Raw genomic sequence first — 128,456 nt, forward strand, 5'->3', positions numbered from 1 at the left:
GGCAAAAATCTCAAGTATTAATTAAAAAAATCAAAAGTGACAACTGTAATAGTAAAAAGCTTCAAAGTGTCAAGTAATTTCTACTAGTATATATATATATATATATATATATATATATATATATATATATATATATATATATATATATATATATATATATATAGTAAAATTAATTCATAAAATTATGTTGATCAATTCATTCGAATTGTCCAGTTTTGTTTTGTTTTTTGTTGGGGTTTTTGTTTTCACTTTTAAAGACATCATATGAGTAATCAGGTTGCTCTTAATCTAAAATGGGTTCTTTTACTTGTATTTATTTGATTTTTGAATTGTCATTATTTGTTTAAACAGACAATGAAACAGACGATCCGAGTGCTTAAGTGATCAATTTAAATAATTCGTTTTTTTAAGATGCGAAAACTTTAATCACAAATAATTGTTCGCATATCATTCATAATAAACATAACATTTTATTAAGACAAAAACGGTAAAAATGCTTTCTTTCTCTTTTCTCCTTTTTTTTGTGACGTTTAAACCTCTCCGGCCTTTTGCTGACAAGGTGGGCTAGAAAAGTGGGGAACGTGACGTCATTCAGAAATCAAAAGACAGACAGAATAATGTCATTCATGTGGATGATCGGAATGATACTTGCGTGGAATTACCTGACCACTGGCTCTTCCAGGTGTGTGAGTGGGATTTAGTGGTTTTCATCCAGGGGAATGGGGGGTGCTCCCCCACACCTCCGAACGCTGCTCCGTGTGGGACCTGCTGCTCCTGCTGGAGGTGATGGAGCGGAGAAACCGCCGGATCTTCTCGCATATAGGCAGGAGAAATGTCTGCGAAGCCGGCCTGCTCCAAGGCTCCGTGCACGGCCGGAGGAGTGCACACGGAGTGCCTGCTCATGTAGAGGCAGGGAGGCGGGCTGTAGTCCTCCGCCTGCGGCCTCTGGTAGGCGCAGGAGTCTCTGAACAGCTGTGAGGAGTAATACTGATCTTCTCGGTTCATGGCTGCCGGGGACCAGCGGCTCGTGGGCCGTTCTGCGCGCACATCCACCTGTTTGTGGCGCTGCTGTGGATCTCTCAGGTGTGTCCTCTGCACCATGTGACCGTGCGGGGCCAGGCCATTGGTGAGCTGAACACGGTTTCAATCAGAGCTGCTCTGCAAACAACACACCTGTCCGGCTACTGCAGCACCGACACAGAACTGACCAAAGCCCGACCCGACATACATGCGTGAAAAACGGTTAAACTGAATCATCACGAGCTCATGAAAGAAAAAAACCTTTATTTTCCTCAAACAAATACTGCAATGCATGGAGAAAATGTGTTTTATTACTTGGCAGTCCTTTACCTGATAAATCAACATGTACTGACTTTTACGCAGGTTAAAGGGGTCATCTTGTACACCTTTTCAATAAATGAATATAGATTAACACAAGCGTATAAAAATAGACACAAGCCATAGCTAAAAAAAAAAAAAAAAAAAAAAATAGTCCAAACGCAGCGGTTATACATAAAAACCCCAAAAGTACTGATTTCAGTCTGTAAAAAACAACCTGTATCTATTGCTTTAAAGGCCAAGTTCACTTATTTTCCAACCACAAGTCCATCACTGTTAGAAATCAAGTCTCTGAGTGCTCATATTGAAGTCATGACAGAAATCATTTTTCTATCACTTGCTGAAAAGTAAGTATATGGGTGTCAATAGCAATAAGACACATTCAGTGGAAACGTAAATTCACTCAAACAGCATATTTCCAAAACTTAATAATGCATAATGTAGTTATTGATTACTGACAAAATATATTGCAGTGATATTACTAAATTTATATAGGGGCCATTTACAGCTTCTACCTTTGTTGCTCACTTGTCTGAATGAATGAATTTTATTTCTTCGGTACACAGATCAATAACAAAAACTCATAAAAAGAACAACTTAGTGTACCCATGTGGCCAAAAGGGTGTAGGCAGAAGCAAGGCTTATAAATACCCCCACCCCTTATTCTATAAAAAATAAAGAATGTATACATATCTGAATATATTATTGTATTATATTATTACTTAGGCTTTGTTATGGTTCTTGAGTTGTTTTTAAAATAATTTTAACTAATTGTTGGCTTGTATTATTCTGTCTGTGTTTAACTGCCTGTACAGCATTTTGATTGAAAGTACTTTATATATATATATATATATAGATAGATAGATATATATATATACACACACACACACACACACACACACACACAGTGAGGAAAATAAGTATTCGAACATCCTACAATTTTGCAAGGTCTCCCACTTAGAAATCATGGAGGGGTCTGAAATTTTCATCTTAGGTGCATGTCCACTGTGAGAAACATAATCTAAAAAAAAAAAAAGTATAAAAATAGTATAGTATGTAAATAAGTATTTGAACACCTGTGAAAATCAATGCTAATATTTGGTACAGTAGCCTTTGTTTGCAATTACAGACGTCAAACGTTTCCTGTAGTTTTTCACCAGGTTTGCACACACTGCAGCAGGGATTTTGGTCCACTCCTCCATAAAGATCTTCTCCAAAGCTTTCAGGTTTGGAGTTTCAGCTCCCTCCAAAGATTTTCTATTGAGTTCAGGTTTGGAGACTGGCCAGGCCACTCCAGGACCTTGAAATGTGTTATGTGTCGACGCGGGTTGAGGAGCAGACCTGCGTCTGACGGAACCCAGCGCTAAAACAACCAGAAAGCGGTTCCAATAACAAAACAATTTATTTTCCCCCTTTGGTGCATAACAAAGTGTACAAACAAAAACTGCGTCGGTCTGGCGGAGTGAAGGACGGCACGCTCTCCAGCGCCCAAAAGGATCGAAGCCCGGTGCTTCTGGACCCACGTTCACCGCCAAACACCCCCCAGGTGGACACGACAAACCGACTCTGCGAAGGATAGAAAAGGTGAGGTAAGTCAGCAGCTAAAACTAATATCCTTCAAAAGGCACACACTATCAGCAACACATTCAGGTCCGAATTCAAGCTTTATGTAAATGAGCAGCTTCTCACAACAGGTGGAGGATCATCAGTCCGCATGCCACGGCAGTGAGAAGCGAGCTGCACAACTCTCATCGAAGTTCAAATATACTGGGTAACAAAATACCAAGTTACTGTTAACAATTATTCAGATAATCAATCACCTCTGATGTGTGCTGACAGCATGTGTCCCTCACCCTTCCTCCTTCACAGGCACAATGTGTCAAACCCAGGCGCGGTCCTCAGCGTCTCACAAACGAACATCACAAGGTCGAGTTCCCGGCAATTCTGCTTGAATCACACATGACTTAAATGCAGAACGCCATCTCATTATCTGCTTCAGCTGAAAGTCTTTAAGGTTGCACGTGAGCACCATACACAGGTGCTGCACATCATGTTGATGAGGGTGAAGGACTCTTCTGCCAGCACCTTCTCCACAGACAATAAATCAGTTTGCATACCACCTGGAGAGCAAAGAAAAGAAAAGAACACCAAAATGTCCAGCCACACCCCCCCAACACACAACAAAATGCTTCTTACAGAGCTCCTCCTTAGTTGCCCTGGCTGTGTGTTTGAGGTCATTATCATGCTGGAAGACCCAGCCATGACCCATCTTCAATGCTCTTACTGGGGGAAGGAGGTTGTTTGCCAAAATCTCATAATACATGACCCCATCCATCCTCCCTTCAATACGGTGCAGTCGTCCTGTCCCCTTTGCAGAAGAGCACCCCCAGAGTATGATGTTTCCACCCCCATGCTTCATGGTTGGGATGGTTTTCTTGGGGTTGCTCTCATCCTCTAAACATGGTAAGTGGAGCTGATTCCAAAAAGCTCTATTCTGGTCTCATCTGACCACATGACCTTCTCCCATGCCTCCTCTGGATCATCCAGATGGTCACTGGTGAACTTCAAACGGGCCTGGACATGTGCTGTCTTGAGCAGGGGGACCTTGCTGCCCTGCAGGATTTTAAACCATGACAGCATCATGTGTTACTAATGTAATCTTTGTGACTGTGGTCCCAGCTCTCTTCAGGTCATTGACCAGGTCCTCCTGTGTAGTTCTGAGCTTTCTCAGAATCATCCTTACCCCACAAAGTGAGATCTTGCATGGAATCCCAGACCGAGGGAGATTGACAGTCATCTTGTGTTTCTTCCACTTTCTAATAAATAATCATAACAGTTGTTGTCTTCTACCAAGCTGCTTGCCTGTTGTCCTGTAGTCCATCCCAGCCTTGTGCAGGTCTACATTTTTGTCCCTGGTGTCCTTAGACAGGTCTTTGGTCTTGGCTATGGTGGAGAGGTTGGAGTGTGATTGATTGAGTGTGTGAACAGGTGTCTTTTATACAGGTAACAAGTTCAAACAGGTGCAATTAATACAGGTAAAGAGTGCAGAATAAGAGGGCTTCTTAAAGAAAAATTAACAGGTCTGTGTGAGCCAGAATTCTTGCTGGTTGGTAGGTGTTCAAATACTTATTTGCAGCAGTAACATACAAATAAATTATTAAAAAATTAAACATTGTGATTTCCGGAAGATGAAAATTTCAGACCCCTCCATGATTTCTAAGTGGGAGAACTTGCAAAACCGCAGGGTGTTCAAATACTTATTTTCCTCACTATATATATATATATATATATATATATATTATATATATATATATATATATATATATATATATATATATATATATATATATATATATATATATATTATATATATATATATATATATATATATATATATATATATATATATATACACTCATAACAACAAAAATCAAAAATGGTCAATAAAGTTGGGGATAAAAGAAATAGATGCTGCAGCTGCATGTCAGCTGATATGAATTAGTATTTTACGTTGTATCTGTGTTTGTGTAATTGTTGTTTGCTCAATATTAACTTCAAATTGAGTTGTGCATTTTGTCATCACTGATTGGAGTTGACTAAAACAAGCTGCTTCATGGCTAAATTTTGATTACAGTGAAGTAGATTGTACACACACATAGAAATATGAGACTCTGAGGATGTTTAGCGTGAAACTGAGGTCAGGTCAGACGCACGTCACCCCATCCACAACATCTCGTAATCACCCCAGGTCCTGGACAGAGAGTTGGAGACCACACAATTTTTGTTTTGTATTGTTTAACTTGTCTCCACAAAAGACAATATGAGACAGGGAGAGTAACTAGTGACATGTAATGGAGTTATGTAATTCAATTACAGTTACTAGTTAAAATGTTGGTGATTATAATGGAATTTAACTGGGATACAAAAAAAAAATTGAATGTGTAAAATATTCATTAGACCTACGTTGCTTAGTGTCTTTGCTGCGCAGGAGTGGCATATATTGGTCATCAAAACACTCTGAAACAAACTTGATTGTGGTTTTAATTGGTCCTTACAAAATAAATAAACAAATAAATAAATAATAATAATAATGAAAATAACTTGGACCACCACATCCTGTCTCCTAGCGACTTTTCTTTCTATCAACTAGCGACAAATGTGGCAACTTCCATTCCACACAAACTGGCCAGTTTTATAACAAAGGCATTGTTTGGAATGTTGTTGCTCAGGGGATACTGGGAGACACACAGGAGGAACAGACATCCTCTGCAGGTGACCGTGCAATTTTAATTTGTTATATTAAAAAAAACCTTTACACTTTGACACTGACCACTGTTATGAGGTCTACACTGACAGGTGCAAATTTTGACACTGACCACTGTCATGAGGTCTACATTGACAGGTGCAAATTTTATACACACAGACACACATACACAAACACATATGTAAAAGTGTTCACAGCGCTTCACTTTTTCCACATTTTTTGTTACAGCCTTATTCCAAAATGCAGTAAATTCATTTTCCCTCAAAATTCTACTCACAACACCCCATAATGACATAAAAAAAGGGTTTGGGGGGGGTGCAAATTTGTTAGAAATAAACAACTAAGAAATCACGTGTACATAAGTATTCACACCTTTGCTCAGTACTTTGTTGTTGCACTTTTGGCAGCAATTACAGCCTTAAGTCTTCTTGAATATGATCCCACAAGCTTGGTGCACTTATCTTTGGGCAGTTTTACCCATTCCTCTTTGCAGCACCTCCCAAGCTCCATCAGGTTGGATGGGGAGCGTCAGTGCACATCCATTTTCAGATCTCTCCATAGATGTTCAATCAGATTCAGGTCTGGGCTCTGGCTGGACCACTCAAGAACATTCACAGAGTTGTCCTGAAGCCACTCCTTTGATATCTTGTCTGCTTCGGGTCATTGTCCTGCTGAAACATGAACTGTCACCCCAGTCTGAGGTCAAGAGCGTCTGGAGCAGGTTTTCATCCAGGATGTCTCTGTACATTGCTGCATTCATCTTTCCCTCAATCCTGACTAGTCTCCCAAGTCCTGCTGCTGAAAAACATCTCCACAGCATGATGCTGCCACCACCATGCTTCACTGTAGTGCCTGGTTTCCTCCAAACATGATGTCTGGCATTTAAGCCAAAGACTTCAATCTTTGTCTCATCAGACCAGAAAAGTTTGTTTTTCATGGTCTGAGAGTCCTTCAGGTGCCTTTTGGCAAACTCTAGGCATGCTGCCATGTGCCTTTTACAAATGCTGCGTTTACACATAACGACAAGTCACAAATGCCACAAAGTATACATTCTTGGCCGCTGATCACGAGTGTGATGATTTGAGGCAGAGGAGACAGGTGTCCTCAGGAACTGCTGCTACCTTACGATTAATGGCAAGTGTTGCTGGCGAATTATCAGGAACCATTACGCATGGTCAAGAATAATGTTTTGCGCTGTTGCACGCTGTTCTGCGCTATTGCACACAACAGAGCATCGTTACATTACATTCTGTCATGTTGTGAATGAGGCGGATTGTCTCCACAGACACACCCATATTCATCCATCAGCTGCTGAAGAATTCAGATCGCTCCAGTTTGCTCCTTAAAATCCACAGCAGAAGAACTTTGTGATTGCATGCTTAGTTGGGCTCTGTGCCATGGAGTGGCACAGAAAGGAGGAGAAGATGGCGAGAGCCAGATGTGTGGCTCCACGCAGCTCTCGTCTCACACGTTTTCCCAAACATCAGGCACAGCAACAACAGCAGGTGGAACACCTGCAGGAGCGCGCTGATGAACATTGGAATGAAACTTTTAGCCAACTTGGCATCACTGTCCTTCTTCAGCATACTGCAGCAATGAAACTGAATGCAGTGCAGCAGGGTTTAATTGTGCGCACATCAGAGAACGCTGTTGTTCTATTAAGGATCACCACTAATCAAGAAGGATCAACACGCTCAGTTGCGACCTCCACGACATGAGGCGAAATGAGGGTGGTGTGTGTGACATTCATGGAAGATTTTTTGACAGCCAAATTGTTGTGTGGGCCGCTGAAGAGGAGGTACTGCTGGCCCATCACCACCAGAGGGCGCCCTGTCTGGAGTACGGGCTCCAGGCACCAGAGGGCGCTGCCGCCTCACAGGAGCAGCCGGGGTGACAGCTGTCACTTATCGCCTATGACAGCTGTCACCAATCATCTGATCAGCAGTGGTATATCAGCAGGACGACATCTCCACCTCTTTGCCGAGATATCGCTCTACCTTGAAGGTACTGTTCTCAGCCGACTGTTGTCTTTGTCAACATTAACACTTTGTTACTTTTGTGCGTGAAGTAGCAGACATTCTTCCGACGAGAGGAGGAGGTGGTTTTCCCGCCATACGGGTTGCTGGGTGCACACGCACCCACCTTTAACTGTTTTTGTTCCTCGCCAGCAGTACCAGATCCGACACGCGGAGGCAGTGGCCACCTGGGAGTTCGGGACTTGGCGGCTCCAGTATTCCCGGGGTTCGGTGGCGGAGGAAATCGTGTGGTTCCGGTTCTGCTTTGGACAGACGCCTCTTATCTTCGAGCCTGCCCACGTGACACATTGTGTGAATTGACTTCTTGTCTATTGTTGTAATCTGTTGTGTTTGTTGTGCTTTTTGTCACAACAGTAAAGCGTTGTTATTTGGCTACCTCCATTGTCCGTTCATTTGCGCCCCCTGTTGTGGGTCCGTGTTCCTACACTTTCACAACACAAATCCTGTCTTGGAGGTCTACAGACAATTCCTTTGACTTCATGCTTGGTTTGTGCTCTGACATGCACTGTCAACTATGGGACCTTATATGCAGACAGGTGTGTGTGCCTTTCCAAATCATGTCCAGTCAACTGAATTTACCCCATGTGGACTCAAATTAAGCTGCAGAAACATCTCAAGCAGAAACATCTCAAGGATGATCAGTGGATACAAGATGCACCCGAGCTCAGGTTTGTGCTATGTGGCAAAGGCTGTGAATTCTTATACACATGTGATTTATTTATGCGTTTTTTAAAGTCATTTGCATAAATCTAAAAGTAACTTTTTCACTTTGTCATTGTGGGGTATTGTGTGTAGAATTTTGAGGAAAAAATGAATTTCATCCTTTTTGGAATAAGGTTGTAACACAATGTGTGGAAAAAGTGAAGTGCTGTGAATAATTTACAAATGCACTGTGTGTGTGTGTGTGTGTGTGTGTGTGTGTGTGTGTGTGTGTGTGTGTGTGTGTGTGTGTGTGTGTGTGTGTGTGTGTGTGTGTGTGTGTGTGTGAGTGAGTGAGTGAGAGAGAGAGAGTTTACATTTATCTATTACATTTCAAAAATAACATTCCCAACCCTAAAGACAGACACGATATTGAGAGATAATCTGAGAAACACACTGAAATACACAAAACCACCCAAAGTTGTGGCAGCTGACTACAGAAAAGAGCACTATACTGTGTGGTGTCATAAAGCACAATGTATATCAGCCCAAAGCTTGCTAGCTTTTAAAACACAAGTATATTTTCCACATGATCATTTTCAGAGGCCAGAAACATCAATTCTAAAATCATCATTTGACTTGCAAGTTGCTTTTCACAAGAAAACAAACACACTGTTTTGGAAAACAAGGGGGAAAACACAAAACCTGTGTCATTTGCCCAGACCCATCCTTTTTGGGTGACTTTTAAAATGTACCCATTACACTTAACACCACTTAACGTGTCTGGGACCAGGATCCGTGCATGATGGAGCCGCTTGGTAATAAGAAGCGCAGCACTCTGCTCGTGTTTGCTGGCCATTAGCCTTTAGGCGGGCGTCCTTTTGCCCCATTACACCACAGCTCTGGTAAAACAATTAGGTTGGAGTGAGGAACAGAACTTAATTAGGCGGCGTGTGCGTGAAGCGTGTCTCCACAATAAAATATGACAACAATCACAGCCGCGTGAATTTTCAGGTGACTCTGTGTGCACAGGTGGACTTTTTAAATGATGGGGAAGATGAGCTCTTATTTGCACGGCCTTCTTCAAAAGCGACTACAGCACTTTTCACCGTATCTTAATGGGGCACTCAGCAAAGCAATAAAGTTCAAGTAAACTGAATCAGGTGGTGTTCCACGCTGCTTTAATAGCGTTTGTATTTGACTGTTGTTTCAAAGAGGAAGGAAACAGTTAAATGTCGCTATTGCCCGCTACAGTGGAGATGGATAATGTGATTTATGAAGCGTGAATGCCTTAAAGCGCAATTTTACACAGTGACTTGTGCATAATGGCTTTATCGTGAAGAAATACAGCTCCACTTTGGTATTAAAGGCCAATCATGTGAAGTTATAGACTAAAGAAAGGTGGAACAATAAAAGATGTGCAACCTGAAACACACGGAGACAGCAGGTTAGACATAAACGTCAAACCCAGTAATAACTCCAGCTAAACACGTTCATGGGTGGACTACAACGATGTACTGTTTATTATGTTGATGTTGTCATTGCACCTATATTAAGACATTCATGGTGGAGACATAAGGACTCAGGTACTCCAGGGAGTGTCAGGATTTTTTATTTTTTTCTCTCTCCTTGAGCAAACAAAACTGTTTCTGATAGCCGGTGTATACATATCGAAAACTGGGCACACCATGTGCTTACCCAGTGGCAACAGCAGTATGGCTTATGTCAATATCATGAAGAAAGAATAATGACAGAAGAATGGTAATAACATTACAATTACCAGTCAACTCTAACTTCCTGTATGTGAAATAAACCATTAGTCATGAGAAGAGACAACAATATTACAGTAAAACATGACTCAGTTTTGTCAAAATTAGGTAATCATACTCGTGGGCATGAAGATAGGTAGAGCTATGGCAACCTGACCTTTGACCTTCACCCAAATGGTTGACCTCTGGCTGACATTTCCAGGGCATTTCTGGAATCCACCTAACTGTGTGACACATGTGGTCGAAATCAGATTGAAAATCAAATTTTTGACCTTCACCTCAATTTTAGGGTCAACTGTCAATGGGTAGAAAACTGCAAAAGGACCTGGGAGGAGGAGACTGACATTATCTTGGTCCAAATGATTGACCTTTAGGAACTTTGACCTTGCTGGACAATTCCAGAACCCACCTCCAAATCTACGCCAAATTTTGGGCAAAATGGGAGTGAAAAACTTATTTAAGTTTTATTTATCTAAGTTAGCTTTTGACCACAATGAACTTTGGTAAATTTGATCTCGCCTGGGCAAGTCCAGGAACCACCTACATGTGTGTGCCATATTTGGACATCAGATTGGGGAGGATCTAAGTTTTGACCTTTGCCAAAACAAACCCTTTTAGGGAAATTGGCCTAAAAGGTCACCTATCTAAAAGGTTTGGTCTAAATTGGCCACGTGACCTGGGAGGAGTAGGAGGCGAAATAGCAAAATGTTCCTCAAATTGTCTTAAATTAGATTTAACTTACTGTTCCTCAATTCAGAGTAAATTAAACAAGAAAACAACCTAATTTGTGCTGTAAAATTAACAAAATCTGTTATGCATGTATTGTTGTCCTGCATAAATTGAAGTCAGCAGCAATACTCGTATATACCTAATGTGATGGCACTTATTGTTGCCAAAAGCCATATATCAGGGGCAGATACAGAGGGGATGTGGGTGTGGTTCACACCCCCTCCTCCCCTTTCATTGACCAAAAACATAAAATTCCCTGCTGTTAGACAGTTTTTTTTTTCTCTGTGGTATATATTGTGGTAAAATATGTGCCAAAATGCAGGGAATGGCACCCAAAAATTTCTAAGGGGGCTTCACCCCCAGACTTCCCTCCTCCCCTTTAGTCACATTGTACTTGTTTGCAAATCCCCCCCCGGCTTGACAAAATGGTAGATCTGCCTCTGTACATTGTCAGTGGGGAAAATTTATGCTGAATATGTTGTTACACCCATGAACCAACGTTAATATGAGTTTAATTGTTGTTGCTGTAAGCATTGGCCCATGTTGCCGTCCAACATACGCAAACGAAATGGTCAAAATTGTATTTAAAAAAATCACTGCCATATGAAGTAACTGAGTACATTTAAAGAAATATATATTTTATTTAATATCAGGTTGACCTACCAGTCAGGGGAAGTTTACAGATAGGTAGTTACCGTATGAGCTATTATATAGCGCACAGCACATATGTTTCACCAAATGTGGCATAGATCGTTGCTGTCACCAATTTATGCAGGGCAACCATATATACGTACTGTCACAAAACCCCTAAAATATAACATAGGAGACCTTTTTTTTTTGTTGTTGTTTTTTTTGGACAAAAGTGTGTTTTCAGCAGGAAGCAGTTTTTTTCTCTGCCCATCATTCCCAAACTTTATCCATTAAACTCACACATGGAAGCCCCCCAAAAAGTGAGGGATAGCAAAAATAAAAACAAACCAATTTTATTACAGAAGCATTAAGAAGCAGTGCTGCGTGATCAGTGCCTTCTTTCTGCACTGTAATTTACTCTGACAGTTTAAGACAAAAACTAAAAAGAAGAAAAATTTCTAAGAGAGTCGTATTTGCATTCTTACTGGGATGTTTAATTGCTGTTTCCTTCCCTCCTCTCAATTTTTTTTCTGTGTTCACAAGATAAAAACTGCTCAGTTATTGAGCCGTATTGAATAAATTAATTCCACTTATACCGGCCAATTTTTGTAGTTCCACACCATCCCTGTAAGTCGGGCAGCTAACAGAACAGTGCAAATGTTCCGGCAGCTGTTGGCTGGTCACAGAACAGTTTCAGGAGTAGCCGCTGCCGCCGCCGCTCCGCTGCCTGGACGGGGCGTGGCTCCTGGAAGAGAAGGAGGATGAGGAGGAGGAGTGGTTCTTTTCTGGTGAGAGGCCTTTGTGAAGTCTGTGTCTGTCTTTGTCTCTGTTCTGGCCACGGTCTTTGTGTCTGCGCTGTCTGTCGTCTTTACCTCCGTCACATCTCTTATCTTTGATATTGTCTCTGTGATGTCGTTTGGAGTCAGCGTGACCTCGTTTGTTGTGTCTGGGAGGAGTCCTGCTGCGCTGGCGGCTTCTGTCCGGGGAGCCTCTTGCCTTATATCCTCTTGTGGTGCCGTGCCCAGCTGTGGGTTCAGCGCTGCGCTGCTGCGTGCTGGTGGAGCGCAGGGTGTTGAGGAGGAAGCGTTTGTTGGTGGCCTGCAGAGGACACTTCAGCCTGACATAAGAGTGAGCACGTGTTAAACTGTGACCTCCTCAATTAAATCTGAACACTTTATATCCAATACAATCCATCTAATGTGGTTTGGTACATACTGACAATACACCACAGTCAGGTCCATAAGTAATTGGACAGCAACCATTTTTGTAATGTTGCCAATGTGCACAACCACACTGGAGTTGAACTGAAGCAATCAAAACATGACAGGAGTGCAGACATTCAGCTTTAAATCGAAGAAGTACCATACAGGCCTTGGGGCTCATCTGTACCCGTTTACAGACAAACTGGGACAATGCAGATGAAGAGTCTTGCACAAAGACAATGAGCAGCAGTGTGACCAGAAACTGAATCCACATAGACATTAGAGCTGCAACAATTAATTGATTATTAAATTAATTGCATCTATTTTGGGAAATGATTAATTGTTTTGAATCTAATTTTTAATATCAAAATTCTGTTATTTCAGCTTCTTAAAATGTGATGTTTTTATTGTCATTATTATTATTATTATTTATTTCTGACATAAAACTTAATATCTTTGGGTTGTGGATAAAACAAGACACTTGGGGACATTATGTTGAAGTTTGTGAAACACTGATTGATATTTTTCACCATTTTCTGACATTTTATTGGCCAAACAACAAATAGATGTAAATCCAGAAAATAACCAACAGATTAACTGATAATGAAAATAATCGTTTGGTAACATTCCAGACATATACACTAAACTAGCGCATTGAATGTGGGGATCCATGGACTCTATATTGGGTAGTGTTTATAAAATACGTAGCTGACATTTTTCAAAGGTGGTAATATACTATGCCGTTTCTACAATGAGTTGGAATGGCATGTGAGTCCAGAATGTTTTTAGAACTTTAGACCTCAACAGTTTTTAGAAGAAGAACTCAACCCTTTTATTTCCTGTTAATTATGCAATTTTTAAATGTTAAATTACTGCCTTAATCTATTTAGAAACTGTTTTGACTCTTGCTACAATATACACACCATTATTATTATTATTATTATTATTATTATTATTATTATATTATTACTTCTATTTTGTCATTTAATTTCTAAATGGACCACAACAGAAATAAGTCTTTTCACTTTTTTGTGTCATCCATATATTTTTAATGTATTTACAATTATGTTATGCACTTACATTGAACTTACTGAATAAAATCACGCATGGATGCTTTTAATATATAGATGATTTACTGCCCCCTGCTGGACTGGCGCGTGAGTCCAGAATGTAATTATCAACAACCATTGTTCATTGTTGTTAGCTCGTATCTGTAATTTCTCAAAAGATATGAGTCTTATCAATGTTCCGTTTTGGCGGTGTTCATCCTTGACCCAAAACATATAAGCATACCAAATGACAAATGTCAGCTCTCCCCAGTTTGTCCATGATCAAAGTTACACATGTACGCATTTATCTTTACACACCCAGAAACAGAGACACTATCCTTCTCACTCATGGTAACAGCAACATGACACTTAACTAAATTGACTAAACCAATTGAACTACAAAAGACAATAAATCAATAACACTAACAACACTGTTAAACCAACATGAACCACAATAGCAGCATTTAAAACCCCAAAACCCCAATCTCCTATGGTGCATTGCAGCCCAATATCAATTGTTCACTGTTGTTACCTAATATCTCTAATTTCTCCAAAAATATTACTCCTATCAACTTTTTGTTTTTCCAGCAATCATCCTTCACCCAAAATACATAAGCATACCAAACGGTAAATGTCAGCTCTTCCCAGTTTCTCCATGATTGAAGCCATACGCACGCAAGCATACACGCACACAGAGGCCATTTTGCTATTATAATGTAGATGTTTAAATGAAAAGGAACCATGCTTCACTGTCTATGGAAATGTTCAAAGATTCAGAAATTCTGGAAAGATGTCATCAAATGTCTGTCAGACATGTTCAGTATCAACATCCCTCTAAATGTTAAACTGTGTGAGCTTGGAATCTACCCAATGGGCTTCACACAATCAAAAAAACAGACTAAACTACTGGACTTTGGAGTTTAACATAAGACCTATTGCTCTATGCAGGAAGAATATGGATGCCCCCACTAGGAAATAATGGATAAAGGAACTTTCAGAATGTAATTGTCTGGAAAGACAAACATACATTGCACAAAGGAAAATGGAAGGAGTTTGTATATCTCTGGAACCATATATCAGCATTATAGAACCTCAAAAGTAGATACTGTATCATCTATAAAATATGGGATCATTTTTACAATCACTTTTATGTCTTTTATTTTACAATAATGCATTTCATTGTAACTTGAGCAAGTTTAATGTTTGTATGTGTATGTGATTTTTGGCTGATTTGTGTGACCTATGTTATGTTGTGGTCTAATTGTTCATTTAAATTGTTTTTGTAATGTAATAACAAACAAAAGCCAATAAAATAATGGAGAACAAAGTAATTGTTAGTTGCAGCCTGACAAAATATGTGAGGATTTTATTTTCTGTATTTTTGTGTTTCGGGAAGAGAAAAAGCTGTGTGCAAGATTTTCTTCCAGATACATACACACACACACACACACACATACAAGGTCTATTAGATAAGAAACCGACACTTTTTTTTTTTTTTTAACTATATGGATTTGAATGACGTGCGATTACACCAATCATGCTTGAACCCTCATGCGCATGCGTGAGTTTTTTCACGCGTGTCGGTGACGTCATTTCCCTGTGGGCAGGCCTTGAGTGAGATGTGGTTCAGCCCTCTCGGCTGAATTCCTTTGTTTCACACGCTGCTCGAGACGGCGTGCGTTGCTTTATCAAAATGTTTTCTGGACCTGTGAGCAATATCCGAGTGGACACTATTCGAGAAATTAAGCTGGTTTTCGGTGAACAGTTTAACGGCTGATGAGAGATTATGGGGTGTTTATGTCGCCGTAAGGACTTCCCACAGAGCGGGACATCGCGCAGCGCTTCCAGGCACCGTCGTCGGCCTGTTTCGACCTGAAAACATCCAAATTTAAGGCTTAATTCACCCAGGACGTCGTGAGAGAACAGAGAAGATTCAGAAGAGGCCGGCATGAGGACTTTATGCGAACATTCCACTGTTTAAGGACATTTTTTAATGAAAGATGTGCGCGCAAATTCGCCGAGTCGTTTCCATGACGACTTGGTGAATCTGTGTGCGCCGTGACAGGAAAAACCATTTGTAAAATTCAGGCAGCTTTTGATGGCTTTCAACAAGTGAGTAACTGAGAAATTGTTTAACAGCTTGGGCATGTTCCAACTTGCACGTTAAGGTTTCCAACGGAGGTGTTTTTCCTGTCGCGACCCCCCGCGGTCGGGTCCGGCCCGACATGCGACTCTGCCCGCATGTTCTTTCATTACAAAATGTCCGTTAACAATGGAATGTCCGAATAAACTCCTCATGCCGACTTCTTCTGAAAGTTCTCTGTTCTCTGATGACTTACTGGGTCAACAGAGCCTGAAATGTGGAAGTTTTCAACTTGAAACGGCGAGACGCTGCCGCCTCGAAGCGCAGATCGCCGTCAGGCACCGTGGGCCGTCCTTAAGGCGACACTATCAGACCAAAATCTCTCATCAGCCGTTAAAATTTTTACCGAAAACCAGCTCAATTTATCGAATGGTGTCCACTCAGTTGTGCCTTACAGTTTTGAAAAAATTTTGATCAAACAAAGCAGCAGTCTCTGAGCCATTCCTAAACAATGAAAAAATCGACGAGAGGGTGGGCCACTCCTCACTCAAAGACTGCCCACAGGCGAATGACGTAACCGACAGGCGTGAAAAAACTCTTGCATGCCCACGAGGGTTCAAGCATGTCTGATGTAATCACACGTGATTCAAATCCATATGGTTTTTGAAAAAAATAATAAGGTCGGATACTTTTCTAATAGACCTTGTATATATATATATATATATATATATATATATATATATATATATCAACAAAAATATAAACGCAACACTTTTGGTTTTGCTCCCATTTTGTATGAGATGAACTCAAAGATCTAAAACTTTTTCCACATACACAATATCACCATTTCCCTTAAATATTGTGCACAAACCAGTCTAAATCTGTGATAGTGAGCACTTCTCCTTTGCTGAGATAATCCATCCCCCCTCACAGGTGTGCCATACCAAGATGCTGATTAGACACCATGATTAGTGCACAGGTGTGCCTTAGACTGCCCACAATAAAAGGCCACTCTGAAAGCTGCAGTTTTATCACACAGCACAATGCCACAGATGTCGCAAGATTTGAGGGAGAGTGCAATTGGCATGCTGACAGCAGGAATGTCAACCAGAGCTGTTGCTCGTGTATTGAATGTTCATTTCTCTACCATAAGCCGTCTCCAAAGGCGTTTCAGAGAATTTGGCAGTACATCCAACCAGCCTCACAAACGCAGACCACGTGTAACCACACCAGCCCAGGACCTTCACATCCAGCATGTTCACCTCCAAGATCATCTGAGACCAGCCACTCGGACAGCTGCTGAAACAATCGGTTTGGATAACCAAAGAATTTCTGCACAAACTGTCAGAAACCGTCTCAGGGAAGCTCATCTGCATGCTCGTCATCCTCATCGGGGTCTCGACCTGACTCCAGTTCATCGTCGTAACCGACTTGAGTGGGCAAATGCTCACATTCGCTGGTGTTTGGCACGTTGGAGAGGTGTTCTCTTCACGGATGATGCAAAGGAGATGTGTTGCACTGCATGAGGCAAATGGTGGTCACACCAGATACTGACTGGTATCCCACCCTCATGAAACAAAACTGCACCTTTCAGAGTGGCCTTTTATTGTGGGCAGTCTAAGGCACACCTGTGCACTAATCATGGTGTCTAATCAGCATCTTGATATGGCACACCTGTGAGGTGGGATGGATTATCTCAGCAAAGGAGAAGTGCTCACTATCACAGATTTAGACTGGTTTGTGAACAATATTTGAGGGAAATGGTGATATTGTGTATGTGGAAAAAGTTTTAGATCTTTGAGCTCATCTCATGCAAAATGGGAGCAAAACCAAAAGTGTTGCGTTTATATTTTTGTTGAGTATATATACATATACACACACACAGTATATAAAGAAGCATAGATGGATGATTCAAATCATGCATGATCAGTAAAACATTAGTGATTAATTGGTATGAATGACTTCACAATGAAGTCACACAGAGTCAAAAACACAGTTACAGGCAGATGTATATTTATTTGTACATTTATATTGTGTTTGTTTTGTATTGTGACCCCTCCATGATTTCTAAGTGGGAGAAAAATCGCAGAGTGTTCAAATACTTATTTTCTTCACTGTATATATGGATGCCTTTTTTGGCACTTTGATTGTTGGGATTGTATAAAATTTGTAAAAATAAATAAATAAAATAAATAATAAATAAATTAAATTAAAATTTTAAAAGTAATTTCTATGACAAAACATTTGAATTCAAGGTTGAAAGTTATTTGTCAAATTTATGGTTATTATTTACTGGTAAATTAACCAAAAAATAATGAAGTAATCCAAACAAAAACAAATAGACTCATAAACCCATAATCATGAAATTAATTGATTTATCAAAAAATAATCAACAAATTAATCAATTAAAAAAATTATCATTTGTTACAGTTCTAATTTAGATATTAGTTGCCCAACTCCTCATCCCACTGGGCTACCAGCTCCACATTTAATTCAATAAGTAAACAAAAACATCACATTAACTATTTAGGAACTACAGCCATTTGTATACAATTGTCTGTCCACTTTCACAGCCGCTAAGTAATTGGACAACCTAAATGTAAGAATTTTTGTTCATGCAAATCACCCGTTTTACAGCCAGTTTTTCTTTAGGCAAGTCAGGATGGCAAAGGCAATGACTATGTCTTATGCCGCGTTCACACCGGACGCGACAAGACGCCACAGATTCGCATCCGGCGCCACCATTACCCGGTGTGTTGCTCTGCTTTCGCTGCGAAAATTCGCCCCAATGCGTCATCAAATAGGAGGAGCTTCCATTCCGCTCGCCGGCTCCGGTTGTCAGTCAAGTTAATATGACGGACCTTGATAACACGGAGCGAGTTGCTGTGCTCTTAATTGTTGTGGAAAGCTGACAAACGTCGCCAGCAGCGCCATCCCTGGGTTCACAATATCCTCACGGGGGGAGTTTCATTATTTGCTGCAGGAGCTGCGTCAGGATGACGGCCGGTTTCAGCGGTCCTTCCGCCTCTGCAGGACCCAGTTTGAGGACCTCCTGTCCCGTTCACAGGTGCACATGTAAACAATTTTAAAAAAAAAAACTCCGCTGCGCCTGCTGCGGGGCTGCTGCTCGCTCTTCCCCCAAACTCTGTCATAATTGTGTTATAAACCTGTCACCATTTGTTTTATTATACATCTGTGTAGTTAATAAATAAAATAATCTTCATGGATGATTCGCTCATGCGCGCACGTGAAAGAAAGAAATCTCCGCTGCCCCTGCTGTGGTGCTGCTGCTCGCTCTTCCCCCCAAAACTCTGTCATAATTGTGAAATAAAGGACAAAAGGGACATAAGTGTTGTGTGGGCCGCCAGAAGAGGAGGTACTGCTGGCCCACCACCAGAGGGCGCCCTGCCTGAAGTGCGGGCTTCAGGCACGAGAGGGCGCTGCCCACGGACACAGCCGGGGGTGACAGCTGTCACTCATTATCTCATGACAGCTGTCACCCATCTTCACTTCATCATTCCACTCCATAAAAACCGGACGTCATCTCCACCTCGTTGCCGAGATATCATCTACCAGTGAAGGTAACTTTCTCAGCCGTTGTTTTTGTCTTTTCAGACAGTGTTTGCTTCTGTATTGTTTGCAGTCAGTTCTGTGAGTGCTCGCAGCTGGAGGCTGAGTTTGTGATACGTGGAGAGCTGATGTCTTCGCTCCCCACGCCAAACTGTTGATAAGTACTCATTACTACTGCACATGCCAGTTTTCTGGATTAGAGGTGGAGGTGGTATTCCCACCATTGCTGTTACTGGGTGTGCACGCACCCACGTCTTACTGTTTTTGCTCCTCGCCAGCAGTACCAGATCTGACATTTGGAGACGGTGGCCACCTGGGGACTCCAGTATTCTCCAGGTTCGGTGGCGGAGGAAATCATGTGGTTCTGGTTCTTCTCAGGACAGACGTCTTCTATCCTCGAGCCTGCCCACACGTCACCTTTGTGGATTGACTGTTTGCATAAATTCTGTAATCCTCTGTGTTTTGGTTGTGCTCTTTCACAACAGTAAAGTGTTCATATTCAACTCTTTCATTGTCCGTTCATTTACGCCCCCTGTTGTGGGTCCGTGTCACTACACTTTCCCAACAATAAGTCCTGCTCACAGGCTGGCTACCAGAGACAGGACATGTCCACATCCAACTCAGTCAAACTCCAGACATCTCCACATCACTACATATCCAGTCCCTGATTGGTCATCGCGGCGCGACAAGACGAAAAAGTTCATATTTTTCAACTTGGAGAGGAGGGCAACGCGGCGTGACACAACACGATATCGCCCCACAAACGCGCCAATCGCTCAAAATCCCTTCATTCGCGTCCATCACATCGTGTTGCGTGGCTTGGCGCCACAACGCATCCTTCCATAGGGATTACATGGCAACCTGTCGCTGCTGTCGCTCGCGTTGCATCCAGTGTGAACGCGGCTTTAGACTTCATTTAACTCAATCTTTAAGTAAAACAAACTGTGGAAATGGATTTTGCATTAGGTGCAGTTATACTGATAACAACAGAGTGTAAATGGCAAATGCGCAAAAGGTGGAAAACAATGCTCACCATCCTGCAGGGCCCATGGTCTCTGCTCTCACCCGAGCTCTGTCAGTTTCCCTCAGGAGCTCCTCTATTGCTCGCCTACACACATAAATAAAAACAACTTTATAAAGTGGAATAGCACAAAAACTCAAAAAGAAGCAAAGAAGAAAGTAATGTAATTAAGAGTGTGAGAGAACCAGATGAAAGGAGAGAGAAGGCAACTATGATCTGAGGGACAGCATCAGTGGGCCTCATTTATTAACACTGCAGAGAAAAGCCTCTAAATTTGGTCATATAAAGATGATTTAGAAAGTTCACACAAAAAATGTTGTTGTCGTTCTGGCTGCTCCCGTTTTTGTTCGGGGTCGCCACAGCGGATACAACCAGATCTGCATTGGTATTTGACACAAGTTTTACACCGGATACCCTTCCTGACACAACTCCAGTTTTACCTGGAGAAACACACACAGCCACTAGTGTTCTGAAGCGGTCCACAATCCAAGTGCTAACCAGATCCAACACTGCTTAGCTTCTGAGATCTGATGGGACCAGGCTTACACAGAGCAGACCGGCTGCACAAAGTTCACTCAAAAATAAGTGGCATTTATCAAACATTTGTACACAGCCCTGCAAATTAGGCATTTTCTAAACCTCTGACTCTCATTAGCATAAAAATTGCACTAAATGCACATTTATCGTCACAAATATTCCATTCCAGGCTGCAGTAATGATCACGTCACTAATATTTCTCCAGCAACATGGAGAATCCAAAGAAGACCACAGGCTCTATCTTCACTATCTATTGCACCTAGTCTTATGTGCATAGTGCAAGTGCATTTGAGGAGTGTCCAGGTCAAGTTTTCCACTTACATGGCAGGTAAATAATAAAGCATGGTGACTGAGTGCAAAACACTGTCTGCAGGAATGAGAGATCTCAGTATTACTCAAGGGATTTAACTGAAACATTTACATTAAGTTCTTTCTCCTTGTTGGTCTGGGGGTGCATCATTTAGGGAATCTGGCATAAAGCTTGTCTCAGGCCATAAAAGTAAGAGCATTGTATTCGTTTGAGACAGGATTCAGAAAGATTGGCACAGATGATCTACTGTGGTAGAAATATTTAACTAAACTACATAGTGCAGCTATGTTCAGGATTATGGTTTAGGTTAGGTTTCAAATTAATCTTAAAGATTCTGTACTACTACATATCATGACTTCACATTATGACCAATTGCAGAGTGTGAGAGACATTGTGGCATAGGTGGAAGGGCGTTGGATTTCTAAGCTAACGACACTGGTTTGCATTCCCAGTCATGTTAAAGATTTTCTTTTTCTTTCCATGTCAAGAATCAAATGACTGCGGTAAAGTTAGAAACATAGATAATTACAATTTTTTTAGAACCACAGAAAGTGTTTTAGACTGTCACTTCAAAAGTTCATTTTGGCCTGACATGAATAGAAAACATGTAAAGGCGCATACCAACATAATCATGTGACCTAGATTGACCAATCAGAAGTGCTCCATATGAATATAATTTTGTATTATTAATACAGCTATGTATGGACAGCCACTGCTGACTGAGCACATATGTATTTAATCTACCTGTCTCACAGACCGGAGAAGTTTAGATATGGACTTCTGTGACATTTCACAAAGACATAGATTTAGCTTAATGTAGTAGAATGTCTACACACATTCATTTTCTATACCCACTTACTCCAGTTAAGGGTCATGGGAGGCTGGAGCCTATCCCGGCAGTCATGGGGCGAGAGGCATGGTACATACTGGACAGCATGCCATTGCAGGGCAACACATTCACACACCTATGGTCAATTTAAAGTTCCAGTTCACCTAACCGGCATGTCTTTGGAAGTGGGAGGAAGCTAGAGCACCCAGAGGAAAGCCATACAAACATGAGGAAAACATGCAAACCCCACACAGAAAAGCCCCAGGTGGGAAGCGATCCCATGATCTTCTCACTGTGAGGCAAAAGTACTAACCACTAAGCCACTGTACTGCCATTTCTACACACAGACACCCTATGGAGATGGAGGCACAAACTGGAAATGGCCCATAAATTCAGCCCCGGTGGAGAAAAAGCTACAAACTGGATACCATTGTCATAAAGAGCCGTAAAAAGCCACAAACCAACAGTAGACGAACATAGACATTTTCAAGAGTAGACGCCGCATTGGTTGCTGAGGCACAAGGAATGCGGAGACCATCTTGGAGGGGTCATCGTAGTGATTCTATCATAAGGCACAGTGAAGGTTTGATTTTATAATCTTTCAATTTATTTTCATTTATATAGCGCCAAATCACAACAGAGTTGCCTTAAAGCGCTTCACACAGGTAAGGTCTAACCTTACCAACCCATCTTATTTTCTTTCTTTTTTAATCTTTCTAACATAATATGTGTAAAATACCAAGTGTTCCAATACTTTTGGAGGTCAATGTATCCTAAGCTTATGATGAGTGAAAATGAGTTTGGTATTATTACTATTTTCTTTAAAAATGTTTAATTTTCACTGTTGCTGCACTTTGTTTGACAACATAGTCATATTGTATATCACGTTGATATGACAATATTGAGATATGATAATGGATGGATGGATGATGGATGGATGGATGGATAGCTTTATTATCATTGTCATTACAACAACGAGATTTCCACACTCATATTCCACAGACAAACAACAGTTAATCCACAATTATTACTTGTTTACCGTAATAATGGCACACATCTGAATTAAGACAACACATATACATTTGACATTGTTTATGTGAACTTGAAACAGTCCGTTTTCCAAATTGAGGCGATGTGTGTGTGTGGTAGCAGCCGTGACTCCAGTTAATGTGGCCATATTGTAGGCAAAAAAAAGATAAAAAAAGAAAAATGCTTAAAAGGGCGGGGGTCTGGTGGGCTGAGCTACCCCAGAAGCTGAAAAGCAAAAAACCCAAAAAATTTAAAAGCTGAAAGGTTTTAGCCATGCTCATGCTCCACCGAAGCATTTACTCAAAAAAAAAGTCTGAAGGATCTAAATGACATGGTGAGATGCTGAAGAGCTTCACTCGTCATGGCCGTGATATATACATATTAAAAGTATGGTAGTTTTAAGAAATTTAACATTAAACCCCAACCATATTTAACTATAAAAAAACAAATCTTCCTTAGCCCAAAGCACAACCCAAGCAAATACATATAACTTTAGGTCTGCTTTTATGTCAAAGGTATGTGTCTTTGAATCTTTAACTTTGTTATTTATTCTTATATATTTAAGTCATTGTATTTCTTGGTGTGTGTTTTTTTTCTAGTCACTTTTTGTGAGATCAGTTTTACTGCTACTTTTACAAACCACCTGTGTTAGAAGCATGTTTGGTGTTATCCTCTGGTGTGTGTGTGTGTACATATATATATATATATATATATATATATATATATATATATATATATATATTCCAATAAAAATTATGTAATTTACATAGACCACGACGCTCCATTACTTTATCTGCTTTGTACCCTAGATAACCAACAATGTCCTTGCAAGAGTTTAAATATCTATGCCCAAGATAAACACACTTTGACCTAACCTGTCGACATAACGTTATGTGTATTTGCACGTTGTGGCTGTGCGATCACTTTTTAGCACAACAGCCGGATTAGCTGCAGAAATTTTAAAAAGGTCTGCATCAATCAAGCTAACTAAAATTGTGAGCAAGCGTTATGACAAACAGCAGTGAACTTACTTCTCAAGTTCACTGTCCTCTGCCATCACGTTGTGTGCGATCTGGAGGAGAAATTAAACCAAATGATGAATGAGTTTTGTTTGTTTACTTCTTTAGGAGGGCTAACAACCCAGGACCCAGGATTTTAGCTGCCCATAAAAATGCCTTAACGTACATGAAGGGGACAGCTTCACAGTCGCGACCAAGGAATAAAGTAAAATGATTAAAAATGTTCAACGTTTTACGTTACATTAAATAATATAACTTATCCCATGAAATGTTGTTTTTCCTTAGATTTTTCTTTTCTTTTTTATTTTGCTCCGGCAATATTATAGCCATCCATAATTTTAACATAAAGAAATGGAACGAGGAAAATAATTTAAGAGCTTCTTTCCATGTATGCCATAGTAATAAAATTTACAGATGAATTTTGCCTGAAAGTCATATGTACTTAAATTAAGTGATATTTGAAGCCGTTTGCTAGAGTAAATGGGTTTAAAAGTTCTGCTCCAAATTTTCACAAGGAAGTAGTTTGTATTTTTGCTGTCTTTTTAAAAAACGTAATTAAACACTGTGCAAAAATTAATTTAGTAGTATTGAATAATTAAATATCAGTGGCTTCCTCCAAAGGAAATTTATTGACGGTGACAATAAAGTCCTTAAGTCTATTAGTGGGAAGATAGATAGATAGATAGATAGATAGATAGATAGATAGATAGATAGATAGATAGATAGATAGATAGATAGATAGATAGATAGATAGATAGATAGATAGATAGATAGATAGATTAATATGTTTTACAATTTAAAAGCTTTTTTCGGTTGGATAATTATTTTAAACTCTGGATTTAGGAACGCTAATGTGAGTAAACTAAAGCAAAATGTACTCCCAGAAGGAAATTTTAAAAAAATAATAAGATTTCAAAAAGAAACATTCGCTTGAAAAAAAAAAAAAAAACAAGCCAGTCTTGTTTATTTAATTCACGAATTCTGTCTGAAAGTAAAATAAAACTAATAAAATCTCTATTTTTATTTTCCAGACAGGCTCTGGATTGAAATCCCACGGGCTCCGCCCATCATCCTTGACGGACAGGTGACCTCAGCAGTGGGCGGGCCAGCGGCTGCAAAGGCACGGGGGGGCGTTTTCGTGCGGTTTGCGAAGCGGTGTCTTGCGGTGAATGCGTGACTGAAGTCCCGCGGCACCCAGTCGTCGTCTCCTCCCTACACCTCCCCCCCGCCAGGGGCCGGAGCTCGCGGCGCCGAGGAGAGCCCTGAGCAGGTAACGTTTTCATTGTAACGCTGTCATTGTGCTCCGTCCAGCCTGTGGAGGCTGACATGGAGTCAGACAGATGGGGAGGAATGATTAGAAAACTGCTCACATGTTGCCGACAGACACGTCATGACACCACTGTGGCGGTGCTGTCAGGATATATCAGGACTCTGACAGTTTAAAAAAAAAAGCAGTGTTCTATTATGTAAATGTATTTTGTTGTTGTTGTCTGACTGTTCAGAAAGAAGCCTTTTGCAGCAGACAGTAGGCCTGTTCTCTCAAGCCGACAACAGTTTTTTTTTACTGAATGTTCTTTTAAAAGAAGAAAGACATTGAGATTGATTTGTGAAACTGTAGGTTAAGCTGACAGAAGCTGGGATTTTCTTTATTATTATCTAAAACAACAGCTCTGTTTTATTTGGAAATGCTTCATGTGTTATAAGATTAGATTGTCGTCCAAGGGGGGCGAAATGAACAGGAACAGGTTAAGTGTTATTATGATCCAGGGATGCAGCCAGGAATTCATTGGATGATTGGGGGGGTCCACTAGATGTTGCTCACCATGGCCTGTCCTGGGCTAAAAATGGTTACTTATTTGGAGTTTTTGGGCAGCACGGTGGATTAGTGGTTTCCACTGTTGCATTACAGCAAGAAAGTCATGGGATCGATTCCCACCTGTAGCCTTTCTGTGTGGAGTTTGCATGTTCTCAACCGTGTTTGCGTGGGTTCCCTACCACATCTAAAGACTTACAGGTTAGGTGAATTGGAAACCTTATAAAAGAGATCTTAATCTCAATGGGACTAAACTTGGTTAAATAACGGTTTTGTCCTTTTGCAAACAGTGACTTTTCTTAAGCAATAATTGTTTCATTTTGTGTTTTGAAATGGAATTACTTTGTGAACTATTCGCTTCATTTCATATTTGGAGCTTTTTTAAAAGCAGCAACTGCTTTTCTGAACCAACTGTTTCATATGCCTTTTGTTTTGAGTGTTTTCAAACATTGACTTTTCTGAATCAGTTGTTTCATTTCATGTTTCACATGTTTTGAAACGGAATCTCTTTCTTAAACAATTGTTTTATTTAGTGTCTCAAGCATTTTGAAGCTAGACAGTTTTCTGGAGCAATTACTTCATTTAATACTCTGAGCATTTCAAAACAGTGAGTCATTTCCTGAAACATTTGTGTCATTGTACATTCTGAAAACAGTAACTCATTCTCAGAAGGAGTTGCTGTTTTTATTGTCTCTTTATCTTTACTTTTTCAAAGTTGTACTGAGAGCAAATTCTTTCCAGATGTGCTCTGGTGCAATCATAGTCTATTGGCCCCAGTGGAACTCCACTGCAGCCATTGGAGATTCAGAGCCTTGCTCAAGAGCACATAAAACCCCACTCTTACTTTAATAGATATGAATTCCACAAAGTCATGGTCTATAACAGTGACTAACTGGCGTATGAAGATTACAGTTGTCCACTGATATATTGGCATGCTTTGTTGACGTACCATACTTGTGCCATGTGATGTGTGCAAGAACAACCGTAGCATGCCTGTAGTGTAACTTTAGTACAGCTTTGATGCTTCTGGAAAACCTCCCAATGATGTCACATTGTGTACGACAGTGTTACGGGCTCCACAAAAATACACGAGATTACCAAAGTATGTGAAAGTTCAACAAAGAAAAAAATTTCCCCAATCAGATGTATATCTGTCCAGCCTGAGGGATTTCCTAATCTTCTCAGCATTTTGAAATGGAAAATAATATTCTGAAACAACTGCTTCATTTGCTGTAGAACCCTTATTTATTTACTCTTCGTTCCTCATATCCTAGAAAGTAGTGGATGCAGGGATTAAAAAAAAAAAAAACTGGAGCTATTGTTGCCTGTCTTCAGGTGAAGGATTGTTTTGTTGCAACAACATTAAAAATAGCAGGAGCTTGAAAATGCCAGCACAGTGAAAAGCTGAAGACTTTACTTATTGATGAAGAGTATTCACAAGATCTGGGACCCAAAAAGCTCTTCCATGTGCATGCTGAATACGTTTTTGCTCCTGTCCTTTTATGCTCTCGTGTCTACAAGTCCTTGCGTATATGTGTGTGTGATGTGGTGATGTCACAGCTTTGTTATAGGAACAGAGACGCCTTGTGTCCTCATGATTAATTCATGTCCAGCTGCGGGATGGAGACAGAAGCAACCAGTCACACATAGATAGGAGCATGTACTTAGGAGACTGAAATCAGCAGCAACCATTGGTGGTAGTCAAGGAGACCAAAAAGGCAGGTTGTTGTCACTTTTATGGGAGACAAGACAGAAAAAGAAAGAAACAAAAAAAAAAAATTGGTAACCAAAATGTCTCTCATCACCTCCATGCTCTGACAAGCTTTCAGGCTGCACCAGTTAGGAGAGAGCATCCTGTGGAGAGACGTGCATCTGTTGTCTGGCTCCTCTGTATCCTTCTCCGGCAACACTCTGAATGTCAAGCCCCACTAAACAGAACAGACTCCAGGTTGTCATGGAGACAGGAGCGGACCCTTAGCGGAACAGAGGCAGGTAGTCACTGTGGCTTTGCCGGGAGGGTACTACGCTGAGGCACCCTCCCTCTACTGTCAGATAACAGTCTCAGCCCCAGATACACCGTCTGAAGGTAGCTTTGGAATTAAAAGCTGTGGGAATGATCATCTGATACAGTGCATCACCTCCAAGGACGCACTCTGTTCACTAGAGTACTTTGCTTTGAGCATGTTGTGACTCTCTTTTAGAGGGTAAAGAGCATCCATTTTTGCACCAAAAGAGAACACATAGGGAGCAGTAAAATATTCTGTGCTCTAGTACTGGCTGTCACCACACTCGACTTGCAGTGTTTAATTTTTTTCCATATGTGACCAAATCTCAGATTCTTACTAATAATCCATCAGTCCAAAGCCAGTTTTGACCTAATCGTACCACTTACAACACTTACAGTCAAGCCTCAGTGTACCATGGCTAGACAAACGCGTACGAGGTCTGTTAGAAAAGCATCCGACTTTTTTATTTTTTGCAAAAACCGTATGGATTTGAATCACGTGTGATTGCATCAGCCAAGCTTGAACCTTCATGTGCATGCGTGAGTTTTTCCACGCCTGTCGGTTGCGTCATTTGCCTGTGAGCAGGCTTTGTGGGAGGAGTGGTTCAGCCCCCTCGACGGATTTTTATTGTCAGGAAAATGGCTGAGCGACTGCCGCTTTGCTGCATCAACATTTTTTCAGAAACTGTGTGAGACTGCCAGGTGGAAACCATTCGGAAAATTCAGATGGCTTTTGGTGAAAATCCTATGGGCATCACACAGATTAAGGAGCATTACAACCGGATTAAAGACAGCCCACAGCGGCTGAGGGCGCACCGCGCTTCGAGCGGCCATCGACAGGCTGAATCGACCAAATCATTTCCAAAGTGAAGGCTATGTTGATCCGGGACGTCGTCTGACTACCAGAGAAATGGCAAGGGAGGTGGACATAGCACTTTTTCGGCACATTACACTGTTACAGGAGATTTTGTAATGAAAGACGTGCGGCGGAATTTGCGCGTCAGGATGGAGCCGCGTAATGGCGCAGAACAAAAAACACCTCCGTGTTGGAAGTCTCACGGGACATGCCCAGCTCTTCCACCATTCGGAAGATTCAGACGGCTTTGGGTGGCTTTTCAGTCGAGTGAGTATCCGAGAAACTGTCGAAGATCTGGGCATGTCACATGTCCTGTGAGACCAACATGGAGGTGCTTTCGTTCCGCGCCATTAGCGGCTCCGTGGTGAATTCCTCCGCTCCTGTTTTAATGACAAAATCTCCTTTAACAGTGGAATGTGCCGGAAAAGTGCTGATGTCCACCTTTTCTGCCATTTCTCTGGTAGTCAGACGACGTCCCGGATCAACACAGCATTCAGTTTGGAAATGATCTGGTCGTTTCAGCCTGTCGATCGCCGCTCGGAGCGTGGCGCGCCCTCCACCATTGTGCGCCGTCTTTAAACTGGCTGTAACACTCCTTAATCTGTGTGATGCCCATAAAATCGTCCCTGAAAGCCATCTGAATTTTCCGAATGGTGTCCACCTGGCTGTCTCTCACAGTTTCTGGAAAAATTTGATGCAGCGCTGCTCCAGCCGTTCAGACATTTTCCTCACAATGAAAATCCGACGAGGGGGGAGGACCAGTGCTCACTCAAAGCCTGCTCACAGGCGAATGACGCAACCGACAGGCGTGAAAAAACTCACGCGTGCGCATGAAGGTTCAAGCTTGGCTGATGCAATCACACGTGATTCAAATCCATATGGTTTTTGCAAAAAATAAAAAGGCCGGATACTTTTCTAACAGACCTCGTATAGTAGCCATCCCAGGGCTGTAGCTAGGTAGGGGTCAGTGAAGGATTACGCAGGGGTCAAAATTTAAAAAAATGCTCCAGTCATATTGAAATGTACATCATGTTATTTGTCTGATCATAAAGATTCCAGAAAGTTGTAGTTTGGACTGACTAAATGTTTTGGGATAAAAACAGTAAATGGTGACAAAGGTCAGTTTGTATCGGGGCCAAAAGGAAAAATTGCTCCAGTTTTGGTAAAACACGATCATTGTTACAGGGGCAGTGGGTTATGCAGACTGGTGTTGATGGTGACTGACACTTGGCAGATACTCTTCGGAAAACATGGGGTAGTGTCAGATCTCATCTGGGGATACTCCCATGGTTCATCAGATGGATGCCCCCCCCCAAAAAAGCAGAGGTATCAGGAAATAAAGGTCAGGACATGTTGAGACCACCACACAGGTACCACCTTTGATTGGTGGACTGCTGTACAAGCATGAACTTGAAACTCAAAGTCAAATAAGGAGCTTGACTGGAAATTTGATCAGGCAGTTCAGCTTCACTATGATGTTAAATGTTCACGAGTGATTTTGGTCAGGAACACAAGTACAACCAAAGCATAACTTGAATTAGGAAACTGAACTTGACCAGGAACAGGAATTTAGTCAGGCATGCAAGTAATAAAGCAAGTTATCAGGCTGTTTTTAGATTTACCCCATATTGTGCACATCCTCTGAGCAGATGAGCCCTGTTTGTCAGATGGGAACAGGCTTCTACGAGACCATCTGAATCTGACATTGGTGTCAAAACCGCCAAAGTGGAGACTAGGGATGAGCGAGTACACCACTACCTGTATCTGTATTTGTTCAACCATCTAAATTATCGGTATCGGTATCTGTACTCGGCGTGGGCGTGGCCTAAACCAGAAGTGGGCGTGGTTTAACTGAAAAGTGGCAGGGCTTAAATTTGTACATTATTTTAAGTCTGAAATTGATATGGATTGATCAGAAGTTGCTATATTTATTGTTTATTTGAAAACTATTTACAGAACAGCCTCAGAATTGAGATTCAATGTTTTTGGTCACAACTGTAAAGGAACTGTTTACAGAACAAGTTTTTTTAATAAACTCAGAACATGAATATGTTTTTGATCACAATAGTTAATGAACTATTTACAGAACAAGTTTTTTTTATAAACTCAGAACATGAATATGTTTTTGATAACAATAGTTAATGAACTATTTACAGAACAAGTTTTTTAATAAACTCAGAACATGAATATGTTTTTGATCACAATAGTTAATGAACTATTTACAGAACAAGTTTTTTTATAAACTCAGAACATGAATACTCTTAAGTGTATGAATGAATAACAGAACAGCCTCAGAATTGAGCTTCAATGTAGTAGGAAATTATGAACTCCTAAGTATGCATGAACAAGAGTTGTCATACTCAACACAACTTTCTTTTGATTTTGTTATCAAACTGTGATTTTTTTTTTCAATTATTTATTTATTTTTACTACCTAACGTTCTTAGCATTTTTTTTTCCCCACACAAAGTTAAACAATGTTCATTAAGGTGTGTGTGTGTCTGTGTGTGCATGTGTGTGTGATTGTGTGAGAGGGCGAGAGAGAGAGGTTGTTCTACTGACCAAATAGTCCTATGCTGTTTTTCAGATCTTCATTTACTTTAATGAAGACCAGTTGTTCCACATGGCTAGGGTCTAGGTTTGCTCGTTGTGGACTGACAACATTTCCAGCTGTGCTAAAAACGCGCTCAGACTGAACACTAGTAGGTGGACAGCTGAGATTCTGCAGTGCAAAGCCTGTCAAATTGGGCCAGCACTGGAGCTTGCCTGACCGGTATTTCACTGGGTCATCTGTAAGGCTGATGTCCCCATCTGCCAGGTAGGCCTCCACATCACCTGATGGCAAATGTGCCGTCTTTGGAACAGCCGATTTCTTTTTCTGCAGGAAGGACAGGACTGAAGTGCTGCTGGTGGCAGGTGTCTCTTCTGTGTTCCTTGCAGGTGCAGCCACAAGATCACAGAGCTCCATCCTATGGAATAATGTCCTCTTCAGTGCATCCACATCAACACTGTTTGGGAAACAGCTGGCCTTATATCTGGGGTCAAGGAGAGTGGCGAGCAGAAATGTGGAGTTTGCAAAGATGGGTTCGAAACTCCATTCTAGTTCTTTGCTCAGACTGGCTGCGAGTTTCCTTGCTGCTGCTCCTAACTTTTCCCTGAACTCAACTGCACCATCCTGGTCCTGCCCCTCTGTGGCATCCTGATCATCACCACCAGCCATGACATGATCAGCGTCATCCTCAGATTCCTCACCAGCTGCACAAGCCCCCATATGCAGTGACCTGATGATGGAGCACAAACCATGCAGTAGGGGGATGACCTCAGAGATGGAGGCACTGTGTTTTGAGAGTGCCCGTGTGACCTCCTCAAAAGGACTCAGAACAGTGAGCATGTCTGATGCCAACCTCCACTCATTTGGGTAGATGACTGTCGGAGCTCTACCCATGTTAGACTCCTGTGTCATAATCTGCACAGCCCTGCACTGCTCCACCAACCACTGGAGCATGTAGAACATATAGTTCCACCTTGTTTTTACATCTGTTATGACAGTGTGCTGGGGGGGGTTCAGCTGTGTTTGCAGCTCATGTAGTCTGTTGTTGGGTTTGCTTGAGCGATGAATATAGCCAGAGATGGTCCTGGCTTTGGACAGAAGGGATGTCACAATCCTGTCCTGCTCCAGTGCCTTGATCACCACCAAGTGAAGTGTATGGGACACGCAACGCATGTGTCCAAATTCACTTAAAGCCTTCACCATGTTGGCTGCATTATCGGACACGACAAACTTCACTCTAACAGGCTGTCCAACAGACTCTTTCCATTGTCTCATCTTTTCTTTCAGGCAGCACAGAGTGTTGTTTGCTGTGTGCACAATGTCCAGCACACCAACATTTAGCAGCCCTGCTTTCCTCAGCTTTGATGATTCACCCACACGTTCGCACCAGTTCACAGTTATACAGAGGTATGCATGGGCATTGTGATTGCTGGTCCAGAGATCGGTAGTGAGGTTGATGACATCTCCATCAGCTGCCTTGAGTGACTGGACCAGCTCCCCTCTCATTGCCTCATACAGCTCAGGCACTACAGTTCTACTGAAATCGTGCCTTGACGGGATCTTATACGTGGGCTCTAAAAAGGCAACAAGAGACTTGAAACCTCTCCTCTCCACCACAGAGAAAGGCTCAAGATCAGTGCAGATCATTTTGCCAATCATCTCTGTAATTTTTTTTTTTTTTTTGACCTGGGATGGTTTGCAGAGAATGGCTGCTTTGCTGTAAATGCAGTGATTATTGGTGAAGAGGAAGAAGAAGGTGAGCCCTTAGCAGCACTCAGTTGAACACCAGTGTCCTGAGAAGAAATGCTGCCAGGAGAGGTGGAGGAGGAGGTGGTTGATACAGTGGGCTGTCTCATGTGATGAACATATTTCAGATGGTTATGTAGAGATGTTGTATTAATGTTTTGGATCTCTACCTCTGCTTATTTTGGACTTGCAAAGCTTACACATGGCTTTGGAGGGATCATTTTCACAAACAGTGAAAGAGTCCCATACTGCAGAGGTCATTTTGGTTTTTGGTGGAGGAGGATCTCCATCACCAGATGCAATATTGGTCTCAGTGGGGGCAAGGTGGGTGATACCACTACTACTACTGCTACTGCGAGTGATATTGCCTGCTTCAATGTCAGCTGAAGTACCGTCTGTATCACTCATTGTATAAGAGAGAGAGAGAGAGAGAGGGAGTATGTGAGCACTATGTGACAGTTAAAATATCTACTGTATTCAAAGCCTATACAAATCCGATATACAGTATATAAAGCTTCATTTGTAATATTTGTAATATATTTATTTTTATGAACTGCAGTGAGAAAGTGTCAGATACTGCATGCAGCCATATACAATAAAAATATTAATATAGACCACTTTGTGTGTTCAGCTATATGTGTAAGACTGTTTATTTTTTAATGCTCTGTGTGAACTTTGTGATTCATGCAAACATCCAGTGATGGCAAACAGGGAAATAATACTGCATTCTTCTCAAAAGCACCACGAGCAAAGTTTTCCAACTGAACTGACTTTATATCACCAGCCAAACAAGCATACGGTATTAAGAAAAAAAAAAAAAAAAACATGACCTGGCTGGAGGCAGTGGCGGATGCGACACAAGCCGTTTTCAGCTCTGTCTTGTCAAATGCACGGCGTATGTTCTGAATCAAGTTCACCAAGTAACTTTAAATAAATATTATACCAAAATAGAGACAAGCTGAAAAAAACCTAAGGAGTGCTGAAGAGAGCAGCAACGTGAGCAGGAGTCAAGCCAAGCACAGAGAGAGAGAGAGATCAGTTCCTGTCTGTGTGTGTAGCTCTGCGAGAGTGAGAGACAGGTTGGAGCTAGAGGTGGGCGGATCGATCCTAATATCGATACCAATGCTGGTATTGATATTGAACAATCCTCGTGTCAAAAGATCGATACTCAAGCTTTTTTTCTCTCCCGCACGCACTGACTGCTGCGCACATAGAGTCATCAAAGACTGCTTTCTGTCTGTAAGAGCAGCGCTGCGCTGTGTCACACAACACGGAGCAGCGCACCCTTGTATTGTGGTTTGTCAGCCCTCTACCTCAGGAGATTTTGTTTTAACTTGTGTTGAGTGCTATTTTTTTAAACAAAAATGTTGATTGTGATCAAGTATTTTGTTGTCACGTACAATGTTTGGCGAAATTCTATCCTAGGTCTTTTGGATCCTTTGGATCTCTGAAGCTTAAATATGAAAAAGGTTCTCCCTCTGTTTGTTTGTCTGGTAGCAGAATACCAGAAGTAATGAATGTGATTCAGTTTTGGAGATGATCCAGAATATAGTGTGGAAATGAGATCCAGAACAATGTTTGGCACATACTAGCATTTAACTCAGAAAGTTGTGAGAGGATGTTGATGAAATTTGGTGAGCAGATGATGTCCCAGAAGATGAGGGATTTTTATTTTGAATTTCGGAACAGATTTTGGATCCATGATCCAAAAGAAGTTTCAAGTAGTATGTGGACTTGGCGGAGGTATGCGCTCTGAGTGCCTTCTAATTTACTGAATTGGAATGGGAGACATGGACGGCCTCACGGCAGGGCCGGTTATTGGAGCAGGACAGACACTTTGCTTATAGGACACGATAGGCAGAATCAGCATTGTACTTGTCTTGGTGTGGTTCAGACTGATCTTCAAAGACCTGACCTGGGGCAGGAGTGGCACTGCTTACTGTGATCGAAATATGCACGCCTTTCAAAGTTACACTGGAACGGGAACCTTAAATACGAATTTGCAGGGTTTCCTAGAAGAATGAAAGAAAGAAACGGAGTTTACACAATTTGCAAAATTACACAGAAACTTTAGCATGAACCAGCATAATGAAAGATGAAAATTCATGATGAAGGTAAACTGAGGAAAGACTAAACTTCTCAATGAATCCATGGCCAAGCAATGACATGAGTTTCTCAGCATTGTTGAAGAAGGTTCAATGATCTGTACAGCCTTTCCCTCATGTACGAGGTCTGTCCATAAAGTATCGTACCTTTTTATTTTTTTCAAAAACTATATGGATTTCATTCATGTTTTTACGTCAGACATGCTTAGCCCGTAAAATTTTCACTGAAAACCAGATAAATTTTTTGAATGGTTTCTAGGTGCCAGTCTCTAACAGCTTCTGAAAAAAGTTTGATGGAAAAAAGTCCTTTTCATTCCGCCATTTCCAGACAATGAAAATCCGACGAGGGGGCGGGACCACTCCTTCCACAAGGCGTGCTCACAGGCGAATGACGTCACCGACAAGCGTGGAAAAACTCACGCATGCGCACGAGGGTTCAAGCATGTCTGACGTAAAAACATATGAATGAAATCCATATAGTTTTAGAAAAAAATAAAAAGGTACGATACTTTATGGACAGACCTCGTACCTCTCACTTTTTCATACTATATAATGTTCTACTTTCTCCTTTTGCTTGCTTCCCCAGCCTACTTCCCCTGATCTGTGACCTCTCTCTGCCTCAATTCCATATAATTCCCTCTTGATGGAATTGGAAGATTGCAGCAGGCGAGAGCAAAAGACAGATTATACAGTCAGATTAGTAGAGAAGAGCAGTAGTCCATAATCTCAGCATGCTCACTGACATACAAGCACGATGTTGTGCATGCTCATGCAGACACGTGCACGAAGTATCTGCCACATGAATGCATAAGCATGTAATCAGATCCTTGTGTTTATAAAACAGCTGTTTAGCCCTCTTTCCCCTTCTGACCCACAGGGTAATGTGCCATTTCCCATCCGAGGGGCATCTGTCCATTCGGCAAGCTGCACAACTTGTGAGGCTTATGGAATAGGAGTGTGTGCACCTCCCCCACCTGCCTGCTCTGCATCCCCACTGGAATCATTTGTGCCAAAGCTGAATTGTGTTTAAAGAGGAGAAATGGGCAGCCCAAGTGAAGAAGTGGGTCTCACAGGACCATCAGATCCAGCCCTGGAGCCTCTTTGCTCTGAGTGTGGTCAAATCCACCGCAGCTGGGAGACCCATCTTTACAACTACCGCCTGGAAGTGGATGATGACCTGGTGTGCCATATCTGTCTACAACCTCTAGTACAGCCACTTGACACGCCGTGTGGACACACCTTCTGCGCTCGTTGCCTACGTAGCTTCCTCCAGGAGAGGGACTTCTGCCCGCTGGACAGGGCACGACTCCAGCTGCAGGCATGTCGCAGATCCAGCATCCTCGTTCATAAGCTGTTGGATAAGCTGTCCATTTCCTGCCCTTTAAATGATGTCTGCTCCCTCAGCATGCCTCGCTGTGACCTGGAGGCACACCTCAAATACAGGTAACGCCGCCTACTACTACCTCTGGTGGTTGGCTCTCACTGCGGTATTGTATTACTTCCTGTTCCGGAGCACAGTGGTGTTTTGCTGTATCTGTTAGCTGTTTAATCTGCGCAGTTAGATTGATCTAGATAACTAGATAACGATTTGTTTCACAGTGTAATCTTCACGTGCCTTAACTAAAGCACTCCCTCTGCTGAATCACCTCTAAATTATTTACACATTATTCACTTCGTGTGTTTTTAGGAATCCGCTAGCTTAGCGCAGCTACTAGCTCTTAGCCGGTTTAGCATAGCGGCTTCTCCTGTCTCTCCCGCACTTTTCTACTCTGGGTGTGAAATGTTTAGTTATTCCTCGGCCTCCTTTAGCAGTAATGGTACTTGTAATAGGTGTAGCTTATTCGTAGCTTCAGAGGCCAGGCTGGGCGAATTGGAGACTCGGCTCCGCACCTTGGAAAATCCTACAGCTAGCCAGGCCCCTGTAGTTGGTGCGGACCAAGGTAGCTTAGCCGCCGTTAGTTCCCCTCCGGCAGATCCCGAGCAGCCGGGAAAGCAGGCCGACTGGGTGACTGTGAGGAGGAAGCATAGCCCTAAACAGAAGCCCCGTGTACACCGCCGACCTGTTAACATTTCTAACCGTTTTTCCCCCACTCGGCGACACAATAATTGGCAAAGCTTCTGGGGAAAACCTGGTCTTGTTAGGAGAGACGGCATCCATCCCACTTTGGATGGAGCAGCTCTCATTTCCAGAAATCTGGCCAATTTTCTTAAATCCTCCAAACCGTGACTATCCAGAGTTGGGACCAGGAAGCAGAGTTGTAGTCTTACACACCTCTCTGCAGCTTCTCTCCCCCTGCCATCCCCTCATTACCCCATCCCTGTAGAGATGGTGCCTACTCCCAGACCACCAATAACCAGTAAAAATCTATTTAAGCATAAAAATTAAAAAAGAAAAAATAATATAGCACCTTCAACTGCACCACAGACTAAAACAGTTAAATGTGGTCTATTAAACATTAGATCTCTCTCTTCTAAGTCCCTGTTAGTAAATGATATAATAATTGATCAACATATTGATTTATTCTGCCTTACAGAAAACTGGTTACAGCAGGATGAATATGTTAGTTTAAATGAGTCAACACCCCCGAGTCACACTAACTGCCGGAATGCTCGTAGCACGGGCCGAGGCGGAGGATTAGCAGCAATCTTCCATTCCAGTTTATTAATTAATCAAAAACCCAGACAGAGCTTTAATTCATTTGAAAGCTTGACTCTTAGTCTTGTCCATCCAAACTGGAAGTCCCAAAAACCAGTTTTATTTGTTATTATCTATCGTCCACCTAGTCATTACTGAGAGTTTCTCTGTGAATTTTCAGACCTTTTGTCTGACTTAGTGCTTGGCTCAGATAAGATAATTATAGTGGGCGATTTTAACATCCACACAGATGCTGAGAATGACAGCCTCAACACTGCATTTAATCTATTATTAGACTCAATTGGCTTTGCTCAAAATGTAAATGAGTCCACCCACCACTTTAATCATATCTTAGATCTTGTTCTGACTTATGGTATGGAAATTGAAGGCTTAACAGTATTCCCTGAAAACTCCCTTCTGTCTGATCATTTCTTAATAACATTTACATTTACTCTGATGGACTACCCAGCAGTGGGGAATAAGATTCATTACACTAGAAGTCTTTCAGAAAGCGCTGTAACTAGGTTTACAGATATGATTCCTTCTTTATGTTCTCTAATGCCATATACCAACACAGGGCAGAGTAGCTACCTAAACTCTGTAAGTGAGATAGAGTATCTCGTCAGTAGTTTTACATCCTCATTGAAGACAACTTTGGATGCTGTAGCTCCTCTGAAAAAGAGAGCCTTAAATCAGAAGTGCCTGACTCCGTGGTATAACTCACAAACTCGCAGCTTAAAGCAGATAACCCGTAAGTTGGAGAGGAAATGGCGTCTCACTAATTTAGAAGATCTTCACTTAGCCTGGAAAAAGAGTCTGTTGCTCTATAAAAAAGCCCTCCGTAAAGCTAGGACATCTTACTACTCATCACTAATTGAAGAAAATAAGAACAACCCCAGGTTTCTTTTCAGCACTGTAGCCAGGCTGACAAAGAGTCAGAGCTCTATTGAGCCAAGTATTCCTTTAACTTTAACTAGTAATGACTTCATGACTTTCTTTGCTAATAAAATTTTAACTATTAGAGAAAAAATTACTCATAACCATCCCAAAGACATATCGTTATCTTTGGCTGCTTTCAGTGATGCCGGTAATTGGTTAGACTCTTTCTCTCCGATTGTTCTGAGTTATTTTCATTAGTTACTTCCTCCAAACCATCAACATGTCTATTAGACCCCATTCCTACCAGGCTGCTCAAGGAAGCCCTACCATTAATTAATGCTTTGATCTTAAATATGATCAGTCTATCTTTATTAGTTGGCTATGTACCACAGGCTTTTAAGGTGGCAGTAATTAAACCATTACTTAAAAAGCCATCACTTGACCCAGCTATCTTAGCTAATTACAGGCCAATCTCCAACCTTCCTTTTCTCTCAAAAATTCTTGAAAGGGTAGTTGTAAAACAGCTAACTGATCATCTGCAGAGGAATGGTCTATTTGAAGAGTTTGTCAGGTTTTAGAATTCATCATAGTACAGAAACAGCATTAGTGAAGGTTACAAATGATCGTCTTATGGCCTCAGACAGTGGACTCATTTCTGTGCTTGTTCTGTTAGACCTCAGTGCAGCTTTTGATACTGTTGAGCATAAAATTTTATTACAGAGATTAGAGCATGCCATAGGTATTAAAGGCACTGCGCTGCGGTGGTTTGAATCATATTTATCTAATAGATTACATTTTGTTCAGGTAAATGGGGAATCTTCTTCACAGACTAAGGTTAATTATGGAGTTCCACAAGGTTCTGTGCTAGGACCAATTTTATTCACTTTATACATGTTTCCCTTAGGCAGTATTATTAGACGGCATTGCTTAAATTTTCATTGTTACGCAGATGATACTCAGCTTTATCTGTCCATGAAGCCAGAGGACACACACCAATTAGCTAAACTGCAGGATTGTCTTACAGACATAAAGACATGGATGACCTCTAATTTCCTGCTTTTAAACTCAGATAAAACTGAAGTTATTGTACTTGGCCCCACAAATCTTAGAAACATGGTGTCTAACCAGATCCTTACTCTGGATGGCATTACCCTGACCTCTAATAATACTGTGAGAAATCTTGGAGTCATTTTTGATCAGGATATGTCATTCAGTGCGCATATTATTTTATACATATTTATACATATTTTTTTTACTTTTTTACTTTTTTACCTTTTTACTTTTTTTACTTTTTTATTGTGCTCCAACGCCTAAGGAAGACCTCTAACGGTCGAAACATCGCGACGGAGCACTTTTATCAGCTAACTTTCATCAGCGTTGGCAAGCTAACTAGCTTGCTAACGCTTTCGTTTTTATTTATTTATTTATTTATTTATTTATTTATTTATTTTTTTAGCACTGTTGTCGTGCGTTACCTGTGCTGCTCCACAGCGTGTTTAGTCGATTTTTATTTTATTTTAGCACCGTTGTCGTGCGTTCGCTGTTGTCGTGCGTTGCCTGTGCTGCTTCATGGCCTGTTTGGTGACTTGATTGGGGCACTCCTTCTGCTGAATCACCTCTAAATTATTTACACATTATTCACTTTGTGTGTTTTTAGGAATCCGCTAGGTTGCGTAGCTACTAGCTCTTAGCCGATTTAGCATGGCGGTTTCTCCTGTCTCTCCCGTACTTTTCTGCTCTGGGTGTGAAATGTTTAGTTATTCCTCGGCCTCCTTTAGCAGTAACGGTACTTGTAATAAGTGCAGCTTATTCGTAGCTTTGGAGGCCAGGCTGGGCGAATTGGAGACTCGGCTCCGCACCGTGGAAAATTCTACAGCTAGCCAGGCCCCTGTAGTCGGTGCGGACCAAGGTAGCTTAGCCGCCGTTAGTTCCCCCCTGGCAGATCCCGGGCAGTCGGGAAAGCAGGCTGACTGGGTGACTGTGAGGAGGAAGCGTAGCCCTAAACAGAAGCCCCGTGTACACCGTCAACCCGTTCACATCTCTAACCGTTTTTCCCCACTCGACGATACTCTCGCCGAGGATCAAACTCTGGTTATTGCCGACTCTGTTTTGAGAAATGTGAAGTTAGCGACACCAGCAACCATTGTCAATTGTCTTCCGGGGGCCAGAGCAGGCGACATCGAAGGACATTTGAAATTGCTGGCTAAGGCTAAGCGTAAATTTGGTAAGATTGTAATTCATGTCGGCAGTAATGACACTCGGTTACGCCAATCGGAGGTCACTAAAATTAACATTAAATCGGTGTGTAACTTTGCAAAAACAATGTCGGACTCTGTTGTTTTCTCTGGGCCCCTCCCCAATCAGACCGGGAGTGACATGTTTAGCCGCATGTTCTCCTTGAATTGCTGGCTGTCTGAGTGGTGTCCAAAAAATGAGGTGGGCTTCATTGATAATTGGCAAAGCTTCTGGGGAAAACCTGGTCTTGTTAGGAGAGACGGCATCCATCCCACTTTGGATGGAGCAGCTCTCATTTCTAGAAATCTGGCCAATTTTCTTGGATCCTCCAAACTGTGACTGTCCAGCGTTGGGACCAGGAGGCAGAGCTGTGGTCTTATACACCTCTCTGCAGCTTCTCTCCGCCTGCCGTCCCCTCGTTGCCCCGTCCCCGTGGAGACGGTGCCTGCTCCCAGGCCACCAATAATCAGCAAAAATCTATTTAAGCATAAAAATTCAAAAAGAAAAAATAATATAGCACCTTCAATTGCACCACAGACTAAAACAGTTAAATGTGGTCTATTAAACATTAGGTCTCTCTCTTCTAAGTCCCTGTTGGTAAATGATATAATAATTGATCAACGTATTGATTTATTCTGCCTAACAGAAACCTGGTTACAGCAGGATGAATATGTTAGTTTAAATGAGTCAACACCCCCGAGTCACACTAACTGTCAGAATGCTCATAGCACGGGCCGTGGCGGAGGATTAGCAGCAATCTTCTATTCCAGCTTATTAATTAATCAAAAACCTAGACAGAGCTTTAATTCATTTGAAAGCTTGTCTCTTAGTCTTGTCCATCCAAATTGGAAGTCTCAAAAACCAGTTTTATTTGTTATTATCTATCGTCCACCTGGTCGTTACTGTGAGTTTCTCTGTGAATTTTCAGACCTTTTGTCTGACTTAGTGCTTAGCTCAGATAAGATAATTATAGTGGGCGATTTTAACATCCACACAGATGCTGAGAATGACAGCCTCAACACTGCATTTAATCTATTATTAGACTCTATTGGCTTTGCTCAAAAAGTAAATGAGTCCACCCACCACTTTAATCATATCTTAGATCTTGTTCTGACTTATGGTATGGAAATAGAAGACTTAACAGTATTCCCTGAAAACTCCCTTCTGTCTGATCATTTTTTAATAACATTTACATTTACTCTGATGGACTACCCTGCAGTGGGGAATAAGTTTCATTACACTAGAAGTCTTTCAGAAAGCGCTGTAACTAGGTTTAAGGATATGATTCCTTCTTTATGTTCTCTGATGTCATATACCAACACAGAGCAGAGTAGCTACCTAAACTCTGTAAGGGAGTTAGAGTATCTCGTCAATAGTTTTACATCCTCATTGAAGACAACCTTGGATGCTGTAGCTCCTCTGAAAAAGAGAGCTTTAAATCAGAAATGTCTGACTCCGTGGTATAACTCACAAACTCGTAGCTTAAAGCAGATAACCCGTAAGTTGGAGAGGAAATGGCGTCTCACTAATTTAGAAGATCTTCACTTAGCCTGGAAAAAGAGTTTGTTGCTCTATAAAAAAGCCCTCCGTAAAGCTAGGACATCTTTCTACTCATCACTAATTGAAGAAAATAAGAACAACCCCAGGTTTCTTTTCAGCACTGTAGCCAGGCTGACAAAGAGTCAGAGCTCTATTGAGCTGAGTATTCCATTAACTTTAACTAGTAATGACTTCATGACTTTCTTTGCTAACAAAATTTTGACTATTAGAGAAAAAATTACTCATAACCATCCCAAAGATGTATCGTTATCTTTGGCTGCTTTCAGTGATGCCGGTATTTGGTTAGACTCTTTCTCTCCGATTGTTCTGTCTGAGTTATTTTCATTAGTTACTTCATCCAAACCATCAACATGTTTATTAGACCCCATTCCTGCCAGGCTGCTCAAGGAAGTCCTACCATTATTCAATGCTTCAATCTTAAATATGATCAATCTATCTTTGTTAGTTGGTTATGTACCACAGGCCTTTAAGTTGGCAGTAATTAAACCATTACTTAAAAAGCCATCACTTGACCCAGCTATCTTAGCTAATTATAGGCCAATCTCCAACCTTCCTTTTCTCTCAAAGATTCTTGAGAGGGTAGTTGTAAAACAGCTAACTGATCACCTGCAGAGGAATGGTCTATTTGAAGAGTTTCAGTCAGGTTTTAGAATTCATCATAGTACAGAAACAGCATTAGTGAAGGTTACAAATGATCTTCTTATGGCTTCGGACAGTGGACTTATCTCTGTGCTTGTTTTGTTGGACCTCAGTGCTGCTTTTGATACTGTTGACCATAAAATTTTATTACACAGATTAGAGCATGTCATAGGTATTAAAGGCACTGCGCTGCGGTGGTTTGAATCATATTTGTCTAATAGATTACAGTTTGTTCATGTAAATGGTGAATCTTCTTCACAGACTAAAGTTAATTATGGAGTTCCACAAGGTTCTGTGCTAGGACCAATTTTATTCACTTTATACATGCTTCCCTTAGGCAGTATTATTAGACGGTATTGCTTAAATTTTCATTGTTACGCAGATGATACCCAGCTTTATCTATCCATGAAGCCAGAGGATACACACCAATTAGCTAAACTGCAGGATTGTCTTACAGACATAAAGACATGGATGACCTCTAATTTCCTGCTTTTAAACTCAGATAAAACTGAAGTTATTGTACTTGGCCCCACAATCTTAGAAGCATGGTGTCTAACCAGATCGTTACTCTGGATGGCATTTCCCTGATCTCTAGTAATACTGTGAGAAATCTTGGAGTCATTTTTGATCAGGATATGTCATTCAAAGCGCATATTAAACAAATATGTAGGACTGCCTTTTTGCATTTACGCAATATCTCTAAAATCAGAAAGGTCTTGTCTCAGAGTGATGCTGAAAAATTAATTCATGCATTTATTTCCTCTAGGCTGGGACTATTGTAATTCATTATTATCAGGTTGTCCTAAAGTTCCCTAAAAAGCCTTCAGTTGGTTCAGAATGCTGCAGCTAGAGTACTGACGGGGACTAGCAGGAGAGAGCATATCTCACCCGTGTTGGCCTCTCTTCATTGGCTTCCTGTTAATTCTAGAATAGAATTTAAAATTCTTCTTCTTACTTATAAGGTTTTGAATAATCAGGTCCCATCTTATCTTAGGGACCTCGTAGTACCATATTACCCCATTAGAGCGCTTCGCTCTCAGACTGCAGGCTTACTTGTAGTTCCTAGGGTTTGTAAGAGTAGAATGGGAGGCAGAGCCTTCAGCTTTCAGGCTCCTCTCCTGTGGAACCAGCTCCCAATTCAGATCAGGGAGACAGATACCCTCTCTACTTTTAAGATTAGGCTTAAAACTTTCCTTTTCGCTAAGGCTTATAGTTAGGGCTGGATCAGGTGACCCTGGACCATCCCTTGGTTATGCTGCTTTAGACGTAGACTGTGGGGGGGTTCCCATGATGCACTGTTTCTTTCTCTTTTTGCTCCGTATGCATCACTCTGCATTTAATCATTAGTGATCGATCTCTGCCCCCCTTCACAGCATGTCTTTTTCCTGGTTCTTTCCCTCAGCCCCAACCAGTCTCAGCAGAAGACTGCCCCTCCCTGAGCCTGGTTCTGCTGGAGGTTTCTTCCTGTTAAAAGGGAGTTTTTCCTTCCCACTGTAGCCAAGTGCTTGCTCATAGGGGGTCGTTTTGACCGTTGGGGTTTTTCATGGTTGTTGTATGGCCTTGCCTTACAATATAGAGCGCCTTGGGGCAACTGTTTGTTGTGATTTGGCGCTATATAAGAAAAAAGTTGATTGATTGATTGATTGATTGATATTAAACAAATATGTAGGACTGCTTTTTTGCATTTGCGCAATATCTCTAAAATTAGAAAGGTCTTGTCTCAGAGTGATGCTGAAAAACTAATTCATGCATTTATTTCCTCTAGGTTGGACTATTGTAATTCATTATTATCAGGTTGTCCTAAAAGTTCCCTGAAAAGCCTTCAGTTAATTCAAAATGCTGCAGCTAGAGTACTGACAGGGACTAGAAGGAGAGAGCATATCTCACCCATATTGGCCTCTCTTCATTGGCTTCCTGTTAATTCTAGAATAGAATTTAAAATTCTTCTTCTTACTTATAAGGTTTTGAATAATCAGGTCCCATCTTATCTTAGGGACCTCATAGTACCATTTCACCCCAATAGAGTGCTTCGCTCTGACTGCAGGCTTACTTGTAGTTCCTAGGGTTTGTAAGAGTAGAATGGGAGGCAGAGCCTTCAGCTTTCAGGCTCCTCTCCTGTGGAACCAGCTCCCAATTCAGATCAGGGAGACAGACACCCTCTCTACTTTTAAGATTAGGCTTAAAACTTTCGTTTTTGCTAAAGCTTATAGTTAGGGCTGGATCAGGTGACCCTGAACCATCCCTTAGTTATGCTGCTATAGACGTAGACTGCTGCGGGGTTCCCATGATGCACTGAGTGTTTCTTTCTCTTTTTGCTCTGTATGCACCACTCTGCATTTAATCATTAGTGATTGATCTCTGCTCCCCTCCACAGCATGTCTTTTTCCTGGTTCTCTCCCTCAGCCCCAACCAGTCCCAGCAGAAGACTGCCCCTCCCTGAGCCTGGTTCTGCTGGAGGTTTCTTCCTGTTAAGGGGGAGTTTTTCCTTCCCACTGTTGCCAAGTGCTTGCTCACGGGGTCGTTTTGACCGTTGGGGTTTTTCCGTAATTATTGTATGGCTTTGCCTTACAATATAAAGCGCCTTGGGGCAACTGTTTGTTGTGATTTGGCGCTATATAAATAAAATTGATTTGATTTGATTTGATTTGACTGTGTGCTTCTGTGGACATTATGTAGTATCTCAAGAACACCTGGTATTACAGTCTTAATTTTGGTGTCAAATTATTTCCAAGATGCGAGTTTCTTCAGGTTCCAACACAATATTGTATCAGAAACTGAAGCATTGCCATGGTGATCGCCAAAAGCAATAAAATTCACCCATCTGTCAGATCTAACAGCGCTGGAACTATGGATGAAACGCAGGAAGAAACATATTCCCTGGAGCAACAGATCAATTTTTTTTCCTCAAAGGACATCCACATTAATAACAGTGACATTGCAGATTGTCACTCATTATCTAAGAAGGATAACGAGGCCAAACCAACCATTATCATCAAGTTTGCGAACAGGAAATTTAAGAATGATTTGTTGAGGCAGGCCAGGAAATTGAGAGGAACAAATGTTTATGTTAATGAACAGTTGACGAAGAAAAATGCTGATATAGCAAGAGAAGCTAGAATCCTCCGGAAGCAACAGAAAATTCAGGCGAATTGGACAGGAAATTGTAAAGTGATGATTAAGTCAAATGGTGCACCGGAAAAAACTAAAGTTATAGTGATAAGAGAACTTTCGGATTTGGAAAGATTTAAATGATGGGTATTTGTTTGGTTTAATAATGATTATGTCTGTGTTGTTAAATGAACATGGGTAGGATTAATTGGGGGCAGTGGTTTCCATGGTATGCTTATGTTTACATTATTTGGAGTTTGATGTTAATTGTGTTTTCATTTTATGATGACAGCTGATCCTTTTGAATTTATTTCTGTACAAGAATTACAACCTTTTCAGTATACGGAACATCATATTCAAGATTGGGAATATGAGATAGACCCGGACAATCATTTTTATTTTTCTCTAAATAGTAATTGCCAGTATTATACTGAGGAACAGTACAATAAGTGCACTATATGGGATGGGAAGTTCTCAATAATCCACTTTAACGGTAGGAGTTTGTACAAGAATTTTGGGAGTATTAAAGACTATTTAAAACAATTCTGCCAACCTTTCAGTATAATTGCTATAACGGAAACTTGGCTTGCTGACGTTGACAATTCAAATTATGAATTGGAGGGTTATAAATTTAATCATCTGAATAGATGTAATACAGGTGGTGGAGTAGCATTGTATGTTGATAAAAGGCTTAAATACAAAATCAATGATCAAGTGACAATGGCCGTAGAAAATCTTTTGGAATGTATCACAATTGAAATATGTTTGGGAATAGGTAAAGCTATAATTATTAGTTGTATTTATAGAGCTCCTGGCTCAAAAAATTAATAATTTCAAAATTGGGTTGAGAAATACGAGGTCTGTGAGAAAAGTATCCGACATTATTTTTTTTTTTTAAAAACCATATGGATTTGAATCACGTGTGATTACATCAGCCAAGCTTGAACCCTCATGGGCATGCATGAGTTTTTTCATGCCTGTCAGTGATGTCATTCGCCTGTGAGCACGCCTTGTGGAAGGAGTGGTCCAGCCCCCTCGTCGGAATTCCTTTGTCTGAGAAGTTGCTGAGAGACTGGCGCTGTGCTTGATCAAAATTTTTTCAAAAACTGTGAGGCACATCTGAGTGGACACCATTCAAGAAATTCAGCTGGTTTTCGGTGAAAATTTTAACGGCTGATGAGAGGTTTTGGATTGTTTCTATCGCTGTAAGGACTTCCCACGGAGCGGGATGTCGCGCAGCGCTCCAAGGCGACGTCGCCATCCTGTTTCAAGCTGAAAACCTCCAAGTTTAAGCCTCTGTTGACCCAGGACATCGTGAGAGAACAGAGAACTTTCAGAAGAGGTCGGAATCAGCAGTTTATCCGGACATTCCACTGTTAAAGGAGATTTTTTTAATGAAAGACGTGCGGACGGATTGGCGCGTCGGCTCGCAGCCGGTGCGGCGCGCCCGCCACAGGAAAAACACCTCCGTTGGAAGCCTTAAGGACAAGTTGGAACATGCCCTGCTGTTAAACAATTTCTCAGATACTCACTCAACTGAAAGCCACCAAAAGCCGCCTGGATTTTACAAATGGTTATCAACACGGAGGTGTTTTTCCTGTGGCGGGCGTGCCGCGCCGGCTGCGAGCCAACGCGCCAATCCATCCGCACGTCTTTCATTAAAAAAATCTCCTTTAACAGTGGAATGTCCGGATAAACTGCTGATTCCGACCTCTTCTGAAAGTTCTCTGTTCTCTCACGACGTCCTGGGTCAACAGAGGCTTAAATTTGGAGGTTTTCAGCTTGAAACAGGATGACAACATCGCCTTGGAGCGCTGCGCGACGTCCCACTCCGTGGGAAGTCCTTACAGCGATAGAAACAATCCAAAATCTCTCATCAGCCGTTAAAATTTTCACCGAAAACCAGCTGAATTTCTCGAATGGTGTCCACTCGGATGTGCCTCACAGTTTTTGAAAAAATTTTGATCAAGCACAACGCCAGTCTCTCAGCAACTTCTCAGACAAAGGAATTCCGACGAGGGGGCTGGACCACTCCTTCCACAAGGCGTGCTCAGAGGCGAATGACGTCACCGACAGGCGTGAAAAAACTCACTCATGCGCACGAGGGTTCAAGCTTGGCTGATGTAATCACACGTGATTCAAATCCATATAGATTTTTTTAAAAAATAAAACTGTTGGTTTCTTTTCTCGCAGACCTTGTATTTTTCACAGATGGGTAATAAGCGAGTATTTGTCTGTGGAGATACAAATATTGATCTTTTAAATCTGCATCAACATAAAGTGACAGATGATTTCATTAATACCTTGGGTAGCTTAAATTTATATCCAAAAATTACTAGGCCTTCAAGAATAACTTCTCAGTCAGCTACCCATTGATGATATACTTACAAATGATACCGATACTAAAACAATAAGTGGTTTACTGATCAATGATACCAGTGACCACTTACCATTTTTTATAGTAACAGAGATGAATTTGAATACTAAATGGAAGGAGAAAATACAATATCGAAAACGTTTGCAATCTGAAGAAGCTATTACCGCTCTAAAATTGATTTACGTCTGCAGGATTGGAATTCCATTTATACAGAGAACGATGCTAATTTAGCATATGTCGAATTCGAAAATATATTTCTTGATATATGTAACAAAAATTGTCCAATTTTACATTGCAGTGTAAATAACAAGTATATGGCCCATCCATGGATAACAAAGGGACTGCAAAAGGTGTGTAAGAAGAAAAATATGTTATATAGAGATTTTATTAGAAGTAAATCAAGAGAGGCTGAGATTAAATATAAGTACTATCAAAATATATTAACAACCATTATGCGGAATTGTAAAAAAATTATACTTTGGAAATATTCTAAATGATAATAAAAATAACATAAAGGAAACATAGAAAATACTGAATAGTATTTTAAGAAATAAACCCAAATCAAATAATTACCCAGCTTACTTTACTTATTACAGTAAAGATGAATATGACATGAACCAAGTAGTGAACAATTTTAATACATTTTTTGCTAATGCTGGGCCAGATTTAGCAGCTGACATTCCACACACTACATGAGTAAACCTGCAATTAATTGAGAGAAATCCACATACAATGTTTCTTGGCCTGGTTGATGAGAGGGAAGTTGTGGTAGTCAGCACATGTAAAAGTAAAAAATCAGTTGATCATAATGATGTACATATGACCTTAGTAAAGCAGATAATTCCAGAAATTGCTAAACCATTAGCATATACAAATTGTTCCAAATGGTATGAAAGTGGCAAAGGTGATACCTTTATTTAAATCTGGTGACAAACGTCTTTTTACTAACTATAGGCCTGTGTCTTTATTGTCCCAGTTTTCTAAGATACTGGACAAACTTTACAATAACAGACTGGATAGATTTATGGAACTTCACAACCTGCTTGATGACAGTCAATATGGGTTCAGAGCGAAAAGGTCCACTGCTTTGGCTTTGTGCAATGCAATCAAAGAGATCAATAAACACGTGGACCAAAGGGAATTAGTAACAGGTCTATTTATTGACTTAAAAAAGGCTTTTGACACAATCAGTCATAACATATTATTTCAAAAGTTGGAACTTTGTGGGATTAGAGGAGTGGCTCTGAATTGGATTAAAAGTTATTTGCAAAACCGGACGCAGTTTGTTCAAATCTGGGACTGCTGTTCTGCATATCTGGATATCATTTGCGGGGTTCCCCAGGGCTCTGTGCTGGGACCAAAATTATTTATTTTATAGATTAAAGATTTATGTAAAGTTTCCAATGTGTTTAAAGCAGTTCTCTTTGCTGATTACACAAACCTGTTTTGTTCTGGAGAGAATTTGCAGCAATTATTGTTTGAGAACTGAAATGATGAAGTTGAAGAGTTGGTTTGATATGAACAAATTGTCATTAAATTGGTCTAAAACTAAAATGATGTATTTGAAAATTATAAACAGGATGTACAAATACAGTTCAATATACTTAGGGTAAATATAGATTGTGTCAAGGAGAATAAGTTGTTGGGTGTGATTATTGATAGAATTAAGTGGAAAGCGCATATTCAACATATCCAAAAGAAAGTTTCTAAAAGTATTGCAGTACTAAACAAGGCAAAGTACATTCTAGATGGTAAATCGCTACAAACTTTGTATTGTGCATTGATTGCAACTTTCTCGACTTACTGTGCTGAAGTTTGGGGCAATAACTATAAAACTACATTATAATCATTATTCATCCTTCAAAAAAGAGTATTAAGAGTAATTCATAATTCAGGGTTTCGGGATCATACCAATCCGTTGTTTATTAAATCAAAGATATTAAAACTTTATGATATGATTTCATTTAAGACTGTTAAACTGATGCATGAAGCGAGAAATAAACAATTACCTTTCAAAATTCAATAATATTTTACACAGAGAGAAGGAATTTATAATTTAAGGGGTTTGTTTTATTTTAAAATTGTTGGCGCTAGGAAGAATAGGAGGTGCTTCTGTGTCTCCATTTGTGGTCCAAAAAAATGGAATTATTTACCAGAGAAACTTAAGCGACGATATTAACCGGTTCAAATGTTTATACAGAGAAATGGTATGTATTAGATGAATATGGTTGAGTTGTGTTATATGTAGATGCTGGTATACTGGAACCTTTGTTTTTTTGTTTGTTTTTTCAGGGAGGAGCTGTCTGGAGAAATGTTTGACTTCTTTTATTTGTAGATATGTGTTGCTGTTGTTCAGATTGTGTTGGATATAATTGTCTATCAACAGGCATATATGCCTGGTTTGATTTGATTTTATACAGAGGGGTAGGCGTTAAGCGTTGCTTCTGCCTACGCCTTTAGGCACCATGTATTTTGTTTATTTTCTTATATTTCTTTTGCCTTTGACTTTTCTGTTATGAGTTTGGTTGTTTGTATACGAGTGAATTTCTGTTATGCATGGGTGTCTAATAAATTCAATTCAATTTTAATAATAAATTCAGTTCAGTCTTAGAAAGCTGAGGTGAGAAATCAACTCTTGGTATATATTCCAATTAAACAGTTTCCTGAACTTGACCATAAATGGCATTTTTGACCTTTGTCCTAGTGAACGCATCCCTCACTGTATCTTAGGAACTACTGCTGCTAGAAAGCACATTTTGGTTTTCAGCCACTAAGAAGGAAGTCTTATATTGTCCCATCGGCTAGTGGTATCATCAGATGCCCTAGTGTGAAGCGGATGAGACTCTATGCAATTGCTTCTATTGAGATGGAACAACAAGGATGACATTTTGGCCATGTGGGATGTTTCTCAGGCATACTCCTGTATGTAGGTGCCTCAGTGCTGACCCCAGTGGCTCCAGAAGGCCAAAGGGACGTCCATATTGGCTGAAGCCATGATACTTTTGAGGGGTGTGGATGGACCGCTTGTGTTCCTGGCTCTGTAGTGTGGTGAAAGTCACAATGCGTGTAGCACCAGTATGTGGTCCCAGACGTGACCTGGCCTGAACTCTGACAATGCAAATGAAGCACACACCTACAGAACCCATGACATAATATAGCATAACAAAAATAAAGCAAACAAGTGCACCAATTGGGCACCATACTCTCATTTGAGGGTGGGCAATTGACAGGGTTTTCTATATATTATCAATATTGGTGTTCAATATATTTTATCAAATCTTAATCTCTTCACTTTGATATACTCTCTGTGATCATGTCTTTGATGCTGTTCTCTATTTTTCATATATACATATATGCATGTGTGAGAGTTCATGTACCATTATTCCTTTAAATAATTACTTATTGTCAAAGCAATCATATACACTGAACTGCTCAAGTGATCATTAAAACTGTCAAATGAGAAAGTGAACAGATGATCTTTGGCTTAGTCAATGTGCAGACTGTTTTGCTAGAATGTGCAAACTGTTTTGCTAGAGTTATGTTTTTGCTAAGTGCAAATGTGCATCTTTAATCAACGTTCAGCCTTGAGGGAAGAGCAGTGTGACCGGAACGCTGGTTCAGGGCTGGACATTATTATGAGAAGCCTAGGAGACTGTGGGCTCAAAGCCATAATAGTTTTCATATCAACGTGAGACCAGACTTTGTGTCTTTCCATTGTTTTATGATATTGTCACTCCTATATGCTTGTATGTAACTGTATTCAATAAAAAGGAGAAGCAAATGGGCGGGACCTTCAGAGCAGACGACAGTTCTTGATGAAGGAGCTCCCCGTTTGTTCTCTCCTGATCAGGAAAAGAAATTCAGTGTCTCTTGCATGATCAATTTCTGTGTGTAAACTGAATTGTTCTTTCCAGGTCCAACTCTGAACGACTCTGACATCTTGGTCCTTCGAGCCGGATCTTTTGTCTCCATGTATCTAACATCATTTGACTGTGTGTCATGTTGGCTGTGAGAACAACAACTGTTACCCATTTTAGCTGTTCATGGGGTTATCTCATAGGGAGATCTAAACGAACAGGCTGTTGTTCTTTTTTTCACTGTTTGGTCACCGATCAGTCTGAAAAGTGTCACCACTTCGACCTCTGAGGGGTGGGTGACCTTGCTTATGGCTTCTTTTCAGACTCGTAGGTTCACAAACAGGTGTGGCGCGTATAGAACGCTTACAACCTACTTCACAGACAGGGCTTCGTTTCTGCCAGTGGGTTAAAACTGGTGACAGGCCCCCCGCGATTCAGTTGCGCACGTCCTCGGTCATAAAAACACACACATTCACACAAACACATTTACACCACTGTGCTTCAGCTGTTATCACGTTTTAGCTCCGCTGTTATCACGCTTCTGCTCCAACCGGTTTTTATATCAGAATTTTATGGCTCGTCCACCGAAGGTTTCACCGACCTAACACTGTACAGTTTTTTACGCGCTGTTCCGGACCCAAAGGTGGTCTTTTAGTTGTCTCTTGCTTTATTAATTGCCAATTGTAACCGCTGCCGGCTCAATCTGAAGCCAACAGCCACATCAGGTGTCTGACACAGCGGGAGTGCAGCGCGCGCACATGGCTCCGTAACAGATGGTCTTTAACCACTGCGCCACCTGACTTTTCTCTTTCTCTCTCAGAGAGTAAAATTTAACACTTTACAGCCAGGCTTTTGCCTCACACCCTACAGTGTTTAAGCCAAGAGACAAACCAAGAAAGACATTACGGGTTTTTTTCCTCGCAACTCAGTTTACACACACAGAAAATGATCACGCAAGAGACACTGAATTTCTTTTCCTGATCAGGGGAGAACAAGTCGTTAGGTGTGGTCATCAATGACAGGACCAACTGGAAAGCACATATTCAACATAGTCAAGAGAAAGCACTACATACTCTGTATTGCACATTGATTGCACCTTACTTGACTTATGGTGCTGAAGTATAGGGCAATAACTACAACAATACAGTACAACCATTATTCAACCTTTAAAAAAAAAGAGCATTAAGAATAATTCATAATGCAGGTTATCAGGATCATACCAGTCCACTGTTTATTAAATCAAAGATTTTAAAGCACCATGATTTATTTAAGACTGTTCAATTGATGTATAAAGTCAAAAAATAAGCATGTACCGCTCAGAATTCAAGGATATTTTATGCAAAGAGAAGGAATATATAATTTAAGGGGTTTGTATCGTTTTAAAGTTGCAGGTGCAAGGACGACCAGGAAATGCTTCTATGTCTCTGTTTGTGGCCAAAAAAATTGGAATAAGCTACCTGAGAAACTCCAACGATGTCCAAATATCAATCAGTTTAAATATTTATACAAAGAATTGGTGTTCAACGGGTATGTATCTGATGGGAACCGCTGAATTGTGTTGTATGTTGAATGTGCTTCATCTAAATTCTTACTATTGTATGTACTGGGGTAACTAGAACAATATAGTAGCTATTCATACTCTGACGTTATTGAGGAGCACTGTGAGTATAGACTTTATTACGAACGGTAGCTGGACCTCATGGCTCTTCTTCGGATTGTGGTATCACATCCTGCTAAACTGCTCACCCCATTGTTGTTTTTTTTCTTTGGACTTACTATGTGTTATGATTTGTTGTATGATTCCTCTTGCTTGATCAATGGCTCAACGGATGATTTCCGCCACAGTTGATGGTTTGCTGCTGGACTGTGACTATATTTTCCTGTTTCAATCGCATGATGCTCCAGGTCGCCCCATCTAGACTGGGCGTCCTGTCAATTGTGTTCGTTAATTCCTCTGGGTGTAAGGTTTTGTTGTTTCTGCGAAAATTATCAGGCCGCTGAAAGTCCACAGTTGGAGGTGGTGGCTTTGTGATGTTGAGCATGTAGACATTGAAATTCGATAAACAGGAGGGAAGAATGACAGGGTTTTCTATATATTATCAATATTGGTGTTCAATATATAGTATCAAATCTTAATGTCTTCACTTTGATATACTCTCTGTGATCATGTCTTTGATGCTGTTCTCTATTTTTCATATATACATATATGCATGTGTGAGAGTTCATGTACCATTATTCCTTTAAATAATTACTTATTGTAAAAGCAATCATATACAATGAACTGCTCAAGTGATCATTAAAACTGTCAAACGAGAAAGTGAGCAGATGATCTTTGGCTTAGTCAATGTACAGACTGTTTTGCTAGAATGTGCAGACTGTTTTGCTAGAGTTATGTTTTTGCTAAGCGCAGATGTGCATCTTTAATCAACGTTCAGCCTTGAGGGAAGAGCAGTGTGACCGGAACGCTGGTTCAGGGCTGGACATTATTATGAGAAGCCTAGGAGACTGTTGGCTCAAAGCCATAACAGTTTTCATATCAACGTGAGACCAGACTTTGTGTCTTTCCATTGTTTTGTGATATTGTCACTCCTATATGCTTTTATGTATGACCTTCAGAGCAGATGACAGTTCTTGATGAAGGAGCTCCTCGTTTGTTCTCTCCTGATCAGGAAAATAAATTCAGTGTCTCTTGCGTGATCATTTTCTGTGTGTGTAAACTGAGTGTTCTTTCCAGGTCCAACTCTGAATGACTCTGACAACGATAAAGCGGTTAAATGAATGAGTACATGACACAAAAATTGTACTTTCGGAGACAGCCCCATTATCATTATTCACATTAAATCTCACTAAAACTTATCAGCACAACCTCTCTCATTTGACTCGTCTTCCCTTCTCCACTGGGAAGCCAAAAAAACTGCACTTTTCGTGACTGCTTTGGTGATTTCAGCCAAAAACAAAACAGTACACCATCTTTCCCTGTGAAGTGATGCTGTGTTTGTGTTGTGCAAAGGCAGGCTGTCCCCGGAAGTGGTCAAATCCCGCAATATCATGCAGGGTTTCAAACGAGACTGCGCTGCCCCATTAATTTTAGCTCATATCGCCCACTCCTAGTCCATATATTTCATTTTTTTCTTCATATTATTGTTGAATCTTCTTCCTGTAATGAGTAAGGGGGTTCAAACGAGACTGCACTGCCCCATAGTCTCTACACAATCAAATAGTCCCAAACCTAGTCTTCTTCTGGTCACATCTTTTTAATAAGTGAAATGAAAGGCCTCCAGATATCTTCAAATTCATGCACTTTGTCCTTCAACATATATGTAATCCTTTCCAGTGGGAGAGTCAATGTCATTTGTCGTAACCATTGGTCCAGTGTTGGTCTATGGGATTTCTTCCAATATAGGGATACACGTTGTTTGGTATTAAGTAAGCCTAAATCCAAAAGTGTGCGTTCATTCTTGGTGTAATTGTGCTTCTCAGGGTAGAGGTCAAATAAAAACAAGTTAGGGTCCATTATCACACGTTTGGAAACAATCTTTTCCATTACATCTTTTATCTCTTCCCAAAACAGTTTTTTTTTTTTTTTACAATACCACATATAATGTGTCAATGTTCCTCTGAGTTCTGTGCATTTTGAACATACATCAGGTACATCATCACAGTTGATTATTTTGACTTGTTCTTATAAAATGTATGATTTGGAGATATAAAAAAAAAAATTATTCAGGTGGAATTTATTTTGGAGCTGCTGTAAGATCATTAGAGCCTCCATTCCCAATCAGGTAGATAAAGATTTTGAATTGTTTCTATATCACTATTGTCAAGGTTGGGTAGGATTACTTTGAAATGTAATCCAAAAGTAATCAAATGTATGTACATACATACATGTAATCCACGTGTATTCTTTCAAAATAATCCTACCCAACCTTGACTATTGTACCATAATTCATAAGCAACATCTGCTCTGGTGGGTGTGAACCGCTGGTTGCCCAAAATTGGACTGAATCAAGATAAATTATATGCTTCATGTGCTTTGGCTTTTGATCCATTTGGACCAGGTTCTGGAGGATTATTGAACTGAAGGTCATGTGACAGAGGATTAGTGGTGTGCTACTACAGTCATGGGTTGTCTGACCAGAAGCCGTGTGTTCTCACTCTGTAACCATGCTGAGTAACTTCAACTCCAGAGATCTTTTCAACCATTTCTTCTGTGAAACAGCCAAAGGCAACCCAGGCCTGTGGTGAGTCCAGCACACCAAAACAAAAGAGAGAGAGAGAAAATAACAGAACTTGCTCATATCCTTTCCCCTGTCATTTAATGCTTGTTACTCATTTTATTTCATTTTTTTCTCCTCCGTATTTTGCACACATTGTGTGTTTGTGCATGAAGTGTGAGAGTTGTCGGGGCTCAGGGGAGGCTTGTGTTAACAAATGCAGTATTTAAGAGGACATCTGAATAAATATGAGAGCTCAAAGCATTTATGTTCCACAAAAATTTTACCCTTGAAAGTTCTACAGCTTGAGAGACAAAAGAGAGGTTCCCACCTCACCCTGCATCTTTCTGTTCTGGAGAGAAAACAGAGATGGGAGAAATAAGCTGTCCTCTCATTTTGCTTTCTCACAGGCTTCATGGTTGTCTAAGAGAAATAAATGAAACATTTTTAAGATCTCATTTCGAATTTTATTTTCTGCTGGGGATGATCAGATGGTGGATTCGCAAGCAGCTCTCTGATTGGCTGTTTGATTAGTAATTAAAAGCATTCACTCATTTACCCGTTGGGTTGTTGTGCCATGCAGGTAGTTTTGGTTTTATTTGCCAGAGTTTTGCAACGCTGTACTGTGCAAAGGTGTATAAAAATACAGAAAACCCACTAAGATGTAACACTTAGAAGAAATTTTTCAACATTTTAACTGCACAATTTCTTTTATATGATCTGCAATTTAGAATAAAAGTAGCACCTTGCCTGGGTATCCACGGGCTCTAGATTAGGCAGTGTTTATAAAGTAGGTTGCTGACATTTTTCAAGGGTGCTAATAAATTATGCAAAGTTTCGATAATGATTTGGAAGGGGGTGTGTGTGCAGAGTGTAATTATCAACATTTATATAACGGCTGAGAGGATCCTTGTCATTTGATTGGTGCTTTGTTATGTCACATGACATGGACTAATTCATCCCATTTGTGTTGCATTGCATTTAGAGTGCAAATTTGGTTCCATACATTTGGTACCATTGCACTCTACACGTGCAAACACACATGCATGTACACACAAGCGCACGTCCGCGGGCATGCGCGCACGCAGATGCACATGCGCGCACGCACATTTACAGGTGCCCATACGTGCTTGTGCACGCACATGTGCGTGTGCACGAGCACATGCGCGTGTGCATGCACACACAAAACAAATCCACTGTGCTGTCTGGAGGCTGGAAGTTGGAATGAAAAGCTGGACTAATTTCTGATGTGATATTTTTTTTTTTTTCGCTACACTGAGGATGTACACAGTCTTTTTTGGTAGTACACGCATGCACAAACGCCGACCCGGTTACGTTGCGTGTGTGTGTGTGCATGCGGGGGACAACGACACGATGATTTGATTGAACAAACTGACACTGCTAATTCTTGTAACACACACACAAAATCCACTCCACTGTAAGCCATCTGGATGCATGAAGAACTGTTCAGATGAAACACTGACGTGATTTTTGGCTGGACTGAGGAACTACGCAGTCTTTTTTTTTTTTTTTTTTAATGGAAGTCCGAAGTCAGTGCACAGCATCACTGGACTACACGTCACAATTTGGATTTTAGCAGCAGTGGAACACCAAAATGTAAGTCCCTTTTCTGTTGTTTATGAATTAATAGAATGTCAAATGACAAGGATCTGTTTTTACATTCTTTCAATGGAACAAATGTTTAATTCGGTGAAAGCTGGAACATCCCATTATGTTCCAGCTTTCACCTCATGAAATATTCATACCATAGAACTCATAAACATTCATTATTTGTATACTATCATTTGCTGTTGTTAGATAATATCCGTAATTTCTCCAAAAATATTAGTCCTATCAATGTTACATGTTGGCGGTGTTCATCCTTGACCTAAAGTACATAAGCACACCAAACGGCAAATGTCAGCCCTCCGGAGTTTGTCCATGATAAAAGCCATACACACGCACGCACGCATGCATACACGTACAAAGCAGCCACTTAGCTTTTAATATATAGATTGTTATATTGTATGTAATCAAGTTTTTGCAGGTGTTTTTTATTATTGACTGATTATCAGCAATTTTCTGTCATTTACACATCTACAATGAAATTAAGGCAGTTTTGTTTGTTTGTTTTGGTTTTTTAACTTTTGATTTGTACCTTAACAATCCATTTATTTATTTAATTGAATTTTGAAGAATGCTGGAACGTGCAATCTGGTCTCTATATGACCAGAGTAGGAGCTGTATCCGCATTCTCGGCATTACGTCGGACCAGTTCCCGGTGGGTGTTGGTCGCCGCAGGGCTGCACCTTGTCACCATCCTGTTTGTGATGTTCATGGACAGGATTTCAAGGTGCAGTCAGGGACCGACGTGTATCCAGTTTGGTCATCTCAGAGTTGCATCTCTGCTTTTTGCGGATGATGTAGGAAAGAGTCTGGGAAGAGTTTCAGGATTTGGCCAAGGATGCAGAAGTGTGGGATGAGGTGCTTTGTCTGTTGCAGCTGTGACCCGGGCCCTGATAAATGGCAGAAAATAAATAAATGAATGAATGAAAGAATGCTCAGATTATTTGTTTATTTATTGATTGATTTATTTATTAATGGGAATAAGTATGTTTGGACATTTCAAATTTTCAACGGTCTACATTTGTGTTTTAGTCTATATTTAAAGTTCAGACCACATGGGAAAACTGAATCCCCCTGTTTGTTCAGCTCATGTCCACACAGCTCCAGGCATGATAAGGGAGAGAAGGTGTGTATGCATGTGTGTGTGAGAGTGAGAGAGATTCGATACAGGTGCCACATCACGTGATATATCATTCACGTATATATCCTGATACTATATCCTGGTTTGTACCAGGATATAGTAGAAACCAAAGTTATTAAAGTTTCAGGGGGTTTTCCTTAAGTTTATACTTTTGTTGTATTATTGTTGCTATTGTGCATAATAGAACAATACCTCAGTTTTAGAGTTATACCCCCACATAAGCGTGAGTATACTCCTCATTTTAGAGGATGTGGGCTCTGGGTATAAAATCATGTCCGTGTCAGATGGACACTAGTAATAGCACTTGTATATGTTGTGCACCACTTTGCACCAGGTGGAATATATGGCCCAAATACCTACATTTTATCAAAATCCTTTCTGCAGGGTTGTGTGGACTTCTGACCATGTTACTTGTGTTTTAGACCTTGACCACTTTGACTAAAACATAAAGAACAGTTAACGTATCTGATTTTTGTGTAGAAGCTGTGTGTGTGTGTGTGTGTGTGTGTGTGTGTGTGTGTGTGTGTGTGTGTGTGTGTGTGTGTGTGTGTGTGTGTGTGTGTGTGTGTGTGTGTGTGTGTGTGTGTGTGTGTGTGTGTCAACCACACCTGCTTCTAATCCATCATCCATCCAGTATCCACTAGCCATCCAACAGATGGCAGTATTCAATGGTTGGCAAGCAGGCCTGTGAGATATTACAGAAGAAAAATGTTTTTCGAAGGTTGCCCCCAGTTGTTCATGATCACCACAGCATGGCACAGGTTTTTATATGCCAAATGCCATTCATGATGCAACTCAGGTTCTACACAGTGAAACACAACATACCCGGTCTTCCGAAAGAATCTCCCAGCCTAGTACGAAGCACGACCTACACATCTGAGATTTGATGGGATCGGGTTACACGAAGCAAAACAGCTGGATACACAACTTTGGCTGCTCCCGTTAGGGGTTGCCACTCACCATCGCAGATCATCTATTTACAGAAACAAAGTCATGTTTTTTGATTGATCATGTGCATGAACACTGACCACATTTTGTGTGTTTTTAATTTGGTGAGTTACAAAATGACAGTATTTGTTGTTGCGTGGGGTGTTGTGTTTAACTGGAGGGGATGGACTCATTTATGTATCTATCATTCTCTGCATTTACATGCTCATTTTAGTCTTGATCAGCTTACAGAATTGGAGAAACATCTTTTTTTGCATCCAACTTAATCAACCTCAAAGTTTTCTAAGTGAGACGTTGAACATATTTCATAATAATGAATTCAGAGTAAAATGCCGACACCTCTGTTGTGGAAAGCAAAAGCAAAAATTCCCCGATGTGTTGACCTGAGCATAGCATTTGATTAACGATGGATGAACTTGATTTTCTTTACATGTTAGATGGACTAACTGACGCCTGTTGCTTGGTGAAAGGTGTGCTGGGATGCGCTGTCAGCAGACAAGTGTGGACGCTCCACGAGGCGAGAGTGGGGATGAGCGAGCTACAGTGGGCACTCCTCCCAGGTCACCCCACTCCTTACAGACAGACCTGAGGGACGGTACCTCCTCGCCACCATTGGCACCCCCCAATCCTGGCAGTAGTGCACCAGTGTGGACAGAAGAAGTGGGTGTGGACAACCCCGCCTTTGAGGAAAGCACTGAGGAAGACAGTGAGTAATCCAATGGACATGATTTAACTGAGGACATTCAGATTGTGAATAATCAACAGTTGAGAGTGAAGCCAAATCTATTAATAAGACACTACATTATTTTAATCAAGTGTGTTTCTCACAAATGTTGCTTCCTGTGAAGTTCATCCTCTGACTGTGGACCTCTGAGCTCCCACTGCCCTCTCTCAAACCTCTCTCTTTTAAGGTGTGGTGGGTTTGGAGTGCGTGATCCCCAGGGTGAAGCGGCCCCTCAGTAATCCCTGCATCCACCTCCTCCGCTCTGTGAGCTCCAACTCCTCTGGATGGGACTGCCCAGAGTCTCCACCTCTCTCAGCTGAAGAAGGTGTGAAGTCACTACTCCAGTTTGATAACGGGTGCACTTTGAAGTTTTTTTTTTTATTGCATCATTTCCCTAACATCATGTCTGATGTCATGATGGATGAGTTTTTGCAATGGCTAACTGTTCAAAAATACATGCCAACATTGATGAGAGGAATCGATCATATCTGAGGCACATGGAAATTTTGGAAACACTCTCAAGTGTCATCCCTGTAGATGCCTCCTCAGATATGACCGATTTTGCCTTTATTGTCAAAATAAATTTGTTAAATGCTAAGAAGCTTGTGAAATGCAGGTTTAATGTGATCTCTGCTTTTTCATTAGGTTGTGTGAAGTTGCCCTCTCTGCCTGAAGGAGAGATCACTGCCATAGAGGTCCATCGAGCTAACCCATACATTGAGCTAGGCATCAGCATCGTCGGGGGAAATGAGACGCCACTTATTAACATTGTGATCCAGGAAGTGTATCGAGATGGTGTTATTGCACGAGATGGGAGGTTGCTGGCTGGAGATCAGATCCTACAGGTGAGAGGCTTGAACAGTGAACAACTTTCTGCATTTTCATACGATAAAGGAGTATCCCAATGTTCATTTGGTACTTTTCTATATGTGGTGTGTAGTTAATGAGTCATTTTGCGACCATAATATCAATATATTTGGTAGACATTATAGCTTTGCCTGTGTTTTTCTGCCCTGAATGTTCTCTGACTTCTTTCCCTGCCAAGGTGAACAATGTCGACATCAGTAACGTCCCGCACAGTTTTGCTCGCTCCACTCTGGCACGGCCCTGCAACTCACTGCAGTTGACCGTGCTAAGGGAACGCCGATGTGCCTCTCGGGCACCACTGTCCTCATCCTCCTCCACCCCAGCGGTACCGCATGCCCCCTGCTCCACTCCCGAGGGTGCCCCATCCAGTCCTGCCACGCTGAGAATCACCCTGCAAAAACGCGACTCAGCGGAGCAACTCGGCATCAAGCTTGTGCGCAGGACAGACGAATCAGGCGTGTTTGTGTTGGACCTGCTGGAGGGGGGTCTGGCAGCAAAAGATGGCAGGCTGCGCAGCAATGATCGAGTGTTGGCAGTCAACGATCAGGACCTTTGCCATGGCACCCCGGAACAGGCTGCACAGATCATACAGGTGAGAATGCACTTGAGTTCCATCATCACTCTTGCAAACTTTCTGTTGCGCGCTCCTTGAACAGCTAAATTGTCTAATTGTCTGTATACACTGGAATGGCCTCAACAAATGGTAGCCCCACTGAGTCTGGTCTGCTTAAGGTTTCTTCCTTGAATTAAAAAAACAGTAAAAGTTTTTCCTTACCACTGTTGCCAGTGTGCTTGCTCATGGTGTGGCTACATTTTTTACCGTACTCATGTATTGCACTTTGATGTAACCAGTGGTGGGCGCAGATAACCAAAAAATTAACTTTGATAACAGATAATCAGATAACTGAAAAGTTATCTTTGATAAAGATAAAACGAAAAACCATCCAAAAATGTATCGGAAGTTACAGATAACCGATAAATTCCAGTATTGTCTTTGGTACATTTACAACTACTAATAAACTGAATTTGAGTTTTAAAACCACGATCGCTTCTGCTAGCATCAAAAGCGACAACAGACCCAAACAATGAGCCCACACTTCTTTCTTTGAACATCTTGCCCCCTGCTGGAATCTTTTGTGTACTACATGGCTTCCAGCACAAAAGCAAGCTGAGAGCAGCCACAAAGCCCAGCTCTCTACCCAATCACCAGTGTTGCCACAGTTACTTTGAAAAAGTAATCCAATTACTGATTACTGATTACTCCTTGAAAAAGTAACTTAGTTACTTTACTGATTACTCAATTGTAAAAGTAACTAAGTTAGATTACTAGTTACTTTTTTAGTTACTTTCCCCAGCTGCCGACAACAACTCACTTTATAGTCACCCTTTCTTGACTTCAATGAAATAAATACTTGTTTTATAAAAAGTCAAATAAAGACCTCTTTCTTGACCTCATATTTAACTGTTGACAGCACTGTAACAGTAAAACTTGCAATTTCAAACCTACATTGTTTAGAAATGTAACTATTAAATTCTAACTCTCTAAACATTTTACTTGTCGAAATTATTATTATTTTAAGCAATATTAGTAGTTGTAGTAAAAAACGGCTTCAAAACTGGACCTTTAATCTAGGGGTGTTGTGGGGGAGGGGGGCACATCCCTGCCCCACGCCCCCATTCCATCTGGATTCGCCCCTGCTTTGGCGTTTGAGCACAAAGAATGGATAACATTTATTTATGTAGAAAACAGGACCAGATTTACAGGTAAGAAAATTTTATTGCGTTTTCACATCATGTGGTTCTCAAAAAGAGAGTTTAGGTGCATTTGAGTGGAAAATAGTGTTAGTTGTTGACACGTCGCGGAGGATCATCTGTTTTTAACGAGACGATACGGAGCAGCTCAGCTCAGAATTCTAAATAAAGGAGGAAAAAGTATAAAAATGTCTTTGTAAAGCTCAGTGCAGGTGTGCTGATCACCGCGCTTTAAGAGGTGAGGACGAGTCGAGCAGCTGCAAAAAAACCGTGGATGAAAAGCTCACAGCTCGCTTAAAGTGGGCAGTTCAGTCAAACCCGACCTCCTGCCCACAGACCAAGTTTAATGCTGCTGTCGACCCACAATGCAAAAATAATAGTAACGCACAGTGACATGGAGAAGTAACTTTAATCTGATTACTGATTTGGAAAGATTAACGCGTTAGATTACTCGTTACTAAAACAAGTGGTCAGATAAGAGTAACGCGTTACTAAGTCTTGGAAAATAAAGCAGTGCTGACTTATGGTTTTGATTTATAAATAACATTAATACAGATAGAATAACTCCATTAATGTCAATTCTGTCATTTGTACAAAGTTAAAATATAACATATATCGTTTAATGTTGAATAATGTACTAATTCTGTAACACAGACAGATCGCAAAGGATTCTGGGTAAAATGTGCCTCTGCTAAACACTGATTGGTTCAGTCATTCATTATGTAAACCAACATGTTAATATGACGTGTGTCGTGTGTTGGTGTTTACAGATAAATGTGCTTTTGTAAAATATTCCATTTTTTTATTTGTAAAAACAGGCATTTTTACGGAGCCTTGGAAGTGTCATCGCAAAATGTTTTGCATGTGGAGAGAATGTGCGCTCATTTTATTATATTGTGCGCTCATTTTATTATATTGTAAAACATGCACTCAATATTGTCTTGATAAATGTTGGCTTTACATTGGCTTTACCTTTTTCAGATGATTTTTCATTCGTGCGAGAATTTTCAGGTTAATCACGCATCCTGCATCGTGTAGTGTACATGGAGTAACAAGCTGCGTTTAACATCTCACAACCACCTCCTGATTGCCGATCGTATGGTCCAATGAAAATCAAACTTGTTTGATATTATTCTGGTCGGCCGTCGTGATCGTATCCTGCTGCTGAAGAGCTACAAGCATCCAACTGCATGTGCAAACACCGCAGACCTGTCTTGTAATGGTTTTTTTGTTGTTGTTTTGTTTTGTTTTTAAACTTTGATGTCTCCCATCGAGAGTTTTTATAAATTAGGTTTGGAAAAAAAAAGCTTACGTTTTGCTTCTGGAAACACAAGTCCGACGTGTGGTTTTTGAACATACAGTGTGTGTGAGAACATAAATCGGGCGCTCTGAACTTTTACACCGTGCGGTTCTGTGGTACAGTTTGAACTGAAACCGAGTACGGTGATTAAAAATATAATACAGTGTCTGCCCAGCTTCAGGATGAATACTGCCATGAACTGCCATGAACACTACTGCCAGTAGATGGCAGTAGAGACCGTGAAAACGTGCCAAAACCAAATTCCATATAATCTGTGTCTGCTACATTTAAGATGCATGGAATTTAACAAACGCACATACAATAACAGCGTCTATAAACCCAGAGAATATATTCACGAGCGTTTTAGGCACTAGAGTTTAATGCTGTTGTCTGTGGAGCCTGAACAGAGTGTCTGAAATGCATTTGTCCTGTTGTGAACGTATTGAGATTACCCTATCCTACCCATAATGCACTGCTGGGCACAGCATGTGCTCACTAAAACCTTAAAAATTAGTGCATTACTTTAAAACTAAAACATATATCTGATATTTTCACTTTATAAAACTTCAGACGTGACAGTAATTTTAAATAACTTGTTGAAATTAGTTTGGTTAAAATTTGAACCACAAGTTAAAAATGTATGCCTCTGGATGACTTGGGTGATATTGCCAGCATATCAGTATGGCGTTAAAGGAAATTATGATTTTTTTTGTTTGTTTGTTTTTGTGACCAGTTCTCCTTTGCCTGCAGAGGATAGAGCAGTTTCTCCTACAAGCAGCTCTCTTCTGTTTGCAGAGGGTGGAACTATACATCTGTTAGGAAACTTTTAACAGGTAGGTGCTCAACTGATTTTAAACTTTAAAAATGTTTGTCGCTGTTCAGCTTTGTTTACCATGTTATCGGTCTAAACGTTATCGGGCAAAAATTTATCAGAAGATAATTAGTCCGATAATGGTTTTTAAAGTTATCTAAAAAGATAATCTGACAATGAAAACATTATCTTCGATTATTATCTGTTATCGGATTATCGGAACTGTGCCCACCACTGGATGTACCTTATGTTATGATTTGACACTTTACAAATACAGTGCATCCGGAAAGTATTCACAGTATTCACTTCACTTTTTCAACATGTTATGTTACAACTTTATTCCAAAATGGAGTAAATTAATTTTTCCTCAGAATTGTGCTCAAAACACCCCATAATGACAACATGGACAAAGTTTTTTGTTTTTTTTAATGTTTGCAAATGTATTGAAAATAAAAATAAAAAAACTTAAATCACACGTACATAAGTATTCACACTCTTTGCTCAATACTTTGTTGATGCACCTTTGCAGCAGTTACAGCCTCAAGTCAAGTTATTATCCTGCTGAAAGATGAACCGTTGACCCAGTCTGAGGTCAACAGCACTCTGGAGCAGGTTTTCATCCAGGATGTCTCTGTACATTGCTGCATTCATTTTTCCCTCCATCCTGACTAGTCTCCCAGTTCCTGCCGCTGAAAAACATCCCCACAGCATGATGCTGCCACCACCATGCTTCACTGTAGGGATGGTGCCTGGTTTTCTCCAACCATGATGCCTGGTATTCACACAAACAAGTTCAGTCTTTGTCTTATCAGACCAGAGAATTTTGTTTTCAATTCCTTTGACTTCATGCTTGGTTTGTGCTCTGACATGTACTGTCAACTGTGGACCTTACTTGTAGACAGGTGTGTGCCTTTACACATCATGTCCAATCAACTGAATTTACCCCCAGGTGGACTCCAATTAAGCTGTAGAAGTATCTCAAGGATGGTTAGTGGAAACAGGATGCACTTGAGCTCAGTTTTGAGTCTCATGGCAAAGGTTGTGAAAACGTATCTGCACGTGATTTCTCTTATTTTTTTAATAAATTTACAAAAATCTAAAAAAACAAAACAAAAACTTCTTCACATTTTCATTATGGGGTACTGTGTGTAGAATTCTGTGTTTAAAAAAAATGGATCTATTTTGGAATAAGGCTATAACTTAACAAAATGCAGAAAAAGTATACAGCTGGGATTACTGGGATGCACTGTAAATTAAATCTAATCATCTTTATAGGCCAGTGGAGACAGAGTCCACCTGCTGATTGGCCGACCAAGTAAACCAACTCTACCACCACCAAAATCAAGCTCTACCAGAGACCTCTACTGCCTTGATCACTTCCTGCCTAACCACAGCTCCACCCCGAGTCCGGTGCCAATTCATCTCTCTCGCACCAGCACCCACCGAGTGAGGAGCTGTGTGTGCATTGTTTGTGCCTGGGTGTGTGTGTGTGTGTGTATGTTTGTGCACAAATGTCAGAAGACAAGACCATTTAATTTAGGGAGCACATTTCATCACTAAATCAGTAAAATGTGGTGTACTTTTCATCCAAAAAAGAAGAACATCGCAAACTGCTAAAAAATAAAACAAACAAACAAACAAAAAAGCAATAAATGCAAGCATGCTACCATCCAGACAGGGATGCACAGTGCCCTCCAAATGTATTGGAACACCTTGGTATTTCACACATTTTAATTTTTTATGCCTTTTCAAATAGGGGAAAAAAATTCTAAAATTATCTTCCTTAAACTCTAATTGAAAGCAGATCTCTACAACTTGATTTAAATTAATTAAAAACATAAAAGCCAAGGTGATGGGTTGCATGTTTTGCATTTTATGTCACCAGTTATACAGTTTTCATGATGAAGGGGTATAGAGGAGGATTTTCTTCAAAAGAAGACCTGAAAGTTCAGCTACAATTTGCCAGCAGGTACACCTGAGATGCAAGCCTAGATTTGATGTTTTGGTAAAAGAAAATCCTCCTCTACACCACTTCATCATGAAGCTGTATAACTGGTGATACAAAATGCAAAATGTGCACTGTGCACAGTTTCTCCAGTCACAGCCAGAGAAGCCTGTAACTTCTTCTGGGTTGTCTGGGTGTTTTGGTGGCTTTCTTCACTCTTCTCCTTCTTGCACAGTCACTCAGTTTTTGAGAACTGTCTACTCCACACAGATTTACCATAGAGTGTCATACTGTTTGTATTTCTTCATAATTGATGTAAATAAAGTCCAAGACATTTTCAGTGACTTGGAAAAGTTTATGTATCCATCCCCTGAGTTGTCTGAAGAAAACTGGCAATAAACCTGATTATTTGCAGGTATTATACCAAAGCGTTCCTTTACTTATGCAATCCATCTTCTTGCCTTTTAAAATTTTAATCAATTTATATCAAGTTTTAGAGATTTGCTTTAAGTTTAAGGAAGATAAATTTAGAAATTTTTATTTTTGTATTTGAAATGGCATAAACATATTGAAATACCAAGTGTTCCAATTCTTTTGCAGGGCACTGTAAAATCAAAGCCCTCCCACACTAACAGCACGTAAACCACAAAGTTAAGATACGTCAGACATATGCATGTATGTCTCACTTGCGTACAGCTAAGGTTAGCTTGTGTAATTAATTAGCAGTCAGTTTTCACAGGGGTCTGGACTTTAAATATGGTTTGAAAAGAAAATTAAGTCTATGTCTGTGCTCACAACAGAGAGCACGGCAGCAAATTTACCATTAGATGCTTGTGGTTGTCACAGCGGATCTCAGAATGAACAGTTCTTAACTTACTTTAAAAAGTGATGTAGGGGATGGATCTTTGTATAGACTTGCAGATGATGTAATTCCATTCCTTTAGGCATTTGCACATGAAGTCCATCTCAGTGTTTGGCGCACACAGCTGCATGCTGGTCAGTGTACAACTTTCATGCACAGCAGTGGATGCTACTTGATGCTACATCTCCAGAACAATGTGCTCTATAATGGCTGATTTTGTGCAGACACAAAACCTCTCACTTTTGCATTCCTCTGAATAACAATACACCAGATTCCAGCACATCCCGGCTTTTAAAAGTAATGATGGATGACAATCTGATTGGTTGGATTCATGTTGTGTCTGCAACACACTCATAACTCACAAAGAAGTTAAATCCAACCCCTTTGCACTCACGTTTTGCTCACTATTGACAGCGAAATGAACTTGGGCAGGTCCACCTCTCCCACACCTACAACGTGATTAAGATAAAGGCCTGAATTCAAGGCTGTTTAACTGGAATTGCATATCTTTGATGTGTGTCCAGAGGTTGAACCTGTTATTAAGTCCTGTGTGTGATTTCTCCCAGGACCTCTCACTGTGTGTCACCTGTAAGGAGAAACACATCACTGTCAAAAAGGAGCCCCACGAATCTCTGGGCATGACTGTCGCAGGGGGGCGGGGAAGCAAGAGTGGAGAGCTGCCCATTTTTGTGACCAGCGTCCAACCGCATGGCTGCTTATCGAGGGATGGGCGAATCAAACGAGGTGATCGGCATGACATTGAAACAGTTTGCCACAGACGAAAGGTTATGTCACTTGGCAGTAACAGTCTCTCCTCCCTCCCTCAGGTGACATCCTGCTGAGCATCAACGGACAGGACCTGACGTACCTGAGCCACAGCGAGGCAGTGGGAACCCTGAAGGTCAGCGCGGCGTCGCCCTCAGTCCAGCTGCGGGTGCTGGAGGTTAGCATGGTGGAGGAGCATGACCATGACGAGCTGTTGCCTCACACTCACGACAGCGACTTTGATGCTAACTGGTCCCCCTCGTGGGTCATGTGGTTGGGTCTGCCCAGGTACGAAAGGACAGGATATGAGTCTTCAAATGTAGTGCAGGTTTTCAGCGTGGGGTGTAATTTACAGTATTTATCGTGACACAATCGGTGCTTTTCTTTGCTTGTTTTTGTTTCATGTAGTTCAACTCACACTGCCAAAAAAAGAAAAATGGAGAAAATGTAAATGTAAGGCCACCAGCTTGCACATTTTTATCACGTTGAGACCAGGAGCATTTTGGAGTTCATCATCTTCTTCAAGGATAATAATATAGGCCATTGTGTTTCTCAAAAACCTAAATTAAGGTTTCAGTGTGAGGCAATTTAAAACTTGAGCAGCTGAAGGGATAGAAGGCATGCGAGCACCAGCTGCTCCAGCTTTAAAGCGACACAGCCCTTTGTTTCACTCCCACAGATGCTGTGGTCGTGTCACACATATCACAGACTGGCTCATTGCAGCGTGTCTTAACAGAGCAATCTGAAGTTTAGATTTGGAATTCCGCTTCTGTCCTTCTACACAGACATAAAACCGTGGAACCTTCAAAATAACCTCCAACCATATTTGTCAATAAAATGTAGATTAAAAAATTTCGAATTTAATAAATGTGATTTTTAAGCACATCAGAATTGAATTGGTCAGACCTAAAATATCACTTTTATTAAACATTCTGAACATGTTAGAAAATTTGTACATCTGGTTGCCTTACTTTTTAGGTTTTCTCAGCTTTAGGTTGAATGCACGGTTGAAGGTGAACGCACTGTGTACCTCAGATTATGTCACGCACGTAGCGAGAAGGTGGAAAAGCTGCAAACTTAGCTTATGGATCTTACAACCTGCAGAGGATAAATGTGTTCAAAAAGCACCTTTGGAAATAACTATTATGATGTGGGTTTCTAGATGTTTGAAAACTGAATAGTATTACACACAGAAGTACAACTTGAATCTTAACAGTCAAATGCTGTACTTGCTGAGAGTTTGATTATTTCCAGAATCCTAATTTTCCTCAGCATTTCCGTCCTTCACTGGTCTTTTCTTGCAGCTACCTGCACAGCAGCCATGAGATTGTTCTGCGGAGGAGCCACCCCGGCAGTTGGGGTTTCAGCATCGTCGGGGGTTACGAGGAAAGCCATGGTAACCAGGCCTTCTTTATCAAGACCATTGTCCTGGGAACACCTGCGTACTATGACGGGCGCCTCAAGTGAGTGATTGGTCATGTTTTGCATGGATATCTTTGGCCCGTGTTACCGTGTTATCAGTGATATCATAGTGAATTAGAATGCTGATAAACTCTGACCTCCGTTTGGTGACTGATAAGAGATGTGTGGTGCCAGGACACACCTGCAAAGTGCAGTGAAACAAAACATTACTCGTGTATATATTGTCAATAATTTCCTAAAGACCTCATGAGAAGCTTGGGGGGGAGGTGGCACAGTGATAAAGGATAAGTTCACTTTTTTTTTCACCCTCTCATGTTGTCAGTAATTGAACTTCTGAGTCCTTGGCTCACCTTTGATGATTGTCGTATGAGAAAAAGCACATTTTCAAAAAATTGCTGAAAAGGAAAGACTTGGTATCAATCAGGCATTTTCAGTAGCGCTCTAAAGGAACTCCAACCATGTTTTTTTCTGAACTCTAAATTTTGATAGTCCTTATTTTCAAAGTCAGCTTTGCCAATTCTGCCATATGCACAGGACATAAATAGCATCGAAAAGCCATTTCTCTCAGACCCTCTGTGTGTGTGTGTGTGTATATATATATATATATATATATATATATATATATATATATATATATATATACACTCAACAAAAATATAAACGCAACACTTTTGGTTTTGCTCCCATTTTGTATGAGATGATATCACCATTTCCCTCAAATATTGTTCACAAACCAGTCTAAATCTGTGATAGTGAGCACTTCTCCTTTGCTGAGATAATCCATCCCACCTCACAGGTGTGCCATATCAAGATGCTGATTAGAAACCATGATTAGTGCACAGGTGTGCCTTAGACTGCCCACAATAAAAGGCCACTCTGAAAGGTGCAGTTTTATCACACAGCACAATGTCACAGATGTCGCAAGATTTGAGGGAGCGTGCAATTGGCATGCTGACAGCAGGAATGTCAACCAGAGCTGTTGCTCGTGTATTGAATGTTCATTTCTCTACCATAAGCCGTCTCCAAAGGCGTTTCAGAGAATTTGGCAGTACATCCAACCAGCCTCACAACCGCAGACCACGTGTAACCACACCAGCACAGGACCTCCACATCCAGCATGTTCACCTCCAAGATCGTCTGAGACCAGCCACTCGGACAGCTGCTGAAACAATCGGTTTGCATAACCAAAGAATTTCTGCACAAACTGTCAGAAACCGTCTCAGGGAAGCTCATCTGCATGCTCGTCGTCCTCATCGGGGTCTCGACCTGACTCCAGTTCGTCGTCGTAACCGACTTGAGTGGGCAAATGCTCACATTTGCTGGCGTTTGGCACGTTGGAGAGGTGTTCTCTTCACGGATGAATCCCGGTTCACACCGTCCAGGGCAGATGGCAGACAGCGTGTGTGGCCTCGTGTGGGTGAGCGGTTTTCTGATGTCAATGTTGTGGATCGAGTGGCCCATGGTGGCGGTGGGGTTATGGTATGGGCAGGCGTCTGTTATGGACGAAGAACACAGGTGCATTTTATTGATGGCATTTTGAATGCACAGAGAAACCGTGACGAGATCCTGAGGCCCATTGTTGTGCCATACATCCAAGAACATCACCTCATGTTGCAGCAGGATAATGCACGGCCCCATGTTGCAAGGATCTGTACACAATTCTTGGAAGCTGAAAATGTCCCAGTTCTTGCATGGCCGGCATACTCACCGGACATGTCACCCATTGAGCATGTTTGGGATGCTCTGGACCGGCGTATACGACAGCGTGTACCAGTTCCTGCCAATATCCAGCAACTTCGCACAGCCATTGAAGAGGAGTGGACCAACATTCCACAGGCCACAATTGACAACCTGATCAACTCTATGCGAAGGAGATGTGTTGCACTGCATGAGGCAAATGGTGGTCACACCAGATACTGACTGGTAAGCCCCCCCCCAGTAAAACAAAACTGCACCTTTCAGAGTGGCCTTTTATTGTGGACAGTCTAAGGCACACCTGTGCACTAATCATGGTGTCTAATCAGCATCTTGGTATGGCACACCTGTGAGGTGGGATGGATTATCTCAGCAAAGGAGAAGTGCTCACTATCACAGATTTAGACTGGTTTGTGAACAATTTGAGGGGAATGGTGATATTGTGTATGTGGAAAACGTTTTAGATCCTTGAGTTCATCTCATACAAAATGGGAGCAAAACCAAGTGTTGCGTTTATATTCTTGTTGAGTGTATATATCCAATCAAGGGTCATGGGGTTTGTATACAATAATGTTATAAAGAAAAACATTAAAACACAAATAAAAACTGCAGGAAAAGAAGGCAGTGGTTGAAATGTGAAAATAAATATAGTACAGTTAAAAATTTGTACCAACTATACAGTGACTAACCATTGATAACTTGATTATAGCCCACAATGCGTAATGTAATGACAATAAATCTCATCCATCCATCCATCATCTATCCAATGTGATTTCTTTTTTGAGAGGGGGGGGGCAGTTACTGAGCGCTAAACAAATCCTTCGATATACACTCAACAAAAATATAAACGCAACACTTTTGGTTTTGCTCCCATTTTGTATGAGATGAACTCAAAGATCTAAAACTTTTTCCACATACACAATATCACCATTTCCCTCAAATATTGTTCACAAACCAGTCTAAATCTGTGGTAGTGAGCACTTCTCCTTTGCTGAGATAATCCATCCCACCTCACAGGTGTGCCATACCAAGATGCTGATTAGACACCATGATTAGTGCACAGGTGTGCCTTAGACTGCCACAATAAAAGGCCACTCTGAAAGGTGCAGTTTTATCACACAGCACAATGCCACAGATGTCGCAAGATTTGAGGGAGTGTGCAGTTGGCATGCTGACAGCAGGAATGTCAACCAGAGCTGTTGCTCATGTATTGAATGTTCATTTCTCTACCATAAGCCGTCTCCAAAGGCATTCAGAGAATTTGGCAGTACATCCAACCAGCCTCACAACTGCAGACCACGTGTAACCACACCAGCCCAGGACCTCCACATCCAGCATGTTCACCTCCAAGATCATCTGAGACCAGCCACTCGGACAGCTGCTGAAACAATCGGTTTGCATAACCAAAGAATTTCTGCACAAACTGTCAGAAACCATCTCAGGGAAGCTCATCTGCATGCTCGTCGTCCTCATCGGGGTCTCGACCTGACTCCAGTTCATCGTCGTAACCGAATTGAGTGGGAAAATGCTCACATTTGCTGGCGTTTGGCATGTTGGAGAGGTGTTCTCTTCACGGATGAATCCTGGTTCACACTGTCCAGGGCAGATGGCAGACAGCGTGTGTGGCGTCGTGTGGGTGAGCGGTTTTCTGATGTTAATGTTGTGGATCGAGTGGCCCATGGTGGCGGTGGGGTTATGGTATGGGCAGGCGTCTGTTATGGACGAAGAACACAGGTGCATTTTATTGATGGCATTTTGAATGCACAGAGATACCGTGACGAGATCCTGAGGACCATTGTTGTGCCATACATCCAAGAACTGTTGTGTGGGCCGCAGAAGAGGAGGTACTGCTGGCCCACCACCAGAGGGCGCCCTGCCTGAAGTGCGGGCTTCAGGCACGAGAGGGCGCTGCCGCCACGGACACAGCCGGGAGTGACAGCTGTTACTCATTACTTCCTGACAGCTGTCACTCATTCTTCATCACCTCACTCCATAAAACCCAGACGTCATCTCCACCTCATCGCCGAGATATCGTACTTCATTGAAGGTAATATCTTCAGCCGTTTTGTGTTACAATATATCTGTATATTGTGAGTGTTTGCAGGAGTACCGGTTCCTCTTTCTGTGGAAGCTGAGTGAGTGCAGGACGGCACTCTTTTCCCCTGAGGAATCACTGCGGTACTCGTCACATATTGAGTGAGAGGTGGAGGTGGCATTCCCACCGTTGTTGTTACTGGGTGTACACACACCCACACTTGACTGTCTTTGTTCTCGCCAGCAGTACCAGATCCGACAGTCGGAGACGGTGATCACCTGGGAATTCGGGACTTGGCGGCTCCAGTATTCACCAGGTTCGGTGGTGGCAGAAATCATGTGGTTCCGGCCCTTCTCAGGACAGACGTCTTCTATCCTCGAGCCTGCCCACACGTCACCTTTGTAATTTGACTGTAATCATATTCTGAGATTGTCTGTATATTCGTTGTGCACATTTCACAACATTAAATTGTTACTTTTTGGCTCATATATTGACCGTTCATTTGCGCCCCCTGTTGTGGGTCCGTGTCACTACACTTTCACAACAGGATATCTTGGCCAGCGTCATGGACTCCGAGGGGCGTCACCCGGCTGTTGAACGACCAATGGGAGAGCAGGGAGCGCAGGCGTCTGCAGGAGGCGTGATTGGTGAGCTGCAGCACATTCTCACTGCCTTTACGGCTCGGTTGGATCAAATGACTGAGCAAAACATCCTCCTGAACCGCAGGGTGGAGGCTCTCTCCGCACAGATGGCGGCGAGCGCTCAGGGCGCTGCTGCAGCTCGTCCTCCTGTCGACCCTGTGCAGGATATGAACGTTCCAGTGGTGGTTCAACAACCCCTCCCACCATCCCCTGAAGCATACATAAGCCCTCCTGAGCCGTACGGAGGTTGTGTGGAGACGTGCGCGGACTTTCTTATGCAGTGTTCGCTCGTCTTCGCACAACGTCCCGTCATGTACGCGTCAGATGCTAGTAAAATAGCTTATGTGATTGCTCTGCTTCGGGGTAAAGTACGCGCCTGGGCTACGGCGCTCTGGGAACAGAACTCACGGTTGTTATCAGCATACACTGGGTTTGTGGGGGAGTTCAGAACAGTGTTTGCTCACCCTAACAGAGGAGAGACCGCTTCAACTGTGCTGCTGTCAATGAGACAGGGACGCGAGAGCGCAGCCGCTTATGCAGTCAACTTCCGCATCGCGGCTGCGAGGTCCGGCTGGAATAACGTTGCGCTCCGCGCCGCCTTCATAAACGGACTGTCGTTGGTTCTGAAGGAGCAGCTGGTAGCTAAGGAGGAACCGCGGGATTTAGATGGGCTTATCGATCTCGTTATACGGTTAGACAATCGGTTGGAGGAACGCCGTCGGGAGCGAGGCGAAGGACGTGACCGGATACGCGCCGCCTCTCTCCCTTCCGGGTTCGAAAAGGGGCCGCCCTCCCCACGCTCCACAGCCGCAGCGCTTTGTGGGGCAACAGCTCCCCCTGCTGACGTTGTTAGGGAAACGCACAGGGCCAAAATGAGGAGGTTGATCCGTGGAGAGTGTTTTCTCTGCAGCTCAACTGAGCACACACAGAGAAACTGCCCCAAACGGCCAAAACGACAACACTCGCCCTTAGAGACTGGGCTAAGGGGGGATCAAAACATTCAAGTGAGACACACACAGATTGCCACACGACTCCCAGTCACAATCCTGAGCGGGGATTTAACCCTTCAAGCCCCAGCACTGGTGGACACGGGGTCAGAAGGGAATCTGCTAGACAGCAGATGGGCAAGGGGAGGTAGGGCTCCCTCTGGTGGTGCTTCCTTCGCCATTGCAGGTGCGGGCACTAGATGGCACCCTCCTCCCTTTACTCACACACAAGACACAACCAGTAACTCTGGTGGTGTCTGGAAACCATCGGGAGGAGATTGAGTTTTTTGTAACTCCTTCTACCTCCCGCGTGATTTTGGGCATCCCATGGATGTTGAAGCACAATCCCCGGATTGATTGGCCGTCTGGGGTGGTGGTTCAGTGGAGCGAAACCTGCCATCGGGTGTGTTTAGGATCTCGGTTCCTCCCGGTTACAGGCTAAGGAGGAGGTCAAAGTCCCTCCCAATCTGACGGCAGTGCCGGTTGAGTACCACGATCTTGCTGACGTCTTCAGCAAGGATCTGGCACTCACCCTTCCCCGCACCGTCCGTACGATTGTGCCATTGATTTGGTTCCAGGCGCTGAGTTCCCGTCCAGCAGGCTGTACAACCTCTCACGACCTGAGCGCGAATCAATGGAGACCTACATCCGGGACTCATTAGCTGCCGGGCTGATCCGGAACCCCACCTCCCCGATGGGGGCAGGTTTCTTCTTTGTGGGCAAGAAAGATGGCGGACTCCGTCCATGCATTGATTACAGGGGGCTGAATGAGATTACGGTTCGCAATCGATACCCGTTGTCATTGTTGGATTCCGTGTTCACCCCCCTGCATGGAGCCAAAATCTTTACTAAGCTGGATCTTAGAAATGCGTATCACCTGGTTCGGATCCGGAAGGGAGACGAATGGAAGACGGCATTTAACACCCCGTTAGGTCACATTGAGTACCTGGTCATGCCGTTCGGCCTCACCAACGCCCCCGCGACGTTCCAAGCCTTGGTTAACGACGTCTTGCGGGACTTCCTGCACCGATTCGTCTTCGTATATCTGGACGATATTCTCATCTTTTCTCCGGATGCCTTGTCCCGGGTACACGAAGAGGAGGTCAAAACTGCACTGTCGGATCCACCGGAGCCCATCCTGCCTGAGTCCACTATCGTGGCCACCCTCACCTGGGACGTGGAGAAGACCGTCCGGGAGGCCCTGGCACGGAGCCCGGACCCAGGAACAGGTCTGAAGAACCGTTTATACGTCCCACCAGAGGCCAGAGCTGCAGTCTTGGACTTCTGTCACGGTTCCAAGCTCTCCTGTCATCCAGGGGTGCGAAGGACCGTGGCAGTTGTCCGGCAGCGCTTCTGGTGGGCGTCTATGGAGGCCGACGTCCGGGAGTATATCCAGGCCTGAACCACCTGTGCCAGGGGCAAGGCAGACCATAAAAGGTCCCAAGGACTTCTCCAGCCATTAGCGGTGCCTCATCGCCCCTGGTCGCACATCGGCCTGGATTTCGTCACGGGCCTCCCGCCGTCCCAGGGCAACACCACCATCTTCACGATAGTGGACCGATTCTCCAAGGCGGCCCACTTCGTGGCCCTCCCGAAGCTCCCAACAGCCCAGGAGACAGCAGACCTCCTGGTCCACCACGTCGTCCGTCTGCATGGGATACCCACCAACATCGTCTCTGACCGTGGTCCCCAGTTCTCCTCACACGTCTGGAGGAGCTTCTGCAGGGAACTGGGGGCCACCGTGAGCCTCTCTGCGGGTACCATCCACAGACGAACGGACAGGCAGAGCGGGCCAACCAGGAACTGGAACAGACCCTCCGCTGCGTAACATCCGCGCACCCGACGGCCTGGAGTAACCATCTGGCCTGGATCGAGTATGCGCATAACAGCCAGGTGTCTTCTGCCACCGGCCTCTCCCCATTTGAGGTGTGTTTGGGGTACCAGCCCCCATTATTTCCCGTGGTGGAGGGAGAGGTCGGTGTGCCCTCGGTCCGGGCCCATCTTCGGAGGTGCCGTCGGGTGTGGCGCACCACCCGTTCTGCCTTGTTGAAAGCCCGGACGAGGGCCAAGACCCATGCAGACCGCCGGCGGTCCCCGGCCCCTGCATACCAGCCCGGGCAGGAGGTGTGGTTGTCAACGAAGGACATCCCCCTGCAAGTACAGTCTCCAAAATTGATGGACAGGTTCATCGACCCCTTCCGTATCCTCAAAGTCCTCAGCCCTGCCGCGGTGAAGCTCCAACTCCCAGCTTCACTGCGGACCCACCCGGTCTTCCATGTTTCCAGGATCAAACCTCACCACACCTCACCCCTCTGTGCTCCCGGTCCGGCGCCGCCTCCTGCCCGGATCATTGACGGGGAGCCGGCTTGGACAGTGCGCCGGCTCCTGGACGTCCGTCGAATGGGCCGGGGGTTCCAATATCTGGTGGACTGGGAAGGGTATGGACCCAAAGAACGCTCCTGGGTGAAGAGGAGCTTCATCCTGGATCCGGCCCTCCTGGCCGACTTCTACCGCCGACACCCCGACAAACCTGGTCGGGCGCCAGGAGGCGCTCGTTGATGGGGGGGTCCTGTTGTGTGGGCCGCCAGAAGAGGAGGTACTGCTGGCCCACCACCAGAGGGCGCCCTGCCTGAAGTGCGGGCTTCAGGCACGAGAAGGCGCTGCCGCCACGGACACAGCCGGGAGTGACAGCTGTTACTCATTACTTCCTGACAGCTGTCACTCATTCTTCATCACCTCACTCCATAAAACCCAGACGTCATCTCCACCTCATCATTCATTGAAGGTAATATCTTCAGCCGTTTTGTGTTACAATATATCTGTATATTGTGAGTGTTTGCAGGAGTACCGGTTCCTGTTTCTGTGGAAGCTGAGTGAGTGCAGGACGGTACTCTTTTCCCCTGAGGAATCACTGCGGTACTCGTCACATATTGAGTGAGAAGTGGAGGTGGCATTCCCACCGTTGTTGTTACTGGGTGTACACACACCCACACTTGACTGTCTTTGTTCTCGCCAGCAGTACCAGATCCGACAGTCGGAGACGGTGATCACCTGGGAATTCGGGACTTGGCGGCTCCAGTATTCACCAGGTTCGGTGGTGGCAGAAATCGTGTGGTTCCGGCCCTTCTCAGGACAGACGTCTTCTATCCTCGAGCCTGCCCACACGTCACCTTTGTAATTTGACTGTAATCATATTCTGAGATTGTCTGTATATTCGTTGTGCACATTTCACAACATTAAATTGTTACTTTTTGGCTCATCTATTGACCGTTCATTTGCGCCCCCTGTTGTGGGTCCGTGTCACTACACTTTCACAACAAGAACATCACCTCATGTTGCAGCAGGATAATGCACGGCCCCATGTTGCAAGGATCTGTACACAATTCTTGGAAGCTGAAAATGTCCCAGTTCTTGCATGGCCGGCATACTCACCGGACATGTCACCCATTGAGCATGTTTGGGATGCTCTGGACCGGCGCATGACAGCGTGTACCAGTTCCTGCCAATATCCAGCAACTTCGCACAGCCATTGAAGAGGAGTGGACCACACAGGCCACAATTGACAACCTGATCAACTCTATGCGAAGGAGATGTGTTGCACTGCATGAGGCAAATGGTGGTCACACCAGATACTGACTGGTATTCCCCCCCCAATAAAACAAAACTGCACCTTTCAGAGTGGCCTTTTATTGTGGACAGTCTAAGGTACACCTGTGCACTAATCATGGTGTCTAATCAGCATCTTGGTATGGCACACCTGTGAGGTGGGATGGATTATCTCAGCAAAGGAGAAGTGCTCACTATCACAGATTTAGACTGGTTTGTGAACAATATTTGAGGGAAATGGTGATATTGTGTATGTGGAAAACGTTTTAGATCTTTGAGTTCATCTCATACAAAATGGGAGCAAAACCAAAAGTGTTGCGTTTATATTTTTGTTGAGTGTATTACAAAAATGCACCATGCTGGTTGTATTTCTCCAGATATTTAGCAGTACTAATGTGCAGCTGATTTTTTAAAAAGAAATTATTATTAGGTTTTTAATGTTATTTTGTTGATAATTTGTAAATGTAGTGGATTATTCAAGTGACTGCTAGACTGTCATACATAGATATACGAGGTCTGTTAGAAAAGTATCCAACCTTTTTATTTTTTGCAAAAACCTGATGGATTTGAATCACGTGTGCTTGCATGAGCCAACCCTGAACCTTTGTGCGCATGCATGAATTTTTTCACGTCTGTCGATTGCGTCATTTGCTGGTAAGCAGCCTTTGTGTGAGGACATGTGTAGTCTCTTGGCAGATTTTCATTGCAAGGAAAATGGCGGAACGACTGGAGCAGCGCCGCATCAAATTTTGCCAGAAACTGGGCGACAGCCAGTTGGAAACCATTCTATGGGCATCACACAGATTAAGGAGCGGTACAACCGGTTTAAAGACGTCCGCACAACGGTGGAGAGCGAGCCACGCTCTGGGCGGCCATCAACATGCTGAAATGACCAGATCATTCCAAAGTGAACGCTGTTGTGATGCGGGACCGTCGTGTGACTGTCCGAGAAATTGTGGAAGAGGTGGACATCAGCACTTTTTTGGCACATTCCACTGTGACAGAAGATTTGGCCATGAAAAGAGTTGCAGCGAAATTCATGCCGAAGCTGACGGCGGAGCAAAAGCACCTCCGTGTTGAAGTCTCACAGGACATGCTGTGACATGCCCATCTCTTCTCTCTCGGATAGTCACATGACTGAAAAGTCACCGAAAGCCGTCTGAATCATCCGAATGGTTTCCACCTGGCTGTCGCCCAGTTTCTGGAAAAATTTGATGCGGCGCTGCTCCAGTCGTTCCGTCTTTTTCCTTGCAATGAAAATCTGCCAAGCGCACAACACATGTCCTCACACAAAGGCTGCTTGTCAGCAAATGATCAAATCAAATCAATTTTATTTATATAGCGCCAAATCACAACAAACAGTCGCCATATAACAGGGGCAATATAAAGCGCCCCAAGGCGCTTTATATTGTAAGGCAAAACCCATACAATAATTACAGAAAAACCCCAACGGTCAAAACGGCCCCTATGAGCAAGCACTTGGCAACAGTGGGAAGGAAAACTCCCTTTTGACAGGAAGAAACCTCCAGCAGAACCAGGCTCATGGAGGGGCAGTCTTCTGCTGGGACTGGTTGGGGCTGAGGGGAGAGAATCAGGAAAAAGACATGCTGTGGAAGAGAGCAGAGATCAATCACCAATGATTAAAAGCAGAGTGGTGCATACAGAGCAAAAAGAGGTGAATAAAAAGAAACACTGGGTGCATCATGGGAACCCCCCAGCAGTCTACGTCTATAGCAGCATAACTAAGGGATGGTTCAGGGTCACCTGATCCAACCCTAACTATAAGCTTTAGCAAAAAGGAAAGTTTTAAGCTTAACCTTAAAAGTAGAGAGGGTGTCTGTCTCCCTAATCCGAATTGGGAGCTGGTTCAACAGGAGAGGAGCCTGAAAGCTGAAGGCTGTGCCTCCCATTCTACTCTTACAAACCCTAGGAACTACAAGTAAGCCTGCAGTCTGAGAGCGAAGCACTCTATTGGGGTGATATGGTACTATGAGGTCCCTAAGATAAGATGGGACCTGATTATTCAAAACCTTATAAGTAAGAAGAAGAATTTTAAATTCTATTCTAGAATTAACAGGGAGCCAATGAAGAGAAGCCAATATGGGTGAAATATGCTCTCTCCTTCTAGTCCCTGTCAGTACTCTAGCATACTCAGCATTTTGAATTAACTGAAGGCTTTTCAGGGAACCTTTAGGACAACCTGATAATAATGAATTACAATAGTCCAGCCTAGAAGAAATAAATGCATGAATTAGCTTTTCAGCATCACTCTGAGACAAGACCTTTCTAATTTTAGAGATATTACGCAAATGCAAAAAAGCAGTCCTACATATTTGCTTAATATGCGCATTGAAGGACATATCCTGATCACAAATGACTCCAAGATTTCTCACAGTATTACTGGAGGTCAGGGTAATGCCATCCAGAGTAAGGATCTGGTTAGACACCATGTTTCTAAGATTTATGGGGCCAAGTACAATAACTTCAGTTTTATCAGAATTTAAAAGCAGGAAATTAGAGGTCATCCATGTCTTTATGTCTGAAAGACATTCCTGCAGTTTAACTAATTGGTGTGTGTCCTCTGGCTTCATGGATAGATAAAGCTGGGTATCATCTGCGTAACAATGAAAATTTAAGCAATGCTTTCTAATAATACTGCCTAAGGGAAGCATGTATAAAGTGAATAAAATTGGTCCTAGCATAGAACCTTGTGGAACTCCATAATTAACCTTAGTCTGTGAAGAAGACTCCCCATTTACATAAACAAATTGTAATCTATTAGATAAATATGATTCAAACCACTGCAGCGCAGTGCCTTTAATACCTATGGCATGCTCTAATCTCTGTAATAAAATTTTATGGTCAACAGTATCAAAAGCTGCACTGAGGTCTAACAGGACGAGCACAGAGATGAGTCCACTGTCTGATGCCATAAGAAGATCATTTGTAACCTTCACTAATGCTGTTTCTGTACTATGATGAGTTCTGAAACCTGACTGAAACTCTTCAAATTGACCATTCCTCTGCAGATGATCAGTTAGCTGTTTTACAACTACCCTTTCAAGAATTTTTGAGAGAAAAGGAAGGTTGGAGATTGGCCTATAATTAGTTAAAATAGCTGGGTCAAGTGATGGCTTTTTAAGTAATGGTTTAATTACTGCCACCTTAAAAGCCTGTGGTACATAGCCAACTAATAAAGATAGATTGATCATATTTAAGATCGAAGCATTAATTAATGGTAGGGCTTCCTTGAGCAGCCTGGTAGGAATGGGGTCTAATAGACATGTTGATGGTTTGGAGGAAGTGACTAATAAAATTAACTCAGACAGAACAATTGGAGAGAAAGAGTCTAACCAAATACCAGCATTACTGAAAGCAGTTGAACATAAAGATATGTCTTTGGTATGGTTATGAATAATTTTTTTCTCTAATACTTCAAATTTTATTTGCAAAGAAAGTCATGAAGTCATTAGTAGTTAAAGTTAAAGGAATACTCGGCTCAGTAGAGCTCTGACTCTTTGTCAGCCTGGCTACAGTGCTGAAAAGAAACCTGGGGTTGTTCTTATTTTCTTCAATTAGTGATGAATAGTAAGATGTCCTAGCTTTACGGAGGGCTTTTTTATAGAGCAACAGACTCTTTTTCCAGGCTAAATGAAGATCTTCTAAATTAGTGAGATGCCATTTCCTGTCCAGCTTACGGGTTATCTGCTTTAAGCTGCGAGTTTGTGGGTTAAACCTTGGAGTCAGGCACTTCTGATTTAAGGCTCTCTTTTTCAGAGGAACTACAGCATCCAGAGTTGTGCTCAATGAGGATGTAAAGCTATTGAGGAGATAATCTATCTCACTCACAGAGTTTAGTTAGCTACTCTGCACTGTGTTGGTATATGGCATTGAAGAACATAACAAAGAAGGAATCATATCCTTAAACCTAGTTACAGCGCTTTCAGAAAGACTTCTACTGTAATGAAACTTATTCCCCACTGCTGGGTAGTCCATTAAAGTAAATGTAAATGTTATTAAGAAATGATCAGACAAAAAGGGGTTTTCAGGGAATACTGTTAAGTCTTCAATTTCTATGCCATATGTCAGAACAAGATCTAAAGTGTGGCTAAGGTGGTGGGTGGGCTCATTTACATTTTGCGCGAAGCCAACTGAGTCTAATAATAGATTAAATGCAGTGTTGAGGCTGTCATTCTCAGCATCTATGTGGATGTTAAAATCACCCACTATAATTATCTTATCTGAGCTAAGCACTAAGTCAGACAAAAGGTCTGAAAAATCACAAAGAAACTCACAGTAACGACCAGGTGGACGATAGATAATAACAAATAAAATTGGTTTTTGAGACTTCCAGTTTGGATGGACAAGACTAAGAGTCAAGCTTTTCAAATGAATTAAAGCTCTGTCTGGGTCTTTGATTAATTAATAAGCTGGAGTGGAAGATAGCTGATACTCCTCCTCCTCGACCCGTGCTTCGAGCATTTTGACAGTTAGTGTGACTTGGGGGTGTTGGCTCATTTAAACTAACATATTCATGCTGTAACCAGGTTTCTGTAAGGCAGAATAAATCAATATGTTGATCAATTATTATATCATTTACTAACAGGGACTTAGAAGAGAGAGACCTAATGTTTAATAGACCACATTTAACTGTTTTAGTCTGTGGTGCAGTTGAAGGTGCTATATTATTTTTTCTTTTTTAATTTTTATGCTTAAATAGATTTTTGCTGGTTATTGGTGGTCTGGGAGCAGGTACCGTCTCTACGGGGATGAGGTATTGGGGGGATGGCAGGGGGAAAGAAGCTGCAGAGAGGTGTGTAAGACTACAACTCTGCTTCCTGGTCCCAACCCTGGATGGTCACGATTTGGAGGGTTTAATAAAATTGGCCAGATTTCTAGAGATGAGAGCTGCTCCATCCAAAGTGGGATGGATGCCGTCTCTCCTAACAAGACCAGGGTTTCCCCTGAAGCTTTGCCAATTATCTATGAAGCCCACCTCATTTTTTGTACACCACTCAGACAGACAGCAATTCAAGGAGAACATGCGGCTAAACATGTCACTCCCGGTCCGATTGGGGAGGAGCCCAGAGAAAACTACAGAGTCCGACATTGTTTTTGCAAAGTTACACACCAATTCAATGTTAATTTTAGTGACCTCCGATTGGCGTAACCGGGTGTCATTACTGCCAACGTGAATTACAGTCTTACCAAATTTACGCTTAGCCTTAGCCAGCAGTTTCAAATTTCCTTCAGTGTCGCCTGCTCTGGCCCCCGGAAGACATTTGACTATGGCTGCTGGTGTCGCTAACTTCACATTTCTCAAAACAGAGTCGCCAATAACCAGAGTTTGATCCTCGGCGGGTGTGTCGTTGAGTGGGGAAAAACGGTTAGAGATGTGAACGGGTTGGTGGTGTACAGGGGGCTTCTGTTTAGAACAATGCTTCTTCCTCACAGTCACCCAGCCGGCCTACTTTCCCGGCTGCTCAGGATGCTGGGGGACAGCTAACAGCGGCTAAGCTACTTTGGTCCGCACCAACTACAGGGACCTGGCTAGCTGTAGGATTTTCCAAGGTGCAGAGCCGAGTCTCCAATTCGCCCAGCCTGGCCTCCAAGGCTACGAACAAGCTACACTTATTACAAGTACCGTTACTGCTAAAGGAGGCCGAGGAATAACTAAACATTTCACACCCAGCGCAGAAAAGTGCCGGAGAGACATGAGAAGCCGCCATGCTAAACCGGCTAAGGGCTAATAGCTGCGCTAAGCTAGCGTATTCCTAAAAACACACAAAGTGAAGAATGTGAAAATAATTTAGAGGTGATTCAGCAGAGAGGGTGCTTTAGTTAAGGCACGTGAAGATTACACTGTGAAATAAATCGTTATCTAAATCAATCTAACTACTCAGATTAAACAGCTAACAGATACAGCAAAACACCGCTGTGCTCCGGAACAGGAAGTGATACAATACCATAGTGAGAGCCAACCACCACTGATCCAAACTAAATGATGCAATCGACAGGCGTCAAAAAATACACGCATGCACACGAAGGTTCAAGGTTGGCTCATGCAAGCACACGTGATTCAAATCCATCAGGTTTTTGCAAAAAATAAAAAGGTCTGATACTTTTCTAACAGACGTCGTATGGTGATAAAGACTATGAGTATGGATACACCAGTCCTTCTTTGTGTTCATATTACTTAGCCTGCTGAGGCCTTGAAGTTGAAACGGAGGTGGTGGTTCTGCCTAAAGTCTTCCAGTTTGTACTTGACAGTGTTCATCGTTGGTGCAGTGAACATATCCTCTGGCAGTTCATTCCATTGCTTCACAACCTTCTGTGTGAAAAAGTGTAACACCTGTCTTGAACAGGAGTGCATTTTCAAGATTTTAAATGAATGCCCTCGTGTCACTTTCTTCCCCATCCAGAGGAAACATCTTCTCGACATACACATAAAACAGCTGTTGTGTATATTTATGGCACAGAGCCCAACTACGCATGCAGTCACAAAGTTCTTCTGAAAAACTGGAGCGATCTGAATTCAGTTGGATGAATATGGGTGTGTGTGTGGAGACAGTTCACCTCATTCACAACGTGACAGAACTTAACAATGTCACAACAACGCGGAACACTATTCTTGACCGTGCGTAATGGTTCCTGATAATTCTCCAGCAACATGTGCCATTAATCGTAATGTGTGGTAACAGGTTGCAGCAGTTCCTGAGGACACCTGACGCCTCTGCCCCGAATAATCACATTCGTGATCAGCAGCCAAGAATGTGTACTTCGTGGCATTCGTGACTTGTCGTCGTTATGTGTAAACGCAGCATAAATCTGTGTTAGTGAGCACTTCTCCTTTGCCAAGATAATCTGTCCCACCTCACAATTGTGGCATATCAAGATGTTGATTAGACAGCATGATTATTGCACAGGTGTGCCTTAGGCTGGCCACAATAAAAGGCTAGCCTAATGGGCAGAATTTCACTCCTTCATAGCTTTTTTGAATATAGGGCTAATCTGACACATCTTCTCCGTCTGGAATCTTCTTTCTGTCCTCCATACTCTGGTTGTGAGTGAAATTATGATTAAATCTGTTCCGAATAACCTTATGGAAGTTTATGCTCGGCATTTTCAAGACCCTAATATGAAGGTAATCGTGTGTGTGTGTGTGTGTGTGTGTGTGTGTGTGTGTGTGTGTGTGTGTGTGTGTGTGTGTGTGTGTGTGTGTGTGTGTGTGTGTGTGTGTGTGTGTGTGTGTGTGTGTGTGTGTGTGTGTGTTTGCAGGGGGGTAGGTATTTTGTGTGTGTATCCTGGAGAATTCCTGTGCTGCTGGTATTATTTTCTTTAGGGTCCCTTCACACATAGTACAAATAAATACAAATCAGGGCGAATCACGGAGGAACAGCTCGTATAAGCGAACCACAAAAACATCAAGCTGACGGGCAGGCGTGAACAATTCCGCTGCAACAATTTTGCGCACGCAATAGTGTCGTGCACGAGCGTGCACGAAACCGTCGCAGAGGGAATGGGTAAGGTTAGACCTTACTTGTATGAAGCGCCTTGAGGCAACTTTGTTGTGATTTGGTGCTATATAAATTAAAGAAATTGAAATTGAGCAGCTGGAGCATGTGTAACCACATCACACAGCTGCTGTGAAAAAAAAAAAATACATGCCACCCACAGGATTCAAACCTGCAATTTACCAAAGCTCTGATTGACAGCCAGAAACTTTACCACTGCAACACCATCACTGTCCTGTAAAAGGTGCGGAAAAATGCCTGAAATCAACAAGGACATGAACGTGCTTTAAAAAAAGAGAAAACGTGCCGTGATAACTGACCAAACAGCATGTGTTACGGCGTATTTCTACTGATACGTGACTGAAAGTGCCGTATTTGTTGCACTGTTGGCTTGTCATATAGTCCTGCGGCATGCCGCTCACACGCGTGTCCTGTCAGACAGACGTGACATTCAGATCGCCTGCTGCGTGTCCACATGAACGTGCACGCTTGCCAGCCCATCGCAAAAGCGATCTATGTTTTTATGTATTTCTACATGAGAACAGCAAGCACGCACATGCGCGTGTCTGTCAAAACACAGTACGTGTTCTGCAGCTGTGATGTCCAGGACCAGAGTTGTCAACAGCTCCTGGCCCTTGTCCAGTCAGCGCACAAACCAAGGTGTCACTCTGTGATCAGATGAGAGGCTCCTCTTCTGCGGAGTGGTGCACGAACCATATGCACGCACGTGTTCGGGGGAGCATGCGAAACACATACACACGTGTTGTGAGGGGAGCCGACACTCTGGCACGCCACATGTGTACTCAGCAACTCCACAGTCATGGGGGAACTTAGACAAATTTCACTGCCAGCTCGAAAGTGATCATCTGCTGACTGTTTTCGTGCTAATAGCGCAAATGGCCAGACATTTTCTAAGTGTCAAGCGAGCAGTGTTAGATGTTCGTGTGTGTCAGCTGGAATGTGGCCAACACCTGCCGCTCTTTTGTTTGTGTATCATCATCATATGTCCAGTATTGTGTCGTGTAGCCACGCCCTCGTCTGCTTAAATTTTCATTGTTACGCAGATGATACCCAGCTTTATCTATCCATGAAGCCAGAGGACACACACCAATTAGCTAAACTGCAGGATTGTCTTACAGACATAAAGACATGGATGACCTCTAATTTCCTGCTTTTAAACTCAGATAAAACTGAAGTTATTGTACTTGGCCCCACAAATCTTAGAAACATGGTGTCTAACCAGATCCTTACTCTGGATGGCATTACCCTGACCTCTAGTAATACTGTGAGAAATCTTGGAGTCATTTTTGTTCAGGATATGTCATTCAAAGCGTATATTAAACAAATATGTAGGACTGCTTTTTTGCATTTACACAATATCTCTAAAATTAGAAAGGTCTTGTCTCAGAGTGATGATGAAAAACTAATTCATGCATTTATTTCCTCTAGGCTGGACTATTGTAATTCATTATTATCAGGTTGTCCTAAAAGTTCCCTGAAAAGCCTTCAGTTAATTCAAAATGCTGCAGCTAGAGTACTAACGGGGACTAGGAGAGAGCATATCTCACCCATATTGGCTTCTCTTCATTGGCTTCCTGTTAATTCTAGAATAGAATTTAAAATTCTTCTTCTTACTTATAAGGTTTTGAATAATCAGGTCCCATCTTATCTTAGGGACCTCATAGTACCATATCACCCCAATAGAGCACTTCGCTCTCAGACTGCAGGCTTACTTGTAGTTCCTAGGGTTTGTAAGAGTAGAATGGGAGGCAGAGTCTTCAGCTTTCAGGCTCCTCTCCTGTGGAACCAGCTCCCAATTCGGATCAGGGAGACAGACACCCTCTCTACTTTTAAGATTAGGCTTAAAACTTTCCTTTTTGCTAAGCTTATAGTTAGGGCTGGATCAGGTGACCCTGAACCATCCCTTAGTTATGCTGCTATAGACTTAGACTGCTGGGGGGTTCCCATGATGCACTCAGTGTTTCTTTCTCTTTTTGCTCTGTATGCACCACTCTGCATTTAATCATTAGTGATTGATCTCTGCTCCCCTCCACAGCATGTCTTTTTCCTGGTTCTCTCCCTCAGCCCCAACCAGTCCCAGCAGAAGACTGCCCCTCCCTGAGCCTGGTTCTGCTGGAGGTTTCTTCCTGTTAAAAGGGAGTTTTTCCTTCCCACTGTCGCCAAGTGCTTGCTCACAGGGGGTCGTTTTGACCGTTGGGGTTTTTACGTAATTATTGTATGGCCTTGCCTTACAATATAAAGCGCCTTGGGGCAACTGTTTGTTGTGATTTGGCGCTATATAAATAAATTGATTGATTGATTGATTGATTGATTGACAAATGCCTTTTTTTGCAAATGAAAAAAATTACATTTTACAAATACACATTTATTTGTAAAGCATATTTTTATTTTACATATAATGAATCAACCAATCAGTGATTGGACAGAGGGTCAGTTTACCCATAATACATTTTGGCATCTGTGTGTGTTAATGTTCAAAACTTCAGAATTAGTGCATTATTTTAAAATTAAAAGATGTTATATTTTCACTTTGTACAAATGACAGACTTGACATTAATGTACTTAAACTATCTGTGTTAATTTGGTTTATAAATCAAAACCATAAGTCAAACCTGCTTTCCTTTTGAGGAATTCACCCTCACGGCTGGACCACTGTATGCTGCAAAAGGGAAATGACTTTTGTTTTGTTTTGTTGTTTTTTTGTAGCAGCCTGGCAGCCAGGTCTCTTCTGCTTGGGTAGAGTTGAGTATGTAGCAGACAGGAACCATCAGGGTTTATAAATGTTTTTCACCGTTACTATGTAAAAAAAAACAAAAAAAAAAAAACACAAAAAACGTTAGTGTAAATGTTATCGGAACTAAATTTATCGGAAGCTAATTGGTCTGCTGATGGTTTCTGAAGTTAGCTGAAAAGCTAATCCACTAACAAAAAAGTTAGCTTCGATAGCGGATTAGTGCAACTGTGCCCACCACTGTCCACCATACATACCCTTTACTTCACCTCAGAAAAGAAATCTAACCAGACTGAGCCTTCAAAATGCTTTTAAAAATCATGCTGTTTCATTCCTTTTTTGCTTTTCTCCAATGGCCAAAAAAGCAATAGGCACTGGTAGTGGTACTTTCACATTAGTGGAAAGGGGTTCAACTACCTGCAGTGTCCTTGCTAAAAGAGCAAATACGAGTATTGAGCATTACAAATAAAATATTGTTTTCGTATATGAAAACAGTTATCAATCCACACATTTCACAACAAACCTAAATGCACCTGACTCACATTATCAATAACTACTGTATTCCCATCCATATGTTTGTGCTTCATGTACACTAACTGTTTATTCCTTCCTATATCTCTGTGTGTATATATGTCTGACCATGTTGGATGAATGTCAGTCTTTTTCTTAACTATTTGCATGTCTCTTTGTATCTTTAATGTCAACTATGTCTTAACAAATGTACTTTTTCTGTTATAACTATGCAAGTACACCTTGTACATCCCACCTTCAAACACAGCCTCATACAACCGTCCATGAAAAAATAGACTTAATTTCCCAACTTTCTACGTCCTACCGGCACTGCACTAGTATTTTATAAAGCTTGATGCTGCAGCTGCATTTTTATGCAAGGACAAAATTTCTTTTCTCTGAAGTATCATTTCATTACCCCCCCACACACACACACACACACACAGCATTCCTGTCTAACAAATGAATTTAGAAAGTCCAGATTTAACATGCAACTAACCCACATTATTCCTTTTCACTTGCCAAGACTCTGCAGTTTAATTCAGTATTTTGTGTCTTTGTGGTTGTAGGTGCGGTGACATGATCATTGCTGTGAACGGGCTTTCGACAACAGGAATGAGCCACTCTGCGTTGGTGCCCATGCTGAAGGAGCAGCGTAGCCGAGTGGCACTGACTGTGGTTTCCTGGCCTGGCAGTCTGATATAACCATGGATTGAATCCGTCTAAAATGATTTTTGGGGGGGGGGTCACTTTGGCCAAAGCAAACTGGTACCTGCACAACATTAGGCTTTACTCTGGACTAAAAGCACCAATATGGTCATAGAACCAGGTGGGACAAATCCAGATAGTGTGACATCACCAGAGGGACTGCACAAGCATCACCGCTGTGTTCACATGGTCACATCGTTTTAAGTCTCACAGAAATAACAGCACTGCAACTGTTTGTATCTCCACTGGACCGATTCAGAATCTAGGCCTGTATTCAGGTGGATGCATTGTTGTGTGGCCAGCCAAGTTTATTTTTAAAAACATCTATTCTGTCATTTAGGAGGAATTCTTCAATGTTTCTTGCAACACCAGCGTTGTATCCAGCTGAATAAGGCTCAGGCTTTATTAGAAACCTGCCACACCCAGAGGGCACACCTGTCCTTCAGCCTCATCACCACCATGAGTACCAGTTGTCTAACCAGCTGGAGTTTTATATATGTGTGAATGTTTGTTTAATAAACATTTCCTTGAAAGGAAAAATGCCTGGATTTTTCACATTTCATATGCCTGCAATAAGGAAATTAGGTCAGCAGCTGATCTCCAGAATTAGTGTGGAGAGGGGAAGAAAAAAAAAGTACAATGCTGTGATGTGACTTTATTTCCTCATTTTCTTAAAGTAAATGAATAGTGGCAAAACAAAAAGTGCTTCAAACTCCAGTGAGATGTTGAGATAAATTGCAGCCTTGTCACTGGGTGTCCTCCAGATCTGCATCCCAAAGCTTTGCAGCGAGTGTCTGAGCAATTGCGTCATCAGGAGTCACCATGACCTGCTCTGCAGCAGGTCTACCCCAGTTCCTATTAAAATGCAGCTTCTGTAAGGAAAAAGGACAGATTTAGGAATCAGTAACAAAAATAGAGTAGTTTGAGGAGGAGAGAGGTTGTACTGCAACAAAAAAAGGAAAGTGTCCACAAGGGCATTACCTTCATCTTTTTCTTTGTTTGGTCATGTATGGCTCCATGTCGCCACAGACTTTCCTAACAGACAGACAATCAGATCAGTTAATCACAAACTACAATGATCCAGAAACTATTCATTTACAAAACAGGAGCCATGAACAGTTTGCAGAGTCTTTGTTCATAACAATGTCACCTTTAACAAAGTCACAGAGCAGGAAGATAGCATTGAAGCACAGAGGCCCTCTTAATGTGATACTGTGCATTCCATCTCCTTAAATATCACTGATCTATCCTCACATATAAATGCAACATTTTTTCACTTATTGTTCATACACAAGTAAGAGATTCAAGTTTGTTTGTTTTTTTGCTAAGCACACAAGGTTTATTTCACCACTTTTGTTCAGTCTTTAGGTAGCAGTTAATCTGAGCCGCTATCTACATGGCAGGTGTGAGAGATGCTGATTAAGCAGCATGATTATTGCACGTGTACCTTGGACAGGTCATAGTAAAAGCCCACTCTAAAAAGTCTTGTTTTAAGTCAAACTGAGGGATTGTGGAATTTGTACACAGACTGCAGGAACATACAGAGCTGTAGCCTCTGAACTGAATGGTCATTACACCATCATAAGCCACCACCAACATAATTTCTAAACAACCCAACAGCTGCAGATGGTGTGCAATGCCACCACATCAGGCATCTTCATAAAGAGGTTTTCCAGGGCAACTGCACATTTTAGAGTGGCCTTTTTGTAGAGCTCAGTCCAAGGCACATCTGTGCAATAATCACTGTCTAAATTAGTATGTTGATACATCTGTAAAATTAACAAATTTGACATAAGCCTTGTGTGTATACAAGAAATCTTAGGTCTTGTGTCAATGCATCTACACACAAACACAGCAGAACAACAAAAAAAAAAACATACCAGGATAAGTTTCATGAGAACTAAAATAGTTCTGCGAAGGCCGCACACAACAAAATCAAGTTTTGTTTTGTTTTTAAATAAAGGATAGCACTTGCTTGGGGCCCATGTTTTGGACAGCTCAACTGAGAGCAACTGTGTTTAATGACCCGCTTGCCTTTAGTAACAAGGCAGGGTTTTGGAACTTCTGGAGGATCTCATCTTACCGTGAAGGCCTTCGGAAAACCAGGTAGTCAAGTCTTAGAATTGACAGGTTAGCCAACAAGAAGAGAAACGATTGGTCTACTGTTGCATTTCGTTTGGGGTCAATATACATTACAGTACTCAAGATGACAAATGCACAAATTACCTTCTTTAAAATAAATTATCTGACAACATTATTCATTTTTAGCAACCCAGTAGATCTCTGGGCAACTTGAAGATACAACCCTTACACCAAAAGACCCACACACACAGCTTATAAAAGTCCTTAATATACGAGGTCTGTTAGAAAACTATCCGACCTTTTTATTTTTTGCAAAAACCATATGGATTTGAATCACGTGTGATTGCATCAGCCAAGCTTGAACCTTCGTGCGCATGCGTGAGTTTTTTCACGCCTGTTGGTTGCGTCATTCGCCTGTGAGCAGGCTTTGTGTGAGCAGTGGTCCACCCCTCTCGTCGGATTTTTATTGCGAATAAAATGAACGATTTGGAGCTTTGCTGCATCAAATTTTTCCAGAAACTGAGAGAGACCTCCAGGTGGAGGCCATTCGGAAAATTCAGATGGCTTTCAGGGACGATTTTATGGGGATTACACAGATTAAGGAGTGCTCCAGCCGGTTTAAAGACCGCCCACAGCGGCTGAGATCGCGGCGCACTCTGAGCACCGATCGACAGGCTGAAACCCCGCTGAAACAACCAGATCATTTCCAAAGTGAAGGCTTTGTTGATCCAGGACGTCGTCTGACTTCCACAGAAATGGCAGAAGACGTGGACATCAGCACTTTTTTGGCACATTCCACTGTTACAGGAGTTTTTGTCATGGAAAGAGAAGTGGAGGGATGCGCCATGGAGCCGCTCATGGCGCGGGACAAAAGCACCTCCGTGTTTGTCTCACAGGACGGTTTTCAGATGGCTTTCAGACGGCTTTCGGTGGCTTTTCAGTCGTGTGACTATCCAAGAAATTGTGCATGAGCTGGATATGCCAGAACATGTCCTGTGAGGCTTCATCACAGCGTTGCTTTGCGCCATGCGGCTCCGTTCCGACGCGCGAATTCCTCCACTCCTCTTTCCATGAAAAAAAAAACTAACAGTGGAATGTGCCGTTCATTTCCAAACTGAACGCTGTGTTGATCTGGGACATCGTCTGACTACCACAGAAATTGCAGAAGACGTAGACATCAGCACTTTTTCGGCACACTGAGAAAGACATTTTATTCGCAATAAAAGTCCGACGAGAGGGGTGGACCACTGCTCACATAAAGCCTGCTCACGGGCGAATGACGCAACCGACAGGTGTGAAAAAAACTCACGCATGCACACGAAGGTTCAAGCTTGGCTGATGCAATCACACGCGATTCAAGTCCATATGGTTTTTGCAAAAAATAAAAAGGTCGGATAGTTTTCTAACAGACCTCATAAAATTTCAGGTCAGTGAAACATGTTCCTGTTGCTATAAATAGAAAGGACGCCCCCATTCCCTTTTAGAAGACACATGAATGTGTGTCTCACATATTCCTCAGATTGTGTTATGTTTGGAAAGTTTAAGATTATGTGTTAAAATATGAAAGATAACTAGAAGTGGATTTGACAGTATGACCCCTTTAACCTGTGAGCGGTTACTACTGAAGGAAACTGATATGTGCAGCTTTTGTGACTTGTGTCAGAGTGCCAAAGATCATGACGTAACAGTGGGCTCAGACTGGGCACGCTTATGGACTTCTCAGGTTTTGAGAGTTCACATTTTTTACTTTCAACCCATCAGGAAAGTCTGATACAGTGATGCATATGACTGATTCAGCCACATAATTTTCACTTTCTCAAAACTGCAGATTCAGTCAGGAGAATGGGTCAGCAACCATCAAAGTCAGGATCTTTGCAGACAACTACTATGCAACCTCGAAAGTATTTCTGTTCAATTTTGAGTCACACCAGTTTCCATTTATATAGCACCAAATCACAACAAAGCTGCCTCAAGGCGCTTCGCACAAGTTATGCTGACCTCCACTGCACCAAATGGCAGGAGAATTCTTCAGGCATACAATACCCAATCTAGAAGTTAGACCTTGAGCTGAAAACATGCACTTTGCAGAACTTTTCTCTTACCTCTGTAGCAAAGCTTCTCCCACAGCCTGGATGGGCACAGCTGAAAGGCTTCTTGCCCTCGTGGTCTCCCAGCACGTGACTCTCCAAACGGAACTGCAGAGTGAACTTTTTGTCACATCCTTCCCTCGGACACACAAGCACCTTCTTCTCTGAGTGAATACCGAGCTGATGCCGGCGTAACAGCCAGGCGTTGTTGAACAGCTTTTTGCACTCTTCACACGGCAGCTTGACTGAGATCAAGAGTCGAGTTGCAGCCGTTAATAAGCAACACAGTGTGAGCCAATATGTGATTAACAGACCCACCTCTGTGGTCCTTCTTATGTGTCTGATATTCAGTCCACGTCTGCCCCTGAAATGGACATCCTTCTTCTTCACAAGGGTAACCTGCAGCAGGAATGGTTTTGTTTAAACTTGTGCCAGTTTGCAATCACAGTAAAGCATTTTGACTTCAACTGACCTTGATGCATTTTCTCATGATGCTTCAGTTTGGCACGGCTGGGGAATTCTTTAGTGCAGCCATTGGAAGTGCAGCTATGGGTGGGGTGGGGGTCAGATTTGAAGGCACGGGAAAAGGAAGTGGGACACAGAGTGCTGACTCCCATCGAGTTAAACGCATCAGTCGTGCCAACACGCCGTCCTCCGCATCACCAAATGGGGCAAGAATCTGTGACTGGTGGTGTAATAGTTTGTACTACGCATAGCATCTCCAATCAAAGCCAGATTTCTACAACTCCAGATTTATCATTCTTGGTGGTTTTCCTCACTGGTCTCCTTCTCGTGCAGCCACTCAATTTTTAAAAGCTTCCTACTCCAGAGAGCTTTACCGTACTCGTTTTTTAGTGATTTATATAAATGAACTCCAAGCCATATTTATGTGTCAATCCTTGATTTGTCTCAAGAAAACTGGCTACAAAAGTGATACTTTAAACTAAAAAGGAGCACAAGTTGTGCTTTTATTTCATTAGAAATCCCTCTTTTTAAGTTTTGCTAAAATATGCCCAGACTGTCACACCGCTTCATACCATTTGCTGTAAATTTTTCAGCATGTTGTATTAAGCCTGAAGATGTACATTTCCTGTATATTCATTATTTCCTGTATATTTGTTTTGTGAATTGTTCTGTAATTTATGTTTGTAGCATGGCCCAAACAGAGGGTCACCCCTTTGAGTCTGGTCTACCTAAGGTTTCTTCCTCAGTTTTTCCTTACCACTGCTGCTCTGGGGGTTAGTAAGGTTAGACCTTACTTGTGTGAAGCGCCTTAAGGCAGCTCTGTTGTGATTTGGCACTATATAAATGAAAATAAATTGGAATTGAAAATTGGTAGTACTTGTCTAGTATAGTTATACAAACTGGCCCACAGCAAGTTCAGCCAGTACAAGTCTAGATATAGTGATCATTTAAAAACACACTATATTGTAAAATGTTCTACTTATCCTTTTCACAACAGAATGTTACTGCAAGTTTATTCAAGTATTCACCTATTACACAAGATATTAATCCCAGCTTCCCTGTGGTTGTTAAAAACTTAAGGCACATGAGGTCTTGTTGAGATCTGCACTGTGGCTGTGGACTGCTAAATGTTTGCCCCATGTGGTGATGGCAGGCTGGACTCCTCAGATTTGAGGGAAGTTAACGCACCATCACTCCTATAGAGCTCTATGGTATGCACTTACTGGAAGGGCAGCACACTGTTGTGCTCACACTGATGGGCACGTAGCTGGTACCTCTTGCTGAATTCTTTTCCACAACCTGGATAGTCACACTGAGTGGGAAGAGAGTCAGTATTACAGTAAATACTGCAGTAGTCTTTTCCCAGACATGACTAAATGCCCAGGTTTGGTGTGACCTGCATTTTATTTAATATACACCATAAGATGGAAAAAAAGTAGACATTGAGCTAGTCTTCAATAGTTTCAGTCGCCATCTTGTGTAAGGATTTGTAGTTGTCACATAACTCTATAGTTAGACAGTTTCGATATCTATATTCTTGTGAAGTTGAATTTATCATCATGGTTGCTTCAAACTTTCAGTTGCTACAGTTGTCACCCAGGCAGTGATTCTGAAGAATCCACTACTTGGGCAGTAGACTTTATGACTATCTGTCCCCCTCCCCAAACATTTGTGGTGTAAGCAGCACCTTTATATTGTGTAACCATCTAATTTCTTAAATAAGATGGCGGTCCAAGCTACTCGTTACAGGCTGGGTCAGGTAATTTCCTCCCTCGTCTTTCTCACCTGTCACAAAACCATCTTTAAAAAAATGAAAATGCCAATTACCAGAAATGGTTCTGCCAACAGTGCCAGTTACTACTATGAACACATTCTTCCAGACAAGCAACATTTAGCATTTATTTTAAAACTGCAAGTCACTGGCCAAACGTCAATTTTCTCACCCATTTACTTATATTTTAAAAAAGTTAAAATTCTACTCCGTCCAGGATTTGTTCACCCATTTGTCAGCAGGACTAGTCAGACATTGCAATGGAACTAGGTGGATAGTTAGGGCATGCACATCGTCTTAAAGCGGTGAGCCATTAAACCAAGCAACTGATAGAGGCAATGCCACTTCCAGTGAAAGGCTTTCAGGGAATTATCAGGCTTCTGAATGCAGTGTACACCCATTTATACCATATACATTTGATCCCGGATGGGTCGTACCTAGGGGTGCTGAAAGGGGGAGAATAAGGAGAAGGATTCTAGGAGCCCAGAGAGACCCCTAATACAACTATAATACTGACAAAACAATATAGTGTGGCCCAGTAAGATTTCTTTTCATGAGGCCCAAAATCCCTGGTGGCACCCCTGGTCATACCAGGCAAACAGGCAGCCAGGTAGCATCAGTATACATAGCATGCAACAACGCCCTCCTGGGGCGCCTACAGTTATACGAACCACATTTGAAAACCCTGTAATTCCCTGAAAACATCACTGGCTCTTCAAGCAGCGTTAAAACAGCTGAAGTGGCCGTTTGTCAGGGGTATGTGCTGTACAGAGTGCCCCTCAAGTTGTACTTGATACTGCTTTTTCTGGTGCTCGTGAGCTTGAGTGATGTGATTCTTCAAGCCAGCGTTTGTGAAAAAGGCCGCATCACATCCTTCAACCAGACACCTGCAGAGGGAAGCAGACAGTGGATATTAAAAACAATTATTAAGAGTTTTAATACTTTGACAAATAAATAAATACAGCAACTCACTTGTGCGGTTTTTCACCGCTGTGACTCAGCTTGTGCCTCGTGAGCTGATAACGGGTAGAGAAGCTTTTATCACAGCTCTCACAGGCAAATGGCTTCTGAAGTAGAAACAAAATCAACAACTGTATTAGAGGTGCACAAACAAAATAAGTTAAATTAAAATAAAAAAAACTCCTGGTGTATGTGCACTTTAATCACTTACAAGTCCTGTGTGTTTGCAGAGATGAGCCTCCAGCTTCCAGGACTTGCTGAAAGAAGCATTACAATTTAAAAAGGAACAAACAAAACCTTTTAGACTTTGTAACCGTTCTCCCATCTTTAATTTTAAAAATGGTAGATGTTGATTTTATTATTTTTTCATTTAGCTTATTATTTTATTTTATTATTTTTTTTTATTTTTTTTTTTTTAAAGAATTACAAAATAAAAGAAGTCACTCGTTGAAGAGCAGGACACTTTGAGCTCCAGTCACCAGCCCACAGTCACACACTTTATCTAATTGGATGACACCAACTAGAAAAAGAAAACAGGGGTGTTACATTGCTGGTCAAAACTTACCTGAAAGAATTGAAGGTTGTGATGTCAGAGTTGATGCACATAAACTTTGGCAAGACTACGAAGTCGAATATTTCTTGAAATGAAATTATCTGTGCACTACTAAAGCTTATTTTATTGCGTTCAGCGAGTGAGCAGCCACCTACAGTTTTACAAGACTGACTTGTATTGCAGAGGTACCTAAATTAAGGGGCGTGCCCCCCTGCATGCCACAGAGTTATTTCATGTGGGCTGTTAATTAGTGCATGAAGAATTTGAAATGTAAGAAATGTTATAGTTGATTAATGTGGCAGCAAAACAAAAGATCACATTGATGTTGAAGGCTAGAACCAATTGTCTGTAAGGCCAGGATACTCCCAGTGGTACTGGCAGGTAGTGAGAACTCAGCACTTCAGTGACATTCCTGTTCCTCAGTGTCACTACTGTAGCACTTCAATGACAGTCTTGTGGCACTGAGTGAGACACCTCATTGGCAGTCTGTGTTACCTAACCTGCAGTCTGTGGCACTCCTGGGGCCCCAGTGACACTCTTTTGGCAGCCTCTGACACCCCATGGCTGTCTATAATGTCTTATTGGCACTCCTGTGACAGCCTGTGACACATTAGTGTGGTGCTGCCAGGACAGCACAGCACAAGAGTACCATTGAAGGGTCATAGGCTGCTACAACCCCTGGCAAAAATTATGGAATCACCGGCCTCGGAGGATGTTCATTCAGTTGTTTAATTTTGTAGAAAAAAAGCAGATCACAGACATGACACAAAACTAAAGTCATTTCAAATGGCAACTTTCTGGCTTTAAGAAACACTATAAGAAATCAGGAAAAAAAAATTGTGGCAGTCAGTAACGGTTACTTTTTTAGACCAAGCAGAGGGAAAAAAATATGGAATCACTCAATTCTGAGGAAAAAATTATGGAATCATGAAAAACAAAACGCTCCAACACATCACTAGTATTTTGTTGCACCACCTCTGGCTTTTATAACAGCTTGCAGTCTCTGAGGCATGGACTTAATGAGTGACAAACAGTACTCTTCATCAATCTGGCTCCAACTTTCTCTGATTGTTGTTGCCAGATCAGCTTTGCAGGTTGGAGCCTTGTCATGGACCATTTTCTTCAACTTCTGGACTATTTGCAGGCCATGACATTGACCCTATGTGTCTTTTTGCAAGGAATGTTTTCACAGTTTTTGCTCTATGGCAAGATGCATTACCATCTTGAAAAATGATTTCATCATCCCCAAACATCCTTTCAATTGATGGGATAAGAAAAGTGTCCAAAATATCAACGTAAACTTGTGCATTTATTGATGATGTAATGACAGCCATCTCCCCAGTGCCTTTACCTGACATGCAGCCCCATATCATCAATGACTGTGGAAATTTACATGTTCTCTTCAGGCAGTCATCTTTATAAATCTCATTGGAACGGCACCAAACAAAAGTTCCAGCATCATCACCTTGCCCAATGCAGATTCGAGATTCATCACTGAATATGACTTTCATCCAGTCATCCACAGTCCACGATTGCTTTTCCTTAGCCCATTGTAACCTTGTTTTTTTCTGTTTAGGTGTTAATGATGGCTTTCATTTAGCTTTTCTGTATGTAAATCCCATTTCCTTTAGGCGGTTTCTTACAGTTCGGTCACAGACGTTGACTCCAGTTTCCTCCCATTCGTTCCTCATTTGTTTTGTTGTGCATTTTTGAGACATATTGCTTTCAGTTTTCTGTCTTGACACTTTGATGTCTTCCTTGGTCTACCAGTATGTTTGCCTTTAACAACCTTCCCATGTTGTTTGTATTTGGTCCAGAGTTTAGACACAGCTGACTGTGAACAACCAACATCTTTTGCAACATTGCGTGATGATTTACCCTCTTTTAAGAGTTTGATAATCCTCTCCTTTGTTTCAATTGACATCTCTCGTGTTGGAGCCATGATTCATATCAGTCCACTTGGTGCAACAGCTCTCCAAGGTGTGATCACTCCTTTTTAGATGCAGACTAAAGATCAGATCTGATTTGATGCAGGTGTTAGTTTTGGGGATGAAAATTTACAGGGTGATTCCATAATTTATTCCTCAGAATTGAGTGATTCCATATTTTTTTCCCTCTGCTTGGTCTAAAAAAGTAACCGTTACTGACTGCCACAATTATTTTTCCTGATTTCTTATAGTGTTTCTTAAAGCCAGAAAGTTGCCATTTGAAATGACTTTAGTTTTGTGTCATGTCTGTGATCTGCTTTTTTTCTACAAAATTAAACAACTGAATGAACATCTTCAGAGGCCGGTGATTCCATAATTTCTGCCAGGGGTTGTACATGAGTGCCACCTGTTACCACAGGAGCGCCACAGGGCACCAAAGGAGTGCCACAAAGGTGTCACAGGCTGCCCCTACCTGTCAGTGCTGCTAGAATGAGCCTGGCCTCTCTCAGTTGCAGCACAGTGGTTTAGTGGTTAGTACTGTTGCCTCACAGCAATAAGGTCATGGGATCGATTTCCACCTGCAGCCTTTCTGTATAGAGTTTGTGTGTTCTCCCTGTGTTTGCATGGGTTCCCTCTGGGTGATCCACCTTCCTCCCACAATCAAAGACATGCAGGTTTGGTGAATTGGAAACTTTATAATTGTCCAGATCTTCCTTGTAAAAGAGATCTCGAGCTCAATGGGACTAACCTAGATAAATAAAGGTTAAAAAAAAAAAAGTTCAGTTGTTGGTTGGAGTGCTTCTGAGATGGGAATTATGATCTGCAGTTATTGATTTATTTGATCCTAAGTTTCATATAGCCCCATTTTTACTATCACAATACGTAGAACATTTTGGGAGGAGCTTGGTCAGTATAGTGGGGGTGTTCATTAAGTGAAGGATTGTTGGTTTGATCACCAAGTTGAGTGTGATTGAGTGTTGATGTGTCGAATGCAAGAGAAATCAGTCTGGTGCAAACATGGCCCCAGGTGTGAACTTGGCCTCTGGCTATCTCAGTCCAGGGGATAAATCAGCCCTGAGGAGAACTCGGCCCCTATACAGTGTCAATTAAAGACACTTGATTTGTGGTTCCACAGTCTGAGTGGAAAAAGATACAGCCAATTATTAAAAACAACAATAAAAAATCTTCCCTGTGCAGCCGTGAAGCAAGAGTCACACTCAGAGTGCTGGCGCAGCCAAGCTGGCTGAAAGAGTATCCCTGAATGTTTGTGAGTGTCTGCTCTCCAGGACCAATGATCAGCATGAATTCTGAATGGGTAGAATGAATGTATTTATTCAGAAAGGGTTATAAATACAATTATTGTTGTCACCTTCTCACTAGACAATATACACATCCTCATCTCTTGTGTTAAAATAATAATGAATAAAAAAAATTAAAGTCATCAACTTAAATTAGTTTAGCTCCTTTTCTCTCTTTTTCTGTACTTTTCATGAATATGACTAAGGCTATTCTTTTATTAACTGATACAATTCATATTGCAATTTAATACAAAAATTAAATATTATATTTTAAAATATTCTGTAGAACATTGGACATCTTGTTTTCATTCAGGAACATGGGCAAAAAAAATTCATTACTCATTAAGATATTTTTTTTTAAAAGAAAGCAAAGTAATTTTATTCGCTGATCCCAGTTCTCCCAGGGCCGACTTATGCAAGCCAACTTCATACCTCCCGGGGGGGATTCTCCTGAGTTCTCCCAAGGGGGCCGAGATGTCTTGTTGCCTAAATTTTAAATTTGACTTAATTATTGAATTGATTTATTTCAATGGCCACAATAAGACATTAAGAATGAGAGGATGCATATAAGAAATTGTATATATTGGGGCAAATGTTTGACTCAATGTTTAGAGCCAATCTTCAACTAAGACAGGTATATTTCCAAAACCTTAAGGGATACAAGCGAAGTCAGCTTGTTGCAAGTGAAATACAGAAATAAAGTGTGATGAATAATGTGATGAAGATCCAGATCTCCTGGGGCCGAATTATCCAGACCAACTCCATAACTACTTCACACCCTGGCCGAGTTCTCCCAGGGTCCGAGATCTCTTGATACCGATGTGTCCAAGTTAGAATCTCGAACTGCCCAAACTTGGTGTGTGCCTGTGACCCCCAGACACAGATGTGAGATAAATACGTATACAGAAAGAAGTGAGGAACATTTTAGGAGGGGTGCAAACCTTAAATCCACCAAAGGCTACATGTTATCATGTAGAAAAATAAGGCGAAAAGTAAAGGATAGGAAGGCTTTTTTCTGATGGGGGAAATATAAAAAATATTTAAATCTGTTAACTTTAAAATGGGGCAAAGCCTATTTAGCATGATCCACTGTGAACACAGCTTTGCTTTGTGTGTTAAAATTCAAATTCATAACTTAAACTTACATGTTTCATACTCAACAGTAATTTGTGGAAAACCCACAAATAAACAATAAGTCATGTGCTTAAGACAATTTCAATAAAAATCTATTTTTTAAAATATTAATGGCAGAATAAAAACTGCTAAACGTTTGTTAAAAAAAATGAAACCCTCACTGTTTAATTATGACACACACACCCGGTTGTCTGCTGCATATTCAGATATGACGAGTATTTCTAAGGCACTGATTGATATGGGCTTTAAAAATGTCATCCAGGCTCCTCGCTGTCTCTGCTGTGCACAAGCAAGAGAGGCGACTGTCTGTCTCCGTTAATCAAAGGTCCTCACAGAATTTACTTCTCTAATCTCCATCTTATCAACCCTCCCATATTGTTTGTCATAGATGTGATTTATTGTGAGAAATTAGTCATTGATTTAGAACCCTCAAAGTTGAACCTTTTATCTGGCACAAGTTCTAACAAATGTGTCAGAAGCAGATCAACCATTTAAAGCTACAGTGTGTAAGATTTGGGGTTGTTCATTAGCAGAAATGAAACATAGCATTCATTACCATCTGTTTATTAGCGTTAATATAATGGCTGAGTGGATCCTTGTCAATTGATTGGTGGGTTGTATGTCACGTGACATGGATTATTCATACCATTTGCTGTTGGGTTTCACTGACTGTGCAATAGCTCTTTTTTAGCATGCAATTTTGTTGCTATATGAAATTTGCTATTGCACGCCCCGACCACCGCTACAGGTCCCGACACAAGGTGCATTGGATAGACCTCAAAATTTCACATCTGCATCTCTGTGTGCCCACTTTTCTGGTCCTGTCACGGGTTGCCGGGTTGCCTGGCATGTCTACACCCAAAATTCCACAACATCCAAAGAAGCAAAAACGTTTGCAAATGTACAGACGTAAGTGGGAAGAGTCGAACCCCTGGCTTGGCAGCGTTAGTGGCAGTGGGTACAAGGCAAACAAGTATTTTTATTTTTTATTTCCTCTTAAAGTAAAGATTAGAATTATTAGTCTGTTTTCCTTCATATTTGTGTTTATTATTGCACACTTCAGTGAGTGCACAGTTTACAGTTTTGAGTTAATAAAGCACTTAAAGCTTTAACTAAATGCTTTTGTCAAAAATGAAATATACCACTCCTTGGGTGATGGTAGTGGCCCCGAGGAACTGTGGTGGGCATCCTTTATTTTCATTTCTGAAAGCTGGCAACCCTACTCCCATATACACCATGAACTGCCTGCTAGTACAGGTTAACAAGTTTGAGAACCCTCATTTTTGTGAAATGGAGGATTATGTCATATGAGAAGGCAAGGAAGCATGAATCCCCAACCCGCCACAAACGGGGTAAGGGTCCTGTCACACCTTGACGATTCAGCCAGCGTATGCTGACAGCCCCGTTTCCACCGAGCGGTTTGGGTCGGTAAGGCGCGGTATGGAACATTTAATCTGGGTGGCTTTGTCTTTCCACCACCGGCAGAACCCTTTTGTTTGGCAGGCAGCTCACATAAATGTTGACCAGCATATCATCAAGCACGTGTACGCTGTCATGTGGTGTCTCTGCTCCACACAGAGGCCAAACAGAGTAATTTAACATTTTCTTAATTTTTTTGTCTTGGTGGTTCATGGGATTTATTTTCATCTCATGCAGAATGCTGAAGAATCGACTGATATCTGTGGTAAATACTGAGGTGAATGAATGAGGCACTGTGACTCTTTCAACTTTTAAAGTAAGTTCATTTCCTTGTTGTAGCACAACATGCCAGTGTCCTCTGGTTCAGGCTGAGAAATGCACAAAACACTGAGGGACTTCTTTTAAAACACTACGTTTCTTCAGCCATGACAAAGTACAACCCCAATTCCAATGAAGTTGGGACTCAATTTCAATTTCAGTTTATTTTAATTTATATAGCGCCAAATCACAACAGAGTTGCCTCAAAGCGCTTCACACAGGTAAGGTCTAACCTTACCAACCCCCAGAACAACAGTGGTAAGGAAAAACTCCCTCTGAGGAAGAAACCTCAAGCAGACCAGACTCAAAGGGGTGACCCTCTGCTTGGGCCATGCTACAAACATAAATTACAGAACAATTCACAGAACAATTCACGGATGAATATGCAAGAAATGCTATTGGTGCACAGGACAGGAGGATCGCCAACACGAATACAACTCCTATCTCTGGATGGAGCTGCACCTTAGACAGAGAAAAAACAGAATCAGGTATCAGAAAGACAAAAAAATACTGTATAATTTGCCAGCATTAAACAACAAGAAAAACAGAGAAATACTAAGGTGATTGCCGGCCACTAGCCCTAAGCTTCACTAAAAGACCCAAAATTTCAGTAAAGTTGAGGCTGCAGCCCGCTCCAATTACTAATAAATGAATTAAAAGAGTAAAAAGTGTAAAACAAAACTGTACCAGTATGCTAGCCATATGAAAGGGAAAATAAATGCATCTTAAGTCTGGGCTTGAAAATCTCCACAGAATCTGACTGTTTAATTGACGCAAGAAGATCATTCCACAGAACAGCGGCACAATAAGAGAAAGCTCTGTGTCCCGCAGACTTCCTATTCACCTTAGGGACACAAAGTAGTCCTGCACCCTGAGAATGTAAAGCCAGGGCCGGTACGTAAGGTTTAATTAGGTCAGCTAGGTAGGGAGGTGCCAGTCCATGAATAATTTTATAGGTTAGTAGCAGAACCTTAAAATCTGATCTCACTGGGACAGGACCCCTAATGCTAGACTGTGGTAAACCAGAAAATAGAACATTGCAGTAGTCCAATCTAGAAGAGATAAATGCATGAATCAGGGTCTCAACATCAGCCATAGACAGGATGGGATGAATCTTCACCATATTTCGCAGGTAGAAGAAAGGAGTCCTAGTAATATTTCTAAGGTGGAGGCCAAAGGACAACGAATGATCAAAAATTACCTCAAGGTTCCTCACTTTGTCAGTGTGATGTATGACATACGAGCCGAGGCTGAGCGTTAACTGGTCAAATTGATGCCGATGTCTCACTGGACCAAGAACCATCATTTCAGTCTTATCAGAGTTTAAAAGTAGGAAGTTTTTAGACATCCAACGTCTCACTGCTGCAAGGCAATCTTCTAAGGATTTTATGTGAATGAGATTGCCAGCAGTTATCGGCATGTATCAGAATCAGAATCAGAAGAAGTTTATTGCAATTGCCAATGAACAGGATTCACAGACTAGGAATTTGCTTCGATATAATGGTGCAACATTAAACAGAGAGCAATATAAAATGCTAAGATAAAATATACAATATGTGCCAAAATAAGACAAAATATAAATACAAAATATAAATACATATGAAATATGAAAGGCTGTGTGCAACAGAAAAACAAAGAAAGAGAAACAGAAAAAAAAAAACAGTGCAGTGGGAGGAGTGCAATTAAAACCAAAGTACATTGTCTAAAGTGACCCGTGATAAAATGATAAAGTGATAGAGTTAAGCTTAAGGTGACTGAGTTATGAGGAGTTCATGAGTCTAACGGCAGAGGGGAAGAAACTGTTCTTATGGCGGGAGGTTCTGGTCCGGATGGACCGTAGCCTCCTGCCCGAGGGGAGTGGTTTGAATAGACTGTGTGCAGGGTGAGAAGGGTCAGCTGTGATCCGACCTGCTCGGCCCAGAGTCCTGGAGACGTGCAGGTCGTGGAGAGATGGAAGGCTACAGCCGATCACCTTCTCAGCAGAGGCCACAATGCGCTGCAGTCTGTGTCTGTCCCTGGCTGTGGCCCCGGCATACCACACCGTGATGGAGGAGCAGAGGATGGACTCGATGATGGCCGTGTAGAACTGCACCATCAGCTGGACAGGCAGCTTGGCCTTCTTCAGCTTCCGCAGGAAGTACATCCTCTGCTGGGCCTTCTTGATCAGGGAGCTGATGGTTGACTCCCACTTGAGGTCCTGGTGATGGTGGTGCCAAGGAAGCGGTGACAGTCCACAGTGGTGATGGGGCTGTTGGTGAGGGCGAGGGAGGGCGGGGGGGCTGTGGCTTTCCTGAAGTCCACGATCATCTCCACTGTTTTCTGGGCGTTGAGCTCCAAGTTGTTGCTGCTACACCAGGTCACCAGCCAGTCCACCTCCCTCCTGTAGGCAGACTCATCCCCATCCGAAATGAGTCCGATGAGGGTGGCGTCGTCCGCAAACTTGATGAGCTTTACGGAGTCGTGGCTGGAGGTGCAGAAGAGCAGAGGGGAAAGGACACAGCTCTGTGGAGATCCTGTACTGAGAGCCCGAGTGTTCGAGACATTCTTTCCCAGCCTCACATGCTGACTCCGGTCCATCAGGAAGTCTGTGATCCACCTGCAGGTGGAGTCGGGCACGTGGAGCAGAGAAAGCTTGTCCTGGAGCAAAGCCGGAAGGATGGTGTTGAATGCAGGGCTGAAGTCCACAAACAGGATCCTAGCGTAGGTTCCTGGGGAGTCGAAGTGCTGCAGGATGGAGTGCAGGGCCAGGTTTATGGCGTCATCTACAGACCTGTTGGCTCTGTAGGCAAACTGCAGGGGGTCCAGGAGGGGGTCGGTGATGGACTTCAGGTGGGATAAAACCAGGCCTTCGAAGGTCTTCATGACTACAGATGTGAGAGCCACAGGCCTGTAGTCATTAAGTCCAATGATGCGTGGTTTCTTGGGGACTGGAACTATAACGGAAGACTTGAAGCAGACTGGAACATGGCATAACTCCAGGGAGGTGTTGAAGATCCCCGTGAAGACTGGGGCCAGCTCATCAGCACAGTGTCTCAGGGTGGCAGGAGAGACACAGTCTGGGCCCAGGGCCTTACGTGGATTCAGCCTTTTGAAGTGTCTTCTCACGTCCTCCTCTTGGACGGAGAGGGCAACGGGGGGAGGGGGGAGGTCCATGGTGTTTGAATATCCAGTTGTGTGGGGGGTGGGGAGGTGTGAGTCCTTGTCTTCAAAGCGTGAATAGAAGACGTTCAGGTCGTTGGCCAGCTTCAGGTCGTCAATAGAACAAGGTGCTTTGGGCTTGTAGTTGGTAATCTCTTTCAACCCCCTCCATACAGAGGCCGAGTCGTTGGCAGAGAACTTTTGCTGCAGACGTGAACTGTACATGGATTTGGCCTTTGCCACCTCCTTGCTAAATCTGTACTTTGCACCTCTATAGCTGTCTCTGTCTCCTTCTCTGAAAGCCACCTCTTTCTGCTGATGGAGCTGCCGGAGTTTAGGTGTGAACCAGGGCTTGCCGTTGTTATATCTCACCCTGGTACGCTGTGGGATGATGCTATCTTCACAGAAATGAATATATGACGTCACAGTGTCTGTGTAGTCATCTAGACTGTCTGTTGAAGCCTCAAACATATACCAATCCGTGGTGGCCAAGCACGCGCATAGCTCCTCCACAGCTTCATTACTCCACACTTTAGATGTCCTCACTACAGGTTTAGAGAGTTTTAGTCTCTGTCTGTATGCGGGGATCAAGTGGACCATCACGTGATCTGAGAGTCCCAAAGCTGCACGGGCCACCGCTCGGTACGCACCACTCACTGTCGTGTAACAATGATTTAACGTGCTCCCTTCTCTGGTCGGGCATTTAACAAACTGTTTGTATTTTGGTAATTCCTGACTGAGATTCCCTTTGTTAAAATCACCGAGAATTATAACAAGAGAGTCCGGAAAGTCTCTTTCCACGCTCATAATCTGATCCGAGCAAAGTATGAAAGAGTTAAACTCACGTGGAGAGTAGAACGGTCTGCAGTTTATGAGGAGATATTCCAGAGAGGGACAGCAGTGTTGGGAGATCACAGTCACATCGGAGCACCAGGCGTTGTTGATATAGAAGCAGAGTCCTCCCCCTCTTGTTTTTCCGCCAGAGAGTGCTCGGTCTCTGTCTGCGCGGAGGAGTTGGAATCCCTCTAGTTGGAGCGTGCAGTCCGGTGTCTGTGCATTTAACCACGTCTCCATGAAGCACAGTACACAAGATGAGGAGAAACTATATAATATATATATAACTGAGTATAACTGAGTATAACCGAGTATCATCTGCATAGCAGTGAAAGGTAATCCCAAAACGCCGCAATATGTGCCCAAGGGGTGCTATATAAAGGGAGAAAAGCAGGGGGCCTAAGACAGACCCCTGTGGAACCCCAAATTTCATATCACTGAGGTTAGAGGTAGTGTTACTGTACAAAACACAGTGAGAACGACTGGTCAAGTATGACGTCAGCCATGCAAGGGCACTCCCAGTAATCCTAAAATGATTTTCCAGCCTATCAAGTAGAATATGATGATCCACTGTATCAAATGCAGCACTGAAATCTAATAGCACCAGAACTGTAGTGGTGTCCGTATCCATTGCAAGCAGAAGATCATTCACCACTTTAGTGAGAGCCATCTCTGTGGAATGATATTTTCTAAAAGTAGACTGCAGTGGATCAAATAGATTATTCTCAGTAACATAGTCTATGAGCTGCCGTGACACCACTTTTTCCAGAATTTTAGAGAAAAATGACAGATTTGATATCGGCCGATAGTTTTTCAATACACTAGGGTCAAGATTAGGTTTCTTAAGTAATGGTTTAATCACTGCAGATTTGAAACATTTAGGAACAGATCCAGAAGTTAAAGAAAGATTAATAATTTCCAGCACAGTTGACCCAAGAGTGGGCCACAGGTCCTTAAACAGTTTTGTTGGTATAGGATCAAATAAACAGGTTGTGCTTTTTGTTGACATTACGAGTTTTGTCAGCATGCCTAGTGAGATACTATCAAATTCTATAAATCTAGGTAATACCTCAGTAGTGGCGCCCACCTCAATAGCAGGGTGTAGTGGCTGGGTTAAGGCATGCCAGGATATGTTTAACCTGATGTCTTCTATTTTCTTCCCAAAGTAATCCAGGAAACCTTGTGCTGTAAAAGGAGAGCAAACTACAGGTGGTTGTCCATGCATAAGTTTTGCCACCGTGTCGAACAACAACTTTGAGTTATGCTTGTTTTTGTTGATCAAATCAGAGTAGTAGGTCCGCTTTGTAGCCAATAATGCATGCTTATAGTCTAAGATAGCATCACGCCATGCAAGGTGAAATACTTGTAATTATGAATGACGCCATTTCCATTCTAGACCTCTTGCTTTATGGTTGAGGTCACGCAGATAATCACTGAACCAAGGTGACTGTGATTTGGGGGAGCGCGGTTTTAACACAGGTGGTGCAATCATGTTGAGTGTAGTTCTGAGCACTGAGTTTAAACTATCCACAAGTCTGTCTACTGACTGGGTATTTGTCAAATGTGAAGCTAAGACATCAGGCAGTCTAGCGTCGAGTTCAGTCTTAGTTGAGGAGTTGATGCATCGCTATAATGATATATAAGGTTGTTGTTCCACTAAACACGGCAGCGAAACTGTAAACTTAATAAGTGAGTGATCAAACACCACTGATGTAAGAGGCATGATGTCAATATTCGTGACAGCAATACCATGTGCGAGAACCAGTGTCAGGCATGACCTCGCCTAGACATACAAGAAAGAACTCAGACAGAGAGTTGAGATGTCTTTAGTGAGCTTTGCAAAGGGGAGATGCAGCAGAGACTGGCAGCTTGTGCAGTTCTCCAACTGTGTCATTCTGTGCGAGGCCCTTTTATTGAGTAAAAAAAAACATAGATAAGGGTGGGGGGCTACATGAGTTCACGGTTACAACATGTGCTATTAGTCATGTGCAGATACATTTGCAATCAACTGAATCATTCCAATCTTAGGTACAGAGTGAGCGGTTTTGCTGAAGCTTGCCTCTGCTGGTGGTTGGCTCTCACTGCGGTATTGTATCACTTCCTGTTCTGGAGCACAGCAGTGTCTGCTGTATCTGTTAGCTGTTTAATCTGCACAGTTAGATTGATCTAGATAACTAGATAACGATTTGTTTCACAGTGTAATCTTCACGTGCCTTAACTAAAGCACTCCCTCTGCTGAATCACCTCTAAATTATTTACACATTATTCACTTTGTGTGTTTTTAGGAATCCGCTAGCTTAGCACAGCTACTAGCTCTTAGCCGGTTTAGCATGACGGCTTCTCCTGTCTCTACTGCACTTTTCTGCTCTGGGTGTGAAATGTTTAGTTATTCCTCAGCCTCCTTTAGCAGTAATGGTACTTGTAATAAGTGTAGCTTATTCGTAGCTTTGGAGGCCAGGCTGGGCGAATTGGAGACTCGGCTCCGCACCGTGGAAAATCCTACAGCTAGCCAGGCCCCTGTAGTCGGTGCGGACCAAGGTAGCTTAGCCGCCGTTAGTTCCCTTCCAGCAGATCCCGAGCAGCCGGGAAAGCAGGCCGACTGGGTGACTGTGAGGAGGAAGCGTAGTCCTAAACAGAAGCCCCATGCACACCGCCAACCCGTTCACATCTCTAACCGTTTTTCCCCACTCGGCGACACACCCGCCGAGGAACAAACTCTGGTTATTGGCGACTCTGTTTTGAGAAATGTGAAGTTAGCGACACCAGCAACCACAGTCAATTGTCTTCCGGGGGCCAGAGCAGGCGACATTGAAGGAAATTTGAAACTGCTGGCTAAGGCTAAGCGTAAATTTGGTAAGATTGTAATTCATGTCGGCAGTAATGACACCCGGTTACGCCAATCGGAGGTCACTAAAATTAACATTGAATCGGTGTGTAACTTTGCAAAAACAATGTCGGACTCTGTAGTTTTCTCTGGGCTCCTCCCCAATCGGACCGGGAGTGACATGTTTAGCCGCATGTTCTCCTTGAATTGCTGGCTGTCTGAGTGGTGTCCAAAAAATGAGGTGGGCTTCATAGATAATTGGCAAAGCTTCTGGGGAAAACCTGGTCTTGTTAGGAGAGACGGCATCCATCCCACTTTGGATGGAGCAGCTCTCATTTCTAGAAATCTGGCCAATTTTCTTAAATCCTCCAAACCGTGACTATCCAGGGTTGGGACCAGGAAGCAGAGTTGTAGTCATACACACCTCTCTGCAGCTTCTCTCCCCCTGCCATCCCCTCATTACCCCATCCCCGTAGAGACAGTGCCTGCTCCCAGACCACCAACAACCAGTAAAAATCTATTTAAGCATAAAAATTCAAAAAGAAAAAATAATATAGCACCTTCAACTGCACCACAGACTAAAACAGTTAAATGTGGTCTATTAAACATTAGATCTCTCTCTTCTAAGTCCCTGTTAGTAAATGATATAATAATTGATCAACATATTGATTTATTCTGCCTTACAGAAACCTGGTTACAGCAGGATGAATATGTTAGTTTAAATGAGTCAACACCCCCGAGTCACACTAACTGCCAGAACGCTCGTAGCACAGGCCGAGGCGGAGGATTAGCAGCAATCTTCCACTCCAGCTTATTAATTAATCAAAAACCCAGACAGAGCTTTAATTCATTTGAAAGCTTGACTCTTAGTCTTGTCCATCCAAATTGGAAGTCCCAAAACCAGTTTTATTTGTTGTTATCTATCGTCCACCTGGTCGTTACTGTGAGTTTCTCTGTGAATTTTCGAACCTTTTGTCTGACTTAGTGCTTAGCTCAGGTAAGATAATTATAGTGGGCGATTTTAACATCCACACAGATGCTGAGAATGACAGTCTCAACACTGCATTTAATCTATTGTTAGACTTGATTGGCTTTGCTCAAAATGTAAATGAGTCCACCCACCACTTTAATCATACCTTAGATCTTGTTCTGACTTATGGTATGGAAATTGAAGATTTAACAGTATTCCCTGAAAACCCCCTTCTGTCTGATCATTTCTTAATAACATTTACATTTACTCTGATGGACTACCCAGCAGTGGGGAATAAGTTTCATTACAGTAGAAGTCTTTCAGAAAGCGCTGTAACTAGGTTTAAGGATATGATTCCTTCTTTATGTTCTCCAATGCCATATACCAACACAGTGCAGAGTAGCTACCTAAACTCTGTGAGTGAGATCGATTATCTCCTCAATAGTTTTACATCCTCATTGAGCACAACTCTGGATGCTGTAGCTCCTCTGAAAAAGAGAGCCTTAAATCAGAAGTGCCTGACTCCGTGGTATAACTCACAAATTCGCAGCTTAAAGCAGATAACCCGTAAGTTGGAGAGGAAATGGTGTCTCACTAATTTAGAAGATCTTCACTTAGCCTGGAAAAAGAGACTGTTGCTCTATAAAAAAGCCCTCCGTAAAGCTAGAACATCTTACTACTCATCACTAATTGAAGAAAATAAGAACAACCCCAGGTTTCTTTTCAGCACTGTAGCCAGGCTGACAAAGAGTCAGAGCTCTATTGAGCCAAGTATTCCTTTAACTTTAACTAGTAATGACTTCATGACTTTCTTTGCTAATAAAATTTTAACTATTAGAGAAAAAATTCCTCATAACCATCGTTATCTTTGGCTGCTTTCAGTGATGCCGGTATTTGGTTATACTCTTTCTCTCCGATTGTTCTGTCTGAGTTATTTTCATTAGTTACTTCCTCCAAACCATCAACATGTCTATTAGACCCCATTCCTACCAGGCTGCTCAAGGAAGCCCTACCATTAATTAATGCTTCGATCTTAAATATGATCAATCTATCTTTATTAGTTAGCTATGTACCACAGGCTTTTAAGGTGGCAGTAATTAAACCATTACTTAAAAAGCCATCACTTGACCCAGCTATCTTAGCTAATTATAGGCCAATCTCCAACCTTCCTTTTCTCTCAAAATTTCTTGAAAGGGTAGTTGTAAAACAGCTAACTGATCATCTGCAGAGGAATGGTCTATTTGAACAGTTTCAGTCAGGTTTTAGAATTCATCATAGTACAGAAACAGCATTAATGAAGGTTACAAATGATCTTCTTATGGCCTCAGACAGTGGACTCATCTCTGTGCTTGTTCTGTTAGACCTCAGTGCTGCTTTTGATACTGTTGATCATAAAAATTTTATTACAGAGACTAGAGCATGCCATAGGTATTAAAGGCACTGCGCTGCGGTGGTTTGAATCATATTTATCTAATAGATTACAATTTGTTCATGTAAATGGGGAATCTTCACAGACTAAGGTTAATTATGGAGTTCCACAAGGTTCTGTGCTAGGACCAATTTTATTCACTTTATACATGCTTCCCTTAGGCAGTATTATTAGACAGCATTGCTTAAATTTTCATTGTTACGCAGATGATACCCAGCTTTATCTATCCATGAAGCCAGAGGACACACACCAATTAGCTAAACTGCAGGATTGTCTTACAGACATAAAGACATGGATGACCTCTAATTTCCTGCTTTTAAACTCAGATAAAACTGAAGTTATTGTACTCGGCCCCACAAATCTTAGAAACATGGTGATTAACCAGATCCTTACTCTGGATGGCATTACCCTGACCTCTAGTAATACTGTGAGAAATCTTGGAGTCATTTTTGATCAGGATATGTCATTCAATGCGCATATTAAACAAATATGTAGGACTGCTTTTTTGCATTTGCTCAATATCTCTAAAATGAGAAAAGTCTTGTCTCAGAGTGATGCTGAAAAACTAATTCATGCATTTATTTCCTCTAGGCTGGACTATTGTAATTCATTATTATCAGGTTGTCCTAAAAGTTCCCTGAAAAGCCTTCAGTTAATTCAAAATGCTGCAGCTAGAGTACTGACGGGGACTAGAAGGAGAGAGCATATTTCACCCATATTGGCCTCTCTTCATTGGCTTCCTGTTAATTCTAGAATAGAATTTAAAATTCTTCTTCTTACTTACAAGGTTTTGAATAATCAGGTCCCATCTTATCTTAGGGACCTCATAGTACCATATCACCCCAATAGAGTGCTTCGCTCTCAGACTGCAGGCTTACTTGTAGTTCCTAGGGTTTGTAAGAGTAGAATGGGAGGCAGAGCCTTCAGCTTTCAGGCTCCTCTCCTCTGGAACCAGCTCCCAATTCAGATCAGGGAGACAGACACCCTCTCTACTTTTAAGATTAGGCTTAAAACTTTCCGTTTTGCTAAAGCTTATAGTTAGGGCTGGATCAGGTGACCCTGAACCATCCCTTAGTTATGCTGCTATAGACTTAGACTGCTGGGGGGGTTCCCATGATGCACTGTGTGTTTCTTTCTCTTTTTGCTCTGTATGCACCACTCTGCATTTAATCATTAGTGATTGATCTCTGCTCCCCTCCACAGCATGTCTTTTTCCTGATTCTCTCCCTCAGCCCCAACCAGTCCCAGCAGAAGACTGCCCCTCCCTGAGCCTGGTTCTGCTGGAGGTTTCTTCCTGTTAAAAGGGAGTTTTTCCTTCCCACTGTCGCCAAGTGCTTGCTCACAGGGGGTCGTTTTGACTGTTGGGGTTTTTCCGCAATTATTGTATGGCTTTGCCTTACAATATAAAGCGCCTTGGGGCAACTGTTTGTTGTGATTTGGCGCTATATAAATAAAATTGATTTGATTTGATTGAAGACACATGTATTCTCCCTCTCATTTAGTTAGCATATTTGTCATTATGCTTTTTATTGTTGTTATTATGCTTTTTATTACTTTCAATATTTAATATTTCTTGTACTCTTTTAATTGTGTTTTTTAATTTGTGTTTTTTTTAATTGTGCTTTGCCTTACAATATAAAGCACCTTGGGGCAACTGTTTGTTGTGATTTGGCGCTATATAAATACATTTGATTTGATTTGATTTGATTTGAAGCTTGCTAAATGTCAAACTGTAAACAGGCTGACTTGGCTCCTGCAGCTGTGCTATCTATCTGGGAATATCTGAGAGAAACAGTTTGCAGAATTTAAACGAGCAGATGTAATAATAAGATAATAAATGAATCATGTTTGTACAGTACATTTTATCTAACAACCAGATCCAGGGTATTTCCACTAATGTGCGTCGAATCCCGAATGCATTGCTGAAATCCTAGTGCATCCACAATTTCCATAAATGATTTGCAGAGGTGATCAGAAGGCTTATTTATATGAATGTTAAAGTCACCAATGATCAGGATGTTATCTACACTAGTTGACAAGTTACAGATGAACGCACCAAATTCATCTAAGAATTCAGAATATGGGCCAGGAGGCCTATATACACTGACAAAGTAATACAACTGATTTTTATTCTTCTGACCTTGGCAATGTGTAATAATATCCTGAGCAGAGGGGAGAATCAGATGCTCAAATGAGTTATATTTGTAACGTCCAACAGCTAATAAGTCAAACCTAGATTTATAAATAAGAGCAACACCCCCGCCTTGCTTCGCATCACAAGGGACGTGACTAAATGTATATGCTGGTGGGCAGGCCTCATTTAAGGGGAGGACAGCTGTAGGTTTAAGCCAGGTTTCACATAGCCCAATCATATCTAAGTGATGATTAATAATTAGATCATTGATCAACAATGATTTTGAGGACAGTGATCTTATGTTAATGAGACCCAGTCTAAGGACCTTAGTGGGGTTGACAGTTGAACTATTTGGGTTTAGGGGTGGTTCCACAGTAGCATATATAAGATGCCTAGAAGTAGGTTTAGATTTGACACATTCCATGTGCGTTGTAGGTAGCAGACACGAAATCTTTGCTATTGCTGGAACAACCACTGGGCCATCCTCAATTTCAACATCATCCAATATAGTAATGGGTATTAAGTTTGGAAAGCATATCCCTCTATGATTTTTATGGACATGACTATGGAAGCAGGCCACAGTCTCAACTTGTTGAAATTCCCTCCCTGGCAAATAAACTGCACTATCACCATAGTGGATTCTCAGCACTAAATTCCCCGCTAAGCTAATGGATTCCACATCCACATTTGTCATAAGCCTTGCAGGGTCTCTAGTCACCTGCTCCGTGGCCTAATGTTACCTTCCCTGTAGAGCTCTATCTATGTTCACAGACAAGATGGCGGCGCCTTCCCCAGTAGGGTGGAGGCTGGCCGGCATCAGCAAGCCATGGCAGCCCCAGAACGAAGGCCAGTTATCAATAAAGCTAAAGCCTTGCTGTCTACAAAACTGCGCCAGCCACCTATTTAACGATGTCAGCCTGCTAAACGCCTCATCAGTACCCTGGGAGTGGAGGGGACCAGAGACTATTAATCGATGCCGACACATCTTTCTGGCAAGGTCACAAGTCCTCTCTATGTCCATTTTTGTGACCTCTGAGTGCTTCATCCTGATATCATTGGTGCCAACGTGAATAACTATGTGACTATATCTCATGTCATGTTTCTTCGTCTGTCTTCCCTTCTTCAGCGTCAGCACCCTAAGATGAGATGCAATGTCGGGAGCTCTGGCCCCAGGAATACATTTAACGTCAGCCGGCGTCTGTAACCTGACTTTGCGGGTGATAGAATCCCCTATCACTAAAGTCCGGTGTTTCGGCCTGGAGATTCACATCAGGCAAATCCAAGGAGGAGAACCAATTCACAGTTCGCACTGGCGAGTGTGATCGGGGTGCCACAACCGGGCACCAAGCCCTACGGGGCTTCCTCCACCTATCCGAAAGCCGTCCTCCACAGCTGGCGTTTCTAAGCTGATGCTAATGGGCTCGCTAGCCGCCCAACACTAACCTCATCTGGAGTGCCCGTAACATCTAACTCCACTGAGCTAAGAAGCTGATCTAACTTACGGACATGGCTCTCTAAGAGAGCCACCCTATCTTCCAACATCAAGCAGATTTTACGGAGGGTATAAAGTAGGATTTGTAGTGTACTTTGTGCACTAAGAAATTCAAGAATGTAGCCAAGCAAACACAAGCTAACCAATAATGGATAAGCTAACCATGCACTCCTAAGGCTCACAGATGCAAATAAATGAATTAAAATTCACAGCAGTTACACTGAAAAACTAACAGAAGTATTAAACAGGTAAAAAAAAAGCAGCAGCTATAAAATACACTAAACAGTTAATTAACTAACAGAAGTATAAAAAAATGAAATGAAAAATATGATGACGGGGTCTGAAATAGCTAACGTATGCTAACCGCTAGCGAAAATGCGAGCCGCTCCTAAGATTTTACACAGGAGCAAAATAATTACTTAATATTCACAGCAGTTAACCACTAGCGAATGCTAACTGCTAGCGATTCACAACAGGACTGTTGTTAAATAACGTTCAGAGTAGATACAATTAATAACCAGAAGAGTGCTAAACAGAAATAAAAGAAGCGTATACAACTGTGTGAAGTTCAGAGTAGCGTCACAGCAACAAACAATCCGTCAGAAGCAAGTTGCCAGATCTGTGGGTTGGTGGGCAAACATACCAATGTCTCAGCTTTCAGTTGTTGAGCCAATCAATGGACAGCATCAATGGATGTGTTTCGACTTATTTCAATTTATTTTCAATTTATTTTCATTTATATAGCTCCAAATCACAACAAAGTCGCCTCAAGGCACTTCACACACGTAAGGTCTAACCTTACCAACCCCTATCAAGCACACAGGCAACAGTGGTAAGGAAAAACTCCGTCTGATGATTTGAGGAAGAAACCTCAAGCAGACCAGACACAAAGGGGCGACCCTCTGCTTGGGCCATGCTACCGACACAATTGACAAAACAAATATAAAGGAAATTTTGGGCGTCCATGCAGGTGCACAGGACAGAAGGCTTGCAGAAGACACCACTCCTATCTCTGGATGGAGCCACACCTCAAACAGAGAGAAGCACAATTAGGCATCAGAAAACAACAAGCAGAGTATAATATTTCAGCATTAAGGAACATGAAAAACAGAAGATATACTAAGGTGAACGCCGGCCACTAGCCCTAAGCTTCACGAAAAGACCCAGACTTTAAATAAAGTTAAGGCCGTGGCCTGCTCTTTGCTAATAAATTAATTTAAAAGGGTAAAAAGCATAGTAACACACTATGCCAGTATGCTAGCCATACGAAAGGGAAAATAAGTGTGTCTCCAACAATCTGACTGACTTAGTGATGCAGGGAGATCATTAACAAAACAGGCCCATGATAAGAGAAAGCTCTGTGACCCACAGACTTTTTAATTCACCCTAGGGACAGAAAGTAGTCCTGGACCCTGAGAACACAGAGCCTGGGCTGGTATGTAGGGTTTAAGTAGGTCAGCTAAGTAGGGAAGTGCTAGTCCGTGAATAATTTGATAGGTTATTAGCAGAACCTTAAAATCTGATCTCACAGGGACAGGAAGCCAGTGAAGAGACGCCAAAATGGGTGTAATGTGGTCAAACTTTCTACTTCCTGTCAAAAGTCTGGCAGCAGCATTTTGAACCAAGTGGTTAATGCGCTTGGTTTCAGTTCGGAAGGTTCTGGGTTCAATTCCCACCCCTGCCACATTTCTCCATGTAATGTGGAGTTGCGTCAGGAAGGGCATCCGGCGTAAAACCTGTGTCAAATCAACATGCAGATCCACCTTGGATTTGCTGTGGCGACCCCGAGTGCAAACAAGGGAGCAGCCGAAGGGACTTACTGGAGACCCCCAGTGCTGGACTGTGGTAAACCAGAAAATAGAACATTGCAGTAGTCCAATCTAGAAGAAAGAAATGCATGAATCAGGGTCTCAGCATCGGCCATTGACAGGATGGGACGAATCTTCGCTATACGAGGTCTGTCAATAAAGTAACAGTCCTTTTTATTTTTTTCAAAAACTATATGGATTTCATTCATATGTTTTTACGTCAGACATGCTTGAACCCTTGTGCGCATGCGTGAGTTTTTCCACGCCTGTCGGTGACGTCATTCGCCTGTGAGCACGCCTTGGGAAGGAGTGGTCCCGCCCCCTCGTCGGATTTTCATTGTCTGGAAATGGCAGAATGAAAAGGACTTTTTTTCCATCAGAATTTTTTCAGAAGCTGTTAGAGACAGGCACCTGGAAACCATTCGAAAAATTTATCTGGCTTTCGGTGAAAATTTTACGGGCTTCACAGAGAATAAGGACTGTTACTACAGCTTTAAGGACCCCTTTAACAAGGGGCTGCAACGACGCGGCACAAGCCACCGGACCATTTCTAAACGGATGGCTCTGTGGATACGAGACCGTCGTGTGCTCTTTCTCTGGTTATCACAAGAGCTGGACATCAGCCATTTTCCGGCAGATTTCACTTTTAACAAGAGATTTTGTCATGGAAAGCCGCACGGAGGCTTCACGCGTAAAGACCGATTTGCTTTGGAAGCGAGACAAAGGAACACCTCCGTTTCGGCGTGTCAGAGGACAAGTTTGGACATGTTCAGCTCTCCACAATTTCTCTGATACTTACTGGACTGGTAAGCATTGAAAGCCGAGATAGGCATGATGTCAAAGGACATCGGCCGATAATATCAGTATCGATATATCGGTCGGGCTCTAATTTGCACTAATGTGCATTGAATCCTGAACACATTACTGGAATCCTAATACATCCATAATTTCCATAAATGATTTTCAGAGGGGATCAGAAGGCTTATTTATATGAATGTTGAAGTCACCAATAATCAGAACGTTATCTGCACGAGTTGACAAGTTCGAGAACTCACCAAATTCATCTAAGAATTCAAAGTATGGGCCAGAGTCCCTATATACAGTGACAAAGTAATGCACTGATTTTTATTCTTGTGACCTTGGCAATACGTAGCATTGTGGGCAGAGTGGAGAATCAGATGTTCAAATGAATTATATTTGTGACCCCCAACAGTTAATAGACTAAACCTAGATTTATAAGTAAGAGCAACACCCCCACCTTGCTTTGCCTCACAACGGACGTCGTAACTAAATGTGTACGCTGGTGGGCAGGCCTCATTTAAGGGGAGGACAGCTGTAGGTTTAAGCCAGGTTTCACATAACCCAAAGTGATGCTCATAATTAGGTCATTAATCAGCAATGATTTTGAGGACAGTGATCTTATGTTAATGAGACCCAGACTAAGGACCTCAGTGGGGTTGACAGTTGGACTGTTTGGATTTAGGGATGGTTCCACAGTAGCATATATAAGATGCCTGGAAGTAGGTTTAGGTTTGAGACATTCCACGTGGGTTGTAGGTAGGAGACACAAAATATTTGATATTGCTGGAACAGCCAGCGCGCCATCCTCTATTTCAACGTTATCCTATGTAGTAATGGGTATTAAAGTAGACCTGCATTGAAATAAATGTGGTCAGATCTCAAAAAGAAATAACTGATATGTATTTATAAGACCCTTATAAATGTAGTAAAGTAAATCTGCAAGCCCAAATTTGTAATTCAGTGGAGAAATCTTAATTTAAAAATGACAAATTTGCAGCTAAAATTTGGCCCTCCGCGAAAACTGTTTGTACATCCGGGACATTGCCATAACGTGAGGGAGAAGATGGAGCGCTAGCGCCTTCAGTCCGATCCCGCATTGAAATTGATTTTATCTGTTAGTAATGTTACTGTTATACACATCCTGGTTTCAACATCCAAAAGTAAGCTGCAATGAATGCGAGATACAGCTCTGCATGCTCAGATCAGTGGCGACATCGACAGCAGGCGACATTCTTCCCCGACCCTTACGCCTTGCTCTCACTGTCTCCAATGCACTTACCGAGTCTGCGGGCTTGGTAAACACCACAGTGGGCCACTCACACCGCCCCCGTGTCTGCTGTGCAGAGCTGCGGCCATCTCTGGCACCACCTCCCTGTCTACTGAATGGAGGTGCGGCCAACTTGGCAACAAGTCCAGAGACTACGCTCACTGTTTTGATGCGGAGTGCTCCGGCTGCCCGCAAGAACAGACTTCTTGCGGAAAAATCCGCAGTGCCGCACGGTCTCAGTAATAGCAGCCGCAGAGCTCCATGGCCACTGAGAGAGGTTTGTATCTTTTTAATGACTTGGATTATTTGCGGGTCCCGCATCTGTACCCCGCAGCGGTAACACCGGAGGCTAAAGACAGTAGATTTTTAATGCGACACCACTCAATCAAATGAGCGTAAGAAAAAGTCCCCAAAAATAATTTTCAAGCAAAAACAAAAGAAATGTATACTCACCAAACGTACCGCGAGACAATATGAAGTTTTAAAAAAAGTTAATCCTTCCATATAAGACAATAAAAAGGTAGTTTTGTAAGAGATGCAAACTGACATAAATCCACAAATTACAGTTAGCGCTCGGAATGCATGCTGGGACGGGGTCTTCTCTCTTGCCACATAAACTGCACTATCAGCATAGTGGATTTTCTGTACTAATTTCCCTGCTAAGCTAATTGATTTCGCACCCACATTTGTCATAAGCCTTGCAGGGTCTCTAATCACCTGCTCAGTGGTCTGCTGCAAAGTCCTAATGTTACCCTCTCTGTAGAGCTCTATCTATGTTAGCAGACAAGATGTCAGCACCTTCACCAGTAGGGTGAAGGCCGTCGGGCTTCAGCAAGCCATGGTGGCCCCAAAACGAAGGCCAGTTATCAATAAAACTAAACCCGTGCTGTCTACAAAATTGCGCCAGCTACCTATTTAATGATGTCAGTCTGCTAAATGCCTCATAATTACCCCGGGAGGGGAGGGGACAAGGGACTATTAGTTGATGTCGACACATCTTTCTGGCAAGGTCACAAATCCTCTCTATGTCCACTTTTGTGACCTCAGAGTGCTTCATTCTGACATCATTGGCACTGACGTGCATGTGGCTGTATCTTGTGTCATGTTCCTTTGTCTGTCTACCCTTCTGCAGCGTCAGCACCCTAAGATGGGAGGCAATGTCGGGAGTTCTGGCCCCAGAAATACATTTAACATCAGTGGGCGTCTGTAGCCTAACTTTGCGAGTGATCAAATCAAATCAAATCAATTTTATTTATATAGCGCCAAATCACAACAAACAGTTGCCCCAAGGCGCTTTATATTGTAAGGCAAAAGTCATACAATAATTACAGAAAAACCCCAACGGTCAAAACGACCCCCTATGAGCAAGCACTTGGCGACAGTGGGAAGGAAAAACTCCCTTTTAACAGGAAGAAACCTCCAGCAGAACCAGGCTCAGGGAGGGGCAGTCTTCTGCTGGGACTGGTTGGGGCTGAGGGGAGAGAATCAGGAAAAAGACATGCTGTGGAAGAGAGCAAAGATCAATCACTAATGATTAAATGCAGAGTGGTGCATACAGAGCAAAAAGAGGTGAATAAAAAGAAACACTCAGTGCATCATGGGAACCCCCCAGCAGTCTAAGTCTATAGCAGCATAACTAAGGGATGGTTCAGGGTCATCTGATCCAACCCTAACTATAAGCTTTAGCAAAAAGGAAAGTTTTAAGCTTAATCTTAAAAGTAGAGAGGGTGTCTGTCTCCCTAATCCGAATTGGGAGCTGGTTCAACAGGAGAGGAGCCTGAAAGCTGAAGGCTCTGCCTCCCATTCTACTCTTACAAACCCTAGGAACTACAAGTAAGCCTGCAGTCTGAGAGAGAAGCGCTCTATTGGGGTGATATAGTACTATGAGGTCCCTAAGATAAGATGGGACCTGATTATTCAAAACCTTATAAGTAAGAAGAAGAATTTTAAATTCTATTCTGGAATTAACAGGGAGCCAATGAAGAGAAGCCAGTATGGGTGAAATATGCTCTCTCCTTCTAGTCTCTGTCAGTACTCTAGCTGCAGCATTTTGAATTAACTGAAGGCTTTTCAGGGAACTTTTAGGACAACCTGATGATAATAATGAATTACAATAGTCCAGCCTAGAAGAAATAAATGCATGAATTAGCTTTTTAGCATCACTCTGAGACAAGACATTTCTAATTTTAGAGAGATTGCACAAATGCAAAAAAGCAGTCCTACATATTTGTTTAATATGCACATTGAAGGACATATCCTGATCAAAAATGACTCCAAGATTTCTCACAGTATTACTGGAGGTCAGGGTAATGCCATCCAGAGTAAGGATCTGGTTAGACACCATGTTTCTAAGATTTGTGGGGCCAAGTACAATAACTTCAGCTTTATCTGAATTTAAAAGCAGGAAATTAGAGGTCATCCATGTCTTTATGTCTGAAAGACATTCCTGCAGTTTAACTAATTGGTGTGTGTCCTCTGGCTTCATGGATAGATAAAGCTGGGTATCATCTGCGTAACAATGAAAATTTAAGCAATGCTTTCTAATAATACTGCCTAAGGATGCATGTATAAAGTGAATAAAATCGGTCCTAGCACAGAACCTTGTGGAACTCCATAATTAACCTTAGTCCGTGAAGAAGACCCCCCTTTTACATGAACAAATTGTAATCTATTAGATAAATATGATTCAAATCACTGCAGCGCAGTGCCTTTAATACCTATGGCATGCTCTAATCTCTGTAATAAAATTTTATGGTCAACAGTATTAAAAGCTGCACTGAGGTCTAACAGAACGAGCACAGAGATGAGTCCACTGTCAGAGGCCATAAGAAGATCATTTGTAACCTTCACTAATGCTGTTTCTGTACTATGATGAATTCTGAAACCTGACTGAAACTCTTCAAATAGACCATTCCTCTGCAGATGGTCAGTTAGCTGTTTTACAACTACCCTTTCAAGAATTTTTGAGAGAAAAGGAAGGTTGGAGATTGGCCTATAATTAGCTAAAATAGCTGGGTCAAGTGACAGCTTTTTAAGTAATGGTTTAATTACTGCCACCTTAAAAGCCTGTGGTACATAGCCAACTAATAAAGATAGATTGATCATATTTAAGATCGAAGCATTAATTAATGGTAGGGCTTCCTTGAGCAGCCTGGTAGGAATGGGGTCTAATAGACATGTTGATGGTTTGGAGGAAGTAACTAATGAAAATAACTCAGACAGAACAATTGGAGAGAAAGAGTCTAACCAAATACCAGCATTACTGAAAGCAGCCGAACATAAAGATACGTCTTTGGGATGGTTATGAATAATTTTTTCTCTAATAGTTAAAATTTTATTTGCAAAGAAAGTCATGAAGTCATTACTAGTTAAAGAAATACTCGGCTCAATAGAGCTCTGACTCTTTGTCAGCCTGGCTACAGTGCTGAAAAGAAACCTGGGGTTGTTCTTATTTTCTTCAATTAGTGATGAATAGTAAGATGTCCAGCTTTACGGAGGGCTTTTTTTTTTTATAGAGCAACAGACTCTTTTTCCAGGCTAAATGAAGATCTTCTAAATTAGTGAGATGCCATTTCCTCTCCAGCTTACGGGTTATCTGCTTTAAGTTGTGAGTTTGTGGGTTATACCACGGAGTCAGGCACTTCTGATTTAAGGCTCTCTTTTTTAGAGGAGCTACAGCATCCAAAGTTGTGGTCAATGAGGATGTAACGCTATTGACAAGATAATCTATCTCACTCACAGAGTTTAGGTAGCTACTCTGCACTGTGTTGGTATATGGCATTGAAGAACATAACAAAGGAATCATATCCTAAAACCTAGTTACAGCGCTTTCAGAAAGACTTCAACTGTAATGAAACTTACTCCCCACTGCTGGGTAGTCCATTAAAGTAAATGTAAATGTTATTAAGAAATGATCAAACAAAAAGGGGTTTTCAGGTAATACTGTTAAATCTTCGATTTATATACCATATGTCAGAACAAGATCTAAAGTGTGGCTAAAGTGATGGGTGGGCTCATTTACATTTTGAGCGAAGCCAACTGAGTCTAATAATAGATTAAATGCAGTGTTGAGGCTGTCATTCTCAGCATCTATGTGGATGTTAAAATCACCCACTATAATTATCTTATCTGAGCTAAGCACTAAGTCAGACAAAAGGTCTGAAAAATCACAAAGAAACTCACAGTAACGACCAGGTGGGCGATAGATAATAACAAATAAAACTGGTTTTTGAGACTTCCAATTTGGATGGACAAGACTAAGAGTCAAGCTTTCAAATGAATTAAAGCTCTGCCTGGGTCTTTGATTAATTAATAAGCTGGAGTGGAAGATTGCTGCTAATCCTCCTCCTCGACCCATGCTTCGAGCATTCTGACAGTTAGTGTGACTCGGGGGTGTTGACTCATTTAAACTAACATATTCATCCTGCTGTAAGCAGGTTTCTGTAAGGCAGAATAAATCAATATGTTGATCAATTATTATATCATTTACTAACAGGGACTTAGAAGAGAGAGACCTAATATTTAATAAACCACATTTAACTGTTTTAGTCTGTGGTGCAGTTGAAGGTGCTATATTATTTTTTTCTTTTTGAATTTTTATGCTTAAATAGATTTTTACTGGTTATTGGTGGTCTGGGAGCAGGGAGTGATAGAAATCCCTTTCACTAAATCCCGACGTTATGGCCTGGAGATAGGAGTGGAAGTCACCCGTGGGCTTAAAGAACTAACAACAGGCATATCCAAGGGAGAAAACTGGTTCATAGTTCAAAGTAGCGAGTGTGGTCGGGGTACTGCAACCGTGCACCAAGCCCTACGTGATTTCCTCTGCCTAACCACGGTCCGAAAGCTGTCATCCACAGCTAGCATTTCTAGGATGATGCTAATGGGCAAGCTAGCCTTATGAGTTAGGACTTATGAGTAATTTACAATAAATGTGTGTCAACTTACCTACGACTTATTGCCCGCATATGCGGGACGTATGAGTCATATGCTGGCATGCATCGAAAATATTGTGCATGCCCAAACTTTTTCGACGTACTCGCCATATTGAAACGTATATCAGCATGCTTCAACTTAACTTATACAAAACTTACCCATAACCTATTAGATGTACGCCAGCATTTTTCTGGCATATGCTGGCTAAATTATCCAGGTGTGACAGGGGTGTTAGAAGATCAAAGGTGTTGGCAGAAAGCAATCTGAAACCTCGCCATTAGAGGGCACTAAATAGGAAAAAGTTTGCAGTCCACTATGTGTGCCTCTGTAAATATTAGAGGTGGCCCTTTGCACCCACGCTGTGGCCCTGTGTGAAACCTTTGACTGACTTTTCTGAATGAGGCCTATTGAAAGCCTGGAGGGCGTTACCTCACTGCCCTCCCACGCTTCAGGTGAGTCGGCACAGGTCAGTTGACTTGGTTATCAGCTTTGTTGTCGTCCTCTGCCCCCCCACCCTCACCTCTGCCGTCAGGGACACAATCAATGCAGCTGTTCCAACATCCCCATATATGATTAGACCTGGCCCAGCTCAGCTCTGCTTGAACTGGAATGGGGTTCTGAGTTGCTACCCTAAGCACACCACACCCCCAAATTTCATTGCCACTTTTCTTTATAAAAAAAATAATAGTGTACTTCCACACATGTTCAAATCTGAGTGTGCCGAGTGATCTCCTGTTTGTGTGCATGTGTGTGGTTAATATGTAACATCCAGGGTCGATACAGCTGCTCCGAGCCGCCAGGGGAGCTGACAGACTCAATCTGTGTGTGTCAAACACGTGTGATTAAGGAGTTCATAGTGCTCCGCTGCTGGGGGTTTTTTCTAACCCCCCTGGTTTACTTTTTGTTCCTTCAATCAGTAACTTCCATGACTCAGTGCGTCACATGTTGCACACAAAGAGCTGCTGTAGAAACGGGCTGAATCATGTTACCTAGGATATTACCGTTTGTCTATCTTAAAAGTCAATGAACGATTTGAATGTAGCCTACAGGTCAAAACGGACCGGACAAAATTTTAGTGTCAATCCAGATGAAGGAGATCTTGCCTGCGGTTGCTGATCCTAGATTCCCTTGATCCTGAGCAAAAGGTGGATCCATAAAAAAGGGACTTTATTTTCAATGTACAACAAAGTTTGCATTTACAAAAATTAGAGTTAAACACAATCTGACCACGAGGAACAATGGGCAACCCTTGACCAGGGGCAGACTCGACTGTGCCAGCTTTTTGATGGTGGGAAGCAACCTGAGTGCCCAGAGGAAACCCACACCCACAGGTGGAAAACATGCAACCTCCACACAGAAAGGAAGTACACATGGGTGGAATCAAATCACAAAACTTGCTGTGACGCAAGAGCACCGACCAGTCACCGTGGTACTGGCTTTGATTATTAACCGATTCTGCCTTTGACTGAGGATCTTGACTCCCTGGATCACATTACAAAGGTGGATCCTGAACATCAATCCTAATTCTGCGCTTCACTTTTTCCACATTTTGTTATATTACACCAT

At 42.1% G+C, this 128,456-nt stretch overlaps 4 protein-coding genes across 5 annotated transcripts in view; 1 reads left to right on the forward strand and 3 right to left on the reverse strand.

Annotated features, from left to right (window-relative positions):
• Positions 1 to 1,179, reverse strand: part of pdx1 (pancreatic and duodenal homeobox 1) — a 2,981-nt gene extending 1,802 nt beyond the window's left edge. Inside the window, exon 1 of the mRNA XM_034169083.1 lies at positions 663 to 1,179. Within this exon, the coding sequence (XP_034024974.1) occupies positions 663 to 1,101 (439 nt within the window). The 5' untranslated portion in view covers positions 1,102 to 1,179. The remainder of the gene's footprint in view (positions 1 to 662) is intronic.
• Positions 1,180 to 9,871: 8,692 nt separating this feature from the next.
• Positions 9,872 to 24,194, reverse strand: si:ch211-140b10.6 (protein POLR1D). The gene is made up of 3 exons (XM_034169111.1): positions 24,067 to 24,194; positions 20,343 to 20,417; positions 9,872 to 12,522 (listed from the first exon to the last, which is right to left on the reverse strand). The coding sequence occupies exons 1-3, from the start codon at positions 24,090 to 24,092 to the stop codon at positions 12,099 to 12,101; spliced, it is 525 nt and encodes a 174-aa protein (XP_034025002.1). The 5' UTR covers positions 24,093 to 24,194; the 3' UTR covers positions 9,872 to 12,098.
• Positions 24,195 to 25,179: 985 nt separating this feature from the next.
• Positions 25,180 to 91,771, forward strand: lnx2a (ligand of numb-protein X 2a). 2 transcript variants are annotated; one of them, XM_034169125.1, is made up of 11 exons: positions 25,180 to 25,324; positions 36,007 to 36,572; positions 60,819 to 61,054; positions 61,260 to 61,397; positions 61,718 to 61,917; positions 62,118 to 62,531; positions 67,078 to 67,248; positions 69,176 to 69,353; positions 69,437 to 69,662; positions 70,679 to 70,837; positions 91,105 to 91,771. In XM_034169125.1, exons 2-11 carry the CDS (start codon positions 36,169 to 36,171, stop codon positions 91,238 to 91,240), a joined length of 2,262 nt encoding a protein of 753 aa, XP_034025016.1. In that variant the 5' UTR covers positions 25,180 to 25,324; positions 36,007 to 36,168; the 3' UTR covers positions 91,241 to 91,771. The 2 variants fall into 2 exon arrangements, with proteins under 2 accessions (XP_034025016.1, XP_034025022.1); XM_034169131.1 differs by lacking the exon at positions 25,180 to 25,324 and having other exon boundaries at positions 36,459 to 36,572; positions 60,786 to 61,054.
• A 112-nt stretch (positions 91,772 to 91,883) lies between these two features.
• Positions 91,884 to 99,140, reverse strand: gtf3ab (general transcription factor IIIA, b). The gene is made up of 9 exons (XM_034169140.1): positions 98,820 to 99,140; positions 98,621 to 98,715; positions 98,439 to 98,535; positions 97,101 to 97,189; positions 95,885 to 95,958; positions 95,731 to 95,811; positions 95,428 to 95,657; positions 92,225 to 92,278; positions 91,884 to 92,115 (listed from the first exon to the last, which is right to left on the reverse strand). The coding sequence occupies exons 1-9, from the start codon at positions 98,931 to 98,933 to the stop codon at positions 91,990 to 91,992; spliced, it is 960 nt and encodes a 319-aa protein (XP_034025031.1). The 5' UTR covers positions 98,934 to 99,140; the 3' UTR covers positions 91,884 to 91,989.
• Positions 99,141 to 128,456: the final 29,316 nt, after the last annotated feature.

The sequence above is a fragment of the Thalassophryne amazonica genome, chromosome 1, assembly GCF_902500255.1.
Source record: "Thalassophryne amazonica chromosome 1, fThaAma1.1, whole genome shotgun sequence".
Taxonomy (NCBI): domain Eukaryota; kingdom Metazoa; phylum Chordata; class Actinopteri; order Batrachoidiformes; family Batrachoididae; genus Thalassophryne; species Thalassophryne amazonica.

Excerpts from the sequence above, each read along its gene's own strand:
- gtf3ab (XM_034169140.1), bottom strand. The coding sequence starts at position 98,933 with ATGGGAGAACGGTTACAAAGTCTAAAAGGTTTTGTTTGTTCCTTTTTA. Across the intron at positions 98,536-98,620 it reads AGCGGTGAAAAACCGCACAA|GTGTCTGGTTGAAGGATGTG; the intron begins GTGAGTTGCTGT and ends TTCCCTCTGCAG. Across the intron at positions 92,116-92,224 it reads AAACAAAGAAAAAGATGAAG|AAGCTGCATTTTAATAGGAA; the intron begins GTAATGCCCTTG and ends TTTTCCTTACAG.
- lnx2a (XM_034169125.1), top strand. The coding sequence starts at position 36,169 with ATGGGCAGCCCAAGTGAAGAAGTGGGTCTCACAGGACCATCAGATCCA. Across the intron at positions 61,398-61,717 it reads ACCTCTCTCAGCTGAAGAAG|GTTGTGTGAAGTTGCCCTCT; the intron begins GTGTGAAGTCAC and ends CTTTTTCATTAG. Across the intron at positions 70,838-91,104 it reads TACTATGACGGGCGCCTCAA|GTGCGGTGACATGATCATTG; the intron begins GTGAGTGATTGG and ends TTGTGGTTGTAG.
- si:ch211-140b10.6 (XM_034169111.1), bottom strand. The coding sequence starts at position 24,092 with ATGGCAGAGGACAGTGAACTTGAGAA. Across the intron at positions 20,418-24,066 it reads GAGGACAGTGAACTTGAGAA|GCGAGCAATAGAGGAGCTCC; the intron begins GTAAGTTCACTG and ends TTATGTGTGTAG. Across the intron at positions 12,523-20,342 it reads ACCATGGGCCCTGCAGGATG|GCTGAAGTGTCCTCTGCAGG; the intron begins GTGAGCATTGTT and ends CTCTTATGTCAG.